General features: G+C 33.7%; 8 protein-coding genes and 1 pseudogene across 18 annotated transcripts; 4 read left to right on the top strand and 5 right to left on the bottom strand.

Annotated features, from left to right (window-relative positions):
• Positions 1–1,667: 1,667 nt before the first annotated feature.
• LOC111025007 (uncharacterized) lies at positions 1,668–4,486 on the bottom strand. The gene is made up of 2 exons (XM_022302852.2): positions 4,168–4,486; positions 1,668–2,001 (listed from the first exon to the last, which is right to left on the bottom strand). The coding sequence occupies exon 1, from the start codon at positions 4,347–4,349 to the stop codon at positions 4,203–4,205; it is 147 nt and encodes a 48-aa protein (XP_022158544.1). The 5' UTR covers positions 4,350–4,486; the 3' UTR covers positions 1,668–2,001; positions 4,168–4,202.
• A 1,321-nt stretch (positions 4,487–5,807) lies between these two features.
• On the bottom strand, positions 5,808–16,207 carry LOC111025012 (Pentatricopeptide repeat (PPR) superfamily protein). Of its 2 annotated transcripts, none has more exons than XM_022302862.2 (6): positions 15,996–16,207; positions 13,116–15,287; positions 11,451–11,524; positions 7,848–7,962; positions 6,789–7,692; positions 5,808–6,020 (listed from the first exon to the last, which is right to left on the bottom strand). In XM_022302862.2, the coding sequence occupies exon 2, from the start codon at positions 15,156–15,158 to the stop codon at positions 13,482–13,484; it is 1,677 nt and encodes a 558-aa protein (XP_022158554.1). In that variant the 5' UTR covers positions 15,159–15,287; positions 15,996–16,207; the 3' UTR covers positions 5,808–6,020; positions 6,789–7,692; positions 7,848–7,962; positions 11,451–11,524; positions 13,116–13,481. The 2 variants fall into 2 exon arrangements, with proteins under 2 accessions (XP_022158554.1, XP_022158553.1); XM_022302861.2 differs by having other exon boundaries at positions 13,116–15,639; positions 15,996–16,154.
• Positions 16,208–52,797: 36,590 nt separating this feature from the next.
• LOC111025010 (uncharacterized protein At5g39865) lies at positions 52,798–54,384 on the top strand. The gene has a single exon (XM_022302856.2). The coding sequence runs from the start codon at positions 53,042–53,044 to the stop codon at positions 54,134–54,136; it is 1,095 nt and encodes a 364-aa protein (XP_022158548.1). The 5' UTR covers positions 52,798–53,041; the 3' UTR covers positions 54,137–54,384.
• A 3,013-nt stretch (positions 54,385–57,397) lies between these two features.
• Positions 57,398–62,289, top strand: LOC111025011 (uncharacterized). Of its 2 annotated transcripts, XM_088124237.1 has the most exons (3): positions 57,398–57,911; positions 58,051–58,644; positions 59,439–62,289. In XM_088124237.1, exons 2-3 carry the CDS (start codon positions 58,077–58,079, stop codon positions 59,816–59,818), a joined length of 948 nt encoding a protein of 315 aa, XP_087980363.1. In that variant the 5' UTR covers positions 57,398–57,911; positions 58,051–58,076; the 3' UTR covers positions 59,819–62,289. The 2 variants fall into 2 exon arrangements, with proteins under 2 accessions (XP_087980363.1, XP_087980362.1); XM_088124236.1 differs by having other exon boundaries at positions 57,400–58,644.
• Positions 62,290–64,386: 2,097 nt separating this feature from the next.
• NRPE5 (Eukaryotic rpb5 RNA polymerase subunit family protein) lies at positions 64,387–69,581 on the top strand. Of its 2 annotated transcripts, XR_015790907.1 has the most exons (5): positions 64,387–64,708; positions 65,424–65,600; positions 66,337–66,450; positions 67,189–67,308; positions 69,154–69,581. XR_015790907.1 is itself a non-coding variant. In XM_022302869.2 (4 exons), exons 1-4 carry the CDS (start codon positions 64,442–64,444, stop codon positions 69,277–69,279), a joined length of 684 nt encoding a protein of 227 aa, XP_022158561.1. In that variant the 5' UTR covers positions 64,389–64,441; the 3' UTR covers positions 69,280–69,581. The 2 variants fall into 2 exon arrangements, 1 of the variants encoding a protein (XP_022158561.1); XM_022302869.2 differs by lacking the exon at positions 67,189–67,308 and having other exon boundaries at positions 64,389–64,708.
• A 3,774-nt stretch (positions 69,582–73,355) lies between these two features.
• LOC111025008 (SEC14 cytosolic factor family protein / phosphoglyceride transfer family protein) lies at positions 73,356–77,274 on the top strand. 3 transcript variants are annotated; one of them, XR_002603423.2, is made up of 5 exons: positions 73,356–73,842; positions 74,230–74,494; positions 75,545–76,005; positions 76,089–76,212; positions 76,772–77,274. XR_002603423.2 is itself a non-coding variant. In XM_022302853.2 (3 exons), exons 1-3 carry the CDS (start codon positions 73,596–73,598, stop codon positions 75,777–75,779), a joined length of 747 nt encoding a protein of 248 aa, XP_022158545.1. In that variant the 5' UTR covers positions 73,356–73,595; the 3' UTR covers positions 75,780–76,040. The 3 variants fall into 3 exon arrangements, 1 of the variants encoding a protein (XP_022158545.1); XR_015790906.1 differs by having other exon boundaries at positions 76,607–77,274; XM_022302853.2 differs by lacking the exons at positions 76,089–76,212; positions 76,772–77,274 and having other exon boundaries at positions 75,545–76,040.
• Positions 77,275–79,129: 1,855 nt separating this feature from the next.
• Positions 79,130–84,703, bottom strand: LOC111025017 (large ribosomal subunit protein uL2my, C-terminal part). Of its 3 annotated transcripts, none has more exons than XM_022302870.2 (3): positions 84,569–84,703; positions 84,178–84,352; positions 79,130–79,905 (listed from the first exon to the last, which is right to left on the bottom strand). In XM_022302870.2, the coding sequence occupies exons 2-3, from the start codon at positions 84,302–84,304 to the stop codon at positions 79,388–79,390; spliced, it is 645 nt and encodes a 214-aa protein (XP_022158562.1). In that variant the 5' UTR covers positions 84,305–84,352; positions 84,569–84,703; the 3' UTR covers positions 79,130–79,387. The 3 variants fall into 3 exon arrangements, with proteins under 3 accessions (XP_022158562.1, XP_022158564.1, XP_022158563.1); XM_022302872.2 differs by having other exon boundaries at positions 84,517–84,615; XM_022302871.2 differs by lacking the exon at positions 84,569–84,703 and having other exon boundaries at positions 84,178–84,510.
• On the bottom strand, positions 83,551–83,693 carry LOC148211491 (U4 spliceosomal RNA; annotated as a pseudogene).
• A 2,415-nt stretch (positions 84,704–87,118) lies between the features above and the next one.
• LOC111025015 (uncharacterized) lies at positions 87,119–101,606 on the bottom strand. 4 transcript variants are annotated; one of them, XM_022302866.2, is made up of 11 exons: positions 101,364–101,606; positions 101,026–101,062; positions 100,698–100,922; positions 100,100–100,285; positions 95,672–95,798; positions 95,445–95,525; positions 95,133–95,326; positions 91,942–92,037; positions 91,775–91,868; positions 91,163–91,279; positions 87,119–87,529 (listed from the first exon to the last, which is right to left on the bottom strand). In XM_022302866.2, exons 3-11 carry the CDS (start codon positions 100,839–100,841, stop codon positions 87,426–87,428), a joined length of 1,143 nt encoding a protein of 380 aa, XP_022158558.1. In that variant the 5' UTR covers positions 100,842–100,922; positions 101,026–101,062; positions 101,364–101,606; the 3' UTR covers positions 87,119–87,425. The 4 variants fall into 4 exon arrangements, with proteins under 4 accessions (XP_022158558.1, XP_022158557.1, XP_022158559.1 ...); XM_022302865.2 differs by having other exon boundaries at positions 100,698–100,916; XM_022302867.2 differs by having other exon boundaries at positions 100,698–100,858.
• Between the last annotated feature and the right edge of the window lie 42,573 nt (positions 101,607–144,179).

The following is a 144,179-nucleotide window of genomic DNA, read 5'->3' as shown; positions in this document are numbered from 1 at the left end:
GAGCGAGAACAAGAGCAGAGATTGTGAGCGAGATCAAGAGCTGACTAAGCTCAAAAGGATCTGATGGAGAACACGATGGAGACTAAAAACAATACATATGACCTAGTTGGAGAAAGAAAAAGATTCATTTCATCCTGATTTTTTCTCTATTCTTTATTCATCTCTGGTCTGCTGTAATTTGAGAAGAAATTGATTAAAAATATTTCTAACTTGCTATAATTGCTATAATTTTGGATCCTTAATTTCTTTCCACTCTCACCCCTTTTACAGATTTTTATTTATTTTTTATTTTTGTCATAATTACTTTAGAAAGAAATGAAATAAATTGAGAAATTGATTAAAGGAATTTTAAACTTATCAAATCTGAGAAAGAAATGGAGAGAGAAGAAGAGATATGGTCAAATTCAAATTTAAAATAATTAACAAATAATCTAGAGATTAAATATTTTTTTAATTAAAAATTTTAATATTGAAATAGAGAGAAACAGAATCTCAACCTCTCCCAATCTCCTTAATTGTAGTCCTTTGATATTCAAATTTAAAATTTAAGGAGAGAGAGACAGTTGAGCGAGAGAGAGGAGGAGAAATGTGATGTGAGCAAAATTAGAAAACATAAATTTTGAAAAAAATTGGTAAAAAAACAATAATGTCTTCAAAAGTCGGTAAAAGACGAGACAATAATCCCTCGGTAGAAGCCCAAAAACCCTATAAAAGTCTCCATAAAAAATAAAAGTAATAAAAAAAAAACATTAAACAAGCTATTGTTCATTTCTAACCAGATATTCCACCTATTATTTATTATTCCCTTTCAACAGATTATGGCCAGAACCAGAGTTAATTAAAATCATGTATTTTTCATAGAGGACACAAACAAAAGGCAGACTTCCAATCATACAATTATAAGTTTGTTGGAAATAGACACCTTATTCTACAAAATAATTGAATGGCTCATAATTATTAAACACTACGCAACTTCTTCTTCTTCTTTTTTTTTTTTTAATAATTGAGAATCGAAGCTTTACTCCCCTATACCCAGAGGCACCCGTGCCCACTCCAACGCTTGGACCCGAGAGACTTTAAGGATTTTTGGTATTAAGCTCACCAGAAAGTTCGAGGAAAGATTAAAAAGAAAAATACTATTTCAATTATGTTAAAATTGGCTATTGATAAGCATACCTGACATAATACTTCGTGAGCCCGCATCAATTTAGTGGATGAAATAAACTATCTAAGATAATGATATTTCTAATTTTTCCTCCAAATTCCTAAGTTGGCAAAAATTTGGACTTTTTTTAGTACAACATGTGAAATAGGGATTCGAATTCACGGCCTTTTGATCGGAAATAGGTGACTTAATCAGTTAGACTATGCTTAAGTTGACTACTTTTCTTCTTTTCAATAGCCTAATTCATCATCTAAAATTGTTTCCAACTTACTGAGTATTATGTCATGTAAACTTAATGATGTTCCTCAATCGAAATGGTATAATTGAAATTTCTTAAAAGATAAGACTAAATTAAAAAAATTTAAACAATAAAGCCTAAATTGAAAAGACACCCTAACATTCTCGACAAACTGAAAAAACATCCAAACATTTTTTGACTAACTAACAAAAACATGTTTTCAACTAAATTTTCATTCTAAAGAAAAAACTTTCAGCTTTCACATATATCAATGTAGGAACTTTTTTCCTCTTCTGCGATTTTGAAAACTATTTTCAACAATTAATTCGAACTAACATGTTAGTGATACATGAAGATAATTTCTCGTGGCTATTTTCTGAATCATGATAAAAAAAAAAAAAACAGAAAATTGATTTCAGGGCCATAGCATAGCATTCCAACTACATAAAACATGCAGACGACTCAAGAATATACAAAATTTACCAATTCAGGATGGAAGTTGAAGCAGTAGCCAGAGTCCAGTATAAGAACTTCTGTTCCTCAGCTTTTATAGTTTGTACTCATCAAAATATCTTTGCATCTGCCATTCTCCGATTACCTGCATATGAAAAAAACATATTCATTCTTCACCTATTGAGAGGGGGGAAACAGTAAAATAAAATTCCACCCTCGTACCATTGCTAATCATGTGAGTAGGATCTGGAAATTTATAATGTTTAGACCATACAATTATAGTTGTCTGTTTCTGCACTAATCAATCATATTACCTCTCAAGTCTACTACAAGTGAAATGAGATTTGTCATTGCTATTATTTTATGTGCTAGACTTTAATAGATATAAAGGCAGAGCACATCGTGACAATTACGTAAGTGCTTATCATCTTTGGCAGGCGTACAAACATAAATTTACAGATTCGAAAGTTGGGGAAGCTTTAGTCAGTCAACTCCTCCATGGCTACATATCTCGTTTATCAGGAACAATGACCCAACGCTCTATGGTCGTGTGTCATTTGTCCACTAGCTGGCTAAAGGTGAATAATTTCTAGCCAAGCCACCACCTCGAGGAAGTTTCATTGACCTCTTTGCCAGACAAGTAGGTTTCATTGCACTGGGATGAGCTCCCCGACCCTCACATATCTAGCTTGTAAGGAACAATGACCTAATCTATAGCTATAGGGATATGTGTCATCCGTTCATTAGCTTGTTAAAGGAGAATAACTATTTGAGGTACTCCAACCTCAAAATCTGTCTAAGCACCTAGAAATCCACCAACTTGAGGATGTTTCAATGACCTTTTTGCTGGGGCATGTAGCTACATCAAGATGAACTTTCTCACTTTAGCTCTACAAGTATGCTTGTTCTACGTTGCTCTAAGCTAGGCATTCTCATCTTGCCTTGCTAGGCATGTGTGTGTCACAATCTACTTATGTGACCTGACCAATTAGTGTCACACAGGCGTATAATTATTTTAAAATTCCACCCATAACATGGACTAATAGCTACAATTACATGTAAATTTGCACTTTGAGAGCTTCACTAAGAGGATAAGATCTATACAAAATAGATTAGAACCAGCCATCTTTTTCTAGATTCACTACAGATATTAATCACCGAGTTGGCAGAGTCGTCTGATATATTAAAGACAATTAGAGTGTTAGAAATCTAAAGAATATCTTGACTGGCTCCTACTTACAGACTAGGATGCCCCATAAAACCATATATCCCAAAGGCCAAACAAATAATCTTCTGGCTAATTTTCACTTATCATAAAACAGTAGGAAATATCTGATATTGACAAATAGTTAACGTATCGATCAATTCAAGTGAGGTAAACTCCGAAAAGTAGGAGAATATTCAATTGAAAATTACCTCGAAAGTAAAGTAGGGAACTGATAATAGATTGCAGAGTGAAAGAGTAGAAAACGTGAGAGAGCATAAACAACTCCACAGTAACTGAATAATACCCATCTCATCTCATTGATGAAGAAAATCAGATTTAGTATATGGGAGTTCAACAGTGAAATGAAGACTCTGAAGTTAAAACCATATTTTCACCATTTAAACCTTCTCCGGATGAAAATGGCATAATTCAAATGATCAATGATCAAATTACACTAAAAAAGAACTGATTTTGAAGTTTTTTTTTGGACACTGAGTTAGACTCAAGTTAGTATCAGTCCGTAAGAGACTCGGTTTAACAGGGATCTGTAGAGTATCAATCACATCCATAATGATGAACTACTGAAAAATACAGCCACAAAAACTTTGCATATTAGCACTCCAAACTTTTCCAAAAATGTGCAAAATTATTAAAAAAAAAAAAAAAAAAAAAAACTGGATCTGAAATTGGAAACCCTACCCTATGTTTTCCATTTAAGCTTGCTAGCAAGAAGTTGAAAGAATACCACTCACGTCTCATATTGCAATTGCAACCTTTTCAATTTCTTGAATAACACAAGATTCTGTACAATAATTGTTCCGCAATGGCATTCCTAATCACAGTCCATCACGAGGATCCAGAGAATAGCCCTAATATTATCGAGCAATTGAAGAGCATAATTTGCACAAGTCCGAGATAGGAAAATCACAAGGCAGTTCCGATGGACAAGAATCAGCTCAGGAACAGAATCACCAGACAACACAAACAATTAAGAAAAGAAGAGGAAGGCGAAACCAACATTCAATCTCCAAAAGTCAAAGCAACTAATAATTGACACGGAGAAAGCCAAAATGGAAAACAATCAGAAAAATCCGATTTACAAACCAGAGCGTTCCGAATCGATGAAGCCGAAGCTGCGGTCAGCCAATATGGAAAGGGCCAATATCGCCAGTTCTGATAGAGCCGGCGACCTCGTCGGCGAAGGCCAAGCAAGAAGAAATCCAGCCGCTCAAAGCTATCCAAACCATCTCGGCCATCCAAAACGCCATATGCCACGGCATTGCCATGGCCCTCCGCCGTGCGTTCCAGAATAGAAAAACGTGACTTCGTAGTTTCAGAGACAAACCATTGGAGGAATTGAGTCAGAGTTGGAGGCAGCCATTGCAGACGGAGGGAAGCTGAAAGTGAAGACGAGAGATGTGCCACGATTCTTTTTTTCTTTTTCTTTTTTTCTGGTAAATTACAATAAAACCATTTAAGCAAACAATATATTAAACTAATTATTTTTCTACTTGTTTTTCTATGCAGACTTAACTTTATTTTATTTTATTTTTGTAAAAAAAAAAGTTAGAGTATTAAATTTTCGTTCATATATCGATATTTTTATCGACATATCTATGTGACTACAAATTTAACATTGATATGAGGCCGTGAATTGACATTTTCATAATACTATACAAAAAAATTGACAAAATATGAAGAGCATTGACAAAATATCAACATATTATTAATTAATCATTTTAAACTTATTTATAAATAGTGAAATATTTGTTTGTTGATTTAAATATTTATCACAAATATTTTATTTTTATAATATTTTTAGAAATATACATCGATATCGATATTTTATCAATATTTCCATTGACATTTCCATGAAATTAAGACATCGACATTTCTGTTGATGTAGAATTATGTCGAGCTACCGAAGGTTAGCCATGTGACAATAGAGACGAGTTAACAATATGCAACCTGAAGTAAGAAGGACCTGAAAAAGAAACAAACACTCTAACGTTCAAATCAATATGGCGCGAGCTTGAGTGAATGGCAGTGTGGCAGAATATCCCTTTTATAGGTAGTGGGGGGAGACAAGGTCATTGGAATTGCTCTGATCGGTGGTTATGAGCTGTTGGGCTCTAGGTCGATTATCGGGCTTGAGGTCGGAGTCCTTACGTTGGTTGAAGAGAACTTGGGTATTTCTCTGGTTGAGTTCTAGCTGGTAGCTCGGTCCCAAATGTAGGTTGGTTGCTACGTTGGTTTAGTTGGACGGATCCGACGACATCGAGCTAACTTGATTAGTCCACATATCATGTTGTATTCATCGCAACATCTACACTGAGATATATACCATACCAATTATCCTCGCTTTGGCAGGCTTAAAATTTGTTAATTTTGATTTTTCATACATTAATTTTATTCAAATTCAGGCTCGGACAAATTTTTTTTTATTGTTTATTTCGAATTTTTATAACAATAGTACAAATAATTTAAAACTATATTAAAGCATTAATAGAGTAGATTGGTGAATTGTAATATGGAAAAAATTTACACTATATTCAAAGGATCACCATTTTTAACAACTTAATGTAATTAAATTCATGTAAAATTTTTATTTAATTAAAAATAATATATTACATTGATTTGTACATGATAATAAACTAGTCAAAAATAGTTTCCCCATTGGAGGCAAATAATGTAGATAATCGGCAAATAACAATAATAATAATTAAAAAAATCATGTAAATTACCCCCATCATACGCTCCACCAAGATCGGCTACTCTTGTCGCCATCACCATTGTCGGATTCGAGTGCGGACGAGCGAGAGCAAGATATCCGAGCGATTTAGGCAAGAGCGAGAGGGAGCGAGAACGAGAGCGAGGACGACGAGAGCTAGAGCGAGAGAGCGAGAGCAAGAAAGAGATCAAGAGAGATTTGGGCCAAAACGAGAGCAAGATAGCATCTGGACAAAAATAGATATGAGATTTGAGATAGATCTGATAGATTTGGACAAAAATATATGTGAGATAGATCTGTGTATTTGATTTTTTTTTTTTTTTAATTTTAAGGTTCAGCAAGAGAGACGCAGCAGCAAGGAAAGAAAAAAAAAAGCGAGAGGTTTTTCTTTGGGTTGTTTGAATTCTGATGTCCAACGATGGAGTCACAAAAAGGAGGAGAAAAAAATCAAGAGGGAGAAGGAAAGGGGAAGAATATCAAAAAATTTGTATTCCACGAGAAGAATAAGTGATTTGAGAAAGGAGGGATATTTTGAAGAATGATAAATACATATCATCAAATGTGTAGCAATCTTGTATTTTGAAAAAGACGATTAAAAAACATAAAAGATTGGAAGGACGCCTATTCCGTCCAAAACGTTCATTACAACTTTTTCTTGTATAAATATTATTATTATTATTTGTAACTAACTTTTGAAATTAATTTTTTAAATATTTTTTAATAGATAGATTGTAAGCTAAATCAACAATGTGCATCTCATGTGGTCAATTTAACTTAATATTTAAGATACCATTGTTGTCTAACATATGCTAGAAGACTCGAGATAAAGAGTGTAAGTGTTGATGTGTATTTCAAGGCAGGTGCCACATGTAATCTAAGACTTAGAATAAACCTCCAGTAGAAACTAACACTAACACTGACACTGATGTGGAGCTCGGTCAAATGCTCTTTAATACTTAAATTAAAACTTTGGTGTGGAAAAAATATTGTGTACCTTGTATGAGGATATCAGGTTGCCTTTCATAGGGCGAGGGATGTAGTGATGGTGGGGAATGTGAGGTCTTGACACTTCGTATGTCATACATGTCCTTGCAAGAGTGGCGTGACGACATAAAGAACGATTCCTCGACACCTGATTACTCCCTCGTAGAAAGATTGCTCCCTCGCAGAAAGTTAGTGCTAGACGATCGTAGTACTCAAGCTCATCTGTGCTCCCATCCTCCTCATTTTGAGGGATCCAAGTTTGTACCTGGGTCCACGTTCTAGATGGGAGTGGTCCACGTGGTTTCTACCCCCAAACAGTAAGCCTTTTGACTAACTAGTAACTCATGGTTGATAACTAAGTAGATAAAACATTTCTTACTGTTCTTAAAGTTTTAGGTTCAATCCCTCGTTTACACATTTATTGAACTTAAAGGAAAAAAAAAACAATTCAACGAGGCCTATGAATATTTTTTTAGGATTTTGATTACATGAAAACAACAAGAAACTAAATTGCAATATCAAAGAAAAATTACAAGATAACAATAGCATTGTCCTTTGGTTGGGGGCTGTTGCAGTGAGTAAGGACCTAGGACCTTCTGATATCACCTACTACAAGGCTTTCCCGAGAATTAAAAAATATATATATATATATAACAATAGCCTTCCCGCAATCCGTAGTTCACTCACTATGGGCTGAATTCCCGAAACAATACTCATCCTTGGAGCTCTTTAACTCCCTTTATTTTCTCAAAAGGAAATGAGTAAAAAATAAACTCCCGTGATTTATAACAACTCACCCTAACAAACTACCAACTAATTATACCATTATGTCACTACTAATATCCTATTAACATTCCCAATATATTCCCAGAGATACGGTAACGTCATTCTTCTCTAATAAAGTAGTTCCATAACTGCAAAGAGAAATTATATTATATGAGCATCCAATGGAAAACAAAAGGCCAGTTTGAAATAGTTGAACTGTTAAGAAAAATTAATTACCCTATTTTTCCTACAGTTAAAATGAACATTCTCTCAAACTTTTAAAGAGATATAAAATGTCACAAACCTTTCAAATGCTAAGGATTAAAGACTTTTGAAGATGGTGTCTGCTTCCCTCATGGATACATTACATTGAATGTCCTTTGGTAAGACTAATGGCTCAAGAGGTTATATTGTTCATTCTGCCAATAAAGTAGTGGTATTGTTGATTAATTGCCAGCAGAGACATGATAAAGATAAAGAATGCATCAGGGAGAAAATGGTAAAAAACAAGTCTAATTCTTCACTTTTCAAATGTATAACACATAAAAAATTTCAATTGCAAGCCGGATAAGAGAGACATTTCTCTTGCAACATAAAAAGGCAAAATAGTGAAGAAGGAAAGAGAGCGTAGGAGGAATAAATTTGGAGCAAATCAACAAAATGAGAGGAGAAATCATCATTCTAGTTTAAGGGTGAGTTTTAGATGATATTTGACAGAGTACTTCTAAGCAAAAGCACTTCTTCTACGAGCACTTTGGAAGAAGTGTTCTTTCTAAAATCACTTTATTTTTTTTTTTGGATAAAGAGAGAAACACAAAAACAGCCTATGGGACAGGGGACGAGAAGACCCCCTCCAAAAAGGAACTAACGAATCAACGCTCTCCAATCTTGAAGGATCATGGAGAGGTTGTAGTTACAAAAGAATTTCGTATTCATATGGCACCACCAAGAGGCTGTAATATGTAGACTATTACAAAAAGAATCAAAAGACTTGGACTTATCATCAAAAGAGCGAATATTCCTTCCCATCCATAGGTTCCAAAGAAGCGCTCGAAAAGCACACTTCCACAAAAAATATGCCTTTCCTTTGAGATGCCCACCAGCAAAGCTTTCCATCATCCAATCCTCGACCTTTCTCGGCATACAACCAACAAACCCGAAAATCTCAAACAGAATCTGCCAATCTTTAGAAGCAAACGTACAATGTAGAAACAAGTGATCTAAAGATTCTGCTTCCCTTAGACAAAGGCAACACACGGACTGGGAAATAGACCAATTTGGGCATTTCTTCTGAAGTCTCTCGGAAGTGTTTAGAGCTCGGTAAGCTAAAGACCAAAGAAAAACCTTCACCTTCTTCGGAATAGAGTCTTTCCAAATAAAATTGATTAGGGGGGCTTGTAGCTTTGGGGAGTCGGTGTCCATTTGCTTCAACAAAGCTGATTTCGTTGTGAACTAACCATCCCCCTCAGGGTGCCAGACCATCTTATCTGGTTCTCTGCCAAGGACAAAAGAGTCCAGCCTCTGTACTAACTTCACCCAACTCTCCATTTCTCAATCAAAAAGACCCCTTCTCAACGCTAGGTCCCAGGTCTGGTTCTCCTCATTCCAACAATCTTTGACATAAGCATTCTGTTTTAAGGAAAGAGCAAACATATCCGGGAATTCATCCAGAAGAGGCAAATTTCCAGCCCATTTGTCCATCCAAAAACTTAACCGGTCACCTTGATTTGCTTTGAACACAACCATTTCTTGAAAAGCAGAGAGATTTTTGGCTATATCGAACCAAGGTCTACCTTTTGCCTTTCCTTTGGGAGCTTTTGTCAACCACCCATATTTGTCGACTCCATAAATACTAGCAATCACTCTCCTCCAGAGAGCATTTTCCTCCCGAGTAAAATGCCACAACCACTTCATAAGCAGGGCATTGTTTTTTGGGGGGAAAGCCCCAATGCCTAAGCCCCCAAGCTTCATCGGAAGGGAAGAAATATCCCACTTCACTAAGTTCTTACACCCGTGAGAGGTAGCTCCACTCCAAAATAAGTCCCTCACAATTTTATTCATCTCCTTCGTAATGCTCACCGGTGCCCTTAAAAGAGAAAAATAGAAAATAGGAAGACTATTCAAAATAGATTGGGCCAAGTCAGTCTTACCCCTTTGGACAAGAGTAATTTTCTCCATTTCTCTAAATTGAATTTGAACTTCTCCACCAGATGTCTCCAAAACACAATCACTCTATGGTTCCCTCCAAGAGGAAGACCCAAATAACGAAACGACATTCGCTCAACCCGACACCCAATTTTGTCTACCTTGGAAGTGGCTTCATTTTCCCCAATATTGATGCCTATCAGAGAAGTCTTGGCCAAGTTTATACGGAGACCCGAGCCTTTAATGAACAAGGAGATAAGAGCCCACCACCTATCCAGATTACCTTTGTATGCCGGGCAAAAGATAATTGTATCATCAGCGTACCGTAGGTGTGACACCACAATCCTTTCTCGACCTACAGCAAAACCCTGAATGATTCTCCTCTCACAACAAAAATTAACAAGCCGACTGAAGGAGTCTCCAATCAAGGTGAAGAGGAAAGGGGATAAGGGGTCCCCTTGTCTCAAACCACGAGTAGCAAAAATTTTCCCCCTAGGCCTCCCATTGATGAAAACAGAGAAATTTGCTGAGGAAACACACCCTTTAATCCACATCCTCCATCTCTTACCAAAACCCTTCTGCAACAACACAACATCTAGAAAGCACCAATCAACCATGTCGTAGGCTTTTTCATAGTCAATTTTAATTAAATAACCCCTCTTCTTCATACTTACAAAGTCCCCAACTGCCTCGGCCGCAATAAGCATAGCATCTAAAATTTGTCTTCCTTCCACAAAAGCAACTTTAGCATCATCAATAATGACCCGAAGAACCCTCTTTAGCCTTTCCGCCAGCACCTTAGCACTAATCTTGTAGAGAGACGTTACTAAACTGATGGGTCTGAAATCTTTGACTTTGTGAGTTTATGAGTTTCTAAAATCTTTGACTTTCTAAAATCACTTTATTGAAATATGGGTCTGAAATCTTTGACTTTCTAAAATCACTTTATGAGTTTCTAGAGATTTCAAAATCACTTTAGATTATCAAATCAAACCCTATAAAACTTTTGAAATGTACTTTTGACGGACTAAAAGAACTTTTTATCCTTTCAAGAATCATCCTAAACGTCTAAGGAAAAAAAAACAAGGAGATGAGATATTAAAGTATGTGCCTATCAATTGAGCGGTCTAACTGGTAAAGCATTAGTAATCCCCCATCCTATGATTGCAAGTTCGAGTCAAATGTAATATTCTAAAAAGACAGAAAGTTATTTCAGCGATACACCGTCTACTGAAATAAAAGTTTAATATTGTAGTCATTGGAAATACATAAGAGTATATTGACTGAGGCATGCAGTGTTGAGCTACAAAGCATGCATTTATTTGAAGTTATGTGCCGCACATTACGTATCACAGAAGAAACTCTATATGCAATAAAACTTCAACAATTCAACAGCAAAGAGAAAAAGGAGCAAAATATTATTATCTTCTATGTTGTCCCTTGGGGATGCCCTAGAAATGGGAGGTACTGCTGATTTATAAAAAAAAAAAGAAAAAAATAATCCCAGAAACCAGTTGATGAGTACTAATCAGCACCTTGATCCTTTTGGATAAAATAGATTTCACTCCCTTCTTTTTTATCTCCTTGCAAAAAGACATGCAATAAATGGGGAGGTTGGTGGGAGTAGTGTGCCCTCATTTGGAGAGAGTAAATCCTCCCAAAAAGGAGAAAGAACAAAGGGTTGCCATCAAAGGGAAGCTCCAAAAAAAGAAAAGGCAAATTTAGATCACAAATGCCACTAGAAGGGAAAAAAAAAACAGACCTGTAACAGAGGGCAGGAAATTAACTTAGTTGTCCCTTCCCTACTTGCCATAAAATGCCTGTGATGTAATATAGCTGCAAATACAAATGTAGTGGATATGAATAACAGGAAACTTGCTGCTAAAAGGAAGCAGTAATAAGAAGATACAAATAAACAGTCCACCAGATGAGAACAACCCAAATATGATTTCAACAGACTTCTAATGTGATCCTATATCTAACAAATAAAGAAAAAAACACTTAATAGGCTCATTGAACTTAACTTCTCCATCTCTCTCTTGATTTCATGGTTTAAATATCGAAATATAAGAAAGAGCCAATCACAAATCATCTCTAAAACCAAGAAAATCACAAACTTTCTATTAAAAAGATAATCAATAACGTTTGTACGGTTCCAAGCCATTAAATTGGTTTACTGCCATCAACTCGAATATTTGCAGCCGCTGTCCTTGGAGTGGTATTTCTAGACATTGGAATTCAGTCAATTCTTTGGTACATTTTAAAGTAGGCAATGGTCAAAGTGTATCATTCTGGCATTCTACTTGGGTTGATAAAGAGCCTTTGAAGTCTGTTTTTCCTAGAATTTTTATACTTTCTATCAATCCTAATGGTGTGGTATCAAGCTTTTGGGATTCAAATACTAGTTCATGGAATTAAGTGTTGCGAAAAGCTTTGAAAGAGGAAGAAGTGGAGGAATTTTCTACATTATTATCAGCTCTAAATCTGCTGTCCATTTCAGATACAATAGATAGTAGATTTTGGAGTCTTGAACCTTCTGGTTTGTTTACAGTTGCTTCACTAAGAAGATTTGGTTCAAATGCATCGATGCCCAAGGAATTCTTTGCTGCTTTATGGAAACCAAGAGCCCAAAAAGGGTTAATGTGTTTTGCTAGATTCTCTCTCAAGGAAAGTTGAATACGGCTGATATTGTTCAGAAGAAATCTCCTTCTGCTGCCCTACTTCCCTCTTTTTGTTGCCTTTGTACAAAGAGTGGGGAGGATCATGACCATCTATTTTTTCATTGCTACTATGCCTCTAAGTGTTGGAATCTGTTATTCCATCAATTCAATGTGCATTGGTGTTTTGGTCTCAAGACCAGGGACAATGTTTATCAGCTTTTACATGGGCCTCAGTTTGGTTTTTATGGTTAAATGTTGTCAAAGCCTTATTATCAGAATTGTGGTTCGAGAGGAATTCAAGATTATTTGAAGAAAAACGAAGGCTTTACGACGAAAGTTTCTATTCAGCTAAGTTTAAAGCTTCACTTTGGTGTTCTCTTGTCGACTCTTTTACGCATCACTCTCCTTCTATGATTTATGCTAATTGGGGAGCTTTTATTAATTATGTGTAATTCTGTTATTTACATTTTTATTTTTCTTTTTTCACTCTTTCGGGAGTTTGTATCCTTGAACACTTGTATTATCTTTGAAATAAAGTTTGTATCCTTGAACACTTGTATTATCTTTTCACTATTTCAATGAAAAATTGTATCTTTGTTCAAAAAAAAAAAAATAACGTAACAAAAAAAAATATATTTTGTAAAAAAAATCTCTTTTATTTTTATATTTAAAAAATAATTGTTTACAGGAAAGAATGAAATAGTTGGGCAATATTTCAAACCAAAATGATAAAGGTGTCTTCCTTCTTGATCATCAATCTTAGTTACCCGTGATTGCAAAGATCTCAGAAACCACCTGAAATCCCTTTGTTACTAGTTCTTTTTGCAGACCGGAGAAAAGGGAAAAGAAACTGCATCCAAGCCGTAAAATTTCAAAAGCCAACCAGAACGCCGAGAAGATGTACACTTTAATTGTTATATGAAGTCTGAACTGATAACCCTCGTAACAATGAACTAGTCAGCTAACCATAAAGCAGATAAAGGATTTTCTCTTATATTCCTCCATCCAGATTGCAAGGCATTGATCGCTATCGAAGATCCATCATATGGCCGATAATCACAAGGATCATATTGCTGGACGAGCTAATTTGTACTTCTCAAGATTGCAATTCGAAATTGCTACCAGTTTCAGTCTCACACCATCATAAAACCGAAATCCATTGCTAAATCTTCATATAGTATATGACCAATCTTCTTCATTTTTGTATGCAGATCATGAAGTAAGAGATGAATTTTCTCAGATTGGCAATGAGAATTGTCGCCCACTACAAATACATGTACCGCATTTCCAACTTCTATCCAACTGCAACCAGGTTGCTTCTTCAATCCCTTGTCCTTCATTTTCAACCTCACTTTAGCAGCTTCTCTCCATTTTCCAGTTGAAGCGTATATGTTGGATAACAACAAAAAGGTTCCTGCATTCTCTGGTTCTGTTTCTAAAAGTTTTTCGGCTGTTAACTTACCTAAATCGGTATTGCCATGAACATTACATCCGGCAAGAAGAGCTGCCCAAACTGATGCTGATGGCTTGGCCTCAAGCTGCTTAATGAAATCAAATGCCTCCTGGAGTCTCCCTGCTCGACCATAAAGATCAACCAAGCATGTGTAATGATCTTCCCTTAGTTTTATGGATCCATCTCTTACAAGGCCTTCGAAGTATTTCAACCCCTCATCCACAAGTCCGGCATGACTACAAGCAGAAAGCAACGCGATATAGGTTACGTTATCAGCACGAAATCTCAATGCCTGCATTTCATTGAATAAACTAATTGCTTCGTGGCCACGACCATGATGAGCATAGGCTGCAATCATCCCATTCCAAGAAACCACATCTCTGTAGCTTATAGATCCGTCATCGAATATCTTGCGAGCCATATTCAACTCCCCACATTTTGAATACATGTTTAATAAAGCTGATACCACATCTGCAATTTCTTGATATACTGTCTTACTTATTATCTGGTGAATCTGCTGTCCCTCACAAAGACCAGCTAAGTTACTACAAGCACCCAACACACTGACAAAAGTTCCTTCATTTGGTTTCACATTTTCCGCTGTTTGCATTTCTGAAAAAATCTTCAATGCTTCTTCACTTTGCCCATCTTGTACATGTCCAGAAATCATTGCTGTCCAAGAGACAACATTTTTGTTGGGCATTTTGTGGAACAAATCCACTGCCCTCTCCAGTTTACCATTTTGAATGAACCCTGCAATCATAGTGTTCCATGAAGGCAAATCCCTCTCAGGCATTTTCTCAAACAATTCAAGAGCCTCGTCCAGCTGCATATTCTGCGCGTAACCAGTAATTATTGCATTCCAGGAAACCACATTCCGGTCAGGCATTCTATCAAACACCAACCGGGCTTCATCAATCCTCCCATTTTTCGACAAACCAGCCACCATCGCTGTCCAAGAAATCACATCCCTCTCTGGCATCTGATCAAAGAGCTCCCAGGCTTCATCTACCCTCCTGCATTGCATCAATGCTGTAATCATAGTATTCCAAGAAACCACATTCCTCTCTGGCATTCTCTCAAACAAATCAAAAGCCTGATCGACCCAACCCTGTCGCACATACCCTTCAATCATGGTGTTCCACGAAATGACATTCTTAACTGGCATGGCATCAAACAAGTTTCTAGCCTCCTTAATCCGACTCAATCTTACATATCCACTAACCAATGCCGTCCAAGTAACGACATTCTTCTTAGCATCAATTCTATCAAATAGCTTCCTAGCTTCCTCAATCATTCCACATTTGATATACCCTGTAATTACAGCAGTCCATGACACCACATCTCGATCAGGCATTTCCTCGAATACCCTGCGTGCCTCTCCAATTCTTCCTTCTTTTCCAAGCTTTGTGATCAGCCAGTTAGTACGGGCAACAGTTGAATTGGCACTATAGTCCCTATCAGTAGATGAGATCTTGCGCTCGACCTGATAGGTACAAAATTGAGACCAGAACCTAGAATTACGTAGACTCGACATGACTGCCACATATCTAACAAAGTTGAAAAGAACTCCAGTTGTATCTTTAGCATAAATTGCCCCAATCGGTATTCGATACAACAAGGACATTAATAGCCAATTGCCGGGGCAGCTCTTCGTTCATTACAAAAATGTTGAAAACTATCCACCCTCAACCAGATTTTTTTCAGGGGACAGTTCGTAAAAGAGCCATGCCTAAAGTCAGAATGCTACCTTCGGCCCTTGGACTCAAGAAATTGCCCCAATATGGAACAATCACAAAGTAAATCTTCAAAGGGGTTTGATATTAGATTGAAGTAAACTACATAAAAAGAAAAAAGGAAAAAAAAAAAATCATGCCCTTATCAGAATTCACCATATTCTTAAACTAGAGATGTTCCAGAGATATTAGAAATTCAGAGCTTGATCAATCAACTTCCCAAACCAAACACAATAATCTTGAGAAACCTACACACTCCTTAGTTGGTCAATTTACTCAAGGAGCTGCTTCTAGAGGCTACGAATAACATTTACTTGGATTCATCACGTCAGAAAACTATTAACTTGGATGCAGAAAATGCCAATTAATCTGTTGTACACTAATATCAAGAGAAGGGTCGGGCAGAAGCAGAACACAGAATGAGTAATTATATGGCTAGTAACGAAATCATCACTTACCCACAAGTTGGAGACTTGGAACAACTCAGAAATAAGGTTATCAGACAGAAACTTGAAGGGTGCACATCGGTTCGGTTTAAGAAATCGAACTGAAGTTTTTGGTTCTCTGCCGGAGATCAATCGACAGAGACGGAACGGCGGCGGCGGCGGCGGCGGCTGGGAGGGACTGAGGCGAAGGATGAACGGCGAGAATGTAGTAGACAAGCTGGGTTCGAGGATTTTTTGCTATATATATGGTTCGATTCGGTTTACAACAAAATTAAACCAAGCAGAAAATTTTGGGTTTTTAAAAATAAAGAATCGAGATGTCCAATATTTACAAAATTACGGACAAAGTTTTAAAATAATCTAATTTTAAAAATAAATTACCAAAATAATGTTAGTCTAAAAATAACTACAAAATAAATGTAATTTAAATAAATAAATTCAAATGTAAGTTAGGTTTTCAAAACTATTGACAAAAATAGGTTAGGTTAAAATAAAAGTCAAAACTCGTGTATAATGCCTGCGATTTACGTGTAAACGTGTATATCTGACCTGTCAGGTGATTAAGCGGAAATCGCGTACATTGTCCGCGACTTTGACCTTTTTATTTTTTTATTTTTGGAAGTTGCGTAAATTACCTTTTATTTTTTTAATTTAATTTAATTTATATTATAATTTATATATTGTTATTTTATTAATATTGCAAAATTTAATTAAGATGTGATTAATTTTTTTTGTTTTTTATTTTAAATTTTGATTAAAATGTCATTTAAAGTCTAAAAGTTTAAAATTATATTAAAACCGATTAAAATGTCATTTAGCTTATCGTGTTTCATCTTCTTATGTTCTATAAAATAACATTTAAATTTAATATAAACTAAATCGATAAAAAATTATTAAATTAATAAAAACCTAAAAGTCAAGGTATAAATTACATGAAATCCATATGTTTTGTCATTTACATTGCGAAATATATGGCTTTAAAAATCCAAATTTTGGGATATGTATAATTAGGGTTTTGTTTGTTTTATAATTATTTTATTTTAAATTATTGCATTACAAGAATATGTCTATCATGTTGTAGGTAATTCATGAGCTATTTTTCAAATATGGAGAAAATTAAGATGATAGTCTTTTTCTTAAATTATGATTTTTAAATAAAATTAAAAAAAAGCGGATATTAGTGAGAAGTGCAGGCTTTCAACCTCTAAATTAAAAAAAAAAAAAAAAGTCACAGCCACTTCCAAATTTAACCAAAAACAAAGGGCTGCGACTTTCAAATTTAAAATAAAAATAATAATAAAGGGGCCATCGTAGAGACGTGGCTCCATTTGTACCACGTCACGAGAATTGGCAACTATTCACGATGAAATCGCAGCCGTCGTCTGCGATTTTGGGCAGATTGCAGTCTATCCCTGCGATTTATCTACCCTATTTTTGTAATTACTTTGAAACCTAGGCTAGTTTTGTCATTTTAAAAAAAATAATAATTATTTAAAAAAATCCCCAAAATTACCTTTTTATATTTTTAAAAATAAAGATGTAAAATAAATAAAAATATTTAATATAATGTTAAAATACTAGCTTGGTTTATGTACTTTCCGCTTTTGTTGATTTTGATCCCTATACTTTCAAAAGGTTAAGGATTCGAATACATGACCTCCCGCTCTGATACCATGTTAAAGATGAATAAATCACCACTCAACCCACTCAATCCAAAAGTTTAAGTTGATGGGTTGGGTAAATTTCAATACATGAATTAAATTTACCCAACCCACCAGCTTAAGCTTTTAGATTGAATGGTGGTTTATTCATTCTTGAAAGAGATCAATATGAAAATTTTCAAACAGGGACAAAAATGAACCAAATTTAAAGTATAGGGACCAAAGTGAACATTTTCAAAGTACGGGGACCAAAATGAATTGAAAGTACAATGACTAAAATAATATTTAAATCTTAATATAATTTGATTCAGTTCGTTTTTTAGTTTTCGTGTAAGCCATTAAAAAAACTAAATCAAATCGTTTGATTTGGTTTAATTCAAATCAATTAATTTGTTTATTTCAATTACTCATGCTTGTTTATTTTTTTTTTCTCTTTTAAACAATATGTTAAAGCGAAGATTTGAATCTTAGACTCGATAATAGATCCCTCCATGCTCAACTTGGCTTTCCTCGAGAAAATTTCATTTCCCATCTAATTTGTGTCATGTGTAAGTGTCTATTATCATACAAATAAACAAATAACATGTTTTCTGGTGGTATGTATATATTTAACAGTAAAAATCATCTATAAAATTCTATCTTTTCTCTCGTGTAAATTCTCTCTCTTACTAATTACTACCATCTACCTTCTTTTTTTTTTAATGGTAAATTGTTTTTAGTACTTTTAATAGTATTCTATCTCTTACTAATTACTAGATCTCATGGTATTAAATATACGTCGACATTTCCATCATAGTACGAAAAAAAAAGAAAGATAGAATATGAAAAATATTAACATAATGTCACTAATATATACACATAATATTTAATCACTTTTAACTTATTTAAAAATAGAAAAATGTTTATTTGTTAATTTAAATATTTTTTATGATTTTTAAATTTGTCTAACTTTTACAAAGATATCTATTGATATCTACATTTTATCGATATTTCCATAAAATTGAGACATTGATTGATCATAAGAAAGCCCTAGCGAAATGGATCTAAGAACTCTTATGGTTTATGTAAACCCCTAGATCACAAATGCTAAAACCCCTGAATCAAGATGATGTCAACCCAAGGAAGAAGTTCGAATGAATTTACCTTGATAATCAATATCAAGAGTAGAAAAAATTTGTTTCTAAACTCAATGTTCGAACCACTCCACAAGATAGTTTGATCAAGGCTAACTTGAATGATCCTAGCATGCAAATCTAACACTCAAGAATTGCGAAGAAAAACAAGCTCTAGACTTTTGAAGCAAAATAACAACTTTCATTCAATCATAAAAATCTTAATTTACAAGGGAACAAGCTAGATTATTTATAGCATCCAAAACAACCCTAAAAGTAACTTAAAGGCATTTGAAAGGTTGTAACTCTCAATTACATGATAGCCATAATACCCACTAGCTAAAATGTAACCTTAAATGAAATGGTTAAAACTTAAAATATAACAAAAAGAGGTTTAAATCGGATAATTGAAGTCTTAGTCATCCTTCAAAGTCTTTGTAACCTCCCAAATGTAAATGAAGCTTCACTTGAAGTAGTTCAAAGTGTAGTTCCATTAATTGATGGATGATTTTGCAATAAATGAAGCTTGAGATGCACTTAACTTCATTTAATGCAACTTGAGTTCCTTGAATCCAACATGATTTTATTGAGTGCAACTTAAGTTAAACTCCACTTCATTTAATGCAACACCTCCCTTAAGCTCTACTTGGAAGATGTTGAGTTGAAAAGCTCCATCTCCCTCTTGATCATCCCTAGTCGAGCTCACCAAGTGTTGAACATGAGAAAGTAAAGCTTGTTGAAGCTTCTTGGCTCTTGATCTCGTTATGGGTCCTTGAGGCATGACAATGGTGCTTCTATGGTTTACATCATTCTCCCCCTCTTGAGAAAGATTCGTCCTCGAATCATAGCCATCACCTACATCAAATAGACTCAAATCAGCAACATTAAAAGTTGTACCAACACCATAATCACCTGGTAAATCAATTTTATAGGCATTGTCGTTGATGCGCTCAATAACTTGAAATGGACCATCCCCTCTAGAATCGAGCTTAGAATGTCGTTGGAGGGGAAATCTCTCCTTTTGAAAGTGCACCCACACCCAATCTCCCGGGTTGAGTATAATATGCCTTCACCCCTTATTTATTTTTGAAGCAATATTGGCATTTTACTTTTCAATCCTCTTCTTGACCTCCTTGTCTAGCTTACGAACGTATCCAACTTAGCATTAGCATCAAAATTCACAAATTCAAAGGTAGCAAATCAAGAGGTGTTATAGGATTAAAGCCATAAACAATTTCCAAAGGAGTGCACTTAGTATACTATGGGCAACCCTATTGTAAGTAAATTCAACAAATGACAAACAATCCTCCCAATATTTGATATTTTTATCGATAACAATTCTAAGCATAGTAATCAATGTATTATTTACTACCTCAGTTTGACCATCCGTTTGAAGGTGACATGTAGCATAATATACTAGCTTAGTACCTAACTTTCCCCATAAGACACGCCAAAAATAGCTTAAAAATTTTACATCCCCATCACTAACAATGTTGTAAGGAATCTCATGCAGTCGAACAATCTCTCTAAAGAACAAATTGCAATGTATTTAGCATCATTAGTTTTGTGACATGGAACGAAATGAGACATTTTACTATCTATCAACAACCACAAATATACTATCTCTACGTTTCTTTGTCCTTGGTAAACCTAAGACAAAGTCCATTGATATATCCAATCAAGGAACACGGGGAATGGGCAAAGGAGAATATAAGCCATGCGACATGAAATACAATGCCTCACATACTTTATGAACGTCATATCTCATCCTAGGTCAATAAAAATGTTCAGAAAGCATGTCACATGTTTTTACTACTCCAAAATGTCCCATTAATCCTCCCTCATGAGCTTATTTAACCAGCAATTCACGAATAGAGCACTTTGGAATGCACAACTTACCTTTCTTAAAGAGAAATCCATCAAACAAGTTGTATCCATCCAAAACAATATCATTTTCAAGAGAATAAAAAATAGAACCAAAAGAAGGATCATCATGGTACAAGATTTTAATATGCTCAAATCCAAGTAGTTTAGCATTCAAAGTGTTAAAAAGAGCAAACCTTCAAGACAAAACATCAACAACTACATTCTCTTTACCTTGTTTATACTTAGAGGCCGTTTGATTCAAGGTTTTAAGGGTGGGAATGAGCTTAGGCATATAAAGCCCATGTTTGGTTGGAGGATTAAACTTTATTTCCCTGGAAAAAAATTATTCTCAGGCATCATTAATAGGCTAAATGAAAGGACAAGAAATCGCGTGAAAAAATGTGGGTTTATTGAAAACCCTCTCTTGTTTGTTGCGTAACTTTCCAGTTATTTAGTCACTTTCATTCGAAGTTTCTTCTTCCTCAACAAGAAGGTGAATCATTTTTACACTGCTATTTTTTTTTGTTATTTTTTTAATTTCTCTTCCTCTTTCTTCTTTTTGTACTTGTTATTTTAATTTGAGAAGAAATTTATTATATGCTATCTCTCTTCCTTTGTTCTTTTGGTTATTTTCGGACAAAAGAAAATAGAAGGGTTTTTTTATTCTTCTTGGGATAGTACGACTATGAGGAAAATGATTATTTTTGTGTATGTTAAGCGGTCATTTTGATACAAATTCTATTTTATTTATGAAAGATAACATATATTATTAATCCTTCAATTTGATTATTGTACTTATTAATTATAATTAAAAGATTCTAAATAAAATGGTTAAATAACTTTTTTTTTATTTTAAGATTTATTGCTAAACAAAAAATTAAAAATATATTACTTATAATAATTATACTAATGAATGAAAAATAAATTTCAAATCTAATTGTCTCAAATTATTTTAAGTAATTTGCCTAATAAAAATTAATTGTCTAACAATAATTAATTATTTAAAATTAGTTAATATAAATTAATTGTTGAAATTAGATTCTGATATCATTTACATGTACAACCAAATACAGGTATCTTTCATTCCCAAGTATATTATTCTCAGGCTTGTTATTCCCAGGCATCTTATTCCCAGGTAATATTTTTAAAAGCTTGAACCAAACGGCTCGTTAATGACATAAAGATGAAGGGATGTGAATCCCGGAGCGGAAGCGGACCGTCGTTCGTGACTTTTGGGAAACAAAATCAAAAGTGTTGAGAAGAAAATAAAGAGGAAAGTCGTTACCTTTGAAGAACTGTTTTTCAACAATTTCCCCTTGAACACCACCACCGAATCTTCCTTACTATCCTCTGGGTACCGGGATCGTGCTTGTGGGAACAACACGTTTGGAAGAATAGGGAGTATTAAGAGAGGGCTTGAGAGAGATTGAGAGTTAACCTTCTTTTGTTCTGTGTTCTTCTTTTGTGTTTTGCAGAACTGCAAAAAGAAGAACAAACAAAAGCAGTGACGTGGGGAGTTAAATATTAATACTCCCTATTCTTATTAATATTAATATTAATTAATAAATATTAATTAATTAATAATTAATATATATATATATATATATCAAATAATTAACACTTAATTATTTATCTCATAAATAGAATCATATTCTATAGCATTTCTCTCGTATAACCTATAGTTCTAATGTACATTTTATGCACATTATTTTTAACCTATAGTTTTAATATGAATCTTATTCATATTAATTTTATTTGAATTTCATTCAAATAATTGCTCTCATAATATATAGTTTTAATTTAGAATTAACTATATATTATAATGTATCAATATACATATAAACCCTTAAGTAATTTGAACAATTCAAATTCTTCCAAAAAACTTTATCCTCGTTTTACCCGTTATGAACTAGCAAGGGGACTTAATGGACCTACAGATCAGAAGATCCAACGATGCGAGATAAATCTGTCAAACTCATTGACCGAGTTAATCAACATTCGTTAACTACGGGTCACTCCATTAAAGACCCACAGTTGCACTCTTCTCACTGCAGAATTTTTCGTGTCCACGGATATACGACCATTAATGACAAGTCAATCTTTCACGAGTGCTCGTAACTCAAGTTGGGTCAAATTACCGTTTTACCCCTGAGTTACATCTTCTTAAATACCAATGTTCCTCTAATGAACAACCCGGTTATGGTCCGACCAATAACCGGAAGTTCCTCTCGGGCCAATGAGAGGGTGGGGCCCCTTGTTCAAGTCCCGGAGTCAGCATTTAAGAGAACACTCATCTACTCCTCTAAAGTCGGGGAGGAATGAATTCCATCTTGTGAAGTTATATTCACAGCTCCCCACTCGGTCTCGTCCCCAAAATGGTAGGAATATTAAGTCGGCAACTCGAACCACTCTCACCCATACAGATCAAAGGACGAGCCCTCACGGGCAGGAGTCCATAACTCACTCAAGATTGAGAATGAGTTGCCTGGTCATCTTAAGAAACAGCAATCTATTAGTTAACGGTGTTACATCTAAAGATTGGCTATTTCATGGTCCGGTCTTATACAAACTCATTGTATATGATACCCCCACCCGCATGTCTCCACACGAACGACCTGGATCGAGTCGTCTGTAACCTTTACAGAGTGGGCTGTATCCATAGTGTTGCCAGGATAAGGTACCCAGCCTTATCCATATACTATAGACCCTTTAGATTATTCACTGGACATTATCCACTTGTATATCAGGGGTATATCAAACATATACCTCGTATATCAGGGGTATATCAATTATATACCCCGTATATCAAATATATACCCAGTACATATACTGTCCCGGTTACACTAAAATAACCTCGGATGTTTAGTTTGTTGGATTTTGGACAATGCAATGCTATGAATTCAACAACAAATTTATTGAATAGAACTTTATTGAACATACATTTGTTTTTACACAAAATACAAACTACGAGTTTAGGGCAATACACCCAACAAAAGAAATGTCTCAATGAACCGCACTCACTTAGCATGACGATTGAGCTTATCTTGACATCTCAAATGTTTTAAACTTTCATGATCAGTATGGATAACAAACTTTTTAGGCCAAAGATAATGTTGCCATGTTTGTAATGCACGAACCAAAGCATAAAGTTCTTTGTCATAAGTGGGATACTACAAAGAAGCATCATTCAACTTCTCACTAAAGAACATTAAAGGTCTTTGATTTTGCATTAAAACAACACATATACTTACCCCCACTAGCATCACACTCAATTATAAAAGTTAAGTCAAAATTAGGTAATGCAAGTAATGGAGGGGAACTCAAATTTTCTTTCAGAGTGGTAAAAGCACGTTCTTAGTCCTCTCCACACACATAAGTAACATTTTTCTTAACAAGTTCATTCAAAGGTGAAGCAATTATAGTCTTTAATGAACCGATGATGGAACCTCGCAAGTCCATGAAAACTTCTTACCTCACTTACACTTTCAAGTGTAAGCTAATCCCTTGTAGCCTTTACATTTTCCTCATCAACCTCAACACCTTTAGATGAAATTACAAAGCCAAGAAAGTTAACTTTTTCCATACAAAAGCTACATTTCTTTAAGTTTGCATACAAATACTCATTTTTCAAAGTAGTTAAAACAGAACGTACATGCTCAACTTGCTCATTTAATGACTTAGAGTAGACAAGAATATCACCAAAATATACAACCACAAATTTCCCTAAGAATTCACGCAAGACATGGTTCATTAACCTCATGAATGTACTAGGTGCATTAGTCAATCCAACAGGCATAACTAACCATTCATAAAGATGGGAAAATTGACAACATAAGCCTTGTATAAGGCCCTCTTAAGTTTTTTAATCGTCCATCTCAAAACACAAATTTTCTAGTCATTGCTGACATCACCTACTTTGCCAAATGACCTCTCATGCCCTTCCTTACTCTGCTACCAAAAGTTTTTAGTTTTCCTCCCTTTTAGGTTTTCCTCCCTTATTTCTCTTTTTCTTTATTTTCTCTCTACCTCCATCTTCCTCCTTTTCCAGATTTTTTTCTTTTCATCGTTTTTTGTTCTTCTCTCTTTCTCTTTTCCATGTCTTCCGCAAGCATGAGTTTTTTCTTGTTTACTCTACTATAAAAAAAAACCTAAATCTCTCATCATTTTTTAACTAGCAGCCTCCATGATTCCCATGACCTTCAACAATCGCCGACGACAGATGCATCAAAGCCGACGAGGGAGGTCGTTCGTCAAAGAAAGAGGCTCAAGAGAGGAGGAAGTTCGACTTACGATGGGATGGGGAAGGAGAGAGAGAGAGAGAGAGAGAGAGAGAGAGAGAGAGAGTTGAATAGGAGAAAGTTGAGAGAGAGACAATTGAGCGAGAGAGAGCACGAGAGATGAGTGATCGAGAGCGAGAATAATTGAGCGAGAAACGATTTCAAAAATTGGAATGGAGAGAAACGAAATCTCAAATTTAAAATACTAAGCATAGAAGATTTTTTTAATTAAAATTTAAAAATTATAATTGAAATTTAGTGAACCAAATTTCAATCGCATTAATTTTAGTATATTCAAATTTGAAATTTAATCTAGATTTGTTTCCTTAATTGTTTTTTTCCTCTTTAATTATTTGAACGAGTCATTTGAAAAATTAACATAAATCTCTCCTTTAATATCTCCCCTAATTTTGATTAGGAATAGAATTCAAATTTATAATTTAATTAGGTAGTCCTCCTTTAATCGTAAATTTAAATTTTTATCTAATTAGGTGAAAGTATAAAAAAAAATATTGTTTTTTCCTTAATCTCTTCCTCATAAATCTGCTCCTTTAATCCTAAATTTAAATTTAATTTAATTCAATTTGGTGGAGTAAAGAAAAAAAAAAGAAAATGAAAACAATCCATTTTTTCCTAACCATCCCATTTTTTTCGTTATTATCACCACTTCTTCACCTCTCGCCCCCTCTCTCTCTCGATCTCTCTCCCTCTCGATCCCATTCTCTCGATTTCGCTCTCTCGATTTCGCTCTCTCGATCTCGCTCTCTCCTTCTCAATCTCGCTTCCGTCCTTCTCGATCTCGCTCTATCGATGACCTCGCTCTCGTTCTCTCGTTCTTGCTTTGTCCCTCTCTCTTCTTTCCTCTCTCTTCTCTCCCCTCTCTCCTCGACGCATTTGGTTTCATGGAGAATAAGATAGTTTGTACAAGAGGGACGTGCACGAGCTGGAGGTTTGAGAGTTTGGTAGAAGATAGCAGTATATTGTGTAAAGAAGGAAAGTTTTTGAAAATCTTGAAAATTTGATTTTAGAAGAGAGGGTGAAAGAGTTGGAAAAAATAATAAGAAAAATTTTATCTTATTTTATATGCAAATTATTCTCTCGCTCTTTCTCGCCACCGACAATGTTGTCATCATTCAACGGTGTCGCCGAAGAAGCCACCAGGGAGGCGTAAGAGCTCGGGATGGAAGCAGCAGACGGCAACCGAACGAGACCTCCACTCATTGAATTCCTAGCGGAGACGCCCAAAAACTTGTGTGTGTTGTGTAGAACTCATGGAGAAGATCAAGCACATCTAAGAAATGGGGGAGAGAGGAGGAGAGATAGAAGAGAGATGGAGTCTGGAAGAGAAAAAAAAGCAAGGAGGGGCATGAGAGGTCATTTGGCAAAGTAGGTGATGTCAGCAGTGACTAGAAAACTTGTGTTTTGAGAATGGCGATTAAAAAACTTAAGAGGCCCTTAAAGAAGGCTTATTTTGTCAATTTTCTCCATAAAGATCATACTTCGTTTTGAGGCAGTTTTCCATTCATTCCCAATATGCATGCGAATTTGATGATAACCCGATTTCAAATCAATCTTAGTAAAAAGACTACATCCATGCAACTCATCAAGCATATCATCTAATCTAGGAATTGGATGCCTATACATAATAGTTATCTTGTTTATAGCCCTATAATCAACACACATACATCATGACCCATCTTTCTTAGGTACAAGAATAACTGGAACAGAACATGGATTTAAACTTTCACGTACGTACCCTTTGGCAAGAAGGTCATTCACTGGCCTTTGTATCTCTTCAGCCTTGCTAGGATTAGTCTTATATGCCAGACAGTTTGGAATGGTCGATCCCGAAATGAAGTTAATCTTATGCTCGATCCCCCTTAAATGGTGGCAATCCACTTAGCATCTCCTTGGGAAATAATTCCTCAAATTCCTGCAAAAGTGCAACAAAAACACTAGACAAAGAACGGTTAAGTTTGTTAGTAAGGAAACAAGATCCTTTGTACAAAAGTACAAAGATATTTCGTTTTGCAATCAAAGCATTCCTAACATCACCCATTCTAGCACACAAACTTACGCTTTTGGCTTTTCTCTCATTTTTCTCACTAGGCCGATTGATACTCTATTGCTTTTCACTGAAACTCTTTTTTTCTCTCGATTCTTTTTCTTTTGCTTTTGCATCGACCTCTTTCCTTTTCTTTTCAAGTTTACATTGATCAACATATACATCTTTTAGAGACAAAGGTACAAGAGTAGTTTTCCTACCATTATGAGTAAAATGATAACGATTAGCATATCCATCATACATTACCCGAAGATCAGATTGCCATGGTCTCCCGACAAAATATCACCGGCATGCATTGAGACAACATCACACAAAACATCATGATCAGCATACTTTCCAATGGTAAAAGAAACTAAAGATTGTTTATTCACCTTTACCTCCCCACAATCACTCAACCATTGAAGCTTATATGGTCTATGATGTGGTTTAGTCTCTAAATTAAGTCTTTTGACCAGAATTGAACCCACAACATTGGTACAACTGCCACTATCGATTACCATACTACAAGTACAGATTGAACAAGACACCTAGTGTGAAATAAATTTCTCTTTAGTCTAAGCTATCCTCCTTAACTTGGGTGCTTAAAGCTCTCCAAGTGACTAAGGATATATGTGTAGGGTCCTTTTCACTATACTCATCATTTTCTTCCTCTATTACCTCATCTTCCTTCTCATCATCCGTCACCAATTCTCCCTCCCTAAGGACCATAGTTCTCCTATTAGGGCAATCTCTACTATGTTAATAGATATGGATTACCAATCCCTTGACATTTCCAACACTTAATATCTCTATTTCTCTCCTTAGTCTCATCAACTTTTTCTTTCTCCTTATAAGAAGTCTCTCCCTTATCTATAGGTTTCTCACTTAACTCTCGAGTCTTAGACTTATATTCAACATGCTTACTATCCCTTTTCCACGTAGAAGTACTTAAAGAAGGTTTAGTAGAATACTTTGGGACCTTCGTTGGAGTTGTTTCTCGATATTTATGGCAATATACAACATCTCCTCAATGTTAAAGTAAGGTTGTAGATCAACCTTATCAGCAATCTCCTTGTTTGAGCCATTCAGAAATCGCGCCATGAGATTCTCTTTGTCCTCTTCAAGATCAAGCTGATCCATCAACAAATCCATCTCCTTGTAATAGTCATCCACGGACTTGCTACCTTGTCTCAACACTTGTAGCTTTTGCGCCATGTCCCTTTGGAAATGTCTAGAAACAAACCGCCTCCTCATCACCTCATTGAATTCATACCATGAATCGATTGACGCCTTAAGGCTTCGTCTCCTACTTGAAATCAATTTGTCCTACCATGTTATTGCATAATCTTTAAATTGAGCAATACATAGTTTTACCTTGTTTCTTCACTGAAATTGTGGCAGTCAAATACGTACTCCACTTGCTTCTCCCACTGAATGTATGCCTCTAGATCAGTCTTACCATAGAACTTTTGAAGCTTCAATTTGATATTTCCCAAGTTTTGGTCAACTTGAGCATCCTCTCGTGGAGCTATCCGTTGGAAATTATGGTAGCCTCTTCCTCGGCCTCTCCCTTGATCTGAGCCACGACCAACATGTCTCTCTCCCCGTCTTCGAGCCGCCAAGACTGTAACTCGATCGTCCTCTCAATGATCGGATATATCACCTTCGTAATCATCTTCATTTATAACACGTGGTGGTGGAGGTGGTGGAATTCTCTCCAGAGCTTGGATTTGAGCCTCCAACTTTCCTATCCATTCTGTCAATGCCTCCATACCAAGAATCAATCGTCCATAGTTCTTCTAGTGCTTCTCTCCTTTGGACATCAGGAATAGTATTATCTTCAAGACTGGACATGCTGCAAAACAAGTTAAAGTAGCAAGAAATGGACCTCACAAGCACTCTCTCACGTTTTTCCACTCGATAATAAAGTTCACTCATGTTTAATACTCAAACAATGGATCACTCCCTGACAATCGCTCAAACTTACCTTCTCAAGAGAGTACACTTCAATATTGAAAAGTAAGCCAATGATCAAGACTGCAACTCAAGTGATTAGATAAGACATACAAAGAAAACACTCAAATAACTTGATATAGGAGTAAGTTCAAAACTCAAATCAGAACAAGCTTAAGAAAGAAAATGACAGATATGAAACAAAAGAATTAAGATGGAACAAGATGAAATTTTAAAAGACCAGAAATGTAACTCTTAAACAATTAAGGCTATTTTTAGATTTTATGGAGTTTAATTCAGCCTTGACAACAAATATGAGTTACCAAGAAAAAACATCATGAGCATTGAATAACAAATCGTAAAAATTAATTGAGAAAATTGTAACCGCCAAGAATTTAATGAGTAACGGCTATTGGGGAAATAAATCAATACATAATTAATATGATTTAATGCCAACAACTAGATTAACACAAATAAGCAATTTCAACAATAATACTGATCAGATCTAACATGGTTTGCAAGTAAAAAATATAAAGAACAAAGAGGAACACATGCTCTCGAGTATAATAGTTTTCCAGAATAGAATATCAATTTTCGAACTTTTCACCTAGAAGCAAATTGAATCAGAAGATATGAAAGAAGATAAAGTTGTAGATAAGACGGAGATCTACAAACTCATAGAAGACAACAAGACGAAAAAAATAACAAAAATGACACTTATTTTGTATTTTAGATACGTGGACAGAATGTCACGAGATGAACAATAAGAACAAAATTTTCAAATTAAAGAACAAGAAGGGCAATACGAAAACAGAAACATATATCTGATCTAGAGCGTAGTGCTCTCATACCAAATGATAAGAAAATCCTAGTCAAATGGATCTAAGAACCCTTATGCAAACTCCTAGATCAAAAATGCTAAAACCCCCAAAGCAAGATGATGTCAACCCAAGGAAGAAGTTAGAACGAATTGACCTTAATGATCAATATCAACAGTAAAAAAACTTGTTTCCAAACTCAAAATTCGAACCACTCCACAAGATAGCTTGATCAAGACTACTTGAATGATCTTAGCATGCAAATCTAACACTCAAGAATTGCAAAGAAAAACAAGCTCTAGGCTTTTGAAGCAAAATAGCAACTTTCATTCAATCATAAAAATCTTAATTTCCAAAAGAACAAGCTAGGCTATTTATAGCCTCCAGAACAACTCTAAAAGTAATCTAAACGCATTTGAATGGTTGTAACTCTCAATTACATGATAGCCATAATATCCACTAGCTAAAATGTAACTTAAAACACTTAAATGAAATGTTTTTAACTGAAAATATAACAAAAAGAGGTTTAAATCTGAGGATTGAAGTCTTTGTCACCCTTCAAATCTTTGTAACCTCCCAATTGTAAATGAAGCTTCACTTGAAGTAGTTTGAAGTGTAGTTCCATTAATTGATGGATGACTTGCAATAAATGAAGCTTGAGATGCACTTCACTTCATTTAATGCAACTTGAGTTCCTTGAATCCAACTTGGCTATATTGAATGCAACTTGAGTTAAACTCCACTTCAATTTCAGCTCCTTTAAATGAACTCAGTTTATTTAATGCAACGACTCCCTTAAGCAGTAGTTGGAAGATGTTTAGTTGAAAATTTTCATCTCCCTCTTGATCATCCATAGCCGAGCTCACCAAGTGTTGCACATGAGAAAGTAAGGCTTGTTGAAGTTCTTGGCTCTTGATCTCATTATGGGTCCTTGAGGCATGACAATGACGCTTCCTTGGTTCAAATCATCAACACTATCAACATTTAAAACCTTGCTTAATCTTCTTATTTATTTATTTATTTTATTTATTAATTGTTGTTTAAATTTTTTAAGACAATTCCACTTACTTATATCATTATCCATTTTCATTTTATATTTCTCTCACTTTCAATCAAATTTCTTCGATCTTTTTTTCCCTTGTTATTTAAATTTTTTTCCTATTGTTATAAAAAAAATACATATTTTCAAAGTGGAGTTCACATATCTGAAAATAAAAAATCATCTACCATATTCTACATTCTTTCTCCATTTCTTTTGTTAAAACTATTATATGTATAGAACCGAATAGTTAGTATGGTAGAACTATTATATGTATATAACCGAATAGTTAGTCTGGTATTTATTCGGTTAATATTTGTTATTCAGTTTGTATGTTCTGTTTAAATGTCTTTACTATAAATAAAGTAGTGAATAATATCTTGTTAAGGGGAATAATACAGAATTCACTTTATTGTGAATATCTCATGGTATCACAACTTTATAACACGCATCAATAGATCTCTAATTATAGAGAGATTTTTTCCCTCGAATTTCTCCTTTAATGGCGTTGTCCTCCTAAAGTGGTGCTTCATCACAGAACGATAGTTCTTTAATTGGTAGTCTACATTCACCAATATTCATGTTATCGAACATTTACAATCTGATATCAATTCGATTGGATTCATCGAATTACGTCCTGTGAAAGTTTCAACTCACCGCAATTCTCAAGGCACACAAACTGTTTGGTGTTATTGATGGAACAATAGTTCAGCATGAACGATTTCTAATTACAACTACAAAATCTTCTTCTGCAACTTGTAAATCCAAAATTCAAATTTGAATTTGAATTGAGGGAATAATTAACTGTTCGTAGCGCCTGCTCCATCTGTTTTTTCGAGAAAAAATAAGAAATAAATACTGACGTAGTTACAATGAGAATGACTCCTTGAAAGATTTAATCCTTAGACCTATAGAATAGCAAGAATGGTTCCTAGCCACCCTTCCATCTACCTTTACTGTTTTTATATGTGTTCTGATTAAATACTTGAAGTCTAATGTTGTTTTATTTTTATTTATTTGATTTTCTGTCTCAATCTTTTTTTAGTGTGTCATAATCACTTTCATGATTCATTTTTTTTGTATTTGTTATAGAAAATATGGCAAGAATGATAAAGACATCAAATGTCCCAAGGACAAAAGTTAGGAGGGATATAGTGAATAAGATGATAGAAGACTTATCTCTTATAAATTTTGAATCGGGTCATGAATTGGATTTAATATACTTAGTCCAGTATATAATCCAAGTTAATAATCAGCTACAAATGATTACTTGGATAATTGAGGTTTGTTACTAGATGATCAAAGACTGAGTGTCTTAAGATCACTCTTACCTCTCGAGTACCTTAAGACCTACTTAGAAAATGTTTGGAGTCGACACAGTGGAGATGACCTTTATGAAATAGTGACCAAAGCTTTTGTATATGAGGTCAGTATACGAGCTGCTTTTGAAAGGCATAAGGCTTCAGTCTATGGAGAAAGAATCTGTCTCAACCGAAACAAACATGGAGCGGTTGTTTGCAACCATAAATTTCCAGCAGTTTTTTTGTGAAAGTTTTAAAATTCATTTCTTGTTTGTTTGATGAAATTATTGTAAATGTTTTCATGTACCTGTTTTATGTATATAATTTTTGTTGATATATATATATATATTAAATGTTGAATTGTGCACGTTTTTTTGTTTTTACAGTGGGCATTTGAATGATGGTTGTGTTTCATTATTCTCTTATACTTTTTGGTAAAGTATTTGTTTATTTTACAATGTATAAGTTTGCCGATAATTATTTTATTTTAAAATTCACGATGATTTGGAAACTTATTGAAATTTCGACTTGATGTTGAATAAAATAATTTGATAAAATTTATTTGAAAATTGTAAAATAATAAGGGGTAGTGTGTTATACATGTGATTTGATATATGTACTATAATATGGCCTGTAGACTCTGAAAATATGAAATCTGCTTCGAAAAATATAATTGCTGAATTAAACAAAGGGGAGAAGCTTAATGGAGATAATTATGAGATATGGGTAATGAGAAAATCCAGAACATGCTGGAAGAACAAGAGGCTCTAAAAGTTTTAAGTAGTGGGTTGACTAAGTCTGTAGAGGGCAACATTATTCAACAAATGATGGAGGGAGAGATTTATGAAGCTTGGAAAATGAAAAATTCACTTGCTCACATTATGTTGCTGAGTAGCATGGACAATGATGTTATGTGTTAGTTTCGCTCTTATGACCTTGCCAAGGACATGTGGGATGCGTTAAAATTGAAATTTGGTAGAACTTCTATTAGCAATGTTACTCAACTTATCTTCAAGCTTGACACTACTACGATTAGTGAGCTGAAAGAAGCTGGTAATGTCCTGACTGATGAACAGCACGTTCAACTTGATATTCGATCTCTTTCCTATGACGGAGAGCACATGGAGGTGCATCCTACCCATAATGAGGGAATTAAAACTCTTAATGATGTTTTGTGTCATCTTAGACTAGAAGAATATTGTATGGAGGCAACGAGGCCTGACAACGTTGAAGCCTATGTGGCTGGCCCTAATTCCTACGGGAACAAAGGGAACAAGTGTAAATATTAAGAAGTTTTTAAGAGGAAAGGAGATCACAGGATTAAGAAACGCAAGCAAGGTCAAAATGATAAGGGTAAAGGGAAACGTCCCAAGGTTCATCCTAAATACAAGAAAGCAAACATCAGATGCTATAAATGTCACTGAAAGGGTCATTATGCTCGTGAGTGTACTGAATCTAAGAAGGTACAAACTTTCAAAACATTTAAGATTTGTTATTTCACTTCTGAAAGTTGTGTTTCCAGCTTTGTTTTGTTGACTGACTCTCATCCTTTGTGGATTGTAGATTCAGAAGCAATCGACCACATTGCTAAAGATCATGGGGTGTATGTGGAATTTCGTCGAATTTCATCAAGTGCTAGGTGACTGTATGTGGGAAACAATGCACGAGTGCCTGTGGAGGGCATTGATTTCTGCAAGTTGAACATGCGGAATGGACACACTCTACTTCTACATGATGTGTTGTATGCACTTAATATTTTGCAAAATTTGCTTTCTGTTACTATCCTTCTCAAACTTGGTTACACTTTTACTATGACTGGAAACTCATTAACTTTGTCTTTGAATAATATACTTTATGGTTATGGCTTTATTTTTAATGGTTTTATTGTATTGGATGTTGTTGATATAATATCTTAAAATTGTACAAGTTTTTCCCTTATAACATCATCTATTGATGCAAATGTTGACATGACTATGTGGCATGCTAGATTAGGTCATCTAGGTCAACATAGAATGACTAGATTGGCTAAGGAATGTTTATTAGGTCAATTTGACAAAATAGAATTATCATTATGTAAAAGCTGTCTAGTGGGAAAAATGACAAAAAAAAACATTTGGTAACACTAGTAGAAAGTTGGTCTTCCATGACAGTTGTGAACAATAAAAAAGTTTGGATGAAAAAAAAATTGTTATAAATGATGGGGGCGCATTTTTGGTGGGAAAAAACGCTATTTTTGGATTTTGTAAGTTTTATGACAGTTAAAAACTGTCGCGAAAATCGAAATTTCAATGACAGTGGAAAATTGTCACGAATGGTGGAGGCGCGATTTTGGTGGGAAAAAACGGCAATTTACGAAAATTTTCAGGCTTTTATGACATTTTATAATTGTCAATGAAAATAAAAAAATTTCAAGTATTCCATGACAATTACCTAGATCATCTTGATAATGTATGACATACAAAAACAAATGACTTTGAGCACGTTTCATTTCTGTCGGAAAAACTGCAGCTTCGTTAACGATATTAATTATTTCGGGATTGTCCGGTCGCATCGAGTATAGATTTATGCTTAATAGTTTCCCCAAATACTCCATGAAACAAGTAGAAGATGATATTTGTTATAGTGGTATGCTTAGCGTAATTGTGCCCTTCCTCTCTTCGGTGCCGAGTTTGAGCCCTATGAATTTAAATTATTTTTTCAACCCTCTGCTAATATATTTTTATAAAAAAAATAATATAAGTTAATTCTAGTTTCACCAAACATTCCGTAAATAAAATATTCACATTTAAATTATACCCTGATTTTTTTTTATTGGAATGAAAGGTAATCAACTTAATCGAATTGTGAGGAATTAATTTGAGTTTAAATTGGAACTAGTTAGGTTCATGAAGCTTTAAATTTTTATAACATAAAATTTTGAAGCTTTAAATTCATTCTGATATTTGTGGACCCATGCGTATAAAGACTAGACATGAGAGTGAATATTTTGTCACTTTCATAGATGATTTCACGCGTTATGGTCATGTTTATTTGATTTCCCATAAGTCTGAAGCATTAAAATGTTTTAGAAAATTTTTAAATTTAGTAGAAAATCAATTAGATAAAAAGGTTAATGTCTTAAGAACATATTGAAGACGTGTCTAATCAGTTTTGACAGTTATGTGACGAAAAGAGTATAGTGAGGCTGTTAACTCTCCCAGAACACCACAACAAAATGGGGTAGCTGAAAGAAAAAATAGAACTCTTCTTGAAATGGTATTGTTCATGATAGCCAAGCAAAGTTGTCAATCACCTTTTAAGGTGATGTTTTATTATTGGTGCTTATATCCTTAACCACATGCCTTCAAAATCTATAGTTTCCACACCCTATGAGTTATGGACTAGTAGAAAACTTGACCTTAGTGGTCTGAGGCCAAGGGATTTGCCGCTTATGTACATGAGTCATCACATCCACATAGAAAATTAGGTCCAAGAGGTAAAAAGAGTATATTTATAAGATACTCGGAACACTCGAAAGGTTATGTGTTCATTGGTGAACAAGAAAGTGGGAGTGTAACTGAATTTGAATCACAAGATGCTACTTTCTTGGAAAATGATTTTCCAAAAAGAGGTGAGATCAATAATGAGATATCTCTATTTGAAAATTATAATCAAAATGATTTGTTTTCATCAAATCAATCGTGAGATAGTCTCAGTACTGTACCAACAGTTTCTCATCTAAGTGAGAGATATCTGAACACTACGTGTGATTTGGACGAACCACGAACAACTCGTGACTCAATTGATCAGTTGTCATGTGATTCATGAACAATCAACAAAACCACAAATAAGGTATACTAATCGTGGTAGAATACCGAAACGTCGTTTTGATGATGAAATTTATATGATTACACCTTATGATGATGATGAAGAGCCGAAAAGTATACAGGAAACTCTTCGATGTCCCAATAAAGAGAATAGATGAAAGCAATGGAAGAAGAAATGGACTCGATGAAAATTAATAATGTTTGGGAGTGTTGACACCGTATTTGGTCCGACTCTCTTTTATTAAATTTTATTTATTTAGTTATTTATTTTATTAAGTTTTATTTAATTATTTTGGTAAAAATAACATAAGTATACTTTATTATTAGTTTTAAGGTAAAGTTTTTAATTAAATTAAATTTTAGTTTTTGTTTTTAAAGAATTGGATTTTATTATTTTATTTTAAGATTTATTTTAAATAAAGGATTTTTCTTTTTTTTTTTAAATTAAAAAAGATTTTGGTTTTTAAAACAAAATTGATTTTGTTTCTCGCAAAATCCCTATTATTCCTCTTTCATTTCTTCCCTCATCCCCTCCTTTGTTTAATTTGACTATTCCTTCTTTACCGTTACCTTACATGCTTATAAGGGAGGGTTTCTACTGATTTAACGATAGATTAGAAGAGCACAAGGGACAAAAAAAAAAAAACTGAGGGAACAAAATAGAGAGAAAAAGCAGAAGTGGGAAGAGTTTTTGTTCTTTTCATTTCTCTCACTTCATATCATTCTCTCTCTAGAAATCAACCACCACCACCCCATTTATCTTCCTCCTTTTCACTCCCAATCTCCCTCCACCTTGGTGATTAAATCCGCATTGGTAAGTAACGTGAGTTTAGTGATGTTTGTGTGATTATAATTAATTGTGATATATGTCAATTTTAGAACTCTTTTTCCCCTTATTTCGGATTATTTATCACTGTTCCTCATTGCAAAGTTGAAGGTTTTCGGGATCTGTTTCACGTTGTTTTATTGTTGTCTTTTAAGGGTTTATGGGCTATATTTTTTAAAAGAATTTTGTCGATTTTGAAGTTGATTTAGGGGCAATTTTCTTTTTAAATTTAGTAGATCTTAGGAGGTTGTTTTAAGTTGGTTTGTTGCTGATTTCTAAGTGTTTATGAGCTGTAATTTTTTTAATTGAAGATTTCGAAGATGATTTATGTGCTGTTTTCTTTTGGAAATTAGTAGATCTTAGGAAGTCGATTTATATGTAATCGATGTTTTTTTCAAGAGTTTAGAGACCGTTTGCCTTTGGAAAATTGCAGTTTTTGAAAATTGGTAGCTTTTTAAAATTAAAAATTTGTAGATTTTGATTTTTTTTTACTATTTATGTTTTTGGTTTTTTAAGTTTTGTAATTAAAATAAAAGATTGTTTTATCGTAAATTAAAGTTTTAAAAAAGAAAATGAGCCTTTTAAATTAAGGTTTTAAAATAAGTTTTGGAAATTTTTTTACAACAAAATGTGTTTAAAGTAAAATACTAAAAAGTTTTTATTTTAAGTAAATAAAAAAAGTTTAATTTTAAAATAGAACCATTTAACTGTTTTTAAATAAGTAAGTTTTTGAAAATATAAAAGATTTTGACAAATGAGCTGTTTTAAAACAAAAAAAATTTCTTTTATTAGTAAATCAATTATATGAGTTTCAAAATGATAGATTTGTTTAAAGTTTTAAACCCCTTTTTAATTCAAAATAAACAAAAAGTTTGTTTCAAAATAAAAGATTTGTTAAATAAGTTTTGAAAAATGGATAACATTTAATTTTAAATAAGATTTTTTTGTATGAATAAAACAGTTTTATACGAATTTCAAATCCAAAACAAAATAAATAGTTTTTTTTTAATCTTCATTATAGTTTTTTTTTTAACAGAATTCAAAAATATAAAGTTTGTATTGTAAAAAGAAACATGACTTATATCTTTTTGTGTTGGTACATTGGTAAGATGTTTAATTACCAATACTTATGTCACAAGTTCAAGTCTCGATATGTCCTAACAATATTCTCGAGGTGTTAAAATTTTCTAATGACATTCGTGCCACTCATAATTATTAGTTCGTATTTTATAGTAAATATGAAGTAATAAAGTATGATACATTTAAATAAAACAAAAAAATATTTTTCTTTGGACCAAATAATAGGATAATTTATGATAAAATATGGTACCGTTTTCGAACGGGTGTCGTAGGGTGCTAACATCTTCCCTATGCTTAGTCGACTCCCGAACCAAAATTCTGTTTTCGTGGACCAAGTTTTTTTTTAGGTGACCAATCACACCTTGTAGATTATTGGTGGTGACTCCAAACCCTTATCTCGAAAGAAACCCTTCAGGGGATGACGTCGGCCACTCCGAGTCGCGATGACGTTGCCACAGGGAGTTAGATGATCTCCTAGAAAGACTCAAAGCAATTGGTAATAAGTAAATTCTTAAGATTAAGCGCAAGGCTTACGACTTTATTGAAAGATATAAAACCTAACTTGTAGCAAAATGATTCACATAACAGGAATGAATAGACTATGATGAGACTTTTTCGTCTGTTGTAAGGTTTACCTCTATAAGACTCATACTAGCCGTAGTCGTCAGTTTAGATTAAGAATTACATCAAATTGATGTGAAAACGACATTTCTAAATGGTGAATCAGAAGAAGAAATTTACATACAACAACTCATCGGTTTTGTTATCGAAGGACAAGAAGATAAAGTATGTAAATTAATTAGGTCAGGTCATTGCCTTAAAAAATCTTCAAATCAGTGGTACATTAGATTTCATCAAGTAATTATCTCATATGATATTCATATAATTGATGAAGGCCACTATGTGTATTCCAAAACAAATAAAGATAAGTTTGTGATTCTTTCACTACATGTGGATGACATATTATTGGCTAGAAAGGATAACGAGTATGTGTTAACCATTAAGAAATGGTGTCCTCAAACTTTCAAAATGAAAGATATGTGTGAAACAACTTATATACTTGGATTTAAGATTGAAAGAGATCATTCTAAGATGATGTTAGCCTTGTCACAAGGACAATACATCCATAAAATCCTTAAAAGTTTTAAAATCCAAAACTGCAAACTCATTGATACTCTAAAAGGTGAGAATTTGAGTCTAAGAATGTGTCCAACAACTCTTGAGGAAATAGAGCTTATGACAAAAGTTTCTAACCATAGTGTCGTTGACAACCTTATGTATGTCATGATGTGTACAAGACCAGACATCTGTTTTGTTATTGGCATGTTAAGCATATACCAGACAAACCGAGGATAATCCCATTGGAAGATTGTTAAGAGAATATTTCGGTATCTCAAAGGTGCTGCGAATTATTCACTGTGCTACCAAGGAAATAATTCAGAATTAGAAGGTTTCTTGGATGCTGATTGGGGAGGAGATATAGATGAAAGAAAATCCACTTGGGGATATGTCTTCTTACTGAGCAAATGAGCAATATCTTTGAGTAGTAAGAAACAAACTTGTATAACATTATCTACAATTGAAGTAAAATTTATAGTGCTTTCAGCGGCAGTACAAGAGACGATATGACTTAGGAAATTTTTAAGCTATTTGAGATTTAAAGAAAGTACACCTGATTCAGTATTGGTAAACTGTGATAGTCAGGCTGTCATAGGTTTCATGAAGGTTCGTCCCAAATATCGCTATAAGATAAAGCACATAGATTTTAGATACAATTTTGTTAGAGATATGACTGCACAAAAAAAAGTGAATATGCAATATATATTGTAGATACCGTACTTGGTCCGACTTAATTTTAATTTTAATTATTATTTTAATTGTTTTGGTTAAAAATAACCTAAGTTTACTTTATTCTTTGTTTTAAGGTAAAATTTTAATTAAATTTAAAAAATAGATTTTATTTTAAAAGAATTTGATTTATTATTAAAAATAAAAAAAGATTTGATTTTAAGAATTTTGTTTTAAATAAAAGATTTTTTTTATTAAAAAAATTGATTTGGTTTTGATGTTTCCTCGTCAAAGTATCAATTTTCCTCTCTTTTTTGTTCTCTTTTATTACCTGACTCTACCATATGACAATTACTTTTGTGCGTATTTAAGAGGGAGAGCACATAACAGAAATGATAGATAGAATGGGGAACAAAACACAGAGAAAAAGCGGACATGTCATTCTCTCTCTAGAAATCAACCACCATCACCACCCCATTTGTCTTCGTCCTTTTCACTTTCAATCTCCCTCCACCGTGGCGATTAAATCCACGTTGTCCCTTACATTGGTAAGTAAGGTGGGTTAAGTGGTTCGTGTTTGTGTGTGTTTATAATTAATAATTGTGATTTATGTTGCTTTTAGAATCCTTTTTCCCATTAATTGGCGTTATTTTCCACTGAACTTTTCATTGTTGAAAGTTGAAGATTTTAGTTGTTGCTTGTTTTTCAATGGTTTATGAGCTGTATTTTGTTAAAAATTGCAGATTTTGAAGTTGATTTTGGGTCTACTTTCTTTTGAAAATCAGTAGATCATAGGCGGTGTTTTAAGTTATTCAGTTGCTGATTTTTTTTTAAGGGTTTATGGGCTATATTTTGTTAAAAATTACAGATTTTGAAGCTAATTTAGGGGTTGTTTTCTTTTGAAATTTAGTAGATCTTAGGAGACTATTTTTAGTTGTTTTGTTACTGATTTTTTTAAGGATTTATAGGCTGTATTTTGTTAAAAATTGTAGATTTTGAAGTTGATTTTTTGAAAATGAATAGATCTTAGGAGGCTGATTTATGTGTTGTTATTGCTGATATATTAAGAAATTGCATATTTTGATGGTAGATTTTAGGGAGTTTTTTTTTTATTGAAAATTGGTAGATTTTTTGGACTGATTTTTTTTTATTAACAGTTAGTAAATTTTGAACTTTATTTTACTGTTTATTTGTGGGATTTTCAAAGGTTGTAATCAAAATAAAAGATTATTGTTTATTACAAATTAAAGTTTTAAAAAGAAAATAGGCATTTTAAATTAAGGTTTTAAAATAAGTTTTGAAAATCTTTACAATAAAATGTGTTTAAAAATAAAATACTGAACTTTTTTTTTGTATGAAGTAAATAAAAAGTTTTAATTTTAAAATAAAAGCATTTATTTGTTTTTAAATAAGTTTCTTTTAAAAAATGAATGAAAGATTTGGTAAATAAAAATTAAAACCATATTTAATAGTTTAAAAGTGGAGTTTCAAAGAAGGAAATATTTTGTTTGGATAAAGTTTTTAAAATAAACTTTTTTTTTTGAAAGGATGTATTTGTTTTAAAAAAAAAAGGAAAATTAAGTTTGTATCTTGGCGGTGACACAATGGTAAGATTTTTGGGTGCTCACATTCATGATGAGGTTCCAGCCCTCTATTGTCTAAAAATAAAAATAAAAATAATTTTTTACCATTATTATTATTTTTTAATTAATTATTATTTCAAAAAACTCCGATGACGGAGAATGAAAATCCCCAAATACTCTTGAGGTGATTAATTTTTCTGATGGCTTTCGTGTCACTCATTTTTGTTGGTTTAAGATTTAATAATTTGGGACATTTAAAATAAAACAAAAAAATATTTTCTTTTTGACCAATAAAAAATAACGGGATAATTTATGGTCAAATATGGTACCGTTTTCAAACAGGATCTTGTAGGGTGATAACACCTTCCCTACGCTCCTTACGCTCAGTCGACTCCTGAACCAATCTGTTTTTCGCATACCAAGATTCTGAAATTGCGGAGGCTTGGTTCAATCAAGAGTATTGGAAACAAGCTATAGCACTTACTCCCGGTAATTATATTGAAGCACAAAATTGGTTGAAGATCACAAGGCGTTTCAAATAAGAAAACTCTGTTTATTTTTTTTCTTTATTTTAATTATTAACTGCTATGCTATTATTAAACTTTTCTTTTAATAAATATTTTCAAATATGAATGAATTTTTCATATTTTGTATAAATATTAGTTGACTAATTACACCTCGTAGATGATTGGTGGTGACTTTCAAACCCTTATCTCGACATAAACCCTTCAGGAGATGGTGTGAGTCACTCCGTGTTGTAATGACATTGCGACATATATCAATGAGCAACATGGTACCAGACCTCTTTACGAAGTCTATTCCTAGAGATGTTTTTAATAGTCATATTAAATCTTTAGGATTGCAAAGGCTTTAACTATGTGTTTCTGAACAAATTCAAATTGTATTGCTTATTTGAATTATGAAATAAAGTTTGGTACTTTATTATGCATACACACAAGATGTATGGTACATTTAATGAGAAGTATGTCGAACAATAGATTGGCTCTTTTACACAAGCAATCACTTCTATGACTTACGTGTCAGTTAGAAATGAGATATTTTTAAACAATTTTATTATTATAGCGGTACAATAAAATATGAGAGCATATGCTAACTTTAAAATAAGATATCGCCTTGATATGTGATCGAGATGAAAGGATTCAAAATCTAGATTTGGCCCTAATCGTTATAGCATTCTCCTGCATCCCCTGCGACCTGGCTACGCCACCGTCTAGTTCTGAACTACTTAGAATAGCATAGACTATCCCTACATACCAACACGAGTCCCTTCAGCATGTTTTGTCTTCAGTCACATGCTTCATAGTAAAGCAACTAGGAGATCACTCAACCGGAGATTGCTCCAAGTTAAGCACGCTTAACTTTTGAGTTTTTACGATTGAGTTATCGAAAAGAAATGTGCACATTGTATTGTTTATTCGGTAGGATAGTACGTCTATTACTTATCTTTTGTTGTATGTTGATGATATAATTGCTATCGCAAGTTATACTTCTTATATCAATAATTTGATCAGGCTCCTACGTTCTTCCTTTGATATGACTGATCTGGAAAGTTTGAGATGTTTTCTTGCTACGAAGGTTACTCAGCTCAATTCATGTAATTCATGTCAATCAGACCAAGTAAGCTCGAGATCTTCTTCGTCGTTGTGGCATGACCTCAGCAAAACCATGTACCACGCCTTTTGCACTAAAATCATCTAAATCTATTTATGATTCTTGCTCAATTGAAGATGCTCGGAATTTTCGATCTATTATTAGGGCTCTTCACTCTCCCACATTTTATACACCCGGATCTTGCTTTTCCAGTCAGCCATTTGTCACAATTTATGCAAAATCCTACTTCTGAACATTTAGTTGTTGCTAAAAGAGTTATTCGGTATATAAATGGCTTTTTGCATTCTGATTTGTTGTTTCGAAAAGGTCTTCTGATTCTTTGAGTTTGTATGCTTATTCTGACTTAGATTGGGCCGATGATTCTGTTGACATACGTTTTACTTCTAGATTTCTCATTTTTCTGGGGGGGCGAATCATATTTCTTGGGCCGTCAAGAAACAGTCTATTGTTTCACGTAGCTCTACTGAGGTGGAATATCGTTCGTTAGCCATTATTGTTGCTGTGTTGTCTTGGCAAAGGTTGTTTCTTTGTGAACTTCATATTTTTGGGTCCAAACCTCCTATTATTTGGTGTGATAACATGTTTGCTATTCATATTGTTAAGAATCCAATTTTCCATGGGAAATGAAACATATTGAAATTGATTTTTATTTTATTTAAACGCGTCGTTCGTGGTGATATTTCTCTTCGTTTTATCCCTAATGAGGCTCAACTTGCTGATCTCTTCACAAAGCCCCTTAGTTTTGCTCGACTATTTTTTATTTTGTCCAAACTTTTGCGTTGCTTAGTTTGAGGGAAAATATTATATGTATATAACCGAATAGTTAATATGATATTTTATTCAGTTTGTATTTTCTGTTTAAATGCCTTTACTATAAATAAGGCAGCTAGGTAATATCTTGTTAAGGAGAACTACATTTTCTCTTTCTCTTTTTGTAATGTATATTCTCTCTATTACTAATTGCTAAATGTCGCGTTAATTTAAAGTTTTGTTAAGTGTCAACTTTGCTAACGATCATTTTTATTATTATTATTTTTAGTTTTTAACTATTTTGAACATGAATGGATGACATATTTTGAATATGAATCTACTCATATATCTAAATAAAGTTGTGGAAATAAGTTGTTTTAATGTCTGTTGATCGATTGAGATTTTATTGGTCGGCCATTATCGTGATAGGGTTCCATATCTTGGTGTTCATGGGTGTAATGTGTTATGAGAATGAACACCGCGATATTAGACCCTATTGTAGTTATACTCAAAATCATGATAGCATTGTTGATTATAGTATCATCACGTTACTTGATGGTTATCACGTAATGCTATTAGAAGATGAACAATGTTTTAAACCCCTATTGTGGTGTTATCCTAAGACCATATTGCGGTGTAATATGATTGGATGTTAGACTAGTACTACGATGTTGTTTTAAGATCTCATTGTTCATTTATTCGATCACTTTATACAATAAACCTAAAAGTCGTGATCTTATAACTCGAATCTGACACATTAATCCAATCATCTTTCCATTAGAGACCCAACATATATGTTAAGTGGAGGGACCATTTAATCCCATTTCTAAAAGTTCAGAAGCAAAAATGTAGGATTTTAAAAGGTAAAATATTATTAACTTCACTAAAATCCAATCTCTTGTCTCTTATGTATTTGAATAAAAAATTGTTATTTTTAAAAAACGAAAATACATATTTTTTCAAAATTTTAAAACTCACATTATATTTTAAGATATTTTTAAAAAGTACATGCATAAAATGTAGAAAAAGTCTCAGTAAAAATTTAGGACTGTTTTGGTGTCGTTTTTTTTTTTTTAATTTTTTATAAACTAACTCTTTAAAATTGTCTTCAATTAATTTTAAATTAAAAAACATATTTAAAAAGATATTTTTTATTTATTTGTTTTCATGTCTCATAAACAAAATTTTCCTTTTGAGTACAACAAAATGTGGGGTTGTGATCTAAAACTCCCATAAGACTCTAACTTTCTAGTTTTTAAATTTATTTATATTAATAAGAAAAATAGAAAAAAAAAAGAATTCTATAAATTCTTAAATTAAATTTCACATTCCCCGTGTGTTTAACTAAATCAAAATATTATATAAATAAATCCCTAAAAAACTATTTTCCCTTCTAAATTGAAAGACATTCAAAGTTTTACTTAAGAGAATTATATACAAAATAAATAAAATTTTCTTTCCTGAAATATAGTAAATTTTCCAACTTAAAAAAATGTTTGAAGCTAACTAATAAATAAAATAATTACCCATAATTAGGTGGCAGGAAAAACCAAAGTTTGGAAGATTCCAAGCACTTGGGCAATAAAATTTTTGTGACCCTCAAATGCCAAATGGGACAACAAAACAAAACAAGACAAGCCTTCCATAAATACCCAATTCCCATTGGCTGATAAAGTTTGGTAAAACATAGTTGTCAAATATTTAACGTCATCCAAAAATAATAGTGGTCATATTCTTTAGTACTTATTATAATCAAAAGACATTACCCACATGACCCATATCATGTTGGTTACTTGTGGGTGGTTGCCCAAAAGATTCATTCTTAAAGGCCATTTCATATCTTATATCAAACAAAAAGAAAAATTGAATTTATATAATTAATCTAGTTTTTATTTGATTGGATAATATTATATAAAATCTCTTTTTTCAAATTTTAAATCTCCATATCGAATTGTGATGTCGGTCGTATATAATTATAAATAATACTAATTTGGAAAAATAAAAAAGTTAAATCACAAATCGTCCAGAACTTTAATGTTTGGTATTTAATAATTCTCTCAAGTTTGAAAAATGTCTAAATCTCTAAATTTTCAAGTTTATAAATGAATTTTATTTATTAAGTTGTGACTTTTAATAAATTGAAGTTTGTCCTATTCATTTAGCATGTTAGTGTTGATGAAAAGAACCTAACCAATCATATCTATATTTATAATTTTATTCAATCAGATCTATATTTATAATTTCATTAGCCAAAAGTGTTTGAGAAAAATTTTTAAAAATTTTAAATGATGCAAAAGAATCAGGCCAAGTGGTTAGTTTGGGCCAATTTGGTATTTTCGTGTGTTGTTTTTCATTTTCTTGTTTTTGGTTTTGTATTTTTTTTTTAATAAACAAAAACAAACAGTATTTGATCATTGTTTATTTATTTTTATTAAAAAAAGAAATATAAACATATTTGGTAATAATTTCTCCTTTTTTATAAGAAATTAAAATAGTAAAATTTTTATATGAAAATTATTTTTTTAGTTAAATATTCAAAATTTTTATGTTATAATCCTTTATAAATCAATAATGATATAATAATGTTTTTATTTATTTTTTAAAAAGTTAGGAATGAGAGTAAGAAAAATAAAATTGATTTTGTTGTTTTCAAAATTTCTATACAATTTTGAAAATGTTTCTTAAAAATGAAAAACAAGAAACAATAATAGTTACTCAATGCTTATATTTCTAAAAAACTAAAAGAAGAGGAAAGAAGAAACAAAAGCGTTTATCGAACTCTCAGTGTTGATCAATTTGATTACATTTCAATTTAAAAAATAAATAAATACGAAAAAAATCGAACCAAATCACATTGATGTTTATCAATTTAATTACATTCCAATTTGTCCTTGTTTCAAAAATTAAACACCAATTCTATACCCAATAGAAATTTTTTAATATAAAGTTATGGCCTCATTTCAAGAAATATATGTAGTGTCACGTTGAAATTGTGATTAAAAAAAAGAGATAAAACTAAAATGATAACTTTTTAAAAGTACAAAAATCAAAATGAACATCTCCAAAATACAAAAACGAAATAGACAAAATTTGGAGGTACATAGACCAAAATAAACATTTTAAAAGTAGGGGACGAAAATGAATTAACCAAAGTTAAAAATACATAGTTTAAAATAGTATTTCAATCCTAATTTTAATTACTTTTAACAATTGGTTGGTATTATTGAATCACAACATGCATTCTTCATTTATTTTAATTAAATCCAATGCTATGGTTTAACTCTACTTAATAATACTACTACAGTTTAACTCTAGCTTTAGCCGGTATTATTTCCCAAAATAGTATTTTAATCTAAAATTATTCAAAAGGAAATAAAGTTTAAAATGGAAATATATAATTTTATTGAAAAGAAAAAAATATATAGAAAAACACAAAAGTTACAATTAAATATTTATTTTGAAAATGACCCGTGAATTAAATATTAATAGTTGGGCCAACGGTTAGTTGTGAGGCAGCGTTGAATTAAATAGACTAAAAAGTTATATAGAAAATAATAGTAATAATAACAAAAATGTTGATAGAAATTTCATAAAAATAATGAAAATTATTTGTAGTAGTAAATGGGATTTTATGGTTTAATTAGACTACAATTGACTATTTAATTATCATATCTAAAATATAAAAATATAAACCGTTGAAATGAAAATGTTAATCTCATATCAGAAAAGAAACAAGTGGAACTAATTTTGTCCAATTGAATTTCTTACTCAAATAAATGGTAAATTTTTACCCATATGATTTTCACCTATTTGATTTTCAGCATAGGGTTGAACTTGTCAACGCGGGAAACGTGACTCAAAGTCCCACGTAAGCTAATAAGGGTCCATAAAGATTGGACATGTAAGGGACAATATCTAGGTCTTTTAGATTAAACTAAAAGCAAAATCAAAATCAATTTTTAACAAGTGGTATCAGAACCATGCCCCTAATTTGGCTATGTCGGTAAAAGCTTGGGTGTCGAATAAAGAAATAATGAGCTTTTGATAATGCAACCAATCACCGATATATAAGTAAGAGACAATATCTTTATTAGTATGAGACCTTTAAAAGAATTAAGATAAAAAATTATCGATCCAACTCCATACAAAATACAAAGACTAAAAAAAATTTCTCAAAAAAGAAAAGTAATGACTCTATCTCATTAAAAAAATGATATATATATTACTGATTTGATAAATCATAGCAACAACGTACGTGAAACTTATGCAATCTCTAAATTATTTCATAAATCACATGTGTGATTTTATTAAAAAATTAATAATTTTTTTTAGAATGTATTTCAGATTTTTCAAAATTTTTAATTTAAAAATATTAGGTGCAATATACAAAATTTACTTGTTAAAGGTGTAATTTCTACTTATACCAAATAAACAAATTAAATTTTTATACTATTTTCTTGAGTTTTTGAAACTTCACTAAAATCTTTTTTTTTTTTTTACAAAATTAAGATTTGACAATTAAATTATGAATTTAAACCTTAAAAAGTTTTTATTACACTTCTTTGTATTATATTTTTGTTTAGTCCTTCTAACTGAATATTGATATTAACGTATCCATTATTATTTTCACCTATTTGTCAAACTATGTCAGCTCGGTCCAAATTTAACTAATAGGCATATAACGTCAACAATCCATTAATTACATTACTAAACACCTTAGACTATAAAATTTTAATTCAAAGTTCAATGACATAATTTTAAAACTTAAGTTTAGAAATTAAATAGATATAATTCTTAAGAGTATAGAAACTAAATTTTTTAATTTAATGAAAATTGTTGATAAACAAATGTCCTTTTTATTAAATATAGCTAAGGTTCCGTTATATAACCTTCTTTTTTTTAAATGAAACTTAGAAACATTACTCTCATCTATGTATATGTATGTGTATATATATATATATATATTTTTTTGTGTGGTTATATAATTTTAATAAAATTTTCAAAATCTAGGCATAACTTTGAAAACCAAAAAAGTAGTTTCCAAAAGTTTGCTTTTGTTTTTGAAACGAGGTTAAAAATTCAAATATGTTTTCAAGAGAGATTCAAAACTTACAAACGAAGCTATAAAAAAAAAACAACCATAATTTTGAAAAATAGAAAACCAAAAACTAAAATCTGATTTGATAACAATTTTATTTTTTATTTTTTTTTATTTAAAAGTTAAACTTTGAAACATTATTTTCGTTTATATACGTTACTTTGTTTTGTTATATGGTTTTTATAAACATTTTAAAATTTAGGTCAAATTTGAAAAAAAAAAATAGTTTTCAAAAAATAATTTTTGTTTTTGAAATTTACCTAAAAATTCAAATATATTTTCTAGAGGTAAAAAACGAAACTGTAAAAAATAAACATAATTTTTTAAAATATAAAATTAATAATAAAATGATTATCAAACACACCTAAAGAAGATTATTAAATATTTTTTTACTACAACTAAATCATTATTGAATAGAACGAAATTTAAATAGACAAAATGCTCATATATTTTGTTGTTCTAAAATAGATATATATTGGGAAAGAAAAACTCACAAAAACATGGGAGGAAGTTTTGCTCATTTGTTGCTTTTCTTGTCATTATTCAGATTTTGGGTGAATTTGTACTGTAACACAACAGAAAAATTGGCAGTAGGAATAGTTTGTTTGTTTGTTTGTTTGGCAGTAGGGATTTTTGGTGACTTTTTTTTTTTTTTTTTTCTTTTCAGATGTCGGTATACACAAAATTAGAAAAATAGCTTGTTCGAGCCACTTTTCCAAACCTATTTTTTTAAAAAAATATTCAAAACTAATTTTAAAATTGATTTAAGTTTATTTACTTTTCACTTTAGTTCATTTTAGTTAATATACTTTCAAAACGTCTATTTTGGTCATTCTATTATCAATTTTTGTTCATTTTAGTCTTCATACTTCGAAATATTCATTTTGGTCTATTACTTTTTAAAAAGTGACCATTTTGGTTCTTTTATTTTTATTTTTATATCATTTTTTAATCATAATTTTAGCATTACACCTCACTCACTAAATTTATTGAAATGTAGCAAAAAAAATATTGTATTAAAAGGATTTTCCACGATGAATAAAATTTGTGTTAAAGTTTTACAATTGAATAAAATGATCACTTTGTAGAAGTACAATGTCCAAAAAATTGATATATTGAAAATACAATGACTAAAATGAACAAAAGTTCAAAGTAAGAACATTTTTAAAATACAAAAATCAACTGAACCAAAGTCAAAAGTACATAGATCACGATAATATTTAAACCTTAAAGATCTTATATAAACGACAAAAATCAAAAGTATAGGTATAATCCCTAGTCTCCTTTCTAGAGAAAGGGACAAAAATCTTAGATCAAACTCTTCAAAGTCCTCTTTTAATTAATCATCTAACATCTTTAAAAATAATAATAATAATAATAATAATAATAATTTGCACAATAAAATATGGAAACTTAGTATAATCAATCTTTATCAATAAAACGTGTCCCTCTAAACCCAATAAAGAAACGAATGACGTCTAGATCATTATGATAAGTAAAAAAGAATATGTTAGGCTAAATTTAATTTTAAACACATTCTTAAAATAAAAGGATAAGAAACCATAATAAAAATGTATGTGATTCAATATATATGATGGTGGTTACATTTTAAACGAAAATTTATGGGTCATTTTTCCTCAATCCCCAACTATGAGCTATTTAGCGAAATGAAAAACATTAGGGAGTTGAATGAATGGTGACAAAATTTTAGTATAGCATGTATTCTAGAAGGTCAAAATTTACCATTTTTATTTATTTGCTTCGCTAGCATCATTTCTTTACAAAATATTCACATGGATGCATTGGGATTTGTTGTTATTCCACTAGGGTTTGATTTTGGAAATCAAAATATTAATATATAACTGAAATTTGGCTAATATATATCGTTGATTAAAGTTTATACCCTCGATCAAAAAATTGGAAGTTCGAATCTCTACCTCCACACACTGATACACTAAAAAAAAGTATAGACAGATATCTTTGGGACTGATTTTGGCATTATTAGAATCACTTTCACTAATGTCAAAATCACTTCAATTTTAAATACATGTTCGACAATGATTCTTAAGCGATGTTGGACAAATCCAAAATCTGATCCTTGGTCAATCACTTGGAGATGACTTCTCAAGTGATTTTGACCTAATTTTTGGTTAAACATTAATAAGAAATTGGTTTTTAAAAGGGATATTGTTTTAAATTTAAATTTGAGTTTCTATTTCACCCTACTCACACCTTAAATTTTGATTTTTTTTTTCTAAAAATTTTGTCTCTATTTATGGTTTCCAATCCAAGCTGAGCTCAACTTACATATCTTTGACCTAAAGGTTATGAATTCGAATCTCACCCTCACATGTTCTTTTATTAAAAACGAAAAAGAAAAAAAGATGAAGTTCGTTGGTTGACTATAAGGAAAAATTCAATATTTACTTTTTTTTTTAGGAATTCAATATTTACTCTTTTGTGCTCATTTTTACCAAGAACTTTAAATTTCATCCCATTCAACTCAAAATTTAGATATGTATTGTAATTTGTCTTCTCATTCAATTTTTGTAAATTTATCCACTAATTTTAACAAAAAAAAAAAACAAAAATAATGTAAAACCTTTAAAACTTGCTAATATCATGAAAATCAAGTTTTACACAAAATTAAATGGGATTAATACACAAAATCAACCATTAAATAATTCTGCCAAAACTTACCAATTAAAAAAAACATCAATTGAATATAATTTTTGACTGAATGATTTCAATTTTATACCTAATATATATTTTATAGTTCTTTGATAGAATACTTTTTTTAAACAAATATTCAAACAAAAACTCCTTAGAAAGTAAAAATTGTAACATTTTTTAAAGTTTAAAGCGTAATTTGATGAACTTGAATGTTATGGTAAAAATTGATATACCTGGCTAATTACAAAGTTAAAATTGATATTTTCCCCTAGACTAAAATATGATTTTTTTTAGTACAATAAATGTGGGGATGAGATTTTTTTTTAGTACAATAAATGTGGGGATGAGAGATCGAATTTTGATATCTAGGGATGAAGTAAGATGTCTTAACTGCTCCTCATGAAGAGATAAAATTTATAATACTACCGTAGTACATTCTTCTTATATTTACATTTCGATACATCATTAAATAATATATTATTTTTGTTTGATGGGCCCACATTATTTTGTTCAGTTTTACATCATATGGGGTGAGAATTTGAATCCCAACATTTCCTTAAAAAATAAGGAAAAATACAGTTTTAGTCCATGAGGTTTAACGTAGGTGTCTATTTGGTCTTTGAATTTTCAAAATGAACATTTTTTGTCCATAAGGTTTAGAGTAGGTGCTTATTTGGTACATGAAGTATAAACATTTTTGGTCCTTGAGGTTTAAGAAATGGTTCTAAATGGTCATTTGACTGTTAGTTGACTGTTAACTCATGGTTTGTAGCTTTCTCTCTTACTCCCCCTTTCTCTTTCTCTCCCATCTCTAACCAACATTGCTGCCATCATTGCCAACCCACTGTCCGCCATCGTCGCGTTGTCCCCATCGCTGTCACCACGTTGTCATTGTCCTTGTCACTGTAGTCATGTTGTCATTACAAAAACGTCGTTCTTTCCGCTTCATAGTCGTTGGTGAGAGGAAGGAGAAATAGATTGTTCCGAATCTGGAACAAAAGAGGGAGACCTCCCCCTTTCTCTCTCGCTGATGTGAACGACACGACACAGCAACAAATGATGACGACATTGAAGGAAGCACGACAATGGCGATTGCGGTGGGGACGATAACGTTGGCCGAAGATGGAAGAGAAAGGAAGGAGAGAGGAATAGAAGATGGAGAGAGAGAAAACCACAATTGGTCAACTAACACTCAAATGAATTTCATTGATCAAAAGTCTGTATTTTGAAACTTTAGGAAATAACTAGATACATACCTAATATTGACACTTACTCCAAATCTTAGAGACAAAAAAAATATTTTTCTTAAAAAATATATGTCTCGCTCAAATTTGAACCCACCATTTTTTGGTCGAGGATACATGACTATTCCTACTTTAGCATTATAATTTTTGGGGGGAAGAAAGAGGGCTATTTATCCAAATAAAAAGATGTAATATTTGCGAACAGTGTGGGGTGTGTTTTAGTTTAGCAAAATATTCAATAAATTCAAAAAGCCAATTTCCCGAGTTCCAACCGCGTCTTCTGCTGTTCATTTTCCGTAAGATTTTAGCACAACACAGCTTCTTCTCACTCCTCACTCCTCTCCTCTCCTCTCCTTCCTTACCCACCATTTTCTCTCTCTCTCTCCATTTTCATCACAATTTCCAAAATCAACAGAGCATGAAGTTTGAAGAATTTTAACAAGAACAACAAGAACAACCTGTTCCTGTTTAGTTTGATTCTCTCTCGGAGTTTTTTGGTTCGAATTCATGGGCTGTTCTGCTTCCAGACCCATCAGCTTCCCCCCTACAGACCCTGAAAGTTCTTCTGCTTCTGCTTCTTCTCCGCCGGTCGCCGGAGCTTTCTCTCTCCCTACGCCGCTCATCCACCATCCGCCCGTCGGCGACGGCGACACCCACCATCTTGTCACTCTCACTTCCACTACCTACGGTTCTCTCCTCCTCATTGACCGTCCCAAGCATTTTCCCGACCAGTCTCCTTCGCCGGACCCGCCGGATCCCGACCACGCCTTGTCGCCGGATTCCGTCATCAACACCTGGGAGCTAATGGACGGCCTCGACGACTTCGATTTCAACTCCGACGCCATTCCAAACCCCGACCTCGCGGTTGCCAAAACGATTACGAAAACTCCCTTCAACACCCTCGGATCGGCGAATTGTTTGGACAAAACGGAGGATGCGCTTTCGCCGTCTTCCATGGTGAAGCCGCTTTGGCAGCATTTGTCCGAGGAAGCTCTGCTCGCGAAATTGGACCCTAACGTCGTCTTCAGTTACCGGCGAGCGCTGTCCTCGCGCCAATTAGGGTCCAATGGCAATCGGAGTAGCGCGAAATCAGTCGGTTCCAGTCCTCTGTGTTCGTCGTTCTCCAACAGCTGGTTCCGTCTCCCCGGCGGACAACACAAAGTGGTAATCTACTTCACGAGCTTGAGAGGAATTCGGAAAACCTACGAAGACTGCTGTTCGATTCGCACAATCTTCCGAGGCTTCAGAGTTCCGGTGGATGAACGAGACATTTCCATGGATTCGTCGTACAGGAAAGAGCTGCAGACTGCCATTGGAGGGAAGACGGTGAGTTTGCCGCAAGTGTTCATAAGGGGGAAGTACATCGGCGGCGCTGAGGAGATCAAACAGCTGAATGAGTACGGCGAATTGGCGAAGCTGTTGGTGGGATTTCCTGTTTGGGATGTGAAATCTGAGTGCGAAAGGTGCGGGGGAGCAAGGTTTCTGCCATGCCCGAACTGCTATGGCAGCCGGAAGGTGTTTGAGGAAGACGAAGGAGAGTTGAGAAGATGCCCTAATTGCAATGAAAATGGGTTGATCAAATGCCCACATTGCTGCTCCTGAATTGCAAATAACTTAGGTATTTACTCAATCATTTATCACTATCATTGCTGCTATAATATAACTTGTATGAAATCAAAATGCTGCTTCTCTGCTAGCTGCTTGAAGAATTTGCTGGATTTATCTGTTCATTCTCCATGAACAGTGTATAATCATTAAGAAAAAAGTGATGTTTTCATGTGTTCTTCAACATATATTGAGTTATGTGGACAAACATGTTATATGGAAGATATATGGACTTGCATTCTCTATTTTGTTTGCTACTGAGAAGATGTTCATCTTGAAACTGGTTGACATTTTAGTAATACTTAGCATATCCCTGAGGACTTGAAACCAAAACTCGAGAACTTGTGAATGTCCTGAGTAGGTGATCACCATAGTTTAATTCATAACTTCATGTGCATTGGTTTTACTGTTTGTCTTTCGATTTCGACCCAACCCTTTTTGCACTTCTCTTAAATTTGCTCTAACATGTCTAAACAAGCTCAAAACACTCCATTTTTTGAGTTTGACTCATCATAATGCATCTTTTTAGCTGTAAATTCAAATTTATTGTGTAATCATCCAAGTTTTTTAGTTGAAAAGTTGAGTTTCTTTTTAATACGCTTTTGTATTACTCTCTTTTGGCTGGGCCCTTTTCTTTTTTTGGGTCTTCCCTTTTTCTTTGTTCTTTTGTTTATCTTAGTGAAAGTTGGTATCCCATAAGAAAACAATGCTTAAATGGAGTCATGTGATAGATAGACTGTTAAGCATATTATTCTACACAGTAGGTTACTAAAAACAATTATATGAACAAAGTAAGCAGGTGGCAATGATTATTATTCTGTGAATTGGTCAAATCTTTTTTAGATGAAAAGAACAACTTTCATTGAGAACAACGAAAGAAGTGAATTGGTCAAATCTGATGCATGTACCTTTTTTTTTGTTCTGTTCTTTGGCATCTCTGTCTTGGAGGGTGTCTCTCACGTTCTCTTTGTTGTTTGATCCTGAAGATGTTCATCTTGTCACTGATCTCTTAAATAGTATTCGCATTGACAAAATTGTAGGAGTTCTCGTTGTTTTGTATGTCATCATGCAAAACCTAGGAAACTTTTGAATGCTGTCATAGGTAGATTGTCACCATGGTTTGAACCATAAATTCAAGGGTGTTTAGTTTTACAACATACTCTTTGACTGATTTTTTTTAGTTGATCTTTTGAGTTTTAGACGGTTTAAGTGAGTTTGGGATAACGTTTTAGAGTAATGCGTTTTCAAGTAAGACAGTCTTTTCCAAGTAGTAACATTTTGAAAGAATCACTATTTACTTTTCTAGTTTTCCATGGTATTTTGTTTCATTGTTGAAAGTTGTTTTGAAAATTGTAAAAACAGTTTAATGTCATATTCAGTTGTGTTCATAGAAACCGTGCTGAGTTGGACATGTGAAACAAAACACTTCTACTTTACAGTTAGTTGTTAATATTTATAAACATATTTCTTTATCCCAATTTTTGAGCAGTTAAAATTGATTGCAAATTGCCGACGTCGGTATAACTCAACAATAATTGACACTTACTCCTCTTGAAGTCGGAGGATCGAACTTATACCCCCAATTTATTGTATTAAATTAAAGGAAAATTTTTTTTAACCATTCCCTTAAACTTTAAGGTTTTTTTAATTGTCCCGAAAATTCGAAATCTTTTAGCAAAGATTATTTTTATAAAACAAATCTAACGTCTTTCTTTCTTTTCTAAAACAAATCTAACGTCTTTCTTTCTTTTCTAAAACAAATCTAACACTAGTTTAGACTTTAACACTAAATTTAGAACCTATCGAGGGACTAAAAAATAATTTTTTGAAACTTTAGAATCTAAAATGAAATCGAGGTAAAAAGTTTATAGACTAAAACTGTATTTTAATCTAAAAAAATTATTGGGTTAGAGGCTCTCAACTTCAAATTGGGCCTAGGTTATAACATTGATTTTATTAATCAAAATTCACATTTTGATATTCATGACCATCAGACATTCATCTTCTTTATCCTTCCAAAAAAGAAAAAAAAAATAAATATAGTAATCCTCTCCTTTTTGCAATTTATTTTCGGAATGTTTTACAAGTTTTGATTTTAACTTTAATGTATTAAAATTGTTTTTTCAATCAAGTAATCCGTGTCACAAATTGTTAAAGTTTTTTTTTTCTTCCTGATACAACATGTGGGGGTAGGGGATTGAACTCACAACCTCGTGGTTGGAGATATATGTCAATTACCGTAAGGCTATGCAAAGGAAAGCGGCTAGAAAGACAAAGAGCTAATGATGACTAGCCTTAACAGTCATTCTGTCAGTTGTAGCTAACAGATCTTGGTCACTGCATCAGCTCGATGTCAAAAAGGCCTTTCTTCATGGAGACTCACTTTGGCACAAATTGTTAAAGTTAAGAGACAAAATGATGATAAAATATATTAAAATATACTTTATTAATTGAATTGAAACTACTCTATGTTTTAAGTTAAAAGGCTACTCATCGCATGTGACTTAGCACATAGAGGATGATAGACCATGTAAATGAGGTAAATTAAGCAATTAATTAGATTTAAAAAATTAATTGAGAAATAAATTTAAAAAGTTAAAAAAATAAATAGGAAAAATTCTGGCTCACCTCAGGTTTTGCCTAAATCGAACCAATGTAAATTATAGAAACATCTCACATCTTCCTGATGTGCTTACTTTTCTTCGAGATAAAGAAAAGTTTTCTGGCTTGTTTTCATAATTTGCATCATTTATATTATCGTAATTTCTTCCACCTTCTCGTCCACCACGACCTGCTGCGTCTTCCGCGAGAACCTCCTTTAAAGTAGGTTTGCATATGGAAAACTTCCTTAGGAGAAGTGAAGTAACAACATGCTCAAACTTTATGGACATACTACTAAGAATCTTTTCAACAACACTTTGAACACTTTTTTCTTTCTCCCTTTGATCTCAAATGGTTGACAATAGAAAGAATATGATTAAAAAAATATTTAACACTTTCAGTCTTTATGGAATAAAAATTCATATATGAAAGCTTGTAATCTTACCATCTTTACCCTATCATGTTAAGGATAAGGATATTTCCACTATTGAAGGGTGTTCTAGAAACAAAGCCACGTAGCCATTCTGGAATCTTCCTCTAACTGAACTGGGAGTGAAAATAATTTATAAAAAAATTTTCATTCAATTACTTGTCGACAACTGGAGAGTTTGTTATATTTGTGTATTTATTATTATCAATATTTCTTTATTTTATAACCCTAATTCAAGGGCTGAATGTAGTTTAAATACAGAGCATTTGCTTCTTCAATAAAATATTGAAACCTTCAAGCTGCAATCCCTATTTTCTCTTAATCTTTATTTGGTATCAGAGCCCACCCCTTAACCAGCTGCTGAATCAAGTATCTTCAATCAAGCTTGATCGGGGAAATTTTCTTCTGTGGAAAAATTTAACGCTACCCATTCTAAGAAGCTACAAATTGGAAGGGCATCTCTCATATGAAACACCATGTCCACCAGCATTTGTGCAACCAACGGTAGATACAAATGCGACAGCAACAGGAGCATCAAGCTCGGCAACTGCAGTGACGACAAATCCATCGTATGAGTCATAGGTACTCGTTGATCAGCTTCTTCTTGGATGGTTGTATAACTCAATGACCCTTGAAGTGGCAGTACGAGTTATGGGATACGAGAATGCTAGAGACCTTTGGACAGCCATTCAAGAATTATTTAGAGTTCATTCACAAGCAGAGGAATACTTCCTTCGCTAGGTATTTCAACAAACTCGTAAAAGCTCACTAAAAATGACTGATTATTTGTGTATTATGAAGTCTCATGCAGATAATTTGGGACAAACGGGTAGTCCTGTGCCCACTCGATCATTAATCTCTTAAGTTTTGCTCGGGTTAGATGAGGAGTATAATCCAGTAATTGCTATGATTAAAGGGAGAGCTGGTATTTCTTCGTCTGAAATACAAGTGGAACTACTCGTCTTTGAGAAAAGACTAGAATTTCAAAACTCACAGAAGAACACAGTAGCGTTCAATCACACTCCTACATTAAATATGGCAAATAGCAAATATCCCAATAGAGGTCAGCGCCAACATTTGAACAATAACCAGAACAATAACCAGAGGAGTAGTGGAAGTCGATATCGTGGAAGAGGAAAATGGAACAACAATGATGTCAATCGTCAAATATGTCAAGTTTGTGGAAAATCTGGGCACTCTATATTTGTGTGTGGCATAGATTTGATAAAAAATTTACAGGACCTAGTTAGAATCAGACTAAGAGTAATGGTTCCAACTCATATAATGCACCTGTACAAAATGGTGGTAACTCTCAAGGTACAACTTCTCAAGCCTTTGTTACAATACAAAACACTAATTCGTTTGTTGCAAATCTGGAGACAATGGTTGATCCAAGCTGGTACGGTGGATAGCGGAGCCTCAAATCATGTTACAGCAGACTACAATGATATTATCAACCCAGTTGAATATGGAGGTAAGGAAACAGTAACTATTGGTAATGGACACAAGTTGTTTATTTCTCATATTGGTAAATCGTGCTTAGTCTTTGAAAATGGACTTCTTAATCTTGAGAATGTATTGTGCGTACCTTATTTTGTAAAGAATCTTGTGAGGGTATCTAAACTTGTTCAAGATAATAATATTTATCTTGAATTTCATGCTGATTCTTGTATTGTTAAGGATATATGTACCGGCAATGTGGTGCTAAAGGGGGTCTTTAAAGATGGCCTTTACAAATTGGATACTGTTTGAACATTCACCGGTAAAGCTTCAGATCAATTTTCAAGTAGTTTGAAGTCGGCAAGCCTTTTTCATGATAACTCTGCTTTAATGTTGTCTAATTTAGCTACTGATGTAAATGTTGTGGAGTCTAAAGTCATTTGGCATCAGCGACTCAGGCATTCGTCCTTGAATTTTTTGATACTATACTAATAAGTTGTAAGTTACCAGTGAAATTCAATGATAGTTTCAATTTCTGTGAAGCATGTCAATTTGGCAAGTCCCATTCCCTAGCTTTTCTAATGTCCAATTCTCATGCTCTTGCTCCATTTGAGTTAATACATACTGATTTATGGAGGCCCGCTTCAGTTGCAGCCAGTGACAGCTATCGTTATTATGTTCATTTTCTAGACGATTTTAGTCGGTTCACATGGATCTATCCGTTAAAATTAAAAAGTGATACATTTGCAGCCTTTACTCACTTTATTACATTGGTAAAAACTTAGTTTGATAGGACAGTAAAAATGGTACAGTTCGATAATGGTACAGGATATAGTCGAGTTCATCATCTTTGCTCTCAATTGGGAATTCAGTCAAGATTCTCCTGTCCATATACATCTGCAGAAAATGGACGGGTTGAGCGTAAGCATCGACATATTGCCGAGATGGGATTAATTCTACTAGCCCAAGCTTCCATGCCATTAAGCCTCTGGTGGGACGCCTTTCTTACGGCCACGCTATTAATCAATGGGCTCCCCACTCCGGTGTTAGGTGGTAAATCTCCTATGGAATTACTAATTCATAAAAGTATGAATTTTGCATATCTCAAGACGTTCGGGTGTGGTTTCAATCACAAAAGCTTCAGTTTCACATTATCAAGTGTGTTTACCTTGGTCCAAGCCCATCACACAAAGGACACAAATGTTTGAGCCCAACAGGTTGGATATTCATCTCTCGCCATGTCCAATTCAATGAAAATGATTTTCTGTTTACTTTTGGATTTCAGGCCAACCCGAATACGTTCCCAAACCCATCTTCTGTCCCACCCATTACAACTTGGTTCCCACCACCATCCAATCTACATCCCTTAAATAATGTCAAACCCACTATTTCAGCCTCAAATGATGTCCAACCCAATATGCCACAACCCACCACCATTCAGCCTATTCTCAACTCTCAACCCAATGTCCAAGTCTGCACCCATTATTATACAACCTACCAATAATCTATCAAATTCCCATCAACCTACTTCTTTAGGGCCCACACCATATATCCCTCCAGACCGCAATTTTGCCAACCCACAACCACACGTGTTTTCCATGCCCTCAAACCCTTCACACCAAACTGTCAACCCTTACACTTTCTGGCTTCATCACCAAGTCCGCAGATTCCTTCAATTTTGTCGTCGGTTCCTCAGTCATCTAATCCCATGATTACAAGGGCGAAAGATGAAATTTTCAAACCAAAAGTTTGGGTCAATTACACCGTGCAAGATTGGACTTGTACCGAACCTACTCGGGTGAAAGATGCATTGGATACACCACAATGGAAGGCAGCAATGGAGGCTGAATTTATGGCCCTCATGAGCAATAAAATGTGGCATTTTGTTCCCTCCTCTCTTTCTCTTAACGTTGTTGGTAGTAAATGGATATTTCAAATCAAGCATAATTCGGTCATTCAGTGGTACAAGGCTCGATTGGTAGCTAAAGAATTTCATCAAAATCTCGGGATAGACTTCTTTGAAACATTCAGTCCCGTTTTGGAGGCTTCAACCATTCGAGTTGTTCTCACTCTTGTTGAGACAAATGAATGGGCACTTCGAAACCTTGATTTTAATAATGCGTTCTTAAATGGACGACTGGATGGAGATGTGTACATGCAACAACCACCTGAATTTGAGGATCCTAACTATCCACAGTATGTATGTAAACTTGATAAAGCAAGTTATGGATTATGGCAGGTGCCTCGAGCTTGGAACAATACTTTAAAATTTGTCTTAGCTTTCTGTTAGGCCTCTCATTAGGCACACATGTAGGAAGGGGCAAAGGGGGCATTTCTCCCTCCTCTAACAATTAGGATGTTGACCTTAAGGGTCTTTTGTCTTTTGTGAGCTAGTCCTAGGGGAGAGAATATATATTTGGAGCTTCCAAGGTATAAGGCATGCTTTTCATTTTGTAAGAGATAAATTGGACTAGCGTGGAGAATACAGCCTTCTCGAAAGGTTGTTGTTCTTGTCTTGCTACGCTATTTTGAATATCAATAGTAAGGGGAGTTTCTTCACAAATTTGGTATCAGAGCACGTTCGACTAGGGCAAAAGGAAAGATGACGAATAGAATCAACTGGAAGAGCGGTGCGAGTCGACTGAGAAAGAAGTGAGTGGGATCAAGGAGGTCTTGCAGCGTATTAGCTCTCAACTAGAGGAACAACGTAACAGAGGTGAGACATAGATGGAAGAGCAATGCCATAAGAATGAAGAAACCCAACGGACGTTGGAAGGTTTCATGTTGGAGGTGAAGCAAGGAAAGAGCCCGCAACCACAGTCGCTCACAATGAAAACTCCAAAACTCCACCATGAAGGGGAAGAACCTGAGGAGGATCCTAAGAAGCAAGAAGAATTGTCACCAGGGAAGGAAGAGGAGCCTGAAAGCAAGTTTAAGAAGGTAGAGATGCCCATATTTTTTGGAGATGACCCAGATTCATGGCTATTTAGAGTAGAGCGGTACTTCGAGATTCACCGCCTGAGTGATGAAGAAAAAATGACCGTAACGGTCATCAGCTTTGATGGCGCCACCCTTAAGTGGTACCGGTGGGTAGAGAGCCGACGAAGTTTTACGGATTGGATTGACCTGAAAACCAGGATGTTCGAGCGGTTTAGCGAATCAAAAGACAAAAACCTTCTTTCCACTTTCTTTCCATTCTGCAAGAAGGAACGATTACAGAGTACCACTAGACTTTCGAAGCATGGCCAGCTTCGTTACCAAATATAGCAAACGACGTCCTCGAAAGTACCTTCATGAATGGGCTGGACTCGATCGTTAGGGAGGAGCTACTATTATGGGAACCTATGGGCCTCGAGCAAATCATGAAAAAATTCCAACTCACTGAAGATAGAAATGTATCAGTTCACTCACCAAATGATGCTAGCCTAAACCATGATTTATTGCCATGATTTACCAATATTATTAATTACAAAAATATCCAATTTCATCTATCTCCTTGTGTAATTTCCCACTGCTTGTCAGAAGCCACAGCCGTTCGGACACATTCAGATTTCAACAGGTTCCTCTCCGTTTGAACACTTTTTTCCTGTCCTTTTTATTTAAAAGGTTTAATTTCTTTCCATTGTCTGCTTTGTCTTACTGTAATGGGTTGTGGCTGAATTTTTATGATATTTAGTTTATGGGTTGTGGTTATCCATAATAACAACATTTGGTTTCAATTCATTTTGAATCTTTCTTACGTCCCTAGGTTTCAAATGGCTCTTTTATGTTTTTTTTTTTTTGGGATTTATCCTTTAACAGAAGTTAAGTAACGAGAAGCACGAATTGATTGATGTCAATATTGAAAGGAGAAGAAAATACAGTTTATCTATACATCGAAAGAAACATTGGTATGAATGAACATTATAAATCATATCCGACTAAATTTTTTGAGTTATAAGATATATCCGGATATAATCTAAATTCCATATAAACTTCGATATCTTACAATTATCTTCTCTATTTTTGAGTTATAAGATATATCCATATAGAATCCAAATTCTAACTACTTCTATATTTTATCCAATATACCCAACTCAACTCAGTATAGGGAATCAAACTCACTATAAGATATATCACCATACATACAATAGTTCACACGAAATCAGAAATAAAAAAACAACCATTGGATTGGAGATATATGGGTATGGAAGGAACATTGAAAGGGTTTAACAGTAGAAAAAAAAACAGGGTTTTCAACATTGTTCAAATCTAAAATAGAAAACTATTAGGATATATTGGAATGCAAACCTTTCAATAAGAATAAACGGAGACGAAGGAGAAGCTACGGACTGCTCCGGCGACAGAGAAGAACGGAGGCGGTGACTGGAGACGAAGGAACGCAGACGGCGATCGGAGATGAAGGAGCAGACGGAAACAGAATGACAGAGGAATAACAATAGTTTATGGATTGCTAGAAAATGAAGAAGAATGGAGACGGCGGCTGGAGACAAAGGAATGTAGACGACGGTCGGAGACGAAGAAACGGACGGAAGACAGAGGAAGAAGAAAATTCGGAGGAAGGGGTTATCAATTTTTTTTTGAAAATAGAAGATTTTGGGGATTTTTGGGGTTTTGGTTTGGTTTAGATTTTTTTTTTGAAAGGAAAGATTTAAGAGATTTAAATTGTAACCTCCTAATTAACCAATTCTGGATTTTAAAAATTATTTAATATTAAGGTGTAATACAAAAGAATATACTAGTAATTTGGGTGATGGATACCATCTTAAATAGGGTTGTTTCATGACAAAAGTATAAATTTTATACACTCAATCATTTTATGTAATTAGGATCCGTAAATAGCCCATTAATATACTAATCCCTAAAAAAAGGGAAATTGGACAGAATGGACGTTCTCCCTACTTTTTATGTTTTTTAATCACCTTTTTCAAAACCCTTGTTTTCTAAGCATTTGATGAAATTACCCAATTATCAATTTACTTTCACTACCCCTCCAGTCATTTTTTATTTCTCTCTTATTCCCTCTCTCTATCTCTCCCCCTATTTTTTAGAATATTTTTCCCTCTCTCTATTTCTCTCTCTCTTTCCAGTATTTTTTTTTTGGGCTTTTTTCTCTCATTCTCTTTAAAATTTTATTGGGTTTCTCGTTTTCTTCTTATTTACTCTACAAAAATCCTAAATCTCTCGGCCTTCTCTCTTTTTTTCTTTTCTTTTTAACAAACAGCCTTCATGATAATCGCCAGTGACCTTCAGCAATCGCCAGCGATGAGTGCATCAAAATCGACGAGGGAGGTCATTTGCCGAAGAAGGAAGCTCATGGAAGGAGAAAGTTTGGCCTAACCATGGGGATGAAGATGTGGAAGGAGATAAAGAGAGAGAAATTTGAGCGAGAGAGAGGGAGAAAGTTGAGAGAGAGATCGAGAGAGAGAAAGTTGAGCAAGTGAGATAAAGTTGAGATAAAATGTTTAAAATGAATTATCAAATAATTAGAGATTAAAGATTCTTTTAATTAAAAATTTGAAAATTAGAATTCAAAGAAACAGAATCTCAATATCCTCCATTTTAGTAATTTGGTATTCAAATTTAAAATTTAATCTAAATTTGTTTCCTTAATTTCTCGTCAATATCCTTGAATCTCATTTAATCTTTCCTGGTTTTAATTTTAATTTTAGTTCCAGAGAGTGATTTTTAAGGTGGAAGATGACGTGTAATCCAAACTTTGAAAAAAAAAAAAAAAGCTATTTTGTATTTTGCAGGATAACCAAAATAAAGCATCAAAATTTAATCAAGAAACGTTGAGCGAGCTCTATTCGCAGGGAGAGAGAGCGAAAATGGAGGAAGATGGGTTTGAGGGAGAACCGAATAGAGTGGAGCTAGGGACTTGCTTGAGTAGCTACATCGACAATGGCTCCACAGAGAGCCACAGATACTTCCTTTGCCGAAGAACAGTTCTGGAGATGCTTAGGGACCGCGGTTACACTCCCACCACCTCTGATGCCGACCTCACTCTCCAACAATTTCGAGAAATTTACGGCCAATCGCCCGATGTTGATCGCCTCAAACTCTCCGCCGTTCATCGCTCCGATCCCTCCAAAAGAGTAAGACTCCATGCCTTCCTGTGAACCTTTTTTTTTCATTTGATTCTGTAAATCCTCGGTTTGTTAATGCCATGGGGTGGGAGATCAACGCAATGATGTGTTATGGTTTCTCGGGAGAGTGGATTAGGCATGAAGACTCCGCCATGGTTTAGTTTTGGTTACTTCGGGATTGTTGATTCGGCATATTACTTTTAGGTTTCAGTCAGTAGATGGTGCTGCATGTTTTCTTTTTTGATTTTCATTAAAATGCAGTAGACCAGACTATAGTTCTTATGAATTGTGATCATGGAGTAAAGTTTCTCTACGACGGATTCTTATAATGATACTTTACAACTATGTAAGTAGTCTAACATCTTTATTTATTCTTTCAAACTGTTTTTGTGGCTTTCCAAAAATCTTCAACATCTAGCTCCTACTTGATTGTGTTTACTTACCTGGATTTAGAAGTATGCACTTCTTTTGGCTGGTTGGAAATATCTCATTGTATTTGTATGGTTTAACCAGTAGTAGATCTTTGAGATTCAAATATTTTATCTCCCAACCGTGCATTGGCTCTTCGGTTATGAGGTTGTTCTACCTAACAATATTTCTTTTTGACTGATAAGTAAATGTTTATGCTATGTGTTCATAGTTTTGGCTTGTTTTGCACTCCTTTAGGTTCACTTGAAAGTAGCAGTAGCACCTTTCCCTTCAAACCTGATACTTTGTTTTGCAGATCCTGGTAATATTTTGTGGGACTGGTTCAGTCAAGGTTAATGCTATTCGCAATATTGCTGGCCAAATTGTTAATAAAGACACTTTGCACGGTCTCATTCTAATTGTGCAAAATCAAATTACAAACCAAGCTATGAAAGCAGTTGATCTTTTCTCATTCAAGGTTGAAATATTCCAGGTTTGTTTCTTGAAACTGTTTATGCTTTTCTTTGGTTGACAGTGGCATCTTGAAAAATACTTGGTTTCAACAAGTCATTTATTTGTTGTCATGTTAAATTTTAGTATTTTCTTCTCACTTCAGTTTTTAGTGTTTTCTTCTTAGTGGACACTGCTGAGGCTGTGATCTACGTATAATAAAAACGTAGGCTGGTTAACTAAAAAAATTAAATGCATCATTAATCAGTAACGTACTATAATGGTTAAAGGAAAAAGAAGCCTTCGATTGCTATATCATTGGGACTATGAATGTAAAAATAATAAAATATATACTAGATATTTGGAGGTGGTATATTTGCTTACATGCACAGAACTGTAGAGAAGCTTGACCATTTTGTTAACGTGATTGTAATGGGGAACAAATAAGGGAGAAAACAACATTGGACGTGAAATATGTCAAAATTTTTTGCTTCCTCTTATACTTCAAACCTACAATTTGTTTAATGAAAACCGGATTTTGGAATCAATAATGTTGTTGCTATGGCAGTGGTAAGTGGTAACAATTGCAGTAGAAAGTTGCTTTAGAAGCCAAAATTTAAAGTTAAGGCTGCAGATAATCTAAAAAAGTTCATATGTTGAATTTTTATGTTACTCATTTTTCTCTAATACTTTTATGTCATGTCTTATCAAATTTTTAAGACATTATTCTAAATTTCCTCTATGATTTCTATTCACTGTTATTTTTTGTCTGACATCAGATTACTGACTTACTCGTTAATATCACAAAGCATGCGTTAAAGCCAAACCATCAAGTGCTAACCGAGGAAGAAAAACAAAAGCTTTTGAAACAATACAGCATAGAGGAGAAGCAGGTAAGATATCGATCCAATGAAGTATCATAAACTATATTTAGACAGCTTACTTTTCTATATATAATCTTTCACTGTTATTTGCTTTGGTGGACAACTTAATTATGAAGTATATTTCCTTCTGCACAATTGCTTGTAGATTAAATGCTGGATATTTTCCTCTCAAATGGAATTAATAAACCAAAGCCCAAAAGAGCAAAAACATCCTAATGGTGGAGGGAAGAGAAAACCCTCCCCAAAGAACTATAAAACCGTCGCTGCCTTATGCTGGATATTTTCCTCTCTGCCGTTGCCTTATGCTTTAAAAACCCTTAATAAAATATTCCAAGGAATGAAACTCTTTCTCATGTTAAACATGCTTTACTTGAATGACCAACAATTTTTCCTTTCTAATATTTATGTTAAATGCAGATATGAGTCATACATCAATGAACATCTTTCAATATTATTATAGCTGGAACTCTGAGCGAGCAAATGACATAGTATCTCATTCGAGACTATTAACTTTTTGGCAAAACTTATCCAAAGTATGACATGATATAGACTTATTTCGTTCCGCAAATCATTAGGTTCTTTTAGTGGCTATGCAGTGAATGATTGGAAAGTATTAATAATTGTGGTTTTAGACTTTGGGCTGAAGTGACTCAGCCTATCCCATAAATAGAAAAGTGCCTCAGCCCACAGTACATTGCTTCATTACCTCAGTTAGAATCTTATAATTGAATTTTTTGTGCTTGGTAGAAGGAATATTCAACTTCGAAGAGCTCTTTCCCATTCTTTTAGTTTCTAAGAAATAAAAGAACGGGAGGTTTGACTAAGCCCATGGTACGCCAACGTCACTTCAGTTGGAAGCTAATAATGGTAATTTTTGTGCTTGGTAAAAGAAATGTGTTGAACTTATTTTTTTTAGTGTAAGAAACAATTTCATTGATGTGTGAAATTACAAAAGGCTCTTAAGAAGATTTACATGAATCACTTCCAATTAACTAATAGGGAAGTGTAACTATCATGATGAAAAAAGGAGTGTTCTTACGCCAAGTGACAACTTTGTAAACAATAGCATCAAAAAACTTCTCATAAGGATGTGGTTTATCGTTGAAGGTTCTGTGGTTTATCGTTGAAATGTGTTGAACTTTGAAGAGCTATTTTCCTCGGGTTTTATGACTTGAGTATCTGAGTTACTACATTAGAGCACAAAAACACAACTTCATTTCCCTTGCTTGGATCAATTTGTCTAATGAGACTACACAGGGTGAGGGAGCTAAACATTTTTCAAGTTGTTGAAGGTTCCAAACAGGATTTTTTTTTCAATATTTTGTTTATGAGAAACAAATATTTCATTAATGTTATGAAATATTACAAAAGGGGAGGAAAACCACAAAAGACTGGGAGTTACAAAAAAACTCTCCAATTTAACAAAAGATCATCGTGGCTATAATTTGTAGAATGACTGTAAAAACATGTACACCAGCTAAGAGCCTTTACAAAACCTGATTCTGAAAAGGATTCAAAGGAGTGGTATTTGTTGTTTAAGAGTCTGTTGTTCCTTTCTATCCAAAGAGTTCATGGAAAAGTTGTAATGAGTTGGGTCCAAAGAATGCCCTTCTCCTCCTTGAAAGGATAGCCATCGAGAAAAGCATGGAGGATAGAGTTCAGATTCGTGTGGATAGGACTGACAGCAGAAGGAGAGAAGGATCTTGGTCCAGAATCTATGAGCAAAGACAGTTAAACAGGTGGCCTTAGGATTCAGCATTCTTCATGCACATGATGCAGCAGCTTGGGTAAATGGCCATATTAGGGAGCCTTCTTTGGAGAATGTCCTGAGTATTTATAGAAGCATGACTGAGTACCCAGCAAAAAAACTGTGAAAACCATAGTATGTGGTATACAAATGAATCATAGTAATACAACCCTCTGGTAGACAAATGAATCAAAGTAATACTACCCTTGATTTTGAGCATAACCATTGGGGTTGCCATTTTGCTTAGTCACTGTGGGCTTGCTTTTTGGAGATGCTCAATGTTGGTTCGGTGTACAATAGAGACTGTCGTTTTATGATAGAGGAGGTGTTATTGCATTCTCCCGTTCAGGATAGGGGCAGAGTTCTTTGGCATGCTTGTTTTTCCCATCTTGTGGGGTACTTGGCTTAATAGAGACTGCCGTTTTATGATAGAGGAGGTGTTATTGCATTCTCCCATGCGAGATAGGGGCAGAGTTCTTTGGCATTCTTGTTTTTCCCGTCTTGTGGGGTACTTGGCTTAATAGAGACTGCCGTTTTATGATAGAGGAGGTGTTATTGCATTCCCCCGTTCAGGATAGGGGCAGAGTTCTTTGGCATGCTTGTTTTTCCCGTCTTGTCGGGTACTTGGCTTAAGAGGAATAGTAGAATTATCAGAGGGTTTGAGAGGTCATGGAAATAAGTTTGGGATATTGTTAGATTTAATACCTCTTTGTAGGCAACGGTCAAGCCTTTTGTAATTATTTTCTAGGTCTTATTCTTTTGGGTTGAAGTCCCTTTCTGATTAGTTAATGTTTGTTTGGGCCTTTGGGCTTCTTTTTATGCTCTCCTGCATTGTTTCATTTTATTTAAAAAAGTATAACCCTTAATGCCATGTGTAATTACTGTTTAAATTCTCATGCACGATAAATTTCTTAAACTACCAACAGTTGCTTAAAGTTTTTATGCGTACTTTTGATACAATGCAGCTTCCTCGCATGCTACGCACTGATGCTATTGCTCGATACTATGGACTTGAGAAGGGGCAAGTCGTAAAAGTGACTTACGATGGCGATATGACCATGTCGCATGTAACTTACCGTTGTGTCTGGTGATAGCGTATAAATGCAGGTTTCGCCAACCATATTTTGGATTTTTTTCTCATTGAACTTGATTAGTTTTGTCTCTTAAACATGTATGCTCTAGAACTCCTTGTATTTACTAGGTTTCCAGTGTAGATTTTCATGACTACAGGTTTCTGCAAGATATTTGTATCCACAATTACTGCAGACATGACTGAAAGGAGGTACTTGAAACTCCCTCCCGCCCCAACCCCGCCCCAGATATTTTGAAATATGCAAGTTGTGTATTAAAGGATAACCACATGAATCAGATAAGGAGGAAATTAGTAGTTGTAGAGGATATGTTTTCTTTGAGATCTTTCATTACTCCATGTGAGAGAGACAGCCATTCTCATGAAAACAATTTTCATAATCTTCACTCTTCACTTGTGAAGGCACTAAGGACAGATTTGGAGTTAAAGAGTATGGATATCTCTGTCTTTTACCAATATTTGTTTTGGATGGCAAGAGAATTGTTGGAAAAGAGGAGAAAACAACCATTATTTCTTTTTGGGGGGAAAAATGACAAATTTGAAAATAGGAATAGAAGTATTTTTATTAAAGAAATGAAGTGTTTTAATGAATTTAACTTCATTAAAACCTTCAATCAAAATCTAAATGGTTTGAACATTGGTCAAAAGTGAACTAGAGTTTATTATATTTCCTTCCTAATGGTTTGCAAATTGTCATCATGGCTATTATCTACCAAGCTTTTCACCAAGAGAAATAAAAGAATTCATTGGGAAATACAAAAAAAAAAAGAGGGAAGTAAAATTCCAAAACAAAAGGAGCCTTGGGAACAGAACAGAAAATCACTGGAAAAGTGTGGTAAGTGCTTGCGGATGATTAAAAGGTGTTTTTTCCCCTTTTCTTTCGCTAGCAGTTGGTTAAATTTTTAAGGTTAAATTATTGATTTGGTGTTTGAATTTTTAAGTTTTTGTCTAATAAATTTTTGAACATCTAATAAATCTCTTTAATTACCAACAGAAGTTTAACTCAACAGGGTGTTTATCTCTCGTGAGTTTGAATTCTTACTAGCGTAAAAAAGTCTCTTTACCTTTAAAAGTGGCTTGTTGTCAAAAAGTAATAATAATGATAATTTTTTAATGTTAGTGGGCTCGCTCTACGTTACTTTTAATAGGATGTTGACATGACAGAAAATGAATAAAGTGAGTATCCAATAATCGAAATCTTCCGTTTTGAAGTGTGGTCCAACATGCTGCCATTGGCCAATAAAAACACTGAGATTTTGGCATATAGGTTAGCTTGGCTGTCCAATTTTTTAACTTTCACCTATAAATATAAATGGCCACCACAATTACTAGTTTGGGACCTCCTTGAGGACGCCATTCATCCTATCCAAACTTTTTCTTTGTTAGGTTTCTTCATTTAATTTTGCTATTTAATTTCTATATTTTAAAATGTTCAAATAGGCCTCAAAATTTTCGAGTTTATGTCTATCGTAATTTGAAATGGTTTATGAAATTATTATTTTTTTCTTTTGTTTGTGCTCTATTAGTTTAATAATTGTATCACAAATACTTGAATCCAAAGCCATTAAGTCGAGAAGAGTACGTGAATCTAGAATGATTGAAACTTTATTAGATGCAAAATTGAAAATTTAGGATCTAATAGAAATTTTTTTTAACAAACATGAATTGAATAGACACGATTTTGAAAGGTTAGAAGACCTATTAAACATTATAAAAATTTTAAAATAATTAGACTAAATAGACAATTTTGAAATTTTAGAGATAAATTGTAATTTAACCTTTTCGCTAATATAACATAATAATAAATTCTTAATATAAGAGGTTTTTTAGGAGATAATATAAGAGGTTAGTTTCAAAATAATTCGAAACTTGGGATAAATTGTGTTTCTAGGAGATAATTTTGCATGATTTTATAGGTCATCTTGTCTCTTGAAAGCAGGAATATGAGTGAATTCTTTTCTCAGTAAATTCTCATAACAAAGAAAGTTATCCAAACTTGCTTATCCTCAGAAATAAGAATTAAAATTAATCTATTTTTATCAATACATTAATTTCTTTAGGTAGATGTCATACACTTGAGTGGCGAAGGAAAAAGAGGTACCAAAACATGAGGCACTTCGAGGACCATTCATACTTTGGTTCTTTAACAAGTTCGGGAACATTGTGAGAAGGGGAAAGGTAGTTATCCGTTCACTTTTCGACAATGGTAGAAATCGATTCCAGCGTCGTAGAGAACATTATGTCTGGCGACCTAGTAATATCTGCAGAGATGGATACTTAAGCCTTCCGCGAATAGGTGGAAGAGAGAAAGGAGAAAGCGAATATGTGTCGATCCCTCATTAGGAAGTTTGTTGCTTTCATAAAAGAGTTGAGAATAACGACAGACATAGTTGTCTCTCGCATGCAAGGAGATACAATTCTATAAAATAAATATGTATTTTTAAATAAGACATAAAAGTTTTAAATTTTATAAAAATAACATAAATTTAAATCAAAGTTACACCCAATGGACAACCCAGAAAAAAAGTCCAACCTATGGTACAATTGAAAAAAAAATGATAAATTTCTCTTTTATTATCTTTCTAAAATTCTCCAATCCAAAGCCTCCGACACCTTTTCAAAAATATCTCTAACATACGTCAATCTATTTTTTTCTCTCTACTAGATACCTATGTGACAGAGATAAGAGGTTTTTTCCCTAAAACAAAAAAAAAAATGTGGTAGGTTATAGATGTTTTTAGATAATAATAATAAAAAAAAAGTAAGTAGAAACGTCGTTGAATTGGATATGGTCACTATCATGACAATTGTTGAGCGATCTCTTCAAATAATAGGTTCGGTAGAGTTTACTGAAACGTTCGCCCTAAAAGAAGGAATTGATACTGCAAGGAGATGGAATCCTAAAAAGGTATTTACAAGTATTTTCAATTTTAGCTAACATATTTACATTTTTACAAAAAATAACATAATTATACCATAGAGATTTATTGTTGTGTTGGATCCATTTATGATGCCCTTTGTACAAGTAAAATATAATTGATTCTATCTTTATTAATAAAGAATTTATTATTTTCTAATCTTAATAAATTTAAGGGATTAAAATAGTATTTCGAATTGATTCAAAGTAAAAGATTAAAATTGAAAAAGATAGTCACCGAGTTTGATTGAGATATATTTTGTGGGGTTTAAGCAATTCAATTCTTTTTGGTTTGGTTGGTATGTTTGGTCAGTTTAGTCAATTTTCGATGGGGTCGGTTCACTTTTCAAAACGTCGGTCTCAATCAGTTCACTTTAGATGTTAAAATGAAAAAAAATCAGTTCACTTTAACATTGGCTTTTAAAAATCAAATCAAATTTTCTTTTTTTATTTTTTAAATTTGGCCCAAATTTCAAAAAGATAGTTGAGGGTAAGTAATTTTATATTTTTGAGGAGAATATAGAACTAAAGGTAAAACTAAAACTATCTGTCATGTAATTTATAGTGAAATTTATCATTTTAGTTTACCAAATAAAAATAGATAATCACATAAATAGTATAAAATAAATATGTATTTTAAAATTTACAAAAATAACATAATTTAAATTCAAATATAATAATTTATAATTTATTTCATATTTTAGTTATTTCAATTTTTTGAAGTTTGGTATTTAATTATTTGATTCAAACAAAACAACAAATAAAAAAAGAAAACTATATTGGGTATAAAATGTTTGAAGAAAAATAATTGAAAAAATGAATGAAGAAAGGAAGTGAGTGAGAGAAAAAAGTTTTAAATTAAAGGGCAAAATTAGGAGATAGATTTATTAATAGTCTAATCAACCATTCAATTAAAATTACTTGATACAATATAGTCACTTTTTTTCTAATTCTTTTTTTATTCAATTTAGGTGAAATTAACAAATTTGTTATAATTAAAAAAGAAATGCAAATATAACCCTTTTTGACCCCACATTTGAATTAGGATATTTTATTTTATTATTAAAATAAATCCCACCATAAATTTTCTTTTGAATAATTAAATAAGAACTAGAAAAGAAAAAAAGTTCGATCTTATCTTCTTCGGAATCTTGACGTTACGATGAAGAGTTTGTATCGCGTAAATTCTGATACGGTAAACCCTAACACTGCTTAAATTCTCGTCGAATCAAAGCTCCGACCATGGCGATTTGGACTTTGTCCAATCCAATCCTGTAACTTTGACTAATAATTGCACGAACGCGAGATATTTGTTGCTTCCGAGCTCGATTCCTCCTTAAAAAGCGCAAGAAAAAGCAGGGGAAATCGTGAGAAGAAGATCAATTCCCTAGGAAGCAGAGATGGGCAGCACCCCGAATGATTTCTCAGTCATCATTCTTCCTTCTGATGGCGGTGTCGATTCGCGGCCATTTTTGTCTGACAAAGACAAGGACAGAACTGAAGATGCAGAGAATTGGCACGACTGTTCCCAAAACCTTTCCTCCGATGAAGACTTCTCAGATCTCGATCTGCTGCAGTTTGTCCGTCTCGAGGGCTCCGACAAGAGTGGGAATCGCATCTTCCGCGTAATCGGAAAGTACTTCCCTGGTAACAAGCTGATCCCATTATCTGATTTTCTTCTGTTGTCGACTTTTGCAGTTTCGGGTTTAGTTTTTAGAAGACAAAAGGGATTTAAGAGATTCCAATTGGATGGTTAAGTTTTCGATCACTAGTTTTTTGAATACGTTACATCCTTTTGCTTCACTGGACAGTTGAAAATTCAGCTTGATTGAGCTATATTGCGAATTTCTCTTTATTTGATTGTTTTCTTAAGAATTGCTATTTCTAATGTAAACCCTTTAATTTTGGAGCTGAAGTGTAATTCCTTCTTCTCTTGATGGCACCTGAAAATGGATGGTATCATGTTCTAGCACAAACTTCTGCTTGGAAATTATTATATAACTACGAAATTCCTTTTTGACGTTTTATGCACAGCTGTGGTTGTAAGTGGAGAGCGGCTGAAGAAATATATCCTCCACAAATTCCACAACGAATTGGCAGAGGGTCCATTTTGTGTTGTTTACTTTCACACTAGTACCCAGAAGGATGATAATTGTCCAGGCTTAACCATCTTGAGATGGATTTATGAAGAACTTCCCTCTGATTACAAGGATAGACTTAAAGTTCTCTACTTCGTTCACCCTGGGCTCCGTTCAAGGCTCGTCTTAGCGACTCTTGGTCGTTTTTTCTTAAGTGGCGGGTGAGTTTATTCATTATAATGGTTTTCAAATGTAATGACGTTGAATTTGTTAGATTTCAGTTTTTTCTTTAATTGAAGTTAGATCTAATTTGTAGTTTTTGTCTTTTATGTTACTACTTTAACATTTACAGTTAATGCTGTTTCTATAGTTTTCAATCTAGGATGATGAATAGGATTCTTGTTACCATATAAGTGAAAATTAATTAGAAATGGTTTTTCTTCTTTTGGATTCCACAAACATTGAGATTTTTACTATTGCTTTCTTAATATCTTCGTACTTATTTTCTTAGCGGAATTCAGTCATACTTTTTAGTTGACGCTTTTACAAACACTTTCTTTCTTTCGATGTACTATGACACCTTTTTTTGGCTATAAATATGAAAGCACTTACACTCACGTGCCTGGTTTAGTTATAGTGGTAGCACTTCTGGTGTTAACTTCTTGATTTGTATGGTGCAGAAAAACTATTTTGGTTACAGGAGTGTTTTTGGATAATTCATCTTTTTATATCAAAACATATTTAGTTGCAGGAGTGTTTTTGGCTTGAAAAGTGATTGCTCAATGGTTTGTACTTTTTAGTATTTGCCATGTTTACCATTCATCTTAAAGTCATATATCTCACTGCTATGTTTACAACCTAACCATTACATCAATTTTTTTCACTTGTTTTATAAAGAAAAGTTGTTCAAGCCCAAGGGCATATTTGAATCTATTTTAAAGGTCAATGGTTATGGTAGAAGTAAAACTTCTTAAATGATAGAGGTATAATTGAAACTAATTCCAAAGTTCTCGGACATTATTTTATTCTATTTGCAGAAAAAAATAATAAACAAGTAACAATTCTATGAAATTTATTTCTTTCAAATGCATTCCTAAAAACAGCTACCTAGAAAATAGCATATTCAGAATTTAGAACTGGGTGATATGATAGACTGATTACAGGTGTTAGTTTCCTTGAAATTTTTTGCTGTATCCTTTGTCTCTCATACTGCATATGTTCAAAACCTATATTTTGTGTGAATTGTCCTAAGATTTATTCTCTTTTGGTAGATTGTACTGGAAAGTCAAGTATGTGAGCCGCCTTCAGTACCTTTCGGAAGAAATAAAGAAGGGAGAGGTTGAGATTCCTGATTTTGTGAAAAGTCACGATGAAGTTCTTGAGCACAGACCATTGACAGATTACGGCATCGAACCCGATTCCCTCAATGTTGGGGAGGTGCCTTCTTCTGCCTACTCATTTGGGAGATACGAGGAGAGATGGATGTCGAGGCAGTATATGACCTAGTTAGCTTGACTAAAGAAATTGTATTTGATCCTAGGCAAGGTTAAGGTTTATCAGCGATAGCATGAACCATGGCTGAACAATAAAAGCTTTGTACATTCTGGTGTGTTGTGTAGCTTGTATTAGTAACTTCTCTAGTGTTGCTTGTAAGTTTTTTTAGTTCAACAACATGTTGGGATGGACCAGTCGACCTAGCTCAGGTTGGCTAGTGTTGCTTGTAAGATGAATGGTATGTTATGATAAGCTACCGATGCTTGATGATAATCTCTCGAATCCTCTGCTGACTGTTTAAAATGTTTAATTCTCTACCAGGTGGGCTATTCTGCTCTACAGAATGGTTGTAGTCGATAGCTTATTCAACATCTTTATGCTGTGCAGGACTGCATTGAACTGGTTATTGGAGATTGTAGATGTGGAGGTTTATTGCTGTTATACGGTACAAGTCTGGTCTCTATGGTTGAGTTTCTTATTTAAAACCCCTGTTTGGTGAATTGTGATTATACATATCCCATAGTGAAATTACCTTGTCTTGTTCATACTTATCCTTGCATCTGACACGATTTTCGAAAGAGTAAAAGGATGTTTTTGGCTAACTATGAGCCCTTTTCAAAAATTTTATGAAAAATTTAAAGAACCCTTGAAAGTACTTTTTGAGCAAGTACTTATGTTTAATGGTGAGAAGGTGAGTTCACAAATACAGAATTCACAAGCTATAGAAGTGAGTTCAAATATTTAATGGTGAATCAAAATTTTCCGATTACGACTTGTGTTATCAGTTATGTAACCTTTTTCGAGTTGAAATTATATTTTCCTTGTTTACTGTTCTAAAGGACCGAAGAAAAAGGAGATATGCTAAGAGTCATATCTGAACTTGTATGTACTTTCTTAAGCTGAGTACAAGCAAAAGTCTCTTTGTCTCTCTCTCTTATAGATAAATTTGTAAATCAGTTGTTCATATTGATGTAATGTATAGTAACACTAATTACGATAAACAGGACAATCTTCCAGGAGAAATCAGCAGCATGCCTCACAAATCCAGCAGCAGCACAAAGCAAAAAGGCTGCATCCAATTCACAAGTTTAGAAGGTGAGATTTGGTTTCTCCTCTAGTGATCAAATGAAAAAAGAACAAGTAAAAACACACACCATCCTTCAATGAAGCCTCTGTCTCCTCGTTTCTTTGTGGCGCCCCAGAACCGTCTCTTCCCTGTCCCGGCATCGGTGGTCGGGTACCCTTCAGTTGAGAACGGTTAGAGAGAGTTAAATTTCGAGAGGTAAAAAAGAGAGAGAGAGAGAGAGAGAGAGAGAGAACCTGGTGGGTGAAGGTCTTGTTTTGCTTCTGATATGAGCATCTTTGAAGCTTGGAAGTAGAGTAGTGTGTGCAATTAATTACTTGTATGTATATATCAATCCTCTGCTCACAGAAAGCTATGGAGGTTCGTGGAAACAAAGGTTGGGAATATGATTCTGATAGTCACTGATGACCAACTTAACTTCAACTTGATTCGCTTCCCATTTCACAAATCCATTTAAAGCTTTAGATTCTTTAGAAAAAATCGAACCATTCACATATACGTAGTTGTTGTAGCATAGCGATTGGCCAATGGATTTCATATTCTAGAAGACTTCGGGCGGTGTTTTTTTAAGTAGTTTAAGGTTCAAGGTTCAAGGTTTAATCCCTCGTTGAACTCGACTAAAAAAAATTTTCTCCATTGTATCCTTTAATTTTAATCATTTTTTCTATGACAATTTTGTCATTCATCTCTCACCCTCTCTCTTTCTTTAAATTCCACAAATTCTCACTTCCCATTCCACTCGTTTACTCTCTCCAAATCCTCTCAAATTTCACTAATTCTCTCTACTTCCTCCGCACTTTCTTAATTTCCAAATATTTTATCTCCACCTTTATAAATCTTCTACTTTTCTCAAATCATTTTCTATTCCTCAAAAACTTCATTTATCTCTCTCTTAACCCTTTCATTATTTTTCTTCCTCATTTACTCTTAGATTCTTCTTTTCTCCACTCATTCAAATTCATTACTCAAATTATCATTTTTTATAAATTTATTTGAAATTTGTAAGGGTCGAGAGATAGTAGTTAGGAGAGAGAGAGAAAATTAGGAAAAAAAAAATTAGAGGGGTCGGAATTGGGAGAAAAAATTTATTAAAGATTGAGAGATAGTATTAGAAAAATAGATAAAATACAAATTTGTTAAAGATGGAGAGATAGTATTAGAAAAATAGATAAAATGAGAGGAATGGAGAGATTTGTATTTTAATGAAAAAATTACTCAAGATAATAGCAAACTTCACGTGCTTTTACTCACCAGTAAAAATAAAAGCTGATTATTTCTCTATCCAACTAACTGAATTTGCAATTAATTGGTTTTTTGGTTCACCAATTCACTGTCGAAAGACGTTTGTAACTAATCACGTGATTGTATTTACATTCTATTTTCATAATCATAAGTTTAATTTTTCTAATATATTCTTAGGAAATTTAAGAGGGTAGCTTATTTTTTTTAATAATTATATATATATTTTTAAATAATTGAAAATACAGTCATTTTCTAAATTGATAGATGATTGATTAACATAAATAATAGAGGGACAAAAATAAATATTTTAACCAATGTTATATTATTAATCATTTGGAAAATCTTGCATAATTGATTACAAAAATATCGGGTATATTTTTATTTTGTGTGGTGGTAATTTTTTCTTTTTTTATAAAATATATGGTGGTAATTGATTAACCTAAATCAATGATTAATCTAGACATTGATTGATTATAATTATAAAAACCTTAGTTAACTTATATATTGATGAATTTGGGAATTAATGGTTTTACTAATTGACTTATATGTTTTTTATTTTATATGTTTTACTAATTGATATATATATATATATATTTGACAAGATTGGATTAACGGTAATCATCAATTTACTTGTATTTTCATTTTACTATAATTGCAATTCTTTTTTAGGTACTATTTTTCTAATATTTTATCTGAATTTTACTAGATTTGCAACTCCTCTTTATTCTTAGTATCCTTCACTTGTGTACTTGAACGTTAATATATAAGCCAACAAGTGGATTATTAGTATTAATTAGGGAAGAAATAACATACTAAGGTTTAATGCATAATTTGCTTTTTTAATTAATCCTAGGAACAGAAGAACACCACCAACAACCACTCAAAGAAGTAAGACAATTCATTCATGGTAACTATAATTGCTTCGGTTAAGCCAACCTGAGCTTAGCTCAGCGAAAATTGACAACTGTTTCTGACCAAGAGATTATGAATTCGAATTTCCTCACCCCCACTTATTGTACTAAAAAGAATGATAAAATTTCTTTCCAACATTTTAAACCACACGTAATCTAAAATCATTCAGCATGGGGAAAATCAAAGGCTCAGTTGTTCTACAGACTACATACACTTCATTTCACAGAAATGTGGAAAAATTCTATACGAATTTCCTGCAAATATGACCTTGAGGGTAAAAGTGTAACTCAACTCGATCAAAAAGGCCAAAAAGAGAGCATTTTCAGATTATCCTAAAGAAAAATAGCTTTAAAAGAGATTAGAAAAAAGATGGAAATTTGTTCTATTTCTTGCGCTTGAGAGGTCCAGTCTTGTAACCTGACTTGGTAGGCTTCCCCCAAGGTGTGCGAGACCCTTTGCCAAAGCTCCCACTACTCTTGCTCCTACCCTCACCTCCTCCATGAGGATGATCCACCGGGTTCATCGCCACACCCCGAACCACCGGTCGTCGACCCAACCACCGGCTCTGCCCTGCCTTTCTCAGTTTCTTAGTTCCATGGCTTGGGTTAGACACCTGACCAATCGTCGCCCTGCATCGAGAATCGATCAACTTCTCAGTACCTGAAGGGAGCCTCACCAAGCAGTATCTTGATGTTGGCTCTTTCAGTATCTTTGCACATGTTCCTGCTGCTCGAACCAGCTTCCCACCTTGACCCGGATTCATTTCGATGTTGTGGATCATTGTACCGATACGCATTGCAGAAAGCGGCATGCAGCTTCCGATCTGTGAATTGATGTCGAGAGTAGCCATGTAATTGGTCATCCTCTCACGGAATGTACGACCATATGTCCCAGCTATATCTGTGACGAAGAATGTAAAAACAATCTCAACATAATAACACAAGTAGAAAAATTCTAATACAATAGAAAATAGTATGACATAACAATTAATTAGGTATGAATTGATGGACACAGAATATTTGTTAATCATATAAGAAAAAGAATCAAACTGCAAAGTTGGACAGAACTTTTCATTTTCCAACTGAAGAAAACTAAATTCAGTGGAAAATGGAAAACTTCAGTGGAAATCCATTTTTCAAAGGTAAATCCAAATTAAATTAAGCATCTAACCTTTACAAAATTGGTTTGGAAATTCAATTAGAACATATTTTGGCTAACTGAACCAGAATTTGTCATTTCCTCTCTTTAGAGGAAAAACGCGCTTTTAAGAGATTGTTTGATTATTTCTTATTTCTTGTTTTTAAAACATATACATTCCTTTCCTATTTCTTGTTTATTTATTTATTTAAAAAACAAAAGCATTCATTTCTTATTTGTTTTTAGTTTTTGAAAAAGATGCCTTAATTATCCTCCATTTCTATTTTCTCCCTTTACAGAAATCCCAATACTCTAAAAATTTGAAATAAAAATGTGGTTTCATACCTGTTTGTTTCCAGCTTTGTAAAAACATAAATAAAAATATTAATTTATTATCCTAATAAAACACACAATAAATCTAAAAAAAAATGGAACAAGAACTTTTAATGTTTTATTTATTAAAAAATATTTTTCAAGAACAACTTTCATTTTTTTAATTAAAAATTTTAGAAAATAAGAAACCAAAAAGAGTTACCAAACTAAGATATTTCATTTTTCAATAAAAAGATATAAAAAGAAATAAGAAACCAATATTAAACACCTTTTTTATGAAATAAAAAACAAAGAAACAGAAAAGGAGAACAATACCAAAGATCAAACAAACTCTAAATTTTACTCCCCTCGTGTTACTTTACTACACGGTTTAAAAAACATAATTTAGTAATCTATCATCTTTTATGTTTCTTTCGTTCTTCTGATCATGTTGTACCTAACAAGAAGAATTAAATTAAATAATCATTTCTCAGTTACAAAATAAATAGAGGAGAGCCAGAGAAGACCAGATGCTGCAATCTTATTTGTGAAATAATAGCCAAAGAGAAAGAATTGTAACCTGAAACCTTTTTTATTGTTACACCAAACAGAGAACTACTAAGATGCTCTGACACTTTTATGTAAAAATAATTCAGAACAATATATGCTTCATATAGGTTTGGACCATCTATTTGTTGATCGTGGCGTGGCTATTTTCTTTATTGTTCTCCCTTAAGGAAACGTTTCTTTCAATTTTTATCATCGTATTTTGTTCATCGAAAAGTGTTTCAGTTCTAAACGATATGTACATCTATACTTTAATTCATGCACTTAGGCAGATTCTTTAATTCTTGTACTTCCAGAGAAGTGACCTATGCATAAAAAATGATTTAGTTCTTCTTTTAAATGAAAAAAAAAAATCAGCTTTAGGATATGAAAGGTTCCTAAAAGAATACACTCAAGCAATACAAAAAAAGAAAGAAAAGCCTGTAATAGAAGGAACCAAGAACAGAAAAACAAAAAATAAAAAATACCAAACTGCACAGCTACAAGAAACTAAACAAATATGATTTAGTTCTTACATTCAGAGATGTAATCGACGAGTCCTTGAGTTAAATTTCATTAAAATTTTGATCTAAAAGCAACCTATGCAGAAAATATGGAATAGTTGAATGAAGAAACAGACTTCCTACCATCCAAGATTAACGGTGGTCCAATTATTATAATTATTTTTTAACAAACGAAACAACTTTCATTGAAAACAAATGAAAGAATACATGAGGGTAGTACAAAAAAGTAAAGCTCAGACCAAAAGAAGCTAAAAAAGCAGCTAAAAGAAGTATAACTAAAGAATTATAGAAAGGGGTTCTAATTCAATAGAATAAGATATAGAGGGTAATCGCTAAAGTCATTGGTAATGGAAGCCCAAAGGGAGGGGGGCATTGAACCAAGTCAAGGCCCAAACCTCCTCCAAGGAGCTTTCCTGATCACTAAAGACTCTAAGTATTACATGAAAGTCATTTAATGGAATATAAGAGGCCCGGGGTCCTAGTAAAAGACTTACTATAAAAAATCTCTAAAGTCAAATTTGTCCAGATTTCATGCTGATTCAAGAAGCTTTCTGGTTCAAGAATCCAAGCTTCAGCAAGTAGATTGATTAAATCCCTTTGGAATTCAAAAATACATTGGTTGGGCTGAGGTGGACTCCTTAGGACGATCAGATGGAATGATAATCTTATGAGTTATGACATGAGAAAAAAGTTAGTGTTAAAGATGTTCTACTTCTAAGAGGTGGTTACTCTTTGTCAGTATTGATCTCTCCATCAAATGAAATGGAAATTTGGCTGTCAAATATTTATGGTCCTGATTATAAAGGAAACATGTGTGGAAAGAAATCCAATCTTTTCATGCATAATGTGATAAACCTTGGTGTTTAGGTGGCGACTTCAATGAGATCTGTTGGTCCTATGGAAGATCCTCAGGTGGTTGAAGAACAAGAGGTATGAAGAAATTTAGTTCTATCATTGAGGAACTGAACTTAACTGAAATTTCTTTGCCAAATGGAAAATTTACTTGGTCGACTATGGGAGAGAGTCCTACCCAAACTCCACTTGATTGTCTTTTTGTCTCAAAGGATTGGGGATTTGCTAATTGATAATTTGAGAGTTTCCAAATTGGAAAGACTAGTGTCGGATAACTTTACAATTCTTCTAACGTCCAGAAGCTTTGAATGGGGACCCACACCTTTTCGTTTCTACAATTCTTGGCTTCAAGTTCCTGAATGTGTAAAGTTTATTGAAGAGAAACTATCCAATGATGTATCAAATGGTTGGGCTGGATTTGTTTTATTATCCAAACTTAAAAATTTGAAGAGTCATCTGAGATTATGAACTATTAATCAAGAAAAGATGAGAAAGCAACAAGAGGTGGAGCTTAGAGCAGATATTTTATTGATTAATTTTTTTTTTTTTTTGGAATCCGTGTGTCCGGGCCAGCTTGCACGCACCTCGACTAATCACGGGTCAACCGCTTGACCCTACTACATTTGATTGACAAAGTAACTCGTAGGATATTAAATCCTAGGTAGGTGGCCACCATGGTTTGAACTCATTCCCTCTAAGTCCTTTACTATTTACAAAGGCCCTCATTGACCACTTGAGCCATCCCATGATGGTTGATATTTTATTGATTAATGAGAAGGAATAAAATACTACTTTATGTTCAAATGACGTTAGGCAAAGAAATCTGTTAAAAAATGTTTTCATTAAGTTGACAATCTTGGAAGAAAGAAATATTTTGCAGAAAAGAGGTGGTGTGCACCTCATACAAAGAGGTGAAGCACCTCTCTCATGCTTGAGGGTGATGCATGCCTGGGCACACTTTACTTTGCAAATCGTTATAAGAATTCAAAGCCATGTTATCTAAAGAAATTGTATCAATTTGTATATAGTTTGCTCCTATATCAACATTACATTAAGCATAAATCATTTTATATTTATTGTCATCTATGTTTAAAATTATCGTTATTGTTATTTTCTAAGAAATTCACGTTGTACAAAAAACAATACAAAAACAGAGATCAGCCTAAGGAATGGAGCCACAAAAAACAACAAAAATCATCTATGTTCTTTTCATTACAGTCCACACATGGAACATTCTTTGAAAATAGTTTTCAACCAGCAATTGACGCTCCTTGGTTAGAACCTCACTAGCTGCGTCATTGCCCCAAGCGCAAAGATCACACATGGAACATTCTAAAAACCATTTCCTAGTAAAACATGAAAAGGTTACCCATTTTCTCCCGATGGAAAAAATAACTGGATCCAAACAACTAGTGAAAAGAGTTCAAACCCCAATGTTTAACTCGAGGATACATCCATACTTTCAAGATGACACCGTCAGTTGAGAGGAACCAAATTATCAATCGACAGATTGCTCAGAAGATAAAAATTATAAATGCACAAAGAATATCCTACCCGTTTGGATGAAAAAGAGTATGTAAACATAGTAACATTTAGGGCGGCACCATTAATTCAATACTTAGAACAAAACAAACAATGGGATTTTGCTTTGTGGGTTCAAAATAATTTTTAAAAATGGAGAAAAAAAAATCCTAGACGTTTCACAAATAGCCGAACACAGGAGACAAACATTCCAGAGCACAAATCAGAGGATGAAAAAAGGTAAGTAAATCAAAAGAGAAAAATAAGAGGAGGAACTTGCCAGAAACCAAGAGGTCGGAGCTGGGCTCTTGATTGATCGAAGCCCGAGTAGAACCTGAAATAGAAGTTTTCGACGAGAACCTCCTCAGGCCCCGAAGAGCCACCGACGCCGCGGATCTCATAGCCATGACCACTCTGGTTTAAGCCGCGGTATACTAGGCCTTTGTTTGGGGTTTCTTCATAAAACAGAATGTAGCGTTATTGAAATCACAACCGTCGAACTCGAAAGAAAAAGAATCGAAAGCATTTCAGTTTACAGATGCAAAATCGAAGTGCAGAACAGTAGCTACGATTTCAGGGAACAAAAGTGAACGAAAAGAGGGTGCGAGAAGAAACCCACCTTGGATATTGGAATGAAGAATTGAAATGAAAAGAAAATTAGAAAATAATACCTCAGAAGTCAGAACAGATGCGGCGGAGAAACGAAAAACGACCGACGATTAAGAAATCTGAGAGAGAGGGTTTTGTTCGTGCGGCGGTGGCGGCACGAGCGGGAGAGACCCCAGCGGCATCATTTTTTAAGTCACATTTTAATTTTGATTTTAAGTTAAAAAACACGTTTACTATTTTCTTCCAAAAAAAGAAATTCTATTTAGCCTTAATTTAATTTATAATACAATGTGTAACAATTTAATTTCATGAAAAATTTTATTAAAATTAAATGTCAATTTTTATTATATAACAATTTAATATTTTTAATTTATAAACATAATTAATCCCTCGATTTATTGATCTATGTATATAAAAAACTTAATATTTCATGATAGGATTAAATTGTTATCATTTGAAACTATATAGACTTAATTACATGCTAAAGTTTAGAGACTAAATTGTAACTCATTTGAAAGTAGATGGACTAAATCATTACCCACTAAAATTGAGGAGGACCAAAAATGTTTTTTTAATCGTAATTTAATTATTAATCATTAATTTAAAAGAATCATTATTCAATATCGACATCAGCAACCAAAAAAAAAAACATAAAAGTATCTACTAAATAATATTTTTATTTCAACAACATTTGAGTAGGATTCTACCTTGAACTTCTTAGTCAAAGATAAATGATTTAATCCATTGAACTAGGTTCGAATTGGCTACTAAAAATTATTACATTATTTATAATAATAAAATAATAACATAGCAAACTTGTGTGTAACTCATCTAGTTAAGGTATATATTATATCTCATTAACTACATTCAAATTTATTTTGATTGTCACCTTAAGCATAGCTCAATTTGTTAAGGTATATATCTCTGATCAAACTATTGTGAGTTCGAATTCTCATCCCACGTGTTATACTCAAATAAAAGAGAAAAAATTAGGTTCATATGCTATCTTTTATTATTGTTTAATTATATAATTATTAATGATTCAAATTTTGAAATACATTAAAATGCATATATTTTTATTATTCAAATTACATATTCTAACTTTTGTCATTTTTCACTTTTATGAATTTATTTAAATTATTAATTTCAATATTTTTTATACTTTTGCTTTAAAAATTATTTAGCTCTTAATATTCTTTTTTTTTAAATTCCGTTATTAACTATAATTAAAAGTATAGTAATCAATTTTGGAATTATCTTTTGCAATAAATTCACAAATTTTTATTTTCATAATAAGTTTTTGCTGTTCTAACTTTTTATACTTTTATCATTTGTTTGTACCATATTATTTTTAAAAATTATTTAACTATTAAAATTTCAAAGCTTTTCGAATTTCTTATTAGTTATAATTAAAAGTAAAATAATAAATTTTATAATTAATCAAGTATGGTGTGAGAATATGAAGGAGTTTAGTCCCGTTTACTTACCCGCAATCATAATGAGAATGAATCGAAATGAAATCAATCGGAATGAAAATGTTATTTGTTGCTGTTGTTTACCATAAATTTTTTGAAATCGTAACTAGAATTCGTTGTTTACTAAAACTGTCGGAATTGAAATTAGATGTATACCCGGTCTCCCCTTTCTCCTTTCTAGTTTCTCACTTTTAGCAAATTACAAATACATTTATGCTCATCTTTTTTTTAATTACAATAATAATAAATCTTAATTTAATTTATTATTATATTATTGATAGTAAATATTTTTTATTATAAATATTTTTTAATATTAATAAATAATGAATAGTTGAAATAAAGTTACATCAAGTAATATCGATTGATGTTAATTAATATAAATTTATAATATTATATAATAAAATAACATCAACTAATAAAAATTGAAGTATAAATGTTGAAGTAAAAAAATTAATTAAAAATTGTATGAATCTAATTAATAGACGAGAGAGAAAAGGTAAAACTTGTAAAGTAATTATAATAAATATGTAGGACCTACGAAATAAGAAACGAGATTGATGGTATTGTTTAGAGAATGAGATTACAAAATTTGAGGTGGATCCCACTATTTGATTGAATGAAATAAGGACCTTAATATATATATAAAAAAATTATTTATATGTGGGTGGGAGTGTTTAATTTAAAGATAATTTTTTTTAGTATGTGAAAGAGTTTAATTAAAAAAAAAGGATTTTATTTGGGTAATTTCAAATATATATATGTATGTGTGTGTCTATATATATATAATATTCTTGCAGTATTTTAGTATATGGAGTATGAAAGAGTTTAATTTAAAATAAAAAATAGAAGTGAAAGGATTTTATTTGAGTAATTGCAAAAAGATAATGTTTAAGTCTTACATAGCTACTTTTTAATTTAGAGACTTCCAAGAAATTTTAAAGGTGAAAATACATGTCTACCCCTAAATATAAAAACTTTTACCCAATCATTACTACAAGCTTCTTGCAAATAAATAAATCCTGCAAAAAAGTACAACCCAAACATGTGGGCTCTCACATCCAAATATGTTAGATATTTGAATCCCTCTGCAGTAAACATATGTATAAACCATTCCACAATAACATCTTTGGACATTCATTCAGAAGTTAAGTAAATTTTTTTCTAAATAAATTGAGATTGTTTTCTTTTCATGTCCAAGACAATAAATTATCAAATTTCCATTGAAACAATAACATAATCTTTGTCTGTTCTCTTATTTGACCACTTCCCAGCCGACATTCATAAAATTTAGGAGGAATCAAGAGAGCTCAACAAAACTTACTATTCCAGTGTCTTTTCAAAGGAAAAATAGAACAAGAGATCTCGTATACTGCAAAAATTGGTGACTTCTGAATATAATGGAATAATGTACATGTTGATCTCTTTTGGTTATCCATGGTAAGAATCAAGAGAGCTCAGCAATTAAACGTTCACACTTATCTTCCAAAATCTTTACAGCTTCAGTGAACAGCACCTCAGGAGGTAAAGCTCCTGTTGATTCAATCTTAACTGCATAGAGGAAAAGGAATGAAAAATATAAAACAAAACAAGCAATGAAAAATGAGTTTCTTGAAACCATGTCAAATGTGTTCTTTTAACAAAGATAACTAGGCAATGTTTGTTTGAGAGTATGTTTGACAATTGGCATGGCTAAAAGAACTTATTCCATGACAAAAACATTTCCCACTTAAACTCTCCACGTTTGGAAGTGATTTATAAGTGTTTTTGAAAGAAGTCAAAAAGCACTAGAAGTCCAAAGAAAAGATAGAAGTCTTTCTGTGGAGCCTTGCTTACAAGAAAAGATTGAAAAAGAAATTTTGTGGCTCTTCAATTTGTAGTCTTTGTCAACGAGGTGAAGAAAGCCTAGACCACATCTTCATTCACACTGAGTTCACGGCCAGAGGCAGGGTTTTTTGCTTAATTTGTTTGATATCCCCGGCTGCTTACCTACTTCAATCAAAGATAAGAGGGATTGAAGTATTATGGAAGTGGGCTTCAAAGGGCCTTCATTTGGAACATTTGGAAGGAAAGAAACAACAGGGTTTTTCAAGGAGTTTCTTCCACTTTGATTCTTTCAGAAATGTACAACTTACTACTTATTTATGGTGCCTTAAACACAAGAAACTTTCTTGTAAATACAGCTTATCTTTGATCCTTCAAGATGGAAAGGCCTTAATGTTCTAGTTTTCTGGGACGAGGTCTTAACATTCCTTGCCCTTAGGTTGTTTTTTGTTCTTGTGTTGATATATTCGTTTCTTATAAAAGAAACAAAAAGGATGGCAATTATTCTTTACCGGCAGGGGATGCTATAGGTTATGTGAGAGTGAGGATGGATAATTCTTCTTATCCAAATAATTTTCAGCTTGTTGGATTGAGGAGTTTTGCAATGCCATGTGAAAGGCTCTAGGAATAAGTCCTTCAAACAATCAGGAAGGGATTATTATGCCTTATGGATGAGAAATCTTTTAACAGAAGGGAAAGGGTGATTGAAATTAGCCTAATTAACTTGAGGAGCGGAAAATCTAGGATCTTTATTGGTGAGAGTCATGGCAGAATGAACAGGTGGAAGAAACTTCATGAATCTTGTTTTTTAGGAAAAGATACAATTTCATTAATGTAATGATTAATGAAATGATAGATATACAAAAGGGGATGAGAGTCCAAAACCATTGGAGCTACAAAAAGGCTTTCCAATTGGTTAATAGAGAGACAAAACTATAGTGTTGAAAGGTAGGAGCACATTTGCACCAAGATAGAACCAAATACACTATAGAATAAAAAATGTTGCTACTGGATCGTTCTTTGCGTTGAAAGAGCCTATGATTTCTTTCCAACAATATCGACCAAAGCATAGCCCGAATAAAATGCATCCAAAGGATTTTTGCCTCCTTTCCAAAAGGGTGACCTGTTAGTGTAGATGATAATAGGGGGTGTAAATCTGAGGGTAAGGCTATTGACCAACCAAAAGATGATAGGAGGGTGTCCCATAGTGAGGATGCGAATCTGCAAGTAACAAAAACGTGCCCTGTGTTTCACCATGTTGACGGCAGAAACACACCAATGTGGAGAAAGGCAAGTCGATGGCTGCCTCCTTTGGAGCTTTTCATGGGTGTTTAAGGCAGACAAACTGGCCTCCCAGGGGAAGAATTTGATCTTCTTTAGGTAGTGTTCTTTCCAGATCGATTTGTAGAGGGAAGCTTCATTGGTGACGTAGTGTGGTAGGGCAAATCATGGATGAGAGATGTGGTAGTGAATGATCCTGACGGTTCCAGCCTCCAAAAGATTCTGTCACTGTCTTGGTTTGGGTGAGAGGAAGAAAGGCTGTGAAGGAGCAACGCTAATTCAGTGATTTCTGCATCCTTAAGATTCCGTCTGAATCTTGTTAGATATAATCATTCGAGACTTCCTTCGTAAAGGTGCCAATAATGAAGTTGGAAGTCACCAATAAAATGACAGCCCCTTTAATCTCAGGAGACCTTTTGTATTGGAGATTTAGAAGAAACAAAGCCCTAGCAAAATGGTTGTGGTGATATTCTAAGAGGATAAGGCTCTGTGGAAAACTATCATCAAAAGCACGTTTGGGCAGACTGCTAATGCTTGGCTCCCCGATAGGAAAAAGCTACTTATAGCCCATGGAAAGATATTTGAAAAATCGGATTTCTTATTGAGAACACTACTTTTAAACTCATAAATGAATCTCTCCTTGCTCACTCAAAATTCCTGTTTCCCCTCCATTTACACTGTAACAAATTCCAAGTCCTTTTCTGCCAACAGTGGCTGGTCTGAGACAAAGCAAGCTTGGCAGTTGAGAAGAGGTTTGGTGGACAGAGGTGGAAGAATGGGCAAATCTCTCTGTTTTGCTCCAAGATTTGCATCCTCCACAGGGTTCTGACTCTTTATGTTGGCTGCTAGATCCTTCTGGAACTTTCTAAGAGGAGAAAGATTATCAATCCTTTCTTCTCCTAGTCATTGAATCTTCAAATATCCTTGTGGGGTGGAACCGGTGGGTTGGAGGATTAGTTAAGAAATCAGACCTGTATCCTTTTGCCTAAATGTCTCGGTTTGGTCAGTTTGGACTATACTTCTTGGTCAGTTCGTTTGGTTTTGATTAGTTTGGTTGGTTTTCCAGTCAGATCAGTTCGGTTTGAACATCAGATGTATGTAGCTTATTTTAAAACTGATATGTTAGTTTTTGCTAGAAACCAACCCAAACCAAACAACTTACACCTCCAGAGACTTCATGATGATTCTCAATATAATAGAAAATTTGCAAAATAGATGCCCCACAATGGACATGAATCCCTCTGTGGGTTCATCTCTTCTTCCTTGTGTTTCTTTAGCAAGAGGATTTGGTGCTCCATCATACAAATTTCCCATTGTCTCAAGTCTTTCACTACTCTTTGGATGGAGACTTGGTTTAATTGCTGTTTGGCCACATTTTCAAGAATAAAGCCAAGAAACCTTGGGCTAATGCTATAAAGTTACTTTTTGGATTTCTATAGATCGAGAGTTTAGTAAGTGACTCCCTACAACAAATGGGGTAGAAGGTTTTGTTAGAGTATAGATATTAGTATATTTTATATTCTTGTATTAATATTAATTTGTCCTTTACCTTCTCCTTATAGGATTAGGTCAACCTTGTATATTTGTCTATATATATAGACTTTAATAATGAGAATACATCACATTGGATTCTCTACAACCTTAGTCTCTACAGGTTTGAACTCATGACCTCTTGGTTAGATACATATGCCAATTACCACTGAGCTTTGCTCATGTTGATGTAACCGACTCCCTTTTTAATTAACAAAAACAGGGCTGAGCTTTTGTAACTCCACAGGGAATTTGTTATTATTTGTAATACTTGGTCTTTTAGACCTACTACTTCACAACTTCTAACTAATTCATGGAAAGTTTGTTTTTTTGTTAATAAAAAAAAATCCAAAATAGTAAAAGAAGCTAATGCTTGCTGAAATTTCGAAATATCAACATGGGAGGAGGAAAACTACTATTTGTTAGGATGTCATGTCAACATTTATCAAGGCACTGCCAAACTGAACAAAGATGTGCCGATCATCAACATCAAGATTTATCCTTTCTAGCTCTACCCTCTAAGTTATGCACAAAAAAACCTTCACTTACAAATGAAATGATCCTTCACACGACGCAATGAGACACGTTTCTCCCATGCTTCTCCTCTTATGCATTCTCTACACAGTGTGCAAGATCTGGGGCGTGCTACAATTGCCCTTTTCTTACCTACAAAATAGACATGGTAAATAATGAAGTACATAGAAAAATGGATTCAATTTGAATTCTGCAAAAAGAGGCCAACATCATGCAACCACTCAGAATCCATCTTTTCATAATAAAAAACAACCCAACAATTCCTCATATTCATCAGAACTGCACGGGATATAGCATATGGGGGAAAGGACAAAAAACCTTACTTTTTTTCTTTAACATAACATTGAAACACCTTTTTTCTATTCTCTCCTTTAGATAATTAATGCATACTTAAAATAAATAATAATAATAATAAATTGAAACATGGCTTTCTATTGATATTTGAGAAATTACAAGGCTAAAACTAAAACCATCAAGAATATAAACAAGACTCCCTAAATTAGGAAAATTAGTTCTATACATGACAAAAACTTTACTCTTAAGGAATCCTTCCCATCTCTGAAACTTTACCACCATAATGTTCCAAGTATAAAGATAATTAATAGCAAATGTAAGAAGCCAACTAACCATTAGCAATGTCTTCAATGTCAAATACATCAACAGGACATTTCTTTTTGAGTTCTTCAGCCAACTCATCCTCTATCTCCTCCGAAAGTACAACCTAATAATCACAAGTTTCATTAGGCTTCAACATATCTATGGATCTTTGAGTAATCACTGACATGTTTCCTCACCTCAGGAAGCATCTTGTACCAAGCAGTGGCCACCGGGGACCACTTAGCGTGTGTTTTACCCATACCTTTAACAGCATGAGCTTCAAGTTCAATTTCCTACAAATATTTGAAGCAAAAGTTAAGAAATTTACACATGCTAACTACTGAGCAACAATAGCCCATTAGGCACTGAAACATACCCAATATTGTAGCATTACAAATAACCCTTTCCTTTGAGGGTACTTTAAACTTAAATAATATTCTTTTAAATAAGAAACTTAGAATTTCATTAAGTACAAAGAAATCTTGTGGTATAATTCGATGGTGGTGCTTTGGTGGAGACTTCGGTGTGAATAGAAAGCCACGTTTACCCTCTAACTTCTGAATTTCAGGCAAGTGACTCTGCTCTTAATGAATTTCAGGATCAAATTAGATTGTTATCGTCTATTTGGTAATCTTTACCCTCTAACTTCTGTAATGATGGTTTGATGCGTACATGAATGAGATGTATGTGTGTCTTATCCCGAAGAAAGAGAATGCTAACAGAGTGAAAGAATTCAGACCTATTAGTCCTGTCACGAGTGACGAGCCTTAATAAAATTATTGCTAAAAGCCTAGCAAGGCATAGAAAGGTCTTACCCTCTACCATTTCGGAGTCCCAAGGGTATTTTATTGCTAGGAGGCAAATTTTGGACCAAGTGTTGATTGCAAATGAGGCTATTGAGGATTATAGAAAGCGGAAAAAGGAGGAGATGGTTTTTAAGATCGATTTTGAAAAGGCGAATGATCATGTTGATTGGGACTTCCTAGACAAAGTTCTGTGGAAGAAAGGTTTTGGTTGTAAGTGGAAATCTTGGATTTGGAGCTGTATCAAACCAGTTAACTTCTCTATCCTCGTTAATGGGAGGCCTAGGGGTAAAATTTTTGTCTCTAGAGGCCTCAGACAAGGAGATCCTTTGTCCCCGTTCTTATTTATTATAGTAGTGGATGTTCTCATTAAGTTAGTTTTTGTTGGGGTGGAGAAAAGTGCTTTGCAAGCCTTTGAAGTGGGTCGGGAGAAGGTCGGCCTCTCTCATCTTCAGTTCGCAGATGATACCATTTTCTTTTGTTCAGGTAAGGAAAGCTCGTTTTCAAACCTAAACTGTCTTCTGGGATTTTTTGAATCCGTTTCGGGCCTTAAGATTAATAGAGGCAAAAGCTTGATCTTTGGTGTTAACAGTGAACCTGGTAAGCTGAGTGCCTGGGCGACTCGGGGGGGTGGTGAAGTTGGTGGCTTGCCATCCTCTTGGGTTATAATCCTAAGAGTGCGAATTTCTGGGCGCTGGTGCTTGAAAAGTTTCAAAAGCGCCTTTCCTCGTGGAAAGAAGGCCTTCTTTTCTAAAGGTGGGAGACTTACGCTGATTCAGTCCGTTCTTAGGGGAATCCCAACCTATTTTTTATCCCTTTTCAAGATTCTAGTGGCGGTCAGTGACAGCTTAGAAAAGATTACGAGGGATTTTCTTTGGGAAGGGGTGGAGGAGGGAAGTGGTTCTCATCTTGTTAGTTGGAAAATCGTTGCGAAGCCTTTGGAAGTGGGGGGTTTGGGGACCGAAAATTTGAGCCTCAGGAATGAGGTGCTCTTGGCTAAATGGTTGTGGCATTTTTTTCCACGAACCTAGTGCCTTGTGGCGAAGGATTATTGTGAGCAAGTATGGTCGCATCCTTTTGAGTGGGTCTCGGTAGGTGGTGCTAAGGTGAGCAATAACAATCCCTAGAAGGCTATTGCTTCGTGTTTTCCTTCCTTCTCTCAATTCCTTCGCTCTTCTTTAGGGGAGGGTCGTAATGCCTACTTCTGGGAGGATACTTGGATGGGAGATAAACCTTTTAGTCTTTTGTTCCCTTGGCACTACCATCTTTCTGATAAAAAGATGCATTCAGTGGCCGCTATCATGGATCCGTTGGGGGAGGGGGTTGCGCCCTCCATCTCTTTGGGATTTCGTTGTTCTTTGACTGATCGTGAGTCTTTAGAGGTTTTCCGCTTTGCTTGGCTTGTTGTCGGAGGTTTCTTTCCGTCTTGGGGGGGAGGAAGTGCATGTGTGGTCCCCCAGCCCTTCTAGGGGTTTCTCTTGCCATTCCTATTTCCATGTTTTGAGTTCCCCATATTCTCCCCCGTCGGCCTCTTTGTTTACCTCTTTGGAAGATAAAAATTCCGAAGAAGATTAAGTTTTTTGGATGGCAAGTCTTACTTGGGGAAGTCAATACCATGGATCCTATTCAAAGGAGTTCTTACTTGTGTTTGGGCCCGCAGTGGTGTGTGCTTTATAGAGGAGTCTCGGAAGACCTCGAGCATTTGTTGTGGTCTTGTCAGTTTACTCAGAAGCTCTGGCTTTGTTTTTTTGGTTGCTTTGGGGTATCTTTTGCCCTTAATAGGGATGTTAGGGCGACGATGGAGGAGTTGCTGCTATTCCTTCCTTTTTGCCATGGCGGTTGGTTCTTGTGGCAAGCGGGCTTTTTGGCTACTTTGTGGGGCATTTGGTTGGAGAGGAACAATAGAATTTCTAGGGGGTGGAAAAGACGGTGCATACAGTTTGGAATTTTGTTAGGTTTAAGACTTCTTTGTGGGGTTCGGTCTCTAAGGCCTTTTGTAATTATCAATTGGGTGTCATTCTTTTGGATTGGAGTCATTTTCTTTGGTGGGTGTCCTCTTCTTGGACTGTTTTTTTGTATGTGCTTCTTGTTATCCGTTTCATTTTTCTCAATGAAAGAATAGTTTCTTATAAAAAATAAAATAAAAAACATTGCCGATAGGGAGTCCTTTTTGTAATCCCCTTGACTTGGTTGGGATATCTTCTCTTTTCGTACATCTTCTCACTAATATGTACAAGGAAATATATAATATTCAAACTACCAAATGCATGTCAATTGGAAGTAAAGGTACCTACAGCTGTATAAATAATTGGCCTGCTAGCACAAGCACCACATACATGAAGTGATATACAACTTCGGTTATAGATTATATATGCCAAATTCATATTTATATATACTGACTTTATTTTACGAATGAACCCAAAATGCCTCCCTATTTGGGAACAAAATTACAAGCACATGAGTCACAATTTTAAATTCAAGACCTGTTATTCTAAGCATAACTCATCAGCTTCAGTCATCTACTCATGCACACCCCTTCTTCCCTATATTTCACAGATAATAGATAAAGTTTAGAGTTCAGTTACCTGACCCGGGCCAAGTCTAGCAATTATAATATCATTGTCCTTTGGACCAATTGAATTGTTGGAAAATTCTGGTAGTGTGTCTTGGCTGCAACTAAAAGAAGTATATGTTTTGGGTTTTGAGTTTGGAACTGATTTGTCTGATACCAAGGGAAATTCACTACCATTTGGTAACCACGTCAATAATTTTGATGTCACTGAATCACCCATTATACATTCATCATTAGTAGTGAAACAAGAAAAATATTGAAATAAGTTTATAATTAAGAAAATTTCTGAATAGAGCATGAACTTCAAAGGAAACAAGACAAATACCTGTAAGACGAGGTTTTCCACGTTCACAGCGAGCATGGAGTCTAAAAACAATGGTATTCTTCTCATTTGGTGTGTCTTTATCTAATTTTGAACAGGAATTATTAGTTAAGTATCCTTGAATAATGAAAGGTAAACCAAATAGAAATGATTTCTCAACATTCATATAGAAGTATCCAGCATTAGCATGCATAAGCACATTAAATTTACATAGATATACACAGAAATACCTGAGTACTCGAAAAGCCTTGGATCAACATGAATCGGAATGAGGCCTAACCTATGGGCAAGCACTTCATCTTGGATTAATGATGTATTGTTAGCAACAAGAACTTTTTCAATAGCCATAGTGGGAACCTCCATGAAAATACAAATCAAACCCAAATCAGCATAACAACAATGTAAACTATGTAATATTTAACATGGGATGAAACCCGATACAAGAAAATGCAAACAACGAGAGAACATATATTCCATTCATTATTTAACATCCCTAATCACATGGAATGCTCTAAAAGACACCAAAAAGTCCCCAAAGCTTTTTCTGTAGAAGAGGCAAGACACAAGACATGTAAAATGGAAAGGTACTAAGGGGGTAAAAAGGGGTAAACCATGTGTCAATCAGTGTTTTTTAAAAGCTTGAGGAGCATGCGCAATAGCCTTTTGGGGCTTAAGCGCGAGGCACAAAAAAAAAACCCGCGCTTTTTTTTACGAGGCACACTATATTTAAAAAAATACATAAATATATATATGTACATATACATAATGATAAATACTCAATTTTTATAAAATTTATAGGTAAAAGAAATAAACACTCATTTATTAAAATGTGAAAATATTAAGAAATTAAATAATATTCATATAAAAATTAACTTGAATAATTAAGAAAAGTAAAAAATACTTCAAATTTAAAATTAAGGGAGAAAGGTTTTGATGCAATCTTGCACAAGAGTTTTTAAGAATAATGCAATCTGCCTTACTAAAGGAGAGCCTATTTATAGAGACTTCTAGCTTTAGGAATACAAGATAAACTCAAGTTACTGTGCAGTAACTACTAAACTTTAAACAAGCTGAAGATATAAATAGCTAATCCTTTAAAAGAATAAACCACAACTAAGCCGACTACATCAATTTCCCTGACCCAAAAGATAAAACTCATCCTCGAGTTTAAAAGCAGTGAAGTTAGATGGCGGTGAACAATCCTCGAAATAGAAACTCGCTTCTTTTTGTGGTTCAAAAATACTCCAACCGAAAATGCCTTTTTTAACTCATCAAAACAACGATAAAGTGACCAAACTGAATTAAATCCCAATAAATTTTGATGCAGTAGTTTGTTGAGACAAAAGTCTTCCAAATTATCAACATTCTTTTTCACGGGATCCTTCTCAAAACTACCCACTTTCTTCTTCATTCCAATACTTCTCAAAATTTTCTTGGAATAACTAGCAATTGAATTGCCCGAATGAGTTTGAATTTTTCCCAAAAAGGACATGCCAAACATCCATCTCCAAAATATCACAAATGATTTGATCCTTATAGTTATTCCCAAATGACAAAGGGATTGTACAAATGTTTGATACTTGAGCTTCAGCTCCTTTCTTGATCCAACTAACCGTGTAAGCTGCAGGATGAGGGATGAGTTGGAGGTTGAGGGCTGTTACCAGTTTGCTAGACACAATGTTTTCGGTGCTTCCAATATCGATAATCATGTTACATATTTTTCCATTAATGGTGCACCTTGTCTTGAATAAAGAATGTCTTTGTGGAGAAGATTCTGTTTTTGGTGTAAGGAGAAGCCTTTCAAGAGCATAAGAAACTTGCTTGCTCTCTTCCGGTTCTAAATAAGTGATCTCATTTTCAGAATCTTGATGCTCTTGATCAATTTCTTCAGTTTCGTCTAGGATAGCTACTGCTCTTCTTTGAGGGCACTCATGTGACAAATGCCCAATCTGTCCACATATGAAACACTTACCTAAATTTGGTCGATCGTAGGTACTAGTGGGTCTTTTTGTTGCTGGAACTCCCCCATGTTTAGTATCTGCAGGAGGTTCAGTATCTATTTGTTTTCTTTTGTTCAAAACGGATTGGACAGAAGCTGGATTATTCTTGTCAAAAGAGGTACTTCTTTTACAGCTACTGCCACTTTGGCCATCCCAAGTAGTTTGTCGGCTATATTGTTGTTCAAATTTATTTCTGTTGTTCTTCAACAGTGGTGGTTGCTGTAGCAATGACCTCATTAAGATACCCAATTGGTTGGAGTTGTAGTTTTTCCTTAATGTCTAAATGCAATCCCCCAATGTATCTTGCAACTTTGTAATGTCCGTTCTCTCCCAGATTTGTTCTTGCACCAAATCGATGAAACTTTTCCATATAATCCATGATAGATCGAGTACTTGTTTGCAATTTTGATATTAGTTGTAAAGGGTCTGTTCATCATTGATGGGTAAGAATCTCTCGCATGAGTTTTTTTATCTTTTCCCAGGTGCGGATTGGTCTCTTTCCAAATCTCCTTCGGTTTGTCTCTAATTTATCCCACCAAACAGATGCTCCCCCTTTTAATTTGAGAGCTACAAGTTTTACTGTCTTGTTCTCGGGAGTACTCATGTAGTCAAAGAAGTTTTCTATGTTCTCCACCCAATCAAGAAACCTTTCTACTTCCATTTTGCCATTGAAGCTAGGCAAGCCGATCTTCATTTTGTAATCACTAGCATCTCGGTATTGTCGATGATCATAACGAAATCGTCTTCTGTCTTCTTCCCATTCGGGTAGTTCATCCGCATCACTTGAAGAATCCATAAAAATCTCATGCCGCCATTGGGATAAAGCATTCTGGTTGAATTCTTGGTGGGCATGATGCTGTTCTTGATGAACTCTTGGACCTAGATTGGTTTCTTGGACCCTTCTTGGTGGAGCCATTTGCCTATCTTGAATGTAGCTGCCTTTTCGATCATCCACCCATGCTTCTTGCTCCAATCTTGCTGGATTTTGTTGAGCCATTCTTGTTGGGTTTTGTTGCAGATTCAAGGTTTCCAACCGCCCATGTATAATTTTCAGGATTTGTTTAATCTCACCCACATCCTTTTGGATGACTTTAATGTTTCCTTCGACCAACTGCAAGCGTATGGTCGTTGATCGTGGTGAGAGAACGGAAAGCTGATCCTTTCTTTGTTGGCAAAGTAAGAATCGCACATGATTGCTGGTTTCTTTCCCGCCAATGAATGCCCAGAATTTTGGGTCCTCTGATATCAATTCATGCAATCTTGCACAGGAGTTTTTAGGAATAATGCAATCTGCCTTTCATTACTAAAGGAGAGCCTATTTATAGAGACTTCCAGCTTTAGGAATACATGATAAACTCAAGTTAATGTGCAGTAACTACTAAACTTTAAACAAGCTGAAGATATAACTAGCTAATCCTAAAAGAATAAACCACAACTAAGCCGACTACATCAGGTTTTCTTAAATAAATGAAACAAATTAATTTTGTAACTTTGGAAAGAGAAATATTGCCATGCAGCCTCTTTTGTGAACCTAGAAGATGTAAGCTTTTTTAATGGGCCTAGAAAATGTAAGCTTCTTTAAAGATCTGTCTTCAAACTTATCTTCTCCTCTTCCCTCTAAGTTCTACTTCTACCTTTCCACGATTATTCTTCCCCTCTTCCAACCTTTCTTCCTCACTTTCTTATGCCTCTCTTCCGATTACTTTTCTTCCTCTTTAACCAGATGAGACAGAGAGAAATTTAACAAATGAAATGAAAGCACAAAGAAGAGAAGAATCGTGGAGAAAAAGAAGAAAATGGTATGGGTTAGTTTTTTTCCCTAGTTATCACAGAAGTCCCGGAGGTGCAACGATTTGCACCTCGGGGCTTCAATGGAAGGCACGCGCTTAAAGCGCACCTTCATAGTGTCACCTCGCCTCTTTGGGGCGAGGCACTAGAGTTGCACCTAGCACCTAGGCATGCGCCTGAAAGGGCTTTTTCAAACACTGGTGTCAATGTCGTAATGATTATTATTTTATTAAAATAAAAAAGTCTCACTTCTTTAAATTAAGATTCTAAAGGCCATTCTCAATATCATCATCATTAAAGTTAATGGGATTGCCTCATGCTTAACTTTTGTCCATATTGTTTCTTTAAGATACAGCAAAAGGAATAATAGGCTAAACATTACAACCCCAATTTTTTTTCTATAACCTAACCAGGGTATGTAGGCTTGCACCTAGCAACTTTTCTAACAAGACGAATTCCAAATATTCCAAGCCCTTACCACTAAAATCCCTATTTTAATTAGCTTTTTTTTTTCAGATAAGAAACTTTCCTATTTTATTAGCTTTGAACACATAAGCTTGAGCAAAGTCTAAAATTTTGAAGAAAAGACGACAAACCGTCATTATTCTTCAAACCGTTACATAAGACACAAAGATTCCAAACTTTCATACATTCTCATGCAAGCATATGTTTATTCCATACAGACATAAGCTTCAAATGAAGAAAGAAAGTGTAAGCTACGAGACTATGCTTTGAGGCTAAGCCTCAATAGCCTTTTAATATATTTATCGCACGATAGCCCAGAAAAAGTGGTGACAAGGAAGTAAATACCAAAAGTCAGCCAAAAAGAATAAATAACTTAGTTTTATTTCATTGTGCTAGATTACCTACCTCAGCTATAAGGATTCTACGAAATGCATTAGCGAGTGCTGGGTCAATACCGATCATGTCGAACTCAATGTCATCCTCTCCTAAATCAATCACTTCAATTTTAAAGTTGTTGCGAAAATAATCCAGTCGTAAACTGTTATCAACACCCATCGAAGCATATGCTCCAGAATACTGTATGGTATCTGTCTACAAAAGCCAACATAATTTCACAAGGACCATGATAAGGAAATTAAAATAAGTCAATTAAACATAACGACTACAAGTTCTATAAATAAAACTCCAGTAAATTACAGGGATGGAAAAGAAAATAATAATATAGGCTTCTAAGTCATAACCATTAAATCTGCTTCTCTCCAAAAAGCATGAAACTTAATTAAATAGGTTGATATTTACTCAATAAACTGTACTAAACGTGTTAAAAAAGATATTTACTCAATCTGAAGGACAAAAAGTTGGGCAAGCTTCTATTTACCCTCCACAACAAAAAATACAAAATTTATATTTTCCTCGATTCAAATCGAACATCATTCTTAGAATTCGAATGAGAAAGAAGAGATGACAAAACAAACAAAATATGAGAGAGGGAAAAGATGAGTACATGAATGGGAGCATCGGCTTTGCATTCGACTCGGGTCCTCTGCATTTCTAGGTGCGGTGGGAGCTTCATGGGCACATCTGGAAGATTCATTATCCATTCAATGCCTTCTTTTCCTGCAACTTGTTCAGATTCCGAGTCCGACATATTATGCAAGCTTTTATCTATAGCAGACACTATCAAGACTCAGTTTGCGCACAATTATTTGGTTGTCGGGCTCGGCTGTAACTTTAAACAAGGAGATGGAAACGAAGTCAGAGCCGTCTATTTAAGTGACGCCTCCAAAGTTTCTACCTTCCAAATGAGAGCATTACTAAATTCCTACAATTACCTTGTCACAAGTCCAATGTAACGATACTACTTCCAACCTAAAAGAATATTAACCAACATAAGTTCCAACTCCAAAAACAATTAAACTAATGAAATAATATGAAACCTTTAACCAACTTATAAAAGAAATCAAAATAATACTTGCCCAAGTTATACGTTTTGTGCTCATTTCATTTCACTCCTAGAAAAATTTCCAAAACAATTTCACATTTCTCCCATCACAGAAAACACCCAATCACATTTTCACAACAGACTAAAACCATAAATCATTCAAAATCATCCAAAATCCTAACCTAAGAAACGATTGAAGTAGATGAAATAGATGAAATCAAACTTAACTTGAAAATTTGACGTCCTCTAAGAAACGATAGAAGTCCGAAAACCAAGGAGGGGAGAAGAGAAGTTTGGGGCTTTGATACGTTGTCTGGAAACACGCCGGAGGGGAGGGTCGCCGCTGCACCAGAAGCGCCGGAGTGATGCTGCTTAGTGTCGTGGCGTCGCCGTCGTTCGTCGTGGGTCGTAAGTTGCACGTCCGGTGCGGGAGGCAAGGGGAGAGAAAACAGGGGGGAAAAGAAAACGGGAAGTTGAAAGGGTTTCTCCAACGTTACTAAAGGGGTATGATAGTCCTTTCACCTGTACTGCTTTTTCAGAAAATAATTTAATAGATTAGAAAAGTAAGTTAAAAAAATGTGGGTTATTTGAGCAAAATGAAAATTATTTTAGGTTGTTTTTGTCAATTTCCCGAAAATCTGTCCAATGCCACAGGAGGAGAATTAACAACTCCAAAATTAGAGTGAAAATTTGAAGCTAAAAGAGAAATTAAAGAGTCAAATTGTGAGACTATTTGGGGGTTCAAAAAACCCGACAACCCGACCCAGCCCAACTTGGGTTGGGTTAGATTAAACATTGGGTTGGGTTGGGTTAGAAAAATCCCAACCCGATCGGGTTGGGTCGGGTCTCGGGTTGACCTTTGAAAATTTCGGGTTAACCCGACCCAACCCGACATCCTTTTTTTAAAATATATATATTAGTAATATTACATATATATAATAATTATTAATCAAAACCTTATTTTTTAGGTTCAATCTTAACCATCCATTTTCTTTTAATCTCAACCATCCATTTCCATTTAGGGTTTCATCTCTTCTCTAGTTTCTAATCTCTTCCTCTCCTCTATTTACCCAACCAAACTCTCTCCTCCATTTTTATCCATCATCCAAGATTGAATTTGAAGCTCCCTCCTCCCGCCGTTGCCACCGCACCATCTCCTCCCACCCCACCTCCTGCTGCATCCGTCGCCGTCCCACCACCTTGCCACCCCGCCGTTTTTTAAGTAGGTAAGTTTCAGACCAACGCCTCTGCTTGGGTTCTCTTTGCCTTTTTTTCTTCTTTTTTTGCCCTCTCTCTCGCGTCTACTTCTTTTATGTGTCTCCTCTTAGTTTCAGATTTGATTGCTCTCATCCTGTCTCTCTCTCCTTTTTCTTGGTCTCAAGAAAAAAATAAGCATATAAGAAAAACTCATTAATAGCTACAACCCGACAACTCAACCCGATCCAACTCGATTTTTTTGGGTTGGGTTGGGTTGGGTTGGCCATCAATTTGAGTTGGGTTGGGTTGTACATGTACAACCTAAAAATTTAGGTTGGTCCCAAAAAATCCCCTAACCCGACCCAACCCAACCCGTGAACACCCTAGAGGCTATTATGGAACACAAAAGAGATGTTGGAGAAGTGTGAATGAATCATGCATTGCTCAACTTGAATTGAAGAAGGAAAAAAAAATGCAGAGAAGCGAGAGAATACTAGAAAATGAAAAAGAAATTTGTGAAAAAGGGAGTTTACACTTTACATGAAAGGTGGTATGAGACTGTGCTGTTGGCTTTAAAATTAATTAATTATTTGTATCTTATAACAAAATATGAATTAATATAACGTGAGACATTTCAATCAAAACATAAATTTTTTTTCCTTGTACCAAATAAAATACTAGGATAATTTTCGACAAAATAGAATATCGTTTTCGAATGGGTGTCGTAGCCTTTCCCTACGCTCAACCGACTCCCAAACCAAAATTCTGTTTGTGTAGACCAAGTTTTTTAAAAAAGGTGAGCAATCACACATTGGAATTCCTTCAGAATGCTCATTTGAGCCAAAGCAGACGTATATGGAACAGTCCGAAAACATTCTTTGTCCAAACTTTTTTTTTATGCGTATGTAAATCCACTCCACAGTAACAAAAGTGGACTCTTTGTTATTTTCTTTTTGTATTATTTCGAAATTCAAGGACTAACAAATGAATCACAAACCAAAAACTAAAAAACAGGGAATTGATTCATAATAGTATCCATATGACTTGTAATAGAACTTACGTTTGATTTAAATATTAGTAGTGTAGAGAGTTAACGAATGAAGTGAGTTCATTAAAAAATAAAAGACGAAAAGAAAAAATGGCAAAAAAGAAAGAATTCTTCCCCTTCTATATCTTGTATCTATAGTATTTTTGCCCTGGTGGATCTCTCTTTCATTTAATAAAAACCTAGAATCTTGGGTTACTAATTGGTGGAATACTGGACAATTCGAAATTTTTTTAAATGATATTCAAGAAAAGAGTATTATAAAAAAAATTAGTATATGATTGGTGGCCACTCCAAACCCTATCTCAGAAGAGACCCGACAACTATTTTGATGAAAACAAACTTAATTTTGTTTATCGATAATTTTAGTGTTTGCCGCATAAAACTCGAAACAATAATTCTAACACATCTTGAATCACTCCAATCAAAGCTCAAATATGGATAAGTTATGACTGAAACAAATTGAAAGAAAAATACACATGACAATGACATGGTGACTAAATCATCTTTTTGAGAAAAAGAGATGTGTGTTTCAATATGTGTTATTTAAAAAAAATGGAAAAGAAAAGAAAAGAAAAGAAAAAAAAAACCAGTCGGAAGATTAAGAAAATTGAAGTAGGCATTGGAATTTTAGATATACCAGTGATTTAACACGTGCAATTATTGCATCATATATTTATTGTTAATTTTAGTTATAAAAAAGTTATGAATCTATCAAATACTAATCATTTTTAATTATAACAAAATAAATTATATATTAGTAAGTGATTTTTCTATGTATTTTGATAATTATTTATTATTTTTAAAATTTAGTAACACTTATTAAAATAAATAGCTCACTATTTGATTGAATAAATTAATTTATATATATTTACAACAACTTCATGGATGGATAAACGTGCATTAACAGCTGATCAACTATGTTCTGATTAGTATTAAAAATGTTGTTATTGTGTGCTAACAATAAAATTTACTTTCAAACAAAATTTTAAATATGAAGATATACGTTACTTTTAACTTTTTATTTTAAATAAAATAACTTTAGATAATGGTATATTTGTTTTAGTAAAATTATTTTTTTACATTGCATTCCTAAAAAATATTATTTAATGTTCGTTGAAAGTATATCATAAAATAAAATTATAGGATGATTATTTTTTCTTCATGTATATGAGAAAATCAAAGATTAATCATATCGTATTTAAATAAAACAAACAACCTAATAATTTTTAAATATGTCAAAATATATTAAAATAAAAAATAATGATATTAAAATTAACTACAAAATAGTTTGAATTTAAAAATAGCAATATTGAAGAACAAAATCAAGACGATTATCATATATTTTCATAAAATATATTTACTTCTTATCGATGCTTGAGATCAAACTAACAAATACTTGCAAGATACACACAATGATCAACAATTGTTAAACAACGCTCTACAACATAAAAAAAATATTGAAAATGTTAGTATTCTATCACTAATTCGAACTAAAGAGAAAAAAATATGTATAAAAAAAAAGAATAAATTAATGTGAAAATGAGGAGGAAGAGAACCACTTTTATACTCGTAAGAAGTAGAAAAGTTACAAAAACTTTTGAAATTCTAACGTTTTTCATGTTTCACCATTCAACCTAATTAAATGTAAAAAATTTAATTTTAAATTTAATTTATATAAATAAAGACAAAATTTTTGATATTTTTAGGAAATTTTTAATGAATTTAAAAACATGAATATTCGCATACTTTAATTCTTAATAATATATTTTTTTTTGTCTTGATATATATAATTTTTATTTGCTAATTATTAATTTAATTTTTTCATTATTATTATAAAATAATATTTCAAAGATAAATTATTACATAATAGAATAATATTAAAATTTTTGTTCTCCTACACAAAATGTTCAATATTCGTAATTTTTTTATGTTAAATCTTATGAAATTTTAAATTGATTTTTAATATCTCAATTTAAAAATATAGATATTCTCATATTTTACTTTTTAATTATATATTTTGTCAATTTTGATCTATATAATTTTTATTTGTTAATTATTAATTTATCTCTTGTTATTGTAAAATAATATTTCAAAGATATATTATTACATCATAGAATAATATTTAAATTTTCTCTTACAATTTAGACTTATAAATAATGAAAGACAAAACTAAATCTAGAATCTAATTTTGTTAGAAAATTGTATTTTAAATCTATCCTATTAATTATTAATAAATTGTTAACTAATTTAAGAGATATAATAATGTTTCAAGAATTTAGATGGTTGGGAGAGGGAATCAAAAGTTAATGAGAGAAATTTAAGAAAATTATAATTAATTAAGGGAGAGATAAATGAGAAAAGATAGGAGAGTCCCACGTTAAAGAGAAGATGGATGGATGAGAGAGAAACATAAATTGAAGAAAAGGATAATTTTGGTATTACAGAAAAATAAGGGTCAATATTGTCCAAAAAATATTTATTTCACCTCCATATTTTTTAATATTTTATAGATATAGATATACATTATTTATCTTTCAAATTAAATATCCATATTTGATCTTTAATTGTTAAGATCTAATGGTCCCAAGCTCATTCTAATTTCAAACATTTTCAAATCTCTTCTCACTCCATTCTTTTCTCTCAAAATTACACAACATTTTCTCTTCGATTTCCTATTATTATCCTCTTCAAAGCTTCAATATTATTCTAGTTTATTGTAGGAGAAAATTTACTTTAGATATCTTGTGCTTTTAAATTTCATTTCTCTTAGTCAGTTTTATTTTGAAAAAAACAATTATGAGCAAAAAATTTTATATCTACTAGAGTGTTTTGTGAGATTGTTCTTCGAATTTCTAAATCTTGTAAGGGTTGTTCCTGAGTCCGAAAAAGAGCATTGTAACAGGTTTGATTCTAATTCGTGGAAATGATCGAGTTTTTTGTTGCTCTCGAAAAAAGGTGTTATACCAGTTTGAATCTTACCGTAAAAGAGTCGAGTTTCTTAGTATGACACCCAGGAGGAGCTTGGGGAGTGGTGTAGGCCGGTGTTGCTGAATCACTATAAATTTTTGGTGTCAAATTTCTCTAGTCATCTTCTATTTAATTTTTACAATTAACTTTTTTTTATCATAATTTGCATGAAATTAATTGTTATAATTTATTCTTCATGTTTATGATCAATCGTTATGTTGGAATTAATTAGGATGTTTGAAATGTATTTCTAATTTATTGATTAATTTATGTTAAAATTATTTATTTGTAAAAAGTTTACTTGTTCGTTTAAATTGGGTCCACCAAGTTAAAAGTTTATAAAGTTTCATTAAATAACCTTATTCACTTTATGAGGTTGTCATACCGATCCAACACTAGCAATGTGTTTGAAACGATCTAATTATCCAAGTTATTTAATGACTTGATCGGATGATAACAATGAATGTAAAATTTACTTTTCTATTGTATAAATATAAATTAATTTCACTTGTAAAAAAGCTAAAAATATGGAAAGCTAAAAAGATAGATAAACACACGACATTTTTAACGTGGTTCGTTTTCACAACCTACTCCACGAGGCCACGCCTAGAGATTTAAAATAGATTATCAAAAGATTAGTACACAATACATATTGTCTTATGCATAAATTAAAAAAAACTCCCTTCTTTATTTTTATGCCACAATTCCTTGCTCCAATCCCTTTGACGATCTATGTTCACAAGCTCCCCTTGTGTCAGATTCAGTGTGTTCAACAATCATATATGAAGCTCGCCGTCTTCAATTGAAGTACGTTCTCAATATATATAACTAAAAGAGAGCAAATAATCCGTTTTCAGTTTTCACCAACAAAGGATCAAGCAATAAAAAAGACACAATTGGATCAATCAATAAGTAAGAAAAATACTAATGCCTTTGTGTAAACCACCTTTCAATATTTAAAGAATAAAACCACTCACCATATTATGGAAAATATTCAATTTATCAATCAAAATTAACACTAGCCAAATCAAAGACAATGAGATAAGAAAAACAATCAATCCATAAATCTCAATCAAATATATCACGAATTTCAAATAAATCCATTAGACAAAAATACCAAAAATGAATATTTAATGCTTAAGAAAATTACGAAAGAAATCCAAAAATAATGCCAATAAATAAAACCTTTTCAATCTCCCCCTTTGGCATTGTTTTTGGCAAAAGCATTTAGCTAAAAGTTTCTACGAAATCTCCCCCCAAGGAAGTAACATCAAATCAAATAAAAAACTTCCCCTAAACAAAAAAAAACTCCCCCCAAACACATATCTCCCCCTGATTTTGATAAAAAACAAGGCCAAAGAGAAAAATAATTAAGCACAAGAAAATATACCAAGAGTTACCAAGAACAAGAGTCATGCCACTATACAAACACCCCTTCAACATGTGGTATTACCGAGAACAAAATTACACCCATTAAGACATGAAAGACAACAAAGATACAGTAGGTGAGAACCATAAGAGTATTTAGGAAAAAATGTAATTAAAGACTTATAACAAAGATAAAAACACAAGAAAGAATTAACTAAAAATTAACACAACAAACACCCAACTCCTTTCTCAAAAAATCAAATCTATTAAAATCAAGAGTCTTAGTAAACATATCAACTAGTTGTTTTTCTGATGAAACATAATCTAAATGAATCAACTTATTGTTGACTAAATCTCTTATGAAATGATGCCGAATATCAATATGTTTAGTACGAGAATGCTGAACTGGATTTTTTGAAATATTGATAGCACTAGTATTGTCACAATAAATAATTAAAGTTTTTGTTTGAATACCATAATCTTCTAACATTTGTTTCATCCAAAGAAGTTGAGTACAACAGCTTCCTGCTGCTATGTACTCAGTTTCAGCAGTAGATAGAGAAATAGAATTTTGTTTTTTATTATGCCATGACACCAAATTATTTCCCAAATAAAAACAGCCTCCACTCGTACTTTTCTGATCATCTATATTTCCAGCCCAATCGGCATCACTAAACCCACATAATCCAATAGTGGAATCTCTTGAATACCTAAGCCCATAGTTAATGGTCCCATTTACATACTTTATAATTCTTTTTACCGCATTCAAATGAGATTCCTTAGGATTGGCTTGATACCTATCCCAAACTCCAATACTATAAGATAGATCTGGACGACTAGCTGTAAGATAAAGCAAGCTTCCTATCATACTTCTATAGAGAGTGAGATCAACATCTACACCATTTTCATCTTTGGTAAGTTTAGTAGTGCTACCCATGGGAGTTTTCGTATGTTTTCCAGAGTCTAACCCAAAACGCTTAACAAGATTTTTAGCAAACTTACTCTGAGTAATAAGCATTCCATTTTTCATTTGTTTGACCTAGAGACCCAAAAAATAATTAAGCTCTCCTACCATGCTCATTTCAAATTCTTTTTTCATATCATCAACAAACTCTTAAATTCGACATTCAGAATTAGAATCAAACACTATGTCATCAACATAAATTTGAGCAATAATAAAATCAACATGTGTTCTCTTGATAAACAGGGTTTTATCAACGCTACCCCTTTTATAGCCTTTAGTGATAAGAAAAGTTGTTAGCCTATCATACCAAGTTCTAGGAGCTTGTTTTAAACCATACAAAGCCTTTTTGAGTTTATAAACATGATCAGGGTTTTGAGGATCTAAGAACCCCTTAGGTTGTTCAACAAAAACTTCCTCCATTAAGACCCCATTTAAAAAAGCAGATTTAACATCCATTTGATAGAGTTGAAAACCCAAAGAACATGCAATAGCAAGAAGTCTTATGGATTCTAGACGAGCTACAAGAGCAAATGTTTCATCAAAATCTATTCCTTCAATTTGAGTGTAACCCTGGGCAACAAGTCTAGTTTTATTTCTAATTACATTTCCATACTCATCACTTTTATTTTTAAAAATCCATTTTGTTCCAATTACATTAGTGTGTTGAGGTCGAGGAATCAATTCCCAAACATCATTTATGGAAAATTATTCTAATTCTTCATGCATTGCATTAACCCAATTTTCATCTAAAATAGCTTCTTTCACATTCTTTGGTTCAACTAGAGAGGTAAAACAAACATACTGAACAAGATTTACTAACCTTCTTGTAATCATTCCATCCTCTAGATTACCGATGATAAGATCAGTTGGATGATTGTTTCGAACTCTAGCAGAAGGTTCCCTTCGAACTTCATCATTATTGTCGCAAGTAATATTGTGATTCTCTTGATCATCTCCTTGTATTATTTCAATTGAATTTTGCACATCGTCATTTAAAGTTTCAACAACATTTGCTTCATCTTCATTTAATCCATCTATGAAACTTAAGATTTCTATCTCCTTTGAATATTCTGCAAAATCCTTATAATCATCTACACTCATATTGTTAGATTCCATAATAGTTTCAGTCCGTATATTATAGACTCTATATGCTTTGCTGTTACTAGAGTAACCCAAAAAAACACCGGTATCACTTTTCGCATCAAACTTACCCAGTTTATCCTTATCATTTAGAATATAACAAGCACTCCCAAACACATGAAAATAACTCACATTAGGTTTTCTCCCTTTCCACAATTCATAACGAGTCTTAGTAGTACCAAGCCTTAAGTACACCCTATTTATTGTAATAACAAGCAGTATTGATGGCTTCAGCCCATAACCTTTTACTCAACTTTTTACTATTTAACATAACTCTAGCCATTTCTTGAAGAGTCCTATTTTTTCTTTCTACAACCCCATTTTGTTGCGGAGTTTTAGGAGCAGAAAATTCATGAGAAATCCCATATTTATCAAAAAAAATCAGAATAGTAACTATTTTCAAATTCCTTTCCATGATCGCTTCTAATTCGAAAAATTTTTCTATGTTAGACGCCTTCTCATTTTGAATCCTGAAACATAATTTTCTAAAAGCACTAAAAGCATCATATTTTTCTTTCAAAAAGTCTACCTATGTAAATCTAGAAAAATCATCCACACACACGAATATATACCTTTTTCCAGCAATACTTTCAATTTGTATTGGACCCATGAGATCCATATGGAGTAATTCTAGCAATCTTGAGGTGGTAATAAGATTTATTGAAGAATGAGGAGATTTTACCTGTTTTCCATGCTGACAAGATTCACAAATACCAGGAGATTCTTTTCTAATTTTGGCAATCCTCGAACCAGTCTTGCATTAGAGATCTTACTCAAGATTTTATAATTCAAATGACCTAACTTTTCATGCCATAGGTCAGCTTCATTTTTTGTAGCAGTCAAACTTATATGAGATAAGGAAATAGTATAACAATTATCGAGAGATCTATATCCTTTTAACACACATTCCCCTTCCTCATTGGTAACAATACATTCTTTATTATTAAAAGAAGCATTTAGATTAAAATCACATATTTGACTTATACTAATTAGATTTGCTGCAAGCCATTCAACATGAAAAACATTTTTAAGCTTTGGAAACCCTTTATGTTAAGAGTTCATTTTCTTAAAATTTTTTCATTTTTTTCCATCTCCAAAAGTTACTTCTCCACTTTCAATATTCTTATAATTAGAAAGAAAACTTTGATTTCCTGTCATGTGTTTAGAGCACCCACTATCAAAATACCAAGTATTTGCAAAGCTACTTTTTAAGTAGTTAGAGCAACAAAACTGTTAATTTTATTTTTCTCAACCCACCTATGACTATGAATATGTTGATTTCTGGGCATAAACTTGAAAAATTTTCCTTAATAAGATTTCTTAATTTAAAACATTTTGGATGTATGACCATGTATACCACAGAAATAACATACCGGAATAAACTTACTTGGTTCACTTTGTACATTTGTTGTACCTTTGTAGCACTGAAATTTGAAGTCGATGAGTCTTTTAGAATTGCAGTAGTATTTTGTGCTTTTACAAAAATAGTAGATCTCTCCGCATCTTCTCCTTCATACCCCAAACCTTTCTTATTGCTCGAAGACTTTCCTGTACTCAAAATATAGTATAATTTGGAGGTACCAAAGTCAGTTTTAATTTTCTCAATTTCTAAATTTTTCTCAATAAGCAATTTATTTAATTTTTCTATCTCATCTTGAAGCCCCTCTTTAAACTTAAGCAGATCATTATTTTGATTTGCTAGAGTTTTGTTAATTTCGCAAACCTTTAGCCATTCTGAATACATATTCTGATATGATGCTATAAGCGCTTCCTGGTCAAGGTCAGATTCATCGCTTGCATAACCTTCTAAATCATCAAGTTCTTCCTTTTGCTCCATTGTTTCCTGCATAGTTTTGTTAGATATAGAAGCACTTAGAGCAACATTACATACTAAATTCTCTTCGAATTCATTTTCTGATTCTTCATCACTCCATGTGATAGCCATAACTTTCTTTTTCTTCAAGGTGTTTGCACATTCAACTTGTATGTGACCATAACCTCCACATTCACGGCATTGTATTCCCTTCCTTTTTTCACTAGATTTGAAACTTTGGTTCCCGCTTTTTGTTCCTCGCTGTGAAGTATTTGTGTTTTTTGCCACTTTTCTCATGAACTTTCCAAAATTCTTTGTAAGCAATGCACGCGCGTCTTCATCACATTCTCTTTCACACCTATCATTCTCACAAAAAGAAGATTGCAAAGCAATAGACATTTCTTGTTTTCTCTGCTTTAGATTAAGTTCAAAAGTCCAAAGAGAACCCATTAACTCATCAACTCTAAATCTTTACTTTCTTCAATAGCAGTTATCTTAGGAGAAAATCTGTCAGGTAAAGATCTAACTATTTTTCTAATCAATTTAGATTCAGACATTTTTTCTCCTAAAGCAAAAGATTCATTAGCTATGTCACACAATTTAGCATAAAATTCAGATAAAGATTCATCCTCCAACATTGTAAGATTTTCAAATTTAGAGGTTAACATAATAAGCTTGGTTTGTTTTACATCACCGGTGCCTTCATAGGTTTTCTGAAGAATATCCCAAGCCTCATTTGCTGATTCGCATGTTGAAATCAATTTGATTTGATCAGCATCTGCACCACTAAAAATAGCGTTAAGAGATTTACTATTTGAATTTGATAACTTATCTTCCTCAGCAGTCCATTACATCTAAGATTTCATAACAATATTTTTTCCATCTTCTTTAGTGGGATATGTCCAACCAACAAGAATGGATTTCCAAGCTTTTTCATCCATCGCATTAATAAACGTCCTAATCCGAATTTTCCAATATGGATAATTGCTCCCATTCAGCAATGGAGGTCTAGCGATTGAAAAGCCCTCTGAAATAGACATAGTATTAAACAAAAGGATTAAAGGTCAATAATGTCCCAAAATCTCACTAAAAAATAGCGACACTACTCTGATACCAATTGAAACGACCTAATTATCCAAGTTATTTAATGATTTGATGGGATGATAATGATGAATGTAAAATTTACTTTCTATTGTATAAATAAAAATTAATTTCACTTGTAAAAATGCTAAAAATATGGAAAGCTAAAAAGGTAGATAAATACACGACATTTTTAACGTGGTTCGGTTTCACAACCTACTCCACCAAAGCCACGCCTAGAGATTTAAAATAGATTATCAAAAGATTAGTACACAATACATATTGTCTTATGCATAGATTTAAAAGAACTCCCTTCTTTATTTTTATGTTGTAATCCCTTGCTCCAATCCCTTTGACGATCTATGTTCACAAGCTCCCCTTGTGTCAGATTCAGTGTGTTCAACAATTGTATATGAAGCTCGTCGTCTTCAATTTAAGTACGTTCTCAAGATATATAACTAAAAGAGAGCAAATAATCCGTTTTCGATTTTCACCAACAAAGGATCAAGCAGTAAAAAAGACACAATTGGATCAATCAATAAGTAAGAAAAATAGTGCTGTATCGATGTCTTTGTGTAAACCACCTTTCAATATTTAAAGAATAAAACCACTCACCATATTATGGAAAATATTCAATTTATCAATCAAAATTAACACTAGCCAAATCAAAGACAATGAAATAAGGAAAACAATCAATCTATAAATCTCTCAATCAAATATATCACGAATTTCAAATAAATCCATTAGACAAAAATACCAAAAATGAATATTTAATGCTTAAGGAAATTACGAAAGAAATCCAAAAATAATGCCAATAAATAAAACCTTTTCAGTGTTTGACACGACAATTGAGAGAAAAACCATATACATGAGTCTTGAAAAGGAACGTAAAGTTTGTTTTTCAACTAACAAACTTAACCATTGTTTTCCTTGTGGTTTTGATGGCTTATGCAAGAAGTTGCAAGGAGAGATCCTTCAAAGAATTTGGGAGCACAACGGCAGCAAATTCACATTTGATCCAAATGAAGTTTTTTCAAGAGTTTGAAGAGCTCGAGATGATGTTTATAAGGTTGCTTTACAAGGAATCATTTTGAAGAGGGGAAGGATTGTTGATGCAAAAAGATGCAAAAATCTGCCAAGGCATGGATGAAGATCTGGGAGGTCGGCCGACAACACTTAGAGCGATTCTCGGGGTACCTACAAGGAGGTAAGCCACTCCGATGTCCAAATTAGTATACAATCCGAGCTCAACAGATCAACGTCAGACATATTTCGTACCTAGGCATGGAAAGCAGTGGTGTATTTATAGCAGTCAAAGGGGTAGATAGCTGTCTCATCGAGATATTGGCCTGACTCGAATCAGGTGCCTCCGAGTGACTGATCTTTGCCACGGACCGGTCCATTCCTTGCTGCGCTTTATGAGACCGGGTGTCCTTGCCTCTCCCGTCAAGTTACCGAGGCCGACCTGTTAGGTTGGCTTCTTCGTCTTCTCTAAAACAGGTCGGGCATTGACAGTTTGACCCCCCAACAAGGATGATATGAATATCAGAGCTAAGATGCTTAGACTTGGTGATAATTACATCCATTCAAGCTTCATAAGACACCTTTTCATCCAAGGAAAGCTTAATGAATCTAAAAGTCTGGATTCATTCTACTTAATGAATCTAAAAGTCTGGATTCATTCTATCTCAATGCATTATGTATCATTCAAATCATATATTTGCATTTAAGAAGGTTTATGTACAGATTCGAAAGGGTGTTAGCTGAATTTAAACTAATCTGGCCAATAATTTTGTCTTTTCTTTATATCTTTTCAATTACTATAAATAAGGTTGTATACTTTGCCAGAAAAAAATAACACTGTGATGAATGAAATCTCATATTGAGTTTAGTCTCTTTTAAGCTTTATGTTTTCTTTATATTATTGTATTTAGAATACATGTTTTAGAACTTTTAATTTAATTTGATCAATTACGCTGTGGAAAGTTTAAAATCTTAAAGATAGGAACAAGTTCTCGTATATTCTAATTTTGATCATTTTTTCAAGTAAAATCTGTTTAACATTTATGGTGCTGGGTTTATCATCTAGTTATTATTAGAGTTATTCTTATTATTATTATGGGGATTCATCCTAACAAGGGAGTTTTCTGACATAATTGATGTAATTCTTTTTAAATTTAATCTAAAAAAACCCTCGAGCTAACTTTTTTCTCTTCATGGTTGCTGTTGCAGAAGTAAGTGAAAATGTAAACAAAACTTCACATAAACTACCACGAATATTGATAAATTATTGTTGGTGCATAATTTGACTTTGTTATTTTTGAGTGTCAAGAAAAACACCAAAACTTTCCTAAATTATTTTGTTCATTTCATTAAATTATGAAATTTACCTCTAGCATTGAAAATTCAACTATAGATATTGTTGATGCGTGGATTTCGGTCCTTCGGTTCTCCTCCTCGCATCCACCAAACTTGTTGATTCGGGACTGGTACCTGCAAAACCAAATCGAGCTAAACCGATGTGACTCTAGTCACACGGGCTCCGATGCTTAAGTTAGCAAGAGAATAGCGTAAATGTAGTCAACTTTTAGATGCCCCTACCTCTAAGGCTGGATCGCTACTTATAGCGTGGAGTTGTTCCAAAACTTTCCATAGCTAACCCTAATTCACCATTGCAGGGCCTGGGCGAAATCGTCGATCAAAGATGGAGGATCGTTGGCTGGGCCGTGGGCCGAGCCCCGAGTTGGGACCGAGCCCTCTCGGCCAGGTTAGTTCTCCGCCAGTCGCTTTCCTCGTTCTTTGCCCCGGCATTAGGTCGTTCTTTGGGCCGGTCTCCCCCAATCAATGATCTCAGACTTCAACTCCTTGTCCCGTTTCGGGTCGTTTTTGTTCTCCATAACAATGGCCCCCACTCTCAAAACAGAAGACGAATTAATTGTGTAAAGATCTTTGTTTTGAGATTACTTGTCGCTTGTCGTTATCACAAGATCGTTGTATATCAATGGCTAAAAATGAGAAGGTTGCTAACGCACAGGACTTCTACCAAAAGCTTTTGATCTAATTCTAGATTTTAGTGCTTGGTTCCTGCCACTGGTTTTGTGCCTTGAACTTGTTGATACTATTCATGAATTGGAAGTTTTTTCCAATTTTCGTTGACCATAATCAAGTCTCCTGAGCCTAGTTTTATTCTCATCTGAATTTAAACCATTTACTTTTGGCCTTGGGATCTAACTTTAACAGAACTAATGTCGATACCTTTGGGTTTCTAACCTATTTGACTTTTGCCCATGTTTTATACCTCAGGGTTTACTCTCGGGTTTCTAACCCACTTGGCTTTTTGCCAATGGCTTTTATACCCTGAGTTTAGTCGATACCCTTAGGTTTCTAACATATTTGGCTTCTGCCGGTTTTTTACCCCAAGTTAAATCAACACCCTCGGGTTTTTAACCTATTTTGGCTCTTGCCATATGATTTTCTACCCGTGGGTTTTGTTGATCGGTTAGACTTGCTTGTTTTCTGTTTTAACCTTGCTGGGCCTGTATGCATGCCTTTTTCAGCACCTCGGGATTCTTTTCCCTGGTTTCACTGATTGGCTTTTAGCTTATCGGCCTGCTTCTAGGTCCGTCCCAATTTTGAGTTTCTTGATTGGTCGTAGATATGCAGATATTCATATTTTTGCCGATTAAGGCTGCAAACATCTGATTCACCATTCGTTGGTAGGTTGCACCTGTATTCTTCAATCCGAACGGCATCACGGTGTAGCAATACAAGCCTCTACTCGTGACAAAAGAGGTTTTCTCCTGATTCGGTACATGCATCTTGATTTGATTATATCCAGAGTAGGCATCCATGAAACTCAATCTTTCATGTCCCGCAGTGGCATCAACCAATTGATCTATTCGAGGCAAAGGAAAAGAATCCTTTCGACAGGCCTTATTTAGGTCCGTGAAGTCGATGCACATTCTCCATTTGCCGTTTGGCTTCTTTACCAGCATTACGTTGGATATGCACTGGGGATAATGTACTTCCCGAATGAAGCCTGTTTGCAGTAGCTCATTCACCTGTTCAGCTACAATCTCGTTCCTTTCTTGGTTGAATGCGCGACGCTTCTGTTTCACTGGCTTATAGCTCTCGTCGACGTTGAGTCAATGTACCATAACTCCTCGATCGATTCCCGGCATGTCCTCCGGTGACCATGCGAACACATCGGCGTTGCTTCTGAGGAAGTTTATAAGGCTTTCTCTTTCCTCATTCCCCAACTTGGTTCCGATGTTGACCCGTCGTTCTTCGGCTGTCAGAGGGACAGATTCTACCTCCTCAGCCGGTTCTCCCCTGTCAAGGTTGGTCGAATTAAGTCGATGACCAGGGCTCGACCTTGCTTCTCCCGAGAGGTCTGTCGCTTTATTCAGGCCCGTCACTAGTTCTCCCCTATCAAGGGTGGTCGGATTAAGTCGATAACCAGGGCTCGACCTTGCCTTTCCCGAGAGGTCTGTCGCTTTATTCAGGCTCGACGTTGATTTTTAACTCGTTGGTCATAGCCAACGGTTTTACACCCGCTGTTGTTTTTGGCCTTTTACTCCATCTCATGTTTTAACCGTGCTAGGTCAATCGACCCACTTCTGGTTTGGCCGTGTTGAGATTGTTTAATTATTCTTTCCAAACGTGTCGATTAAAGTAGATTCATGCCTCGTCGCACGTGATTGACATCGAGTGGTGGTCAGACCCGAGCAGTGGTCGATCCCGAGCCCTGCTCGGCCTGCTCGGCTATAGCTGGTTTTACCGTCGCCGTGTAGAGTTGGATTCACCAAGCTTACGTCGTTGAGTAGCCGTGGTCGGAGCGGTGGTCGGTACCTATTGCCCCCTACTCTCAAGTGTATTGTCGATATCTTTTGAGAGTACGTTTGTAGACGAGGCAAAGTGTTTTATCAAAGTCGTCGGTATCTCGTTTTGGATTTAAGAGATATAGTTGACAGAGAACCAAACAAGTGGACATTTTATTGAATAAAAGAAATAATAATTAGAAATCTTGCTAAAAGTAGAGAAACAACAACCACATTTGAAGGAAGAAAGGAAAGGTCAACAGCCCCCCTTAGTAGAAGTCCTGTTATTGTTCCTCATTGAGGTATAGTAGCATTCCCGCGACACTCGTTGTTCTCCTTTAATCTCTCCTACCCCACCCGATGTTGGGAACTTCATGGACTGGTGATATGTGGATGGTATCGCTTTGAGCATATGCATTGTCGGTCTTCCCAATATTGCGTTGTAGGAGGATGTGTATTTAACGACCAAAAAGTCCACCATCTTGGTGACACTCTTCGGCCCACTTCCGAACGTTACAGACAACTTTATCCTCCTTCAGGAATGACCCGTTCCCCTCCGAATCCTACCAGTGGTGCTGGGCTGCTCTTAAGCACCTTTTCTCCTAGATCCATAGCTTTATAGGCTGTCCAGAAGATGATATCCGCCGAGCTGCCCCCATCCACCAAAATTTGATGTACTTTCACATTTGCTATTTTCAAAGTGATAACCAGTGCATCGTTATGAGGGTGAAGGAGGTGAGTCGGCTTGATCCAGTAGTTCTTTGAGGTCGAATCCCTCCTCCTTTCGGTTGTGTCGCTTCTCCGAAGACTCTGGCCGATCTATCGGTTTGCCTTTGTCGAGACTTATCGGCTCAGAGTTTCTGTTATCATGGTCGCTCTTGCCCCAGTTTGGTGCCGGGGATTTACGTTGCTTTTTCATCTTTTGGGAGTCGAAAATCCGGGTTCGTCGCCTAGTATTTCCACCTATCCGCAACTTGCTCCCTACACTGTTTGTTGACTCCTCGGTCTCGCTTTGCACTGGGCCCTTCCCCTTTCTCGGGTCTCTGACAAGGGGTACTTCGTCGGACTCTTGTCGCTCGAATTGTCGAAGGACTTTGGTCATGCGTTGAAGCATGCCCTCTACCTTGTCTTCCAAGACCGCGAACTGCTTTTGTAGTGGCTCAAGGGTCGTTAGTGCATGCGCCTCGGGCAACCCCTCCTGACGTTCTGGGTTTGGCTGGCTGGTCTCATCCTCGGATCCTCCAACCTGGGGGTCGTCCAAGTTCAGCCTCCTCTTGGCAGAGCAGTTATCATCAGAGCGTCGTGGACTCCTTTCTGGTGTCATGTTGCTCAACTGGATGCTTTGAATCGTCCCCACAGACGGCGCCAATTGTTGATGCGTGGATTTCGGTCCTCCGGTTCTCCTCCTCGCATCCACCAAACTTGTTGATTCGGGACTGGTATTTGCAAAACCAAATCGAGCTAAACCGGTGTGACTCTAGTCACACGGGCTTCGATGCTTAAGTTAGCAAGAGAATAGCGTAAATGTGGTCAACTTTTAGATGCCCCTACCTCTAAGGCTGGATCGCTACTTATAGCGTGGAGTTGTCCCAGAACTTTCCATAGCTAACCCTAATTCACCGTTGCAGGGCCTGGGCGAAATCGTCGATCGAAGATGGGGGATCGTTGGCTGGGCCGTGGGCCGAGCCCCGGGTTTGGACCGAGCCCCGGGTCGGGACCGAGCCCTCTCGGCCCGGTTAGTTCTCCGCCAGTCGCTTTCCTCGTCCCGTTTCGGGTCGTTTTTGTTCTCCATAACAGATATATTTATTTATGAGAATGGGAGGAATTCAAGCTTTGGAGCACCACAATATAATTTTAATGTTAACACTAATTACATCTCTATTTTGTATGTTTCACCTATAAATACTTGTAAATGTTTATTAATTTCCATAAATTATTTTGTTTGTTTCGTTAAATTAGGGAATTTACCTCTAGTATAGAAAATTCAACTATAGAAATATGTCTTTATGAGTATGTAGGAAGTTTAGAGGCTTAATGTTAACATTCATTAGGTCACTTTTTTTTTTTAATTTCACTAGTTAATGTTTATTGACCACCTACCTAGGAATTAATTTTCTTTTTGTTTCATTGGCAACCAAATGTAGCAGGGTCGTTCTCAAAAAAAAAAAAAAAAAACCAAATGTAGTAGGGTAATGCAGTTGTCCCGTAAAATTAGTTGAGGTACGTGCAAGTTGGCCTGAACACTCACTGATATAAAGAAAAAAGTTTTTTAATTTCTATAAATAATTTTACTCGTTTCAATAAATTATGATATTTAAATTAAGCATACAACGTTTTTCTTTTTACTTCTGGACATAGGAGGGCTCAAACTTGGATCTTCAAGCCTCTTGCCACTGCGCCAACACCCGAGGGTGCAACAGTTAAAGTAATGATAAGTTAGTAGTATTGATTCATTAATTATGAAAAAACTATATAATAAATTATTTAACTAAAGGTACCGAACCATTACCCAAATTTAGAAAATCCATAAAAAACATAAATTACAAATTCCAATTCAATAATTTATTTAAATGAAGATAATAAATTATGGAAAATATTGAAGTGCTCATATGTCACAGATAACTTAGGCTAACTGCCATCAAATTATTGGAGAGATAAATTTGAGATAGGTGTTGATCGGGCAGTATCTAACTATTGTTTATAAATTATTGAAATAAAATACATAATAGTTAATAATAAATTAACGTTATAATTTTAAAAACAATTCTTTCATGATATTCAAAATTAATTTATGTTTATTGAAAACTTTAACTCAAAATAATAAACTGATGGAAAAAGATATTAATGAAAAGTTAATCTTAGTTTTCTCCCTATTTCCTTCATCCTAGCCTTCCTAATAATACATAGAGAGAAATGACAAGCTACTCAAAGTGTTTAAAATTGATGAGGGAGAGGCGTGAGGAGTTAGAAAAGAAGTTAAGGGGTAAAATTGGTACTTTGCAAAAATTAATTTTAACGTGAAATAAAGTTTTTTTTTTTAATATTTGTGAAAGTTTCGGGGAAAAAAGATAATGCTATTTTTATAAATACATATTTATTTCGTGACATATAGTATAATTTCTCTTTTAAAAAGTGTCTAACAGATCTCTAAACTTTCAATTTTATATCTATTAAGTTCCTTAAATTTAAAAGTATCCAATAGTATCTATTATACATTTTTTCCATTTTAGGCCTAATAATAGTTTTTTCTTTTAAAGGAAATAATTATATTAATAGGAAAAGCACTTGGCCTATATTTGAGGAGAAAGCCACATGACTACATTAGATGAGATATCAATCTCACTAAGACTCAAAAGCCAAGGGAAAATTGAAGATGGTTGGATTTCTATCTTGACAAGAAAATTGAATATTTTATGCCCTAGCCCCTAGGAGCATGCAAATTAGATTGTGAATGTCATGGAGCCATGCAATGGCATTGCCCATCGAGTCTAAATCACCAATGAAAAAGCTTGATGAGCCACAAGTATGCTTGTACATTGGTTGGTTGTTAGAAGTAGAAGCAAGTCTCTCGACACCTCGTTGAGATTCCTGCGCTCCCTGAGATGCCTGCTCTATTTGATCTATTCTTCTCCCATCGAGGCTTGAACCTGCACTAGCGCTAGTGTATGGTGATATCTAACTAGAAAATTTGAACATAAAAGGCCACTTCATTATTATTAGATAAAAAAAAAAGAGTAACGGAAAAAAAATCAATGCAGATAGAATGTATTATCACTGCTAGCAACCATATAACCAATAAATGTTGAAACCGACCGTGTCGGCCCTGCTCACTGAGATTCCTGCATCCTTACTCTACTTGCTCCATACCCAAAAACTCCGTGAGAACTCTAATCCAAAACTCCATGAAACCCCAATCTAGGTAAGCAAAAATTGCTACACCGATCCTTAGGAAAATTCGGCACACTCTCAAGCGAACTCTCACTAAGATTCATGCATCTTTACTCTACTTGCTCCATGCTCATTTGCTCCCATCTTAAGTTCTAACTTAGACATCGGAGTGCATTCGACAAAGCATCACATCGATGAAAGGTATTTATGTGCATGTATGTGAACTATGAGCTAAGAAACTAAGATGTACGTTGCACTCCTATAGTACATACGTGGCATCAACCCGGAAATCAGCATAAACAATAGATATATTTAAAAGTAAATAACTAAATTTATTTTTGGGAAAAATCAAAACTTACCTCTAATGTAACGTCCGAGTAGGAGGAGTACATGGATGAAAGACACCACATCCGAATGAGAGATCTTGAGATCATGGAAAGTAGGGTCAAGAAAGACTTAAAAGAATTGATAGTTACCCAACAAAAACAGCAAAATCTAAACAACAATTACACCATAGAGCAGCAGAAGACCACAAATAAATTAGCAGAAAATCAGCAAGTTATTCTCATACTGTCTACAAAATAAAAAATTGACATCAATGCATCCAAGAGTCAGAGTTTTTTTTTTATTTTTAATAATATTATATTTTAAACTCATTCCAAATATATACAAACTCCCAAACTATTTCAATGTTTGGAAAATTATAGGCGACCTATGCCACTTCACAGTTTCCGAATTACATGGCGTCTTGCTGGCACTATATGTGTGTGTTTTTTTTTTTAACTCTAGCATATCATCTCTTGACAACATATGCCAAAAGTTATCACTTTGGTACTGCATTTACTTTTTTTCTAGAGGTCTTGGGTTCAAATTTTCGTAATATCACTTTTTTTATTCAATATAATGTTATATTTAAATTATTTTGTCTTTTAAACAAATTTAAATAAATATTACCTATTATAATTACTATTAAAAAACATATTATTAAGAAAAGCATAATTAGGTGTTTTTATTAAATAATATAATTACTACATTAATATAATTTATTTCATTTACTTTAATGGTAAAATAAAATCCATCTTTTATTCTAATTTTTTAAACAATATTAATTATTTTTTTTAGAATTAGCACTTGTTTCATTAATAGTAATTATTTTATGTTTTATAGTGAGTAGTTGTTTAATTCGAGAAAATAAAATGTCAATAAATACATTTATTTAAAAGAGAAATAATTGCAATATAAATTATTTAATTTATTTTTTTAATAAGAGTAGATGCTAAGTGATATAATGTAGATTTGAAATCAAGACCTCTAAATTAAAAAATAATTGTACAACCACTGTACCAAAGTGACACTTTTATTTAATTTTGGCATATGTCGTCTCTTGAAGAGACAACATGTCAGAATTAAAAAAAAAAATACGCACATGGCGCCAGCAAGGCGCCATGCAACTCGAAAAGTGTGAAATGACATAGGTCAACTCTTCAAGAGACGATCTTTAATTTTCCAAGCATTATTCTTGGAAATAGTTTGAAGATTGCTGTATATTTAGAATAAGTTTAAAATAAAGCATTATTAAAAAAAAAAAATCCCCACGCCTACTATTTAAATAAATATCTCTGTAATTATTCTACTATTTGTCTACCTTTCTTTCCTTTTAAATAGATGTTGTACAACTTGCAAATGGGATCAATTATCTCCCATTTATCTCCTTATCTTTAGGTTAATTTCCTTTTAGAATAGTAGTCTCCAAAATGGAGATCTTATCCTTTTGATATTTGTACATGCTTCTGGCAACAATTATATTATCAAGATTTTATCTTGCAATATCAGCTTTTGCATTTTTCATAAGATCTCTATTTGGCTCATGGTATCAGAGCTCGTGCACAAAGACAAGTTAGATCCAGGGATCATGGAACCTTGACAAAAGTATTCCATTTGGCTCGAGGATTGGAAAGCAAGTACAAAGATTTTTCGCACAGCTATGCTTTCTAAACCACCTTATCCTACTTATAATCAATTATTACTCGCCTCTATAATCAATTATTACTTGCTCTTAAGAACAGATGCTATCTTTAGAAGAGGAGGAAGACAAACATGACAGCTGAAACTATAATCAAGCATTCTTTGTCAAAGAGGAAGAAACAATCGAGGAAGAGGAAGACATTTTACATCCAGGGGTAGAGGATTCCAGCCAAGTAGAACATCCAACAACACAAGCCACCAAAGGGTAGTAACTATATTCAAAGAACAGGAAGCTGGAGTAAAATATCAATAAAAAAGGCAGTAATTTACCAAATTTGTGGAAAATCAAACCACACTGTCATTGAACGTTGGAATCGCTTTGACCACGCATACCAATTTGAAAAAATATCACAAACCCTTGCTGCTATGACCTTGAATGAGGAAGAAGATCCAACAATTGATGCAAATTCTAGAGCTACAACTGATGTTCCTGATGATGCAGGTAAGCTCTCTAATCTAAATCCTTATAAAGGTATGGAAAAGCTAGCTCTTTGTGACAAATGTTCACATGGTCAAGGAAAAATTCAAACTAATCACGATATTCTTGAACTTAATGATGTACTTGTTGTTCCTCCACCGGTAGAAAGTCGGCCTTCAACGACAGTTAAAATCTGTCATTAACATAATTCATGACAATTATATAATTATCATCTATTAAGACATCGAAAAAAAGGAGAAGATGACAAATTTGAAAAATTATCATCAATATATTTACAACTACAATTATACTTTGTCATGAATAGATTTTCCATCACAATTAATAAATGTCATATAAAGTCATTTAATTACAATTTATAAGTGCCACTAAAACAATCAAATACTTTTGTTCTCTTGTCAATAAATACCTAAAGACGACAGTTTATACATTGTGATGAACTAGTATTTAACGACAGTTAAAGATTGACATGAATTTTTTTAAACGATTATTTATAATTGTCATGAAAACTTTTGTAGTGATAGTTTTAACAGTCAATATTGTCTGTTTTAACTATCACGAAAAATTGTATAATGACAATTTAAAAATGTCATGCAACATTAAACAATGACATTCAATATATATCATGGAACGGTTTACAACGACAATTTAAAACTATCATGATATACTTAATAATGTCAACATTTAATTGTCAAGAAACGGTTTTGAATGTTTTTTTTTGTCACAAAACCTATTTTGTTGACATTTATAAATGTAACTTTTCATATAAACTTATTTTGAAATGTTTTTAAAAATCGCTTTCCATTGTTGTACCTAGTACTTGTTAATTGTGACGTATTTTACATACAAAACATATATATCCATTACTACGCCAACCCACTTACAAATATAAAGTGTATACATAGAGTAAATTATATATACATCAATGAAGGAGTTTTCAAGTCCATCAATCCTGTACATAAACAAACTATACCAAGTAACTGCTAACCCAACCAAAAAAAAAAAGGCCCAACAGTCATCTTTTAAATATTCCAAGTAGCTACCCGCCATGGTCCTCCAGGCTCTTCTTGGAAGACCTAAGCAATGAAAAAACCTCAAATATTTCACAATAGTATCTGTGAAAGGTCAAACTACAACAAATGTACCTAACATATTACTATTATATGTTGTTAGAGTTCATACCGTGTAAACGTGAAATGTCAAATTACAAAATGTAGCTAACATATTATAGAAACTCTCGATCCTGCTTCCTTCAACCCTCGCTCCCACATGCTGAACAACATATTCAAAACAAACAATTAAGAAAACACGAATCTAACTTCGGCAAATATACACAAAAGTGGAGAACCTAAACTTTCAAATCTTCTTACACTGAGTTTACTTCCTTTTTTCTAATCATTGTAAAGGTTAACGTAGTAGAAAAAAAAATTATATTTCAGACCTTTGACTAAACTTTGTATAAAAACAACAAACACATTTTAAGCTAATTTCAACACTGTCAACAAACACATTTTCGAAAATCATAAGCTTGTCTACAATTGATAAGAATGTGACTCTTATCTATAAGAAACTACACCTAGACACAAATTTTTGGATATCATAGACACAAATTTTTGGATATCATAGATACAAATTTATACTATATGCATGATACATATAAACATTAATTCTTAATTGGCTACTTGAACAATCTTACATAAGCAAGTCAAGCCTAAAATCAAGGCACAATATTCACAAAAGAGACCACAGAAGCAGCTAGAACGAGAGAGAAAGACAACCAGAAACAAGATATGAACACACAAATCTAAACAACATAGCTTTAACAAACACAAACAAAACTGAAACATTATCTAACACATTTCTTACTGCAAGAACAAGCTTTCACAATTAGTAAAAGTAATGAAAGGAAATAATATGAAAGACAAAAAAGTTTGAACACACTCCACTAGTGCCAAGGTGCTAACTTGCAAAGAATGATAGAAAATAGAAACTAAAACTGAGGCAGGGACAAAAGAAATGAAAACTAAGTGCTTCCTCCCCTCCAAATAATAAAATTAAGGGAACGATCACCTTCTACCTTTTGCACTATATATATGTACATCATTTTCTCTCATTCAATTCAATACAATTTATTGCTTTAGCAATCATTTTGATCTCCTCCAACTAGTACCCATGTATTTTATTTTCTTTCTCCACACCAAAATGAAACAAAACTATATATATATAAATTCTCCATTCCTTGAGAAGACATGAAAACATAATGCCTAACTAATTTTGTGGGGTGGTAAATGACACAACAAATAATTCTACTATGACCAAACGATTCTTGTTTGTGCGCATCATAACACTAAACTCCATCTTCCCACAAAAGTTTCAAGTCCTTAATCAACAGAGCTAGATATATATTTATCTCGTACCCTGGTTGTTTCGATCCTGAAATTAACATGGTCAACATCAAGAACTTCATCTTTATGCACAACCATGGTGGAAGATTATATATTGTAGTTATCACTGACCAACAACTATATTTATTGTTCCTATCCCCATATGAGTTAACACCATCCGATGATAAGCCCAAATGTAAATTTTTTGATTCCAAACCAAAATTCGGCCAAAGGTGATCTATTAACCTCCAAGAGGGAGAGTCAGCTGGATGTCGCAAAATCCCATCTAGTTTCCTACCGGTATTGTGCCATGTCAAATTCTTAGCATGAATGGAGCTCCTAAATAGTCTAATGAATATTGGAATTATTGGAAAGTACCACAGCTGCTTTGTGGTAACTCATTTCTCTTTAGTTGTATCCTTATTTAATTTCCACCTAGACAAACTACAATAAGGACATCAGTTCATGCGTGCATATTCCTTTCTATATAAGCAAAAATCATTAGTACATGCATCAATTTTCTCATAATTCAAGCCCAGAGAACACAATGTTTTTTCGCCTCGTACATGGATTTCGGCATTTCATTCAATTCTAGTAGGAGGTCACTAATTACAGATAGTAATTCTAAAAAACTGGAATTGGTCCATGAATATCGTATTTTCAAGTTGTATAATCTTACTAAAGCTGACAACTTCGTGAACTTTTTACATCAAGGGTATAATGGTTTCTTAGCATTATCAAACATATTTTCAAACGATTTTGGTACATGTGAAATTCCATCATAAACAGTCTGAGCCATGTCAATCATCTTCGTGATTCTTATTGAACTCACTATTCAACCTATCCTCATCTGTTCTAGGTGCATGTTCTTCACCATGCCAAAACCATACCCTATAGCTCTGATCAATACCGTGTTCGTAAAAGTGATTCTTAATGGTTGCAACATCCTTATCTATACGGTTTCCACATTTCAAGCAGGGACAACGTATAACCTCAGAACCATTTGCATGATGGAACCCAAATTCAATGAATGACTCGACTCCTAACTCATAATCCTCAGACAATCTATTTTTTTTCATCCATGATTTGTCCATTGTCCTGATATTAGGTAACTTTTAACTGATGACGTAAACAATTTATTGATGATATTAAGGACAAGATAAAAACTACAGGCCGAGACTAATTTTAAGGTTTATTCAAAGTACATCAAAATATAGACAGTATGATTAAACTTGTTGTCAAACTTCAAGAGCAGGAGATCATCCCATGAAATGCATCGTGTTAGGGTTGACTTTTTACTGTAGAAACATGTGTCAGTAGCCCTGTTTGACCACGTTTTTGACCAATTTCCCATTATTATTTACCAAAAAAGGACCACATATTCTTCAAGTAGAACATGCATAGATTATTTCTGCATAAAAATCAAATTATGGTACTTTAGGAAAAATATGAGATAAATGCAGTCAAAGTTGGAAGAAAATATGTTTTTGTAGAATTGCGCCCGACACATTTTTGGAGGGCAATTTGTCAAAACGCACATTTTGATTAATGAAGGGCAAAGAGAAAATTTCCCACATGTTCAAAACCGTGAGTCCAAGTCCAGGTGAGGTGGTTAGGTGAATCTCAATCCTTTTCCACCTAAAATGGAGGGGAGTTTCAACCAACCTATGGTGCTATAAAAGGAAGTCATCTATCCCTCAGCAAATCATCCCTTCCAAGCTTCATTTCATTTTCTTTTAGATGCTCTTTAGTTGTAGAACACGTTTTTAGGGTTTATGTTCATGTTCTAGTTTTTCATTTCTTTGTTTTTCACGCTTTTACCTTCCGTATTGCTTTTAATTCAGGTTCTTGCTTCCATTCTTTGTTCATTCTGTTCTTTTAAAGTTCTTTAGCGAGTTTCAACTCCCCTCACTCTCGAGAGAGAAAATGGTCAAGCTAGAACTCCTTGTACGACTTATTTATTCATTTAAATTCAATGAAAAATACTTCTTTATATTTTTGTGCATTTACTTTCATTTAATTATGTTCTAAATTAGTTATCAACCTCCTTGTGGAATGCCTTAGTCAAATAATTTGATTTTCAACACGCTCGGGATTTTTGCCAGATTGCGCCTGACACTTTTTTTGGTTGGTTTCTAAAAACTTCTCTTTACGTCTTTTTTCCATTTGGCCGGTGGGAACTTGATTTATACACCAAAGTCCAACCTTGGGAAAGGTGAGTTAGGTAAAATAATAGGAAACCAATATGAGATGTTGTTGGGTGTGTTGCCCTAAACTCGTAGTTTGTATTTTGTGTAAAAATAAATGTATATTTAATAAAGTTTTATTCAATAAATTTTTGTTGAATTCATAGCATTGCATTGTCCAAAATCCAATAAACTAAACATCCGAGGTTATTTTAGTGTAACCGGGACAGTATATGTACTAGGTATATATTTGATATACTGGGTATATAATTGATATACCCCTGATATACGAGGTATATATTTGATATACCCTGATATACAAGTGGATAATGTCCCGTGAATAACCTAAAGGGTCTATAGTATATGGATAAGGTTGGGTACCTTATCCTGACAACATTATGGATACGACCCACTTTGTAAAGGTTACAGACGACTCGATCCAGGTCGTTCTTGTGGAGACATGCGAGTGGGGGTATCCTATACAATGAGTTTGTATAAGACCGGACTACGAAATATCCAATCTTTAGATGTAACACCGTTAACTAATAGATTGCTGTTTCTTAGGATGACCAGACAACTCATTTTCAATCCTGAGTGAGTTATGGACTCCTGCCCGTGAGGGCTCGTCCTTTGATCTATATGGGTGAGAGTGGCCCAAGTTGCCGACTCAACATTCTTACCATTTTGGGAATAAGACTGAGTGGGGAGTAAGATGTAACTTAGGGGTAAAACGGTAATTTGACCCAACTTGAGTTACGAACACTCGTGAAGGATTGACTCATCATTAATGGTCGTATATCTATGGACACGAAAACATTCTGCAGTGAGAAGAGTGCAACTGCGGGTCTTTAGTGGAATGACCTGTAGTTAACGAATCTTGATTAACTCGGTCAATGAGTTTGACCGATTAATCTTGTATCGTTGGAGCTTCTGATCTGTAGGTCCATTAGGTCCCCTTGCTAGCTCATAACGGGTAAAACGAGGATCAAGTTTTTGGAAGAATTTGAACTATTCAAACTACTTAAGGGATTATATGTATATTGATACATTATAATATATAGTTAATTCTAAATTCAAACTATATATCATGAGAGAAATTATTTGAGTGAGATTCAAATAAAATTAATATGAATAAGATTCATATTAAAACTATAGGTTAAAGATAATGTGCATAAGATATACATTAGAACTATAAATTATAAGAGAGAATATGGTTTAATTGAATATTAGATATTTAATTAAATGTTAAATAATTAATTGTTAATTATTTAATATTACATTTAATTAATTAATTATTAATAATTATTTAATATATTATTTTTTAATTAATTAATATTTATCAATTATTATTATTAATTATTAACTTTGATTAATAATTAATTATTAAACTCTGCAGGGGAGTGGGGAGTTAGTATGACGTGGGGAGTTACCCCACGTCATTTTTCTTCATTCTTTTTGGATTGTAGAAAAGTTCTGCAATGGTCACAGAACAAAAAAAAAAAAAAAAGAACTCCCATCCATTCTCTCTCAAGCTCTCTCTCTAACTCTCCCTCTCGTTCCAAAGAAACGCTCCCACAAGCGTGTTCTCGAAACCCAAGAGGATAGCAAGGAAGATTGTTTGGTGGTGTTCGTTGGGAAAAAGTTGAAGAAACGTTCTTCAAAGGTAATAATTTTTCCCCTGTTTTTCCTTCTTGCACATTTTGATTTTGTTACCCAAATATCACGAACAACGGTCCGCTTCCACTCCAGGATTCACATCCCTTCATAGGTTACCCTAGCCTCTGGGGCAACCAAAAACGGTAGTGAAAGAGTAGAACTCAAATCCCAAGAAAAGTCAGAAATTGCGCCTGGTGCATTTTCGTAACATAGTGTGTTTTCCATGTTTTGCATCAAAACTAAGGTAGGAGACAAGGAGGTTGAGTTTCATTAAATTGCTTGTTAGTTAAAACCCCAAACGACAACATCTCATCACATTTTTCTTCCTAAATCACAATTGCATATTTGAACCATTTCACTACATTACTTGATTTTGAAAAGCAACAAGTCCCTGAGGATTCGACCTTGGATTACTTCCGAGTATTACTTGTGACCGTGTGCGCTTGTACGAGTCTCTAATCTTTTTAAAGGTAGAGAAAATCTCAACACATCGTGTGGAGGACCATCCCAATAAAGAAACTACCATGACGTATAATGGTCATTAAAAGGAGAAGTTTCCTAGAAACAAACAAACTTGCAAAGATATGGAGGCTAGCAAATATCTAAATATAGTATCTAACTTGGTTAGTCTAACAATTAGACAACTCTCATAAGGTATAATTTAACTAAACTAACATGGAAAAAATAGAAACCTTCCTATTCTTATTCCTATTCCTATTTCATATTCTCTAAAATATCGCAAATAAACACACTTGTTTTTGTTTTTCTTCCCCACCCACTTTCCTTGTGTATATAGCAAAGGGATTCAAGAAAAATTCTTATGATTGTTTTGTATATAAGAAAATTATTACTAGTGATGTCTTTGTTCTACTCCTCCTCTATGTCGATGACATCTTGATAGCTTTTAAAGATAAAAGCGAGACTGAGAAGATAAAATATAAACTTAGAAGTGAATTTGAGATGAAGGACTTGGGCCAAGACAAGAAAATTCTAAGTATGGAGCTTCATAGAGGTTGTCCAAGAAGCTCATTGTTTATATCACAAGCTGAATACTTGAACAAGGTGATAAAACGTTTCCATTTGGAGTCTGCTAAGACAATTAAAACTACATTAGCTCAACATTTAAGCTATCAACATGTCAGTGTCCTTCAACATAAGATGAAATTGAAGAAATGAAGTCAGTTCCATATGATAGTTTAGTAGGAAGCCTTATGTATGAGACGATTTGTAAACTCTAACATTTATTAATGAAACAATACTAGACAACCGATGCTTTAGAGTTATAAAACTAGTAGCAAATATTTTTACAAAAAAATTGCTAAGGTGAAAGTTAGCCTATGTTTAAAAACCATAACTTCTATGAACTAAGATGAAATGATAATTACATCTATGCATTCAGTCCACCAAAAAGAGATAAAAAATGAAATGGGAAAATAATCAATTACACATTAACTCATATCAATAATTATTAAATTAAGAAGAATGAAAGCACTTACATGTCTTGTTGTCAAAGTTTCAATATTAGGTAGACCTTTAGATCTAAATCCTCGCCATCGGCTACACCAAGCCTATATAATGAAATAATAACATGATGAAAAATTAATTAGAAAACTTTCTTGTTGAAATAAGTAGTAGCTTGTCGACAGCATAAGAATGGAAAAGTCCATAAACATTCTTAATAGATAAAATTATGAAGGACAATACCTTGATGTCTTCTCCACCTAGCTTTTATAAATGGGGGACTTACTATAAAAATGAGTACTTACTGACACATTCCTTAATGTAAAAATGATCTTAGAAAATGTATCTATACGTAGATAGTTTGTTTATTGTTCAAACTCACTTCTCAAATACTTCAACCCTATGAACTATTAATAATGAAACCATGAAATAGACAACATGACAACATCATTTAATCCAAAAGCTAAAACACAAAATCAGACTCAATCTTTCAACAAATAGGAGATTTGGAAAAAGAAGAGACACCTTATCCTTCTCAACTTGTTCCTTAGGAGAAAACAAAGTTTCTCAAGTAAAATCATCTTTCTCAATATCCTCTTCCCCAACATTAGAAGCCTCATTTTTCTTCCCCACTCACTTTCCTTACCTTTTATCGTCTTTGTTCCTTAACTATGATCTAACTTTTTCTAGTTTCTTGTCTTCCCAACCTTCATCATTGCTTCTCTTTTTCTTTGTTTCTTTCCCAACAAAATGTGGGCAACCCCTTCAAAGAACAGAACTTTCAGTTGACTAAAAAAAGAATAAAGGTGCAAGCTAAAAAAATGAATAGTGGAACTACCTAAACCCCAAATTTGTGATGATGGCCTCATTGATTCAAGTTTCTAAACTTGTTCACTTGGTTAGTATAGAAATCATTTTTCTGACAAACGACATTTTCAAAATGAGATATGAAAGCAATTAAAAGAAACGTACCTTAAAAGCGAAATGGAGGAAGTTGGGTTTGGAGGTTGGGGGCGGGGGGTTGTTCGTGGCAGTGAGGAAGAAGGAATGGGGAGTGGAACGGCAGCCAGTGACTGGGGTTATGCTGAACGCACGCACTAAGCGTGGTAACAATTCTATAGATGCAAGCGCACACCTGTCAGAGTAATATAAAATGGATGGAGTATCCAAGTATCGATCCTCAAGGACTTCTAAATAATTTCCAAACTCTAAAGTTTTAATGAATAGTGAACGTTGAAATGAGTGATTCTTGTAAAATGGGAAGTGGTCACAAATAATGGTTTTGGATTTGGGATTTGGTCTTATAATGGTAAAACCTAGCCCGAATTACTTCAAGTTACCAACAAAGAATCAAGGATACGCTAAGGACGATATGCATTTTACTTTAGGAACCAACGACTACGCTTTTCACTTGACTTATGTCTAAGCAAGTTCAAAGTCCTAAGACATTCCCTAATATGTCTATTATGAGAGATATCTTAGTTTTAGGATGGAAATAGTCGCAACCTCGGGTTAAGGTCCCATGTCTAGGCTACTTAACCGGAACCCTTATGTCTAAGGCGCTCCTCTCCTCGGTTTAACCACTCAAAAATGCAAATAAACAACCTTTTCAGTATTGACTTGTTAAGACTTACAGTGGCCTTCTCTAAATCCTAACTTTTTGGGAAAACATGTTGAGCAATGAGTGGAAAGCAAAAACACTACTTCTTAGCAACCATTTTTAGAAATAAAAGGCTAACTATCCATAACTGGGCTAGAGACGTGAATTTAGAAAGACATATTGAAGAAAATACAGCAAGTAAAATGGTTGAAATTGAAATGCATGTGTGAAAAACAAAAGTTAACTAACGAAGAGTTTTGCTCGGGATTGAGAGCTTCGCCCTTCTCTTTCAAGCGAGGGGGAGTGTCACGTGCTCTTTCCTCCAAAAACACAATTCTCTTAACTAAAAATAAAGTAAAGGCAAAGTAAAGATAAGCTATGTGCTGGATTTTTATAAATTTGAATAGGTAGAAAATAACTAAGTAAGAACGGAAACAAAACAAAGCTCAATAAAGAAATGTAAAGTGCTCGGGATTTAAAAACTAAAAGCAACTAATGAAAGCAACTCAAAAGTACTTAGAAAGCAACAAAGAAACACTAAGAATGATCAAGAGAAGGAAGCAAGGCTTGATGAATTTGGTGGAGAAGCTGTGCAGAATTTATAGCTGTGCAGAATTGGTTAGGTAGGTCCTAAAACGCTGGTGGATCACCCATTTCCAACTCCTTTGATTGACTGAATCGTGCTCAAACTGATAGTGGAACACTTCTTCTACACGTATGCATCGGTTGGAACCACCAAAACGCATTGGAAGACGCGTTTCATTAAGGGCAAAGTTGGAAGAAAATCAGGAATTCTGCAGCCTCCCAGGTGCCTAGCGCCTCCCATGTAGTTTTTTCCGTCTTTTTGCTTCTTTTGATTAATTTGCACTCCCAAATGGTCCTAAAATGTCATAAATACAATATAAGCCAACCACAAACCATCATATATGAATTTTGCATGAATTGGAATCAAACGACCGAGAAAAAGTCCGAAACAAAGTTAAAACATAGTAAAAACAGCATCTAAAACCTTCTTTTTACGCATGTAAACAAGCGTAATCAGCCAGCTTGGACAGCCGACGACAGAGCGATGGCGATGGACGGTGGACGAAAGAGCGACGGCAGCAAACGGCGGACGACAGAACAACAGCGACGGATGGCAGAACGACAATGTTGGCTGCTTTGAAAAAGAGGGAGATGAAGACGAGAGTTCAATTGGGGGAGAAGAACAAGGGTATTAGGGATTTTAAAATCCCTTCATCCGACTGTTTATTTAAAATTAAAAATTTTTAAATAGTTTTTAATTTAAAAACAAAGTATACTTTTATAAATAACATATCTCCAAACTCTTATATAGAACCGTCGGCTAGATTCACTTTTCTCCCGACTATTTATAATAATATTTAAAAAACAATATTGCCGATAAATACTAAAATAATTGGGAAAGTCAGATGTAATATTTAAAAAAATATATTACCAATGCTATTTTAGAATGGTCGGGAATATTAATATGTCCTGACTATTTCGAAAATAGTCAGGAATTGTAATATTTAAAAAAAATAAAAAACAATAGCGCCCAATAATTTATTAAAATATTGGTGTAAAGTCCACTATTCAATTTTTTTTCTAAAAATAGTCGGGAGTGGTAATTTAAAAAAATTAAGAAAAATTTGTCCGACTATATAATAAAATAGTCGGGAATATAAACCTCTTCTGACTATTTTAAAAATCGTCGGGAGTGGTAATATATAAAAACAAAATTTTACCGGACTATTAGGCAAAAGCGTCGGTAAGAGTAACTTCACCCAGTGTCGATAATAAAAGCGTCGAAAATGTATTCCTTTCCTGATTATTTTAGTCAATAGTCGGCAGAGTCCCGACTATTATTCTTTAGTCGGGAAAAAAATGTTTGCCCAGTGTCGAGAATAAAAACATTGGAAAAAACTCATAATTCTTGTAGTGTTGACGATCGATTATGTGAATTTGCGTCATCTATGTAACGGATCTAGAACGATGGCGCGAGAAAGATAATGAACTTTTGGTTTTTTGAATAGAACATCGAAGACAGATAAGGAAGAAGAAGTTCGCAAAATGGCATGGTTTGATTTAATTTATTTTAATTGTAATTACCTAAAATGAAAAATGATTACTATATAATATTATACTTGAACATTTCATAAAATCAGCTTATTTTGTTGGTGTTTGGTATGTTCATAAGTCTCAGTGGTCTTGAGCGTTCAATTCACATAAGTAACTAACTAAATATGTTATCATTATATATATATATAAAGAAATATCTACTAAGTTTTTATTTTTCATTTCATTGACTTGTTTCTATTTTATTTCAAAAAGTTCGTATTAATATTCTTAAAATTTAGACAAGAATCTAATAAAAAAACAAATTCTCAAAACAAAGATTTAATTAAAAAAATTTCTATCTAAAATTCAAAATTTTATGTTATAAAAATTTAAAGGTTCATGAACCTAACTAGTTCCAATTTAAACTCAAATTAATTCTTAACCATTCGACTAAGTTGACTACATTTCATTCCAATAAAAATAAATAAGGGTATAATTTAAATATGAATATTTTTTTTTACGAAATGCTTAGTGAAACTAGAATTAACTTATATTATTTTATGTTTATCATAATATTTTATGTTTCATGATGAATTAAATTTATGCAAGGAAATGTGGATACGAAATAAATATATATTATTTATTTTAAATGGAAAATATAATTAAATTAATTTTTTTTGTAAAAAGTATTTTTTTGTAAAAATATAATAATAGAAGATTGAAAGAAATAATAGAAATCCACTGAGCTCAAACTCGGGACCAAAGAGGAAGGGCACAATTACGAAGGGTAAGCATACAATTGTACCAAATACCATTTTCTACTTATTTCATGAAGTATTTGGGGAAACTATTTATCATAAATCTATACTCGATACGATCGGAGAATCCAGAAATAATTAATATCATCCATAAAGCTGCAGTTTTTCGGACTGAAATGAAACACGCTCAAAATCATTTGTGACACTTTTTGTATGTCATAGATTATCAAGATGGTCTAGGTAACTGTCACGGAATACTTGAAATTTTTTATTTTTCTTGACAATTATGAAATGTCATAAAACATGGAATTTTTCGTAGATCACTGTTTTTTCCTGCCAAAATCTTGCCTCAACCATTTTGTGACAGTTTTTTACTGTCATTGAAAATTCGGTTTTCGTGATAGTTTTTAACTGTCATAAAACAAACAAAATCCGAAAAGTTGCGTTTTTTCCATCCAAAAACGTGCCCCCATAATTTATGACAGTTTTTTTTTTCTCTAAACTTTTTTAAGTTCACAACTGTCATGGAAGACCACTTTTCTACTAGTGCTATTTCGTCCGGACACCCGAAGGTCCCATTCTCCCTTATTTCTTTTTTCTCTTTCTATTGCGCATCAGCTCTCTTCCTCCTCTTTTTATTTTTCTTTCTCCAGCCACTAATGTTCTCCACCACCATCGATCCTCTCTCACCGATAACTCCCTCCGGCGACTGTGGATCAGTGGCTCCACCATGAGCGGTGAGTGCACAGTAGTTGATGGCGACCCACCATGGTGACCCACGAAGAGCGTCGAGCAGATCCGAGCTCCGGTGGTTGGAGGGTTCTTGAATGGTGGACACTACGTGCGATAGCGCACCCTACCAACGCTCGATGGAGATCTGCAAAACCATGGCCCATGAACCATGGACATATAGTCCACGCGAGTAGGCCCAACTTGACGAATCCGACTTCTGCAGCAACTCGATCAGATCTCCCATGGGAGGGAGTAGGTGTTGGCGCCGGTGACCCCAACCGTCTGTGCCGACGACGACAATACACCGCCGAACAGATTCACAAGCAAACCGGATGCACCACTCACGTTCAGATCTGTGCCATGGAAGGCGACCCACGTGCAGATCTGCTCTGCAAACGATGACCCACGTTCATATCCGAACGGTTGAAGGCGATCCATGGGCAGGCCCGCTCAGACGACTCGAGAGGTGGCATCTTCTTCACGAATAGTGCAACGGATCTGCAGAATCACACATGCCAGCAACCAGCATTTTGTTCCGTCCAAATCTACAATGCGGTATGACCCCATGATGAACCTCGACCTACGAACCTCGACCAATTCGAGTTTCCGATTTTTGAAAGGATCGGATTTAGGTACAAGATCCTCCATTAGGCAAGACAAGATGTGGTTTGTACTGTGTATGCTTTCAATGATGCAACCGAAGATGCCACCCGGGAAGTGCTCTTTGGGCTTTCTCAAATTGTCGAGTTCTACAAATGTTACTTAACAATAAAACCTTGAAATTGAAAACACCAATAATCTATCGAATTTGCTTTCAAATTGTTGGAAAAATAGTAAGATTAAATAAAAACATTGTTGTGCCGAGGACGAAGCTACTGCCTTGAAAGCAATTTCGACACGACCTCGGTGCTTCCCAAGGTTAACACAACTTCGAACTCAGGCGTGCACTCGCTGGGACCGAACGGAATCGATAAACATGCTTAGAAAAGTTTTCTTTCACCATTCTAAAACAAAAACAAGTCTTTATTTATATAGAAACAGTATAATATTTTTGGTGGTTTAAAAATAGTAAAGTTAAAAAATAGCATACTCTAAATTTATCAAGTTTAAAAATAGCTAGAAGACTAAGTCTTTTAAAGACAAATTAGTCATTTCCAACAGAAAATATATGTACTCTATGTTAAATGAGCAAAAGCCAAAAACTTACATTTGATTTAAACAATAAAATTAGTGAGTTTCCTCTAGATAAGATTGATTGTGATTTATGGGTCCCGCTCTATTACTACTTGCCAAGGCTTTAAATACTATGCTTGCTTTATAGATGATTTCTCTAGATATATTTGGCTTTATCCCTTAAAGAATAAATTAGATGCTTTTTTACTGTTTTATTAAGTTTCAAGCCGGAGTAGAAAATCAATTTCAAAGGAAAATAAAAGTTTTCTAAAATGATGGAGGAGGAGAATTTCAAGTTTTAGTCTTAAAATTCATTTTGAGAAAGGTGGGATTTGCCATAAACTTGCTTGTCCTCACACACCTCAACAAAAATTGGATAGCTGAGAGGGAGCATAAACATATAGTAGAGACAGCTCCTACTTTACTTTTCCAAGCCTGTCTGCCACTAAGATATTTGGTAGATACTTTTTTAACAGCGGTCTTTCTAATAAATAGAATGTTGAATGACAGTTTAGCATATCAAACTCCCTTCAAACATCTTTTTAAAAGGGAACCTAGTTTTGATAGCATCAAAGTTTTCGGTTGCAAGTGTTCCTTACTTAAAGTACTATGGAAAGAATAAAAAAAACTTACCCATGTGTGTTTATTGGCTATAGCCTTATTCACAAAGGCTATAGATGTCTTGACCCCCAAACTAATAAAGTTTATATCTCTAGGCATGTTGTTTTTGATGAAGAATGTTTACCTTCTAGCCAAGATAACCCACAAAGCACACAAACCATAAAAAACTCTCTTGTTGCTATCGAATTTGCAAAAACAGAGGTTTGGATATCACCTTGCTCAATGCAGTTGTTGGATAAGACCATACAAAGTGAGTTATTTCCTCCACATCAACCAATAAATGGGAGACAATACATGTTTAGCTTTGAAGATGAGACAAACCAGCAACCAGGGAACAAGTCTCTTGACTCCAAACTCACAGAGGAGACATCTCAAACCATAGAAGACAGGGAGGATATCCCTTCAAATATAGAATTGAATGAGTGTTCTCAAGTTGCAGAAGATAGTCACGAGATCCAGCTAGCTACTGAACAAAATGAGCTCCCTACTCGCCCTTTAAACTTGTCTAATTTACTTGATATTAGCAATCAACTACATATTGATTTATCTATATCACCTGCAGGTACTCATAACAATTCAACAAGTGAGTGTTACCGATCCAATCCATGCAATTCAAGTAGCCATGAAATAGTAAACGACAATATATCCCACAACAACAAACAGACGAGGCCATTAGTCTTACAGAAAAGCACCAACCAACACATGAACATCAAATGGTTACCAGAAGGAAGTTGGCTCTTAATCCAACACTTGACCCTATTCTACATTAGAACATACAAGGCTCGAAATCAAAAAAGAAACACACCATATGCATTGGTACTCAACATACAAAAGGGCCAAAAAGTTATAAAGCTACAATGAAAATACAACATTGGAAGAATGCTATGGATGAAGAAATGGAGGCCCTTCACAAAAACCGTACTTGGGATCTTGTCCCTAAGCCCTTAAATGTCAACATATAGTTGGCTCTAGATGGATCTTTACGACCAAATTCAAGGAGGATGGATCAATTGAAAGGTATAAAGCTCATTTAGTGGCTCAGAGTTATTCTCGAGTAGAATGACTTGACTATATTAAAATTTTTAGTCTAGTAATCAAGCTTACGACCATTCGTCTTGTCCTTGTTATTGCTGTAATCTTTGAGTGGGGTTGAGACAACTGGACATCAAGAATGCTTTTCTCCATGAAGTTCTAAAAGAAAATGTCTACATGACCCAACCTCCAGGTTATACTGATCCTAACACTCCCTAACACTCCCTCATATGTGTGTAAACTAAATAAATCCTTGTATGGCTTAAAACAAGCCCCAAATTTAGTGCTGAATTTGTAGTAGATGTGATCCCTCCTTATTTTACACATTGGTTTTATATGAAGTAGATCTAATCCCTCCTTATTTATTTTAAAAGAGGACTCACTCCTTGTTCTAATGCTAATTTATGTTGATGATATTATTATCACGGACACTAACACTTGCTCTATTCAAACCTCAATCTCCAAACTTAGTGTTGAATTTGCAGTAAAGGACTTAGGTCAACTGCATTACTTCTTGGGAATAGAGGTTCATAAATGCTCAAATGGTATTATCTTATCACAAGAAAATTACTCTACCGATCTCCTCTCAAAGGTCAAAATGCTTGATGCATCTCATTCGAACATCTCAATGGCTATGCCAATAAACCTCTCTCTTGATGATTATGATCCAGTGGATCCATCAAATTATAGAAGTTTGGTAAGATCTTTCAAATACCTCACGTTAACTAGACCTGATATTGTGCATGCAGTGAATAAAGTGTGTCAGAAGATGCAAAATTCCACCATGAAAGATCTAAGAGTTGTCAAACGAATACTTCGTTACATCAAAGGAACTCTCAAACTTAGTATAACTTTTTACAAACATAACTCTCTAAATGTTTACGCCTTTTGTGATGCAGATTGGGGATGATGTCTCGACCCTCGAAGAAGCACAATTGACTATTGTGTGTTTCTTGGCTCGAATTGCATATCTTGGACATCGAAGAAGTAACGAACAATTTCAAGATCAAGTTCTGAGGTTGAATACAACGCTATGGCAACCACAACTGCAGAACTCACTTGGATCACCTTTCTACTTCGAGATATTGGAATTCAACTCCTCCCTTAAGCACCTAGTTATTTTGTGACAACATGAGCGCCCTTGGCATGTCCATTGACCCAATATTCTATGCTAGAACTAAACACATGAAACTCGATTACCATTTTGTTCGAGAAAAAGTTGCTTTAGGAACCTTGGTTACAAGATTTGTTCCCTCCATAAACCAATTGGCTGACATATTCACCAAATCTTTGGCAAAAACTCACTTCCAAAATCGTAGAGGCAAACTTGGAGTTCAACATACATCCCACTCCAGTTGTATGGAGGATGAACAAATTACACCATACAGCAGCAGAAGACCACAAATAAATTAGCAGAAAATCAACAAGTCATTCCCATACGGTCTACAGCAGCAAATCAAAAATGGCCATCAATGCATCCAAGAATCACGCCTACTATTTAAATAAATATCTCTATAATTATTCTCCTATTTGTCTATCTTTCTTTCCTTTTAAATAGATGTTGTACAGCTTACAAATGAGATCAATTATCTCCCATCTATCTCCTTATCTTTAGGTTAATTTCCTTTCAGAATAGTCTATGTGCAAAAGTCTCCAAAATGGACATCTTATCTTTTTGATATTTGTACATGCTTCCGGCAACAATAAATTATCAAGATTTTGTCTTGCAGTATTAACTTTTGCATTTTCTCATAAGATCTCTATTTTGCTCGGTTACTACCTATACTTGTATGTTCCTTTTCGATGGCTCAACCATAAGAACTTCAAAGTTAAGCCTCTAGGTGCCAAGTCCGAATTCCAAATCCTGGTCAGACTCCTGTGTCTTGGTTGTTCCATCTACGCTTTGTATCAATTTTTAATATAAACTTTCAATTTCATCCTAATTGCACCTTTAACTTGGACAAGCGCTGCAATTTTACCTTAAACTTGAATAAAATGTTGGAAAATTTACCCTCTAATAAGCTTTTGTTTGAAGAATCGTTAAAAAAATTTCTCACATGGATTTGATGAATTATAAAATATATATCTAGTGTGAAATTCATGACACATGAGAGAAAATGATATTAAAGTTTTTTTTTTTAAATTAGTTTTGTCACGGTTATTCAATAGTCGATCTTATACATTGATAGACTTAATTTTGTGCCAAGTTGATTTTTATTGAAATTAATAACTATTAACAGATTTTCGACTTGCTCTTGGTTGAAAACTTGTGGTTGAATTAGCCGAAATTGAACAAAAGGTAACAATTGCAATAATTGTCCAAATTAAGAGTTTAACCGGATAGAATCGAAAGTTTACCATTAAAATTGATACAATTGTCAAATTTAGTAAAAATTATTTTTTCCTTTTATTTTCTTAGTAGTTAAGATATCCCTAATCCTTATCATAGGTTTGAAATCAGTGACGGATCCACAACTTTTGTTTAGGGGGCTTGGTAGAATGTAACTTAAATAATTAATCTCCAAATTATCCATTTATTTAGACTCTGTAAAACTTAAATTAAAAATTATATAAAAGAATAATAATAAAATCTCGAAAACTTGATAATTTACTTTAATATATATATATATATATATTTACATATTTATATTGGATACAATAATTTATATAAAAAACGTTACAACTTGTAAAATGCAAAAAAAAAAGAAAAAAACTTTGAAAATGCCAGTGACAATTAAATAAAAAATACGATATATATATATATATAATTCATAAAGTTTAAAAGAAAAAATGTGGTGACTGCAACATTTTTGTTGTCGAAGAATAATCTTACTTTTAAAACATCAGGACTTAAATATTTTGTGTTCACTTTTAAAAATAGACATATTTATATAATTTTTAATGAATATAAAATTATATTTATTATTTATATATGATAATTTTTTGTTTTTATTTTTAACTAACATAAATCAAATTGATATATTTATATAAATAATTTTTCCTTTATATATTTATAGTAAAAGTAGTAAATTTAAATAAAAAACATGCGATACATTTAAAGAAATTCATAAGGTGACATTTAAATGCTTTGACAATTAATCTTTAAGAACCCGTTTGATAACTATTTGGTTTTTGTTTTTGGTTTTTTAAAAAATAGGGTTGTTTGATAATCAATTTAATTTTCTGTTTTTTTTTTTCAAAAACCATTTTGAAATTCTACGTAAATTCAAAAAAAAAAAGTAGTTTTCAAAAACAGGTTTTTGTTTCTAAGAATCTCATTTTTCTATTACTCAACTTTTTTTCTTCCTCGTATTTATCTCTAAAAAATTTATTTATCATTCTAAAATTTTTTATTTCTAAATTTCTCTCTCCAAACTTTATTTTTTTCTCCCTAAAATTTTCATATTTTGAATATTTATTGTTATTTGTCTCTCCAAAATTTTCTGTATTTTTGTTTTTTTTTTCTAACAGACAAATTTCATTTCTCTCTCTAAAAATTTAATATTTTTCCTAACTTTTTTCTCTCGAAAATTTCATATTTATAACTTTTATATCTTTTCGTAATCTATTTTTCTTCTAAAAATTATATTTTATTTTCTCATTCAATTTTCTTTCACTGTAACTTTTATTTATCTTTATATTTATTTATTTTATATAAAAATTATATTTTGAATCTTGTTTTTATCTCTAAATTTGTTTCCACTATAATTTTTCTCTTTCTTTATAATTTCTTTTTTTTTCTTTAACATATTTTTTCCTCTCGACTTTATTTTTTTCTCTGAAATTTTTCTCTTTGTTAACTTTTATTTCACTATTTGTTTCCTAAATATTTTTTTTATCTCTCTAAAATTTATCTTCCAAAAGTTTATTTACATCTCTATTTTCATGTCTCTACATTAGGGAAGACAAAAATTTCCGTAGGGTCAGGTCACAAAAATGAAGGTGCACGTCCCGATCCCGTCCCCGATTCCATTTTTTAAATAATTAATATATATTTTCACACTTATTTTATATTTAAATTCTGAGAATAATTATAAACATTTATAAAACCGATAATTTTTCTCAAGAACATCTCTCGGACCCAAGAACGAGGTGGAGACGGAGACTAAAAATTTTCACGAGCCCGAGAATGAGGGAGAGCATCCTCACTCGTACCCACATCATCTCTACTCTACATAAAATTTTCTTTCTCTAATATGTATTTTCAATTTTCTAACTTTTTAAAATCACAAAACTAAAAATGGTTACCAAACATGATTTGGTTTGTTGTTTTTTAAAAACAAAAAACGAAAAATGGTTATCTAGGCCAAAAATCAAAAACTAAAAACAATAAAAACCAAAAACGGCCGTAAATTATCAACTTTATTTCGACTTTACAAAATTCAAATTGAAAAAAATTATACTAAAATAAAACAGTCTAATCTTTTTTTTTCCGGAAATCAGAACAGTCTAAAATCTTGAAAATGACTATATATATACATATGGATATAATAATTTATAGGAAAAAAAAATTACTTGTAACAAGAGTGTATAAATGGTAAAGAAAAGTAAGTAATATTGACCAAAATTTTATTTTCTTTTTTAACTAAAAAAGTCATGTAATGCCTTACATACTAAAAAAAAATCACGGAAAGATA

Source organism: Momordica charantia (genome assembly GCF_013281855.1).
Source record: "Momordica charantia cultivar OHB3-1 chromosome 5 unlocalized genomic scaffold, Mcharantia_2.0 BLBB01000005.1, whole genome shotgun sequence".
Lineage (NCBI taxonomy): Eukaryota > Viridiplantae > Streptophyta > Magnoliopsida > Cucurbitales > Cucurbitaceae > Momordica > Momordica charantia.
Note: the sequence above shows the minus strand (reverse complement) of the source record. Positions and strands in the feature narration are given on the sequence as shown.

What these genes read in the sequence shown, in the direction of transcription:
- LOC111025010 (XM_022302856.2), top strand. Translation starts at nt 53,042, where the DNA reads ATGGGCTGTTCTGCTTCCAGACCCATCAGCTTCCCCCCTACAGACCCT.
- LOC111025011 (XM_088124237.1), top strand. Translation starts at nt 58,077, where the DNA reads ATGATTAAAGGGAGAGCTGGTATTTCTTCGTCTGAAATACAAGTGGAA. An exon ending in CAACCCAGTTGAATATGGAG is followed by an intron (nt 58,645 to 59,438) that starts GTAAGGAAACAG and finishes ATAATGGTACAG; the next exon opens with GATATAGTCGAGTTCATCAT.
- LOC111025007 (XM_022302852.2), bottom strand. Translation starts at nt 4,349, where the DNA reads ATGGCAATGCCGTGGCATATGGCGTTTTGGATGGCCGAGATGGTTTGG.
- LOC111025008 (XM_022302853.2), top strand. Translation starts at nt 73,596, where the DNA reads ATGGGCAGCACCCCGAATGATTTCTCAGTCATCATTCTTCCTTCTGAT. An exon ending in AATCGGAAAGTACTTCCCTG is followed by an intron (nt 73,843 to 74,229) that starts GTAACAAGCTGA and finishes TTTTATGCACAG; the next exon opens with CTGTGGTTGTAAGTGGAGAG. An exon ending in CGTTTTTTCTTAAGTGGCGG is followed by an intron (nt 74,495 to 75,544) that starts GTGAGTTTATTC and finishes CTCTTTTGGTAG; the next exon opens with ATTGTACTGGAAAGTCAAGT.
- LOC111025017 (XM_022302870.2), bottom strand. Translation starts at nt 84,304, where the DNA reads ATGGCTATGAGATCCGCGGCGTCGGTGGCTCTTCGGGGCCTGAGGAGG. An exon ending in CTCCGACCTCTTGGTTTCTG is followed by an intron (nt 79,906 to 84,177) that starts GCAAGTTCCTCC and finishes TCTTCGTCACAG; the next exon opens with ATATAGCTGGGACATATGGT.
- NRPE5 (XM_022302869.2), top strand. Translation starts at nt 64,442, where the DNA reads ATGGAGGAAGATGGGTTTGAGGGAGAACCGAATAGAGTGGAGCTAGGG. An exon ending in TCAAGGTTGAAATATTCCAG is followed by an intron (nt 65,601 to 66,336) that starts GTTTGTTTCTTG and finishes GTCTGACATCAG; the next exon opens with ATTACTGACTTACTCGTTAA. An exon ending in ACAGCATAGAGGAGAAGCAG is followed by an intron (nt 66,451 to 69,153) that starts GTAAGATATCGA and finishes GATACAATGCAG; the next exon opens with CTTCCTCGCATGCTACGCAC.
- LOC111025012 (XM_022302861.2), bottom strand. Translation starts at nt 15,428, where the DNA reads ATGTCCTTGTTGTATCGAATACCGATTGGGGCAATTTATGCTAAAGAT.
- LOC111025015 (XM_022302866.2), bottom strand. Translation starts at nt 100,841, where the DNA reads ATGTCGGACTCGGAATCTGAACAAGTTGCAGGAAAAGAAGGCATTGAA. An exon ending in TGGAAAACCTCGTCTTACAG is followed by an intron (nt 95,327 to 95,444) that starts GTATTTGTCTTG and finishes TGGGTGATTCAG; the next exon opens with TGACATCAAAATTATTGACG. An exon ending in GGTACAAGATGCTTCCTGAG is followed by an intron (nt 91,869 to 91,941) that starts GTGAGGAAACAT and finishes TGTGATTATTAG; the next exon opens with GTTGTACTTTCGGAGGAGAT.